A 136,494-nucleotide genomic window follows, 5' to 3' on the forward strand; every position below is an offset into this window, starting at 1 on the left:
CAAAATTATGAATGAAAATCTCCGAATTTCGAAGAGCTTTTTTGGCAATACTTTTATTAATATTTTCTACAAGAATTTGTGTAAAAAAATCTTGTCAATCTGTTTGTTTTGGCAAAATATTTTTGACATATCAAAATACAACAACCGATGTTTGTTGTAGAAATTCGCCGATGCGGCTACCTTGTATATCTACCTTGATTTGAAGCATATTCGTATATAACCAATCAAAATCGTTTGTTACGTTTGGAAGAAATGTTTGTTTGTTTTCATTCATTTTGATAATTCAAAATTTTATTATTTATAATTATTGTGGAAAACAGATAAAACAATGTTTGCAACATTCGTTTGAAGTGTTTAAAAGAAACCGTCACATTTTTTCATTCATTTAGGTGTTTGGAAAATTCCATTGACGTACATGTTGAACCAGGTAAAAACCTTTGTAATATTTTTATTATTACTTTGACCTACTCCTTTCGTAGAAACGTCATTTGACCAAACGAGTATACGTTTTCGGAGTGGGAATAGCAGAACAAGAGAGTATAAAATGATGGCAAAAACGAAATTTGTTTAATGAAATAATTGTCCGGAATATGTTCAAAAACGAATGACATTTCTTACCAACAATCTGAACATTGGTCGAGACTTAAGTTGTTCAAGTTGGTTAACAACGATTCAAATAGACACAGATCTTTGTATGAAAATTCACAAAATGGGTCATATTTTTAACAAAGAAGATGCCAGTTTATCAACAGTTGCCCAGCATGTGTTGGAGTTAATCATTACACACTGCAAGTTAAATTCATGTAAAATTACCTTTTATTATATTGTACTTGTTTGTAATTAATAAAACGGTTATTATTATTTTTAATATATTTATGTTGAGTGTTTACAAAGGAGATTATTTGAGCTTGAGGTCTTTTTTTAAATTAGTTTATTTATTCATTTATAATGTTTTATTGATTTATAATATTTTTCTGTTTTCTCCTTTGTCTTTGGCATGTTGTATTTGGTTAATACATTTTCTATTAGTACCTTTAGGGAACAAGTTTTGGGTCAGTATTTTTCATATTTTATTTTTATTATTTTCATGGAACTTATTGCCGCTGATATTTAATATTCTGTTTATAAGATTTCTTCCTGTGTTATTAATCATTTGTTTAGGGTGTTTGGAGTAGAAATTTAATATGCGACCAGAGGCGGTAGGTTTTTGGTACCAATCAAGTTCAATGTTGCCGTCTTTTCTCCTTATAAGTATGTCGAGATACGAAATAGAAATTGTTGAAAGTCGCCAAGGTTTGTATTATTGCATCTCTCCCAATTATTATAAATAAATTACAGTATTTTTCGGTTAATTGCACATCAAAATTTGCACAAATTTTTGTTCAATTAACCGAGGAACCAATTATCCGAACCCGCTTAATAGAATAGATTGTTCAATTGCAGTAATCACGTATAATTGGAACTACTAATGATTTAAAAAAAATCCAACGTCAAATACAAATTACGCTTCCTCGTAGTTTTTCCTTGGCAATAAACATATGTTTTGAATTCGTAGAGATGCCGCCTAGCCTTTTTCTCAAATTATGTCAAATATGTATGTAAAAAAATGACAGATTATTTTTCAATTATAATTATGCAATTAACCGGTGAAAAGTAAAAGGAAATTTATTTTTGATGACATGAATTTTGAACCAATTAAGCGGGAAAATCGATTAACAGGGTTTAATTATCCGAGAAAATTTACATGCATTTTCCTATGAAATATTTTTGGCCCATCATGTGGTTCAATTAAGCGTGGAAACCAATTAACCGTAGGGTTAATTAACCGAAAAATACTGTATCTACGTACTTCGTCAATACCACATGTTTTGTCTGCAGTTTTTCCATACAGCTGTCAAATAGTTTCTCCATCACTATATCAGCTACAATCGAAGAAGCAGGAGAACCCATTGGTAGTCCTTTCTTTTGTTTATATATCTTATTCTCATATTGAAAATACCGGTTGTCTTTAATGCAGAACTTTAAAATACTAAAAAATAAGCTCTTTGTCATGTATTCTTTAATTCCATCCCATTTTTCAGCTATTATTTCTAGTCCAAGGTCCACTGGTATACTTGGAAAAAGTGATATCACATCAAATGACACCATCCGCTCATTGTGCTTAATGGTCAAGTTTTGTATTTTATTTCTAAATTGCAATGAATCCCTTACATTGTATTTTGAGTCTCTTGTCATTTTTTTACATTTTTTTCTTTATATTGGCGATATAATATTGTTTTTGAATAATTCTTCTACGAGTTCATTATTTTTCTTGGACAAATTTGTTGTGAGGTCTTTGATAAGTCATCATGTCACCTAATATATCATTCATTCTTTGTTGATATTCATCTTTGTACATAGCCACTGTCACATTACCTTTATCAGCATTGAAAATTAAAATATTTTTATTTCGTCTTAAAAATTTTTTGCTGTGAGCCACTGTTGTTTTGACAAATTTGTCTCTACAGCTTTCTCTCATTTTGTTAAGATAAATTATAAAAGCGATACCGATAATGCAGCATATTGTTATGGACATTTGACATGGAAGAGATCGTGCAATACATTGGAATAATCAGTGCAATATCAACTATAAACAATTGAGGTACAACTACATTAGCTACTAAGAAAAACCTGACTATTATTATGTAGATTAAGAAATATCTTTTTTGAAAATAATGTAATAACAATTTTGTGTCAACACCAAATGCTGTGATAATAATATTGAATGTATGTTTTCTTAAATAGATCACCCCTGAAGATGAAATTTGATAATTGCGAAATATCGTGAAATCATTGAATAAATAAACTAATTTAAAAAAGGACCTCAAGCTCAAATAATCTCATTACTGGAATATTTTTTAATATATTTATATCAGTATTATTGTTTTCAGTTTTTCAACTCAATACTATAAATGTTATAATGTTAAATAAAAAATTTCAATAATATATATTGAGTTATTGAAATTAATTATACTTTAAATATAAAATGCAACAGTAACCATTAAAAATGGGAATAAAAACTATTAATATGGATATAATTTCATGATATTTTTAATAAAACAAAAAAGGTATCAAAATGAAACATATTAATTTCAAATTAAAAAGGAACGGTTGGGCATTATTGCATCGAAGCTTATAGCTTATTCGAAGAGCTAGGCTGATAGTAGATCTAAGACGGGAATAAATTAGATATTTAGGAGCTGTAGTTTAAATTCTTATCGTTCACACCATACTTACAAACATTTATAAATTGATTTTCAGCATTTTTTGTAACCCATAATTCTTTGCTTCGCTTTTTGAACTTTTAGGCGTTTGTTCAAATGCCTAATCCGGAAAAAATGCTGCATTTGGAAAACATTTCCTTCACTTTCTCAGGCAATTCTATATTTCTGGCGCTCTGGACCAGAAGCTGGCGGATTTTAGAAACGTGAGAGATTTCCATGTCATTATTAAAAAGCAGCTCCAACTGTTTCATTTTAATTGGGAATTGTGGACTTGGTTTTATTAGCGAACCATACGAAACCTGATCGACGAACGTATACGAATTTGCATCACTTAGATCATCTGCAAGATTTAGCTTACGGATCACATAGCCAGATACGTATTCTAAAGAAGATGACCAATGTCATCCAAATTAGATTCTATCAGATCATGGAATTCGGATATTTGCGTTGAAGATGCCAGGATTTCTTCATATCCGCCATCTTGCGAAGGCTCAAGCGATTCCTGGAAACTGTGTTGGAAACGTTTGAAGAAATTTTGTCCTCCAGCCCCCTTCCACATTTCCATGACCAGAAAGTATTTCGGTATTTCGTGCTAAAAATTAATGAATTATGTTAACATGATGATTGGCCCTTACTTATCCAATATATATTTTGGAATCCTGTACTTAAAATCTTGTGGTGTGGGATGATCATTAAGCCCGCCTTTGCTCCTCATTGCTCCAAAAAAATGTTCCAATACGTCTTGGTTTAACCACCATGTTGCTATATACATGAAATTGTATTTTTGCAAGTATTGGCAGAGCATTACCAAAGCACTACTGGACTGTAATAATCTTTTTTGAAAAAATCCAGGCTTTTCTTATTTGGCACGATATGCTGACACATGACTTGGTCAATTTTTCTACACAAGCACGTCTTTTCTTTTGAATTAATGATCCTCGTTTGCATTTTTGAAGACTGATTTTGCGTTACACTTATGTGCGGCGAATTTAAATTACAACAATATGTTTTGACATCACTGTCCATCAGCTGGTCTGATGCGGCTACCTATTAAATATACCTTCATTCAAACGAACGTGTTTTTTGGAAGGAAAATGCGTCATATAAAAACAGTCCTTTTTATAAGGAGGTAATTTAAATTTTAAATAATATAAATGTTGACTCCAACCAGGGCGGAATAGAAAATCAATTCCATTCTGATTCCCTACGTTCCACTATGGGCTAACATGGGTTTTTTATAGATAAAGACATGCATTTCCATAATTCTTAATTTTAAGAAAAATATAAGACCCACAGAATATGTCCGCCATTCTGTTGAACATATTGCGGCAAAATTATGGGAAGCAGAGATATGTTTTGTTATGTTAATTTAATCAATTAATATGAAATAAGCAGTTGTATGAAAATATAATAGACATATACATAGAAGTTTTTATTTTGAAGTCAGGAAAAATGTTATAAGGTCATTTTACTCTAGTTTATATTGACTCTGAGCAAAAAATATTCACCTACATAAACCCCTTGGACAAAATGTAGACCATATTAACGAATTTCTAGACAATTTTGTATCCTCTACACAATTTGATTATAACCATGTATACATATGTGGAGCACTTGATGTATAAACAAATACATACCATGGTAATTTCTTTGCTTTCCATGACTTACGATTCGACGGACCCCTGTCGCCACTACAGTAAAACCAGCTTTGTTAAGAGCTTCAATAATACGATTTAAAATGCATTCAGTCATTTTGCAATCGAAATCGTAAAATATTGGTTGCTTCCATGACTTCTTCAATCAACTTGACATAATAACTTGCACGAAGTTTTCCGGTTTCCGTACAGTGTCTTCGCGCAAGTTGTATTCGTATGTTTCGGCCATCTTCATTTCATCGAAGGAAAGAACGCAAATTTTGTCCTCCGTTGACATATTAAGTTGACGCATAAACTCTAATGAGGTAATGAGAAGACATTCGTCCACACATATTTTGTTGCACCAGCGTTGAAGTGTACTGATGTGTGGCAAGGGATATCCTTTTTTGTACATATGTCTGTATGCTCTCGGACCAGCGGCATGTACACATATAGCATTTGAAATGTCACCCCATTTCCATTCAATTCTGCTATTCATCGCCAGTTTTTGCATTTGACCTTCAGTAAATATCTTCTGCAATGAGTCTTCCACAGATGATTGATTTTGTTAATTCTAGTTTTAAAACCTCGATTTGATGTTGTAATGTCGTTATTAGTTGATTGCATTTTTCAATGTCCTCCGCAAACAATACCGGACTAAATTGCAAAAGTAGATTTTAATAAAAATAATCAATTCTTTTCTAGTTCTTTACACTTATTCTGTCTGTGTGTCAGCATCTTTCAGCAATTTCCAAGTTTGTTTTTGGGTTTGGATGCATTTGGATTAACATGTTCTACTTCCCAGTAGTCTTTTGCTGTTGATATGTTCTCATTTTGAGGAATTTCTGTCGTTGCGCTTTAACTGAATAATATAAACATTGCAAACCATTCCACATTTAAAAATTAATTACTCATCATGTAGATATTTCAAATTTTCGGAATTCCGGAACTGCGCGTGGCTACAGCCTCATTTTTGAGCTACTTCCCGCCATGTGTTTGGGATCAAAGTGGTCAGAGCATATCTTAGGAGCAAAATCCATTCCACAACTCACACTCCACTCAAATCTCTTCACTTCATCCTTTGGCACACTAAAATATGTTACTTTTCCTGCAACATATTTATTTTTTTATACAATACAGTTCCTCATTTTTTTCTACATTTTGCACAAACACGCCATTTCTTTTGAATTAATGATAATCGTTTGCATTTCTGAAGGCTGATTTTGCGTTACGCTTATGTGCAGCGAATTCAAATTCAACAATATGTTTTGACATATCACTGTCCGTCAGCTGGTCTGATGTGGCTACCTATTAAATATACCTTGATTCAAACGAAACGTGTTGTTTGGAAGGAAAATGCGTCATATAAAAACAGACCTTTTTATAAGGAGGTAATTTAAATTTTAAATAATATAAATGTTGACTCCAACCAGGACGGAATAGAAATTCAATTCCATTCTGATTCCCTACGTTCCACTATGGGCTAACACTATGGGTTTTTTATAGATAAGGACAGGCATTTCCATAATTCTTAATTTTAAGAAAAATATAAGACACACAGAATATGTTCGCCATTCTGTTGAACATATTGAGGCAAAATTATGGGAAGCAGAGATATGATTTGTTATGTGAATTTAACCAATTAATATGAAATAAACAGTTGTATGAAAATATAATAGACATATACATAGAAATTTTGATTTTGAAGTCAGGAAAAATGTTATAAGGTCATTTTACTCTAGTTTATATTGACTCTGAGCAAAAAATATTCACCTACATAAACCCCTTGGACAAAATGTAGACCATATTAACGAATTTCTAGACAATTTTGTATCCTCTACACAATTTGATTATAACCATATATACATATGTGGAGCACTTGATGTATAAACAAATACATACCATGGTAATTTCTTTGCTTTCCATGACTTACGATTCGACGAACCCATGTCGCCACTACAGTAAAACCAGCTTTGTTAAGAGCTTCAATAATACGATTTAAAATGCATTCAGTCAATTTGCAATCGAAATCGTAAAATATTGGTTGCTTCCATGACTTCTTCAATCAACTTGCCATAACAACTTGCACGAAGTTTTCCGGTTTCCGTACAGTGTCTTCGCGCAAGTTGTATTCGTATGTTTCGGCCATCTTCATTTCATCGAAGGAAAGAACGCAAATTTTGTCCTCCGTTGACATATTAAGTTGACGCATAAACTCTAATGAGGTAATGAGAAGACATTCGTCCACACATATTTTGTTGCACCAGCGTTGAAGTGTACTGATGTGTGGCAAGGGATATCCTTTTTTGTACATATGTCTGTATGCTCTCGGACCAGCGGCATGTACACATATAGCATTTGAAATGTCACCCCATTTCCATTCAATTCTGCTATTCATCGCCAGTTTTTGCATTTGACCTTCAGTAAATATCTTCTGCAATGAGTCTTCCACAGATGATTGATTTTGTTAATTCTAGTTTTAAAACCTCGATTTGATGTTGTAATGTCGTTATTAGTTGATTGCATTTTTCAATGTCCTCCGCAAACAATACCAGACTAAATTGCAAAAGTAGATTTTAATAAAAATAATCAATTCTTTTCTACTTCTTTACACTTACTCTGTCTGTGTGTCAGCATCTTTCAGCAATTTCCAAGTTTGTTTTTGGGTTTGGATGCATTTGGATTAACATGTTCTACTTCCCAGTAGTCTTTTGCTGTTGATATGTTCTCATTTTGAGGAATTTCTGTCGTTGCGCTTTAACTGAATATAAACATTGCAAACCATTCCACATTTAAAAAGTAATTACTCATCATGTAGATATTTCAAATTTTCGGAATTCCGGAACTGCGCGTGGCAACAGAGTCATTTTTGAGCTACTTCCCGCCATGTGTTTGGGATCAAAGTGGTCAAAGCATATCTTAGGAGCAAAATCCATTCCACAACTCACACTCCACTCAAATCTCTTCACTTCATCCTTTGGTACACTAAAATATGTTACTTTTCCTGCAAAATATATAAAACAGACCTTTTTATAAGGAGGTAATTTAAATTTTAAATAATATAAATGTTGACTCCAACCAGGACGGAATAGAAATTCAAATTCTTAATTTTAAGAAAAATATAAGACCCACAGTATATGGAAGCAGAGATATGTTTTGTTATGTTAATTTAATTAATTAATATGAAAAAAAAGTTGTATGAAAATATAATAGACATATACATAGAATTTTGATTTTGAAGTCAGGAAAAATGTTACAAGGTCATATTATTCTAGTTTATATTGACTCTGAGCAAAAAATATTCACCTACATAAACCCCTTGGACAAAATGTAGACCATATTAACTAATTTCTAAACAATTTTGTATCCTCTACACAATTTGATTATAACCATGTATATATGTGGAGCACTTGATGTATAAACAAATACATACCATGGTCATTTATTTGCTTTGTTGCAACAAATTAAAAAATATACTTTTAAAATTATGAATGTACAAATTTAAAGTACTTTAAATAACAATTTTAAACTATTATATTATCAGACTTTCATTTTTACTTTTTTCACGCAGATAAATTATTATTTATGAACAAAATATGCATTTTAATACATTTTTGCTATTGTAGTTGGAAGCATCCATTACAAGATGGCCGTTCGTAGCTTGAGCACATATTTTTATCTCAATCCAACCCCATTTACAACTTTTTTCTTAATTGTTCTATATACATGGGTAGGTTTGATTTGATGATCAAGCAGCAAACTTTGTACAAATTGACACCGCGATTTACACCGTCCTTTTGGTCAAAGGTAGTGGGTTTGTATTCTTGCTAAGTAAAAGATATAAATATTTTCAAAAATCAACATCTGCCAATGTTTCACCTAGTGGATTTACGTATGTGAAAAGTTCATGTTTCACGTCAAAGAGACCGTGTTCAAAAACACGTATAAATAGGAAATCATAATTATTTAGTAAATTTTTTAGTTGGGTGTCATGGTTCGTACTCCTGTGGAAAAAAAAAATATTTGCACCTTCCTGACACCGTTTATTTGACTTAAGGGTCAAAATTTATTTGGAAATTTATTTTACTATTATTTTTTCATACAGTTGTTTTTTCCAATAAATGTTTGTATTCATTGACGTGGTACTTAGTTGCCTTCTTACATTTTGATATCTTAACAAAATATAACGTTGATTTAATTTATTACGTGGCATATCTGTAAAATTATTTTTTTTTTCAGTACAAATCTTGGTTTTATTGTTTCTTCTTCGGGTATGCATCCATTTTTCTTGCTCCATTGTATTATTTTTTTTTTAATTCTGTTTTGCCCCAATGTATTCTTTCGAGCGAAGAATGTATTCAGTTCGCCTTACATTTTTCTTAAAATTAAGAATTATTTTTTATTTATTTTAAAATACAAATATTTAACGAATCTATAGAAGAATCGTTGGACGAAAAAGGGGAAAATGGTAAGATTTAATTTAGATTTATTTCTAAGTAGAAGTTTCGGTGCCAAGAAGGGTTGGTATGCAATATTACAGTTCAAATGTAATGAGTTCGAACTTTGAGTATTTTTATAGATCTACATTAGTTGTCCCATGTTTGGACGAATTAATTGTAAATATGACAAGCAGATTTCTGAAAAATTAAAAATGTAGTTAAAACGCTATAAAGAATTATAATATTTTAATGTAAAGATTTTAAAGAAATCATTCAATTTTATAAAAAATATCTTAAAGGGGATCTGTGTTTTGTTATATGGAAAGCGAAAGATCTCCGACGAAAATATATAAATATATTGTTGCAATTCTCCTTTTGATGATCTCCAATACCACAACCCTTTTCGAAGGACTCACTAAGATTTTTTACCGTTCATTGTCAGTCGTGGAATCTTTTAGATTTAGCAAATGACCTGCAAAGCCGAAAAATTCAATAAGTGGGTGTTGTAAGTGTGCCAATCTGTTTCCGGATTAAAAAAAAATCATGTCGTTGGTCAGCTAAGTACTTCGCTTTGTTACAAGAGACATTTGGGTATGAAAGGTTTTTTGCATAGAAGCAATAGCTTCTGGGGAGAATAACCAAAAAAAAAAACTAAGGAAACTGATGAGGATCAGTGGCGTGATCCGAAACTATAGTCTTCCCTGCCTTACCCCTCGGCAAACAATGCCACACATTTCCCACTAATAAATAGTTGTTTTTTTATAAAAACAACAAACTGGGATTCAGCCTGACTATTTTGCAAAAACGAAATACAAATGGTATCCCAAATAAACCGCCAACACTACTGAAGTTGTAGACGCAGGCACGGTTAAACTGTTTGGTTTGTTGCTGTACACTAGCAGCACCAACAAAGTCGTTGTGTGCATTTGTCGCGATGTGACAACACACAACAGTGGGAAAGGTGTGGTATTGTTTGTAAATGCCTTGTTAACCTCGAGTTGGTCAGCTAAACTTCCCTTTGTTACAAGAGACATTTGGGTATGAAAGGTTTTTTGTATAGAAGCAATAGCTTCTGGGGAGAATATCCCAACAAAAAACTAAGGGAACTGATGAGGATCAGTGGCGTGATCCGAAACTATAGTCTTCCCTGCCATACCCCTCGGCAAACAATGCCATACATTTCCCACTAATAAATAGTTGTTTTTTTTTATAAAAACAACAAACTGGGATTCAGCCTGACTATTTTGCAAAAACAAAATACAAATGGTATCACAAATAAACCGCACAAGAAATATACTTAATTTCAGAACGACAAAGCGATATCAAGTCCTTGATCAAGGATAAAAATATATGCAAATTCTTAAAAGCTGAACTATGGAAATGGTGCAAAGTATACCGTATGCGGAAAGGGAATATATTTTATGGAAATGGTGAATACCGTATAATTAGTTGTACTATAGTTCTGAATTCCACCTCTATTCCTACATTTAATATCAAGTTTATTACCATTAATTACTCTTCATACACATAAGCACTATTTTCCGACATCCACACTTTAGCAAAAACGTACAGGTTCCACATGTAATTCCATTTAGAACTTTTCGAACACCGTCACCTCCACTAAATTTGGTACCAAAAACCCTTTGGTCCTTCTTTCTAACTCTCTGTCAATGACCAACATTCTAAATTTTAGGTTTCCAGCTCTCTCCGTTATCCAAGTTTAGTGAATTTTCTATTCTATACTATTGGTACACATAAATTCGAGTTTCCAAAGTTGTCTCCATAGCTCAATACTACACTTCAACAGTAATCTAAGTTCCAAATCTCAAGATTCAACCAAATCCAAATTGCTTCAAATTTAGTACCATTTAGTAATTCTCATACTCATAGGTAAGAATTTCTAAAACTACATCAATCCATCAATCCTAATCTTACTTCCACCAAAGTCCAAATTGTTCCAAATTATTTTTAAGTCCAAATATTAGGATTCCCGCTCACACAAAACGAATTGTACCATATTTAGTACCAATTAGGTCTTCTCGTATCCATAAGTACGAAATTCCAATACTTCCTTAATCTTGCAATTTTAATTACAAATTTACGTTTACTATCTCTATCCGTTAACTCGAATCAAAATTGTACCAATTTTTTACCATTTAGTACACATAATGACGAATTTTAAAAAATTACCGACATATCTCAATTCTGCACTCAAACTGTAATATTAATTCAAAATTTTAGAATACAGCCCTACCGTTCACACATTTGTAAGATTTCCGGACCCATTTTGTACTTTTTGTTTCTATAATTAACAATTTCCTAAACTATGTCAATCTTACACTCCAACAGTAATTTTAATTAAAAAATTCGGGAGTCCAGCTCTATCCGTTCACACATAATCAAGTTGTACGAAATATAGTACTATTTAGTACACATAGGTACTATGCTTCCATATCTCAATTCTATATTCAAACATCAACCATTAGTCCAAATTATGGGTTTCCAGCTCTCTCCGTTCACCCAAATCCATCTAGTGCCGTTTAGTACTTTTCGTACACATAAATACGAGTTTCCAAAGATGTCTCTATAGCTCAATCTTCAACAGAAATCTTAATTCCAAATTTCAGGTTTTCAGTTCTATCCTTTCAAGCAAAATCCAAATTGTACTAAATTTAGTACCATATAGTACCTTTCGTACCAATAAGTACGAATTTCATAATCTACCTCAGTCCTACATTCCAACAGTCATTTTAATTCCCAATTTGAAGACTTCAGCTCTGTCTGTTCACCTAAATCCAACTTCCACCAAATTTAGTACCATTTAGTACTTTTCGTACAAATAAGTACGATTTTTTAAAGCTAATTCCGATTATCAAGATTCCATCTCTACACACTCAACTGAATGTAAATAGTACGAAATTTAGTACCATTTTACACTTTTTATACACATAAGTACGAATGTACTTATTTCCGTACATCAACACTACTTCCCAACCAGTATTCCATTTCATATGTCAAGATTCATGCTATATATGTTCAATATATATACAACAGGAAGTAAATTCAGTAAAGTTTAGTACCTTTAGTACACTTATAGGTCGAATTTCCAAAAACCCTTTGCACATCATTCTAACTTTCCATCAGTGACCAACATTCCAAATTTCAGAATTCTAGCTCTTCCCGTTCGCTAATAAAAAGGGTACCATATTTGGTACATTTTAGTACTTTTCGTACCCTTCTACTTCCAACAAAACTTCCTGCATACCCCGATCCTACACCCCCATAATGACTGTACACTGTAGTATGAATTTCCAAAACTTCCTACTTAACCCAAACCTACACTTCACAGAGATCCTAATTCCAAGTTTCAGAATTCCAACGCTATCGGTTCACTCACAATCCAAATTGTACCAAATTTGGCACACAGTAGTATGAATTTCCAAAACCTCCAACTTACCCTAACCCTACAACCCCACGGTGACCCTAAATCCAAGTTTCAGGATTACAACTCTATCGGTTCACTCACAATTCAAATTGTACCAAATTTAGTACACAGTAGTACGAATTTCCAAAACCTCCTACTTACCCCAATCCTACACCACCACAGTGATCCTAACACCAAGTTTCAGGATTCCAACTCTATCTGTTCGCCCACAATTAAAATTGTACCACATTTAGTACACAGTAGTACCAATTTCCAAAACATCCTACATACCCCAATCCTACACCCCCACAATGATCCTAAATCCAAGTTTTAGGATTCCAACTCTATCGGTTCACCCTCAATTCAAATTGTACCAAATTAAGTACATAGTAGTACCAATTTCCAAAACTTCCTACATACCCAAATCCTACACCCCCACAGTGATCCTAAATCCAAGTTTCAGGATTCCAACTCCATCGGTTTATCCCCAATTCAATTTGTACCAAATTTAGTACACTGTAGTACGAATTTCCAAAACTTCCTACAGACCCCAATCCTACACCCTCACAGTGATCCTAAATCCAAGTTTCAGGATTCCAACTCTATCGGTTCACCCCCAATTCAAATTGTACCAAATTTAGTACACAGTACTATGAATTTCCAAAACTTCCTACAGACCCCAATCCTACACCCCCACAGTGATCCTATATCCAAGTTTCAGGATTCCAACTCTATCGGTTCACCCTCAATTCAAATTGTACCAAATTTAGTACATAGTAGTACCAATTTCCAAAACTTCCTACATACCCCAATTCTACACCCCCACAGTGATCCTAAATCCAAGTTTCAGGATTCCAACTCTATCGGTTCATCCACAATTCAATTTGTACCAAATTTAGTACACTGTAGTCCGAATTTCCAAAACTTCCTACATACCCCAATTCTACACCCCCACAGTGATCCTAAATCAACGTTTCAAGATTCCAACTCTATCGATTCATCCACAATTCAATTTGTACCAAATTTAGTACACTGTAGTACGAATTTCCAAAACTTCCTACAGACCCCAATCCTACACCCTCACAGTGATCCTAAATAAATCCAACTCTATCGGTTCACCTACAGTTCAAATTGTACGATATTTAGTACACAGTGGTACGAATTTCGAAAACTTCTTACTTACCCTAAACAGAGATGCTAAATAGTTTCAGGAACAACTCTTTCGGTTCACTCACAATTCAAATTGTACCAAACTTAGTACACAGTAGTACGAATTTCCAAAACGTCCCACTTAACCCAAACTTTCACCCCCAGACTGATCCTAAATCCAAGATTTATGATTCCAACTCTATCGGTTCACCCACAATTCAAATTGTACCAAATTTAGTACACATTAGTAAACATTTTTAAACTTCCTACATATCTCGATCTTACACCCCAACAGTTATCCTGACTCCAAATTTCATGATTCTAGCTCTATTGGTTCGCATAAAATTCAAATTGTACCAAATTTAGTACCATTTAGTACCCATGAATATAAATTACTGAAACTGGGTAAAAAAATTCCAAAACTACGTACATTCCCAATTCTACACTCAGATGTCCAACTCCTAATGTTAATTTCAAATTTCAGGATTCCAGCTCGATTTGTATCTCCAAATTAAATTTGTACCAAATATAGTATCATATAGTACTTTTCGTACACATGAGTACACGCTTTCAAAACCATCTCCTTAAATAGACTCTACATCTCATCCCTAAGTCGCATTCCAAATTTCAAGTTTTTAGCTCTATCAATTCACATTCTACGAAATTGTACAAAATTAAGTACATTTTAGTACTTTTCGTACCCTTCTATTTCGAATTTCCAAAAACCCGTTGGTACATCTATCCTACACTCAGCGACCACCAATCCAAATTTCAGAGTTCTAGCTCTACCGGTTCGCCAAATACAAATGGTATCACATTTAGTACTTTTTAGTACTTTTCGTACCGTTCTAGTACGAATTTCCAAAAACGCTTTTGTACATCTTCCTAACTTTACATCAGTGACCCACATTCCAAATTTCAGAATTCTAGCTCTTCCCGTTCGCCTAATACAAAGGGTACCATATTTGGTACATTTTAGTACTTTTCGTACCCTTCTAGTTCGAATTTCCAAAAACCCAGCCTTATCTCACGCCTACACACCAACACCAACCCACACGCAAAATTTCAAGCTTCTAGCTTTAGCCGTTTCGTCTGGGCGATGATCTGTCAGTCAGTCACTCACTCACTCACTTAACACTAAGCTCTTTTATATATAGATAGATAACGATTTTTTGCTTTGGGTTTTAATTGTATTAATTACACCTAAAACTAAAACTCCAATCAAGTTGAAGCATCTCTAAATTTTTTGAAACAATTTAATAGTAGGATAGATTCAAACGAAACATGTTTTTGGAGGAAAATGCAGCATATAAAAACAGTCCTTTTTATAAGGACATAATTTTAATTTTTAATAATATAAATGTTGACTCCTAATAATATACTATACCTATATACCTACCCATTTCCAATAGCGCGTTGGAATCCCATTTTAATATAAATAAAAATATAATTCTTAATTTTAAGAAAAATATAAGACCCACAGATTATGTCCGACATTATGTTGAACATATTGTTGCAGTATTATGGGAAGCATATAGGGGAGACTGGGGCACCTTCGGAACTTTTTTTTAGATCTCTATATCTCATTACTTATTCAACATATATAAAAACTTTATGGCTGATTATTATCCTCTGACACTTAATTATAAAAAATAGTACCAAAAAGATATACAAAAATAGTATTAGTTTAAAAATTTTACAGTTTTGTAAAAAAGTCAAATTCGCCGAATGTGCCCCAACCCGGGGTACCTTCGGCATTTGATGGGGCACATTAGGCAACATAGTCATAGCCGGGTAATTGTTATCGCTATCAGTCTGGTTTGAATTATAGGGCTTTATGTTCTAGCGGCGGACGTTTACATCTCAAGGTCGCACACACCATCAGAAATAGGGGTTTTCTATCGCATTTTCTTCAATACAAGCACGTTTGATCTTATGTGTGCAATTTCGAACCATATTAAAGGATTAGTTTTAAAGACAAACTCAAAAGCATTTAAAGGAAATAATATTGCACAATCTGTATATGGCCGAATGTGCCCCACTTTAAAATGCCGAATGTACCCCGAATGTACATTTTATAGTTTTTTTCATTTTTTTCGATCAGTTTTGTAAAAACATTATATTTTTAAATATTTCTATAATAATACACATCGTGGTTAACCACTTTTTAATAATATTGTCTTAAAAATGTAAAAAGTTTTATACACGAAATACTTACGAAATGGAATTGAAATATTACAGAAACATCTATAAAAATACAAAAACCTATGTATCTAAATAAGCTTATTAGCTAGAAATTTCAAACTTTGTGTCAGTAATTTATTTCGATATTCGATACCTATGTATCGAAACTAGGTGAGAGCTTCATATCGAAAATGCGATTGCCCCGATGCCGAAGGTGCCCCAGTCTCCCCTATATGTTTAGAGAAAACAAAAAGATGACCCCGGAACCAGAAATCAAAATTATTAAAATGGATTATGAAAAATGGAAGCATACTCCAAACAGAAACAAAAAAATCGACAGAATGTAAAGCACGTATTTGTGACATAACAAATCTGTCACGAGATGAACTAAATATGCGATATATTTTATTTAGATTCCAAAGCAATCGGAGGGAATTAAATATAAAAATTTAAGCAATTAATAGGAAATATGCAGTTGTATGAAAATATAATAGACATACATATAGGAAATTACAAAAAATCTTTTAAATTCCTTGAAGCTGAGGTTTGCAAGGTTATAACTCGCGAAATATGAACATATTGCATATAATTTAAATTCAATTGTATAAAATGAAGTGTTCTTGTCAAAATCTTGAAATATTGGTAATAAATAATGAGTTGCGTGGAAGCTGTGATGGTGGTAATGTAAAAAAATGGGTGAAAATGTGTTGAAGCCAACGAGTTTCTTTGTGTACGTTCGCGATTTGTGGCTAAACTACACAACGCACGCACATGTGATCAGTGACTAAGTTGCAGAATACCCCATGGACAATATGGTTCTAATGAATGATTTTTCGATATAATCACTGCATCCACCCAAAATGGATGCTGACATTTTGAAGCCGGATTTTCGGTGTTTTTTTGAATTTTTCTTATAATTAGGATGCGCATCCACATAATGGAATAAACTAATTATAGGATTCTAGAACTCGTGATTCTGCTTCGTTTAGTGTATATTTCATGATTGAGCTCAAAGACGAAAATTTGGTGCGTAAATTTTTATAAAAAACATATTTTTTGAGTCTAAAATTAAGAAAGTCCATTCAAATTCCGTGGAACCCCGCGTGATTTTAGTTTTTTACGTGCCGGATCTAATGAGCCCATCCATGTTTAATTCCGTCCAATAAAACGGCGGATATAGGTACCTTGAATGTGGGAAAAACTGCAAAAACTTATTTTGACAAATTCGCGTATATAATCGCGGTTTTCTTCGAATTAATTTTACATGAATTTATGCTTGTATTGTCAAATTCGCGAATCTGTGTGGAAATAGGTCAAAAATACATCGATACGCGAATAATATGCGTATTTTATCCAAAATTGATTGGGGAGGCACATCCGCGGTTTTTAACCGATCCTTTTAAAATAGGTGTCCTTTTGCGTATTTTCATAGGAGATTACTAAAATCGGATGCGCATAAAAATCGTATGCACTTTGCGGGATTGTTAGCCAGCTAAATTAAGCATAGAAAAATTAATAATTATTGAAAGACATTTATTCGGTTTATACGAAAATCGCATGCGCATCAACTGATTTCAACTAATACGCGAATTGCATGATTTTACATTTTGATGTTATTTATATATATAAAATTCATTATATTTTCTAATTTCATAGTAATCGCAGATAAATTTCCATATTTAACAACTACTTTAAGATTATCTGGAAGATGTTTGGCAATTATAGTGGCGTATTTAATATGATTTAAACAAAATAGTATAGTATACAAATTAATTATTTTACCAAAAAAATTATAAGACATATTGAAAATACCATATCAAAAAAATTGCATTTTTTTCTCATAGTAAGCTATCAGATTTATTTCTGCAATAATGTCACAAAATATATATATTTAAAACATTCACCAAGTACGTCAAAATGGATAAAATTCGTGATAAAAAACTCATTGAAAAACGGCGAAGTATAGCTGAAAAAAGAAAAACTAAATGTGAACAACAAAAAGAGCGCGTTAAAAAACGAAGAGAAATGCATAATCTGCTCTGCGGAGAAAAATTAAGAAATTAGAAAGTGATATTGTGGAGCAAAATAAAAGTATAAAATATTTACACCAAAAATACCGAAGGGTGGTGAATGTCGCAGTAACAACACCAGAAAAGAATGTAAATCAAATTATGAAACATGCAATTAAAAAGCGGATGTTTTATTGTGAAGTTATGGAAAAACAATTGCATGAAAACAAAACTACTATCAAATCATTTAAAGAAAAATCCTATGTTTCAAAATGTTTATCGGGAAAATAATAAAAAAATATAAATGCGTTAATCATATAAAAACCTTAGTAAGCTATTATAAACAAAGATCATCAAAAAATTCAAAGTATATTTATAGCAAACGCGCTGAAAAATTTATTTTTCTTAATAATATGATCAAAGAATTTTTTGAAAGTGAAAATTCCACTTTTGCTCCTGGTAAGAAAGATATTGTAAAAAGGAATGGAAGAATACATAGAAAACGATATGTAACTCACCAAATGAAAGACTTATATGAAAAATTTAATAAAGAGGCCATTATCAAAATTAGTTGTGGAACATTCTTAAAGTACAAACCATTTTGGATATTTGCTCCAAAAATGAACGAACGAAATACATGTCTCTGCAAAATACATGAAAATTAAATAAATAAATTCATCTTAAAAAAATTGTGGGAGCTAAAAGTATTAAAATCCTGTAGCACTTTGGATTTTTTATCAAATTATGTGTGTAATATATCGCAAAAGAACTGTATGTTTCGAGAGTGTGCCAAGTGTAAACATAAAGGCCTTACCTATTCTCCAAATTCGGAAATTCCAACATTTTACCATCAATGGCGTTCAACAATAATTACAAGAAAGGGGGCCAAAGATTTGATGTATACTGTAAAAGTAACACGCAAGGAAGCCATACTATGTACCATAAAAGTATTAATTCAAGATCTGCATTCAAAATCTGACACTTTCATAAAACATGTATATTCAACAGACCACCAATTCAAATACTTGGCTATGATGAAGTCTTTATTATAGTGGATTTTTCGGAGAACTATGTTTGCAAATATAGCTCAGAAATTCAAAGCACCCATTTTGGAGCATCAAAGCGGCAAGTTTCCCTACATACGGGCGTATTTTTTTACAAAGATAAATTAAACGCCATACCTTGCGTTTCGTTTTGTACAGCATCGGATTGTTTACGCCATGATGCGGTCGCCATTTGGGCTCATATGCAGGCTGTTTTTAATTTTATTGAAAATGTTGTACCGGATTTAAAAACAATACATTTTCAAAGCGATGGACCGACAACGCAATACAAAACTAAAAACAATTTCTTTTTGTTTGCAAATCAGTGCATTAAAAAACATGTAAAAACGGCGAACTGGAACTTCACAACTTCTGGACACGGCAAAAGTTGTGCAGATGGTGTTGGTGGAACCGTTAAAAATCTATGTGATAGAGCTATACTATATGGAGATGATATTATGTCCGCCAAGGATATTGTGGAATCTATTCATAAAAGAAATTCAAGTATTTTGGTTTCCGAAATAAAAGAAGATGTTTTTAAGATTGATAAAATTCTCCCCAGAAATTTACAAACGGCCCCTCAATCGATGAAAATGCAACAAATTATCTGGACACATGAAACCCCCAACGAATTGTTTTAAAATTACTTATCATGTAGTGAATATATTTATAATCCCCCATGCAATCACTATGGATTAAAACCTAATAAGTATACCCTAACAATTGATAAAAACAAAAATCCAAAAAACGTCACTTAAAAAAATAAACTAATATCTTCTTCGTTATCCTTACTCACTGTGCTAGATTTTCCCTTTGAATTGTAATGGAAGATCCTAAATATGTTATTTTCGTATCTCTTAATCCTTATATTAAAATAAATAATAAAACACTTCTCTCTCTGATTTTTATTTATATTTCACGAATAAGAAAACGCATTTTCATGTGATTTTATGTATACAAAGAAAACAAATGCGTTTAACTATTCATGGCGAATTTCGCTAACTACAACAAATATAAATTCATTTATTTTCTTTTTTGCATGCAAAACTAAAAACTAGTATAACTTTTGCGCGCATCATCCAAATTTGTGAACGCGAAGAGATTTAAAATGACAATATTTTTCTTAATCTACGTACCAAAAATCATAGATTTGCTCGCGAAAAACAATATATATATATTTTTTTTTGAGTTTTAAAACCTATATCATATGAAGCTACCGATATTTAACAATCATCTAACAAAATTTGAAGAAGAAAGCGTCACATATTTTAGAATATTAAGGCAAAACCGTATTCCCTTAACCATACTAAAAAAATCGCCATTCAAAAACCATTTTGTTTTAATTAAAAAAATTATTTTATTTTCATATATATTTATACTTTTATATGCCTTTCGAGACAATTATACCGTATTTCAAAGTGATTTGACAAGTATGCAAAAATGTGTTTAACGATTTGTGAAGAAATTCGCGAATTACAACAAAAAGAAATTCATTTAATTCATATTTGAAATAAAGATTTAAAACCGCTATGACTTTTGTGCGCAGCATCCGAATTTGTGAACGGGAACAGATTTCGAATCAGCATATTTTTCTTAACCTATGTACCAAAAATTATGAATGTGCTCGCAAAAAAAAATTCAAATTTTTTTAATGGCATTTTAAAAGAATTTTGTAATTTCCCATATACACAGAAATTTTGATTTTGAAGTCAGGAAAAAAATGTTATTCATACAACTTAAAACAATTTTAGAAAAATTTAACTATTTATTTATTCAGTGTTTGAACCAGGGCATTTTACTCTAGTTTATATTGACTCCAAACAAAAAATATTCCCCTACATAAATCCCCTGGGAGAAAATTTAGACAATACAGTATTTTTCGGTTAATTACACATCACAATTTGCACAATTTTTTGTTCAATTAACCGAGGAACCAATTATCCAATACCCGCATAATTGAACTGCTTGTTCAATTACAGAAATCACGCATAATTGGCAGAAATTAATTTCTTTTGTTATTGTCAAATACAAATTAAAATCTTAAGCTTTCTCGCGGTTTTCCTTAGCAATAAACATATGCTTTCAATTTGGTGGCTTGATTCACTGATTCATTAGGATTCACTGTTGTTTTTATAAAAATATGGAGTTTACAGCTAACCACACCTTTAGTACTTAATTCATATAATTTGTAAAGGACATTTTTAAATTAGTGGGCTAGAACAAAACTTTTTAGTCCTAACTCTTTTTTATTTGAGTTGTGAAAAGGGTGTAAAAAATTAGCTGCGAGACTTGCGGACCTAAAAGTTATTTAGTGACCACCTTATTAAAAAATATGACATATACAAGAAATAGTCAGAAATTAAGGATCGAATATGTTTTGCATACCATTAAAAACATTATTAAGGGTCAAATGGAAAGGAGAAGGGCTGATTCAGAACATATTAATCATACAATATTTTACATAAAATTTGCAATTAATTGGAAAAATGCTATCAGAAGCGGAGATATAGTCGAATTTGAATTAGATTTGGTCAGCTTGAAGATTATACTAACTTAAGGCATTAAGGTTGCTTTTGAATTAGATTTGGTCAGCTTGAAGATTATACTAATTTAAGGCATTAGTCCTTCTTTAGGAAAATTATAGTATAAATTTAGGCAACGCACTTGCATTGCCTTTATGGAAAGTTTATACAGAAAATTTGTCAAGCATGGCATTGGAGATGTATAGTACAATACCTTTGCAGTGACATTCACAAGATGCTATCAAGTCATGCCACAAAAAAATTAGGAGCAAACCGAATATCTAGAAGAGCCGAGTAAAATAAGGATTTTACTCAGTACTTTATATAACAATCCGACCCAGCGAATCCGACAACAGCGAATCATATAATAGCGAAATAGGTTATTGTCAGAAACCACAATCTCTAGGACACAGCGAAGGATGGTCACCTAACCCAGAGTTGAGCTAAATTCGGAGTCCTAACCACATCCTAACCACATGAAAAATTGTTGAACATCTGCCAATGTTTCACCTAGTAGATTTATGTATGTGAAAAGTTATTGTTTCTCGTCAATGTACACTAATGTAAAGTGACCCAGTTCAAAAACAGGTATAAGTAAGAAATCATAATTATTTAGTAAATTTTTTAGTTGGGTGTTATAGTTCGTATTCTTGTGCAAAAAATTTTTGCACCTTCCTCCCAGCTTAAAGAGTGACACCGTTTATTTGACTTAAGGTTCGAAATTTCCAAATATGTTTATGTTTTCATAAAGTTTTTTATTTCCCAATAAATGTTTGTATATATTAACGTATATTTTGGGTGATGAAATTCTTGTTATATTTAGTTGTCTTCTTATATTTTAATATATTAACAAAATATAATATTGATTTCATTTATTACGTGGCATATCTGTAATATTACATTTTTTTCAGTACAACCGGTTTTTATTGTGTCTTTTTGGGGTATGCATCCATTTTTCTTGTTCCATTTTAATTTTTTTATTCTGCTTCCGGAGTACATACTTCTTTTATAATCTTCCACGCACATTTCAGCTTCCTTTAATTTTGCCTCAATGTATTCTTTCGAACGACGAATGTGTTAAGTTGGCCTTAAATTTTTCATAAAATTAAGAATATTTCACATTTTTATTGAAATTTTCATATTTTCTTTTTGTTTCGTTTCTATTTTCAACAAAAAAAAAACAAAAATACGTTCTGTCATTGTTGAATTTGTTCAACTTTGAAAATTCGTACGTCGACGTATTTCGGTAACATTCATATAAATACATGTGTTTTACATATGTGGTGAATAACGTCGAACGCCCTAGTTGAATTTTAGGTAGTGCTCTCATACATAAATTTCAAATAAAATGAAAAATAAATTCCATAAAATTTTAAAATTTCAAGAAATTAAAAAAATATATTTTTTTTTCTAAAGCTCCACATTGATCTCAAGATTTAACTAAGAATGTTGCAATTTATATTAATAGGTTTTATAGGCAGGGAACTTAAACATATGTATTAATAAATATAACTGATTCAACAATTTTTGCCACTGGACACAAAATTTTCGTACATTTCGAAGGAATATGTTTTCGTTTACAGTTTAAAGGCTTTTTTATTGGAGGAAAATCATCCTCACCTAGTCCACTTTCTATTAGAATAGAAGGTATAGGACCATACACCACATGTAACGAGATTTTCTTATATTTTTCGTTTAGTTCGATAGCGCCATTTTTTAATTTTTTAAGCCCGTAGTCGTGTTTAACTCTTTAAATGCGTTTTTCTTGTAAGCCGTCCGAAGACGAACTCACTGTTGCCAAAAGAAGATTTTTGAAAAAGTTGGAAATATATGACAAAGACATACAAGCCGTAAAGACTCGACAAAATGCATTTTGACAAAATAGTTTATGAAAAAATATCCAGGGGGAATCAGGCATAACAGAGGTATGTTAAGAATAAAAACGCCAATACGAAATGTGTGTATAAAATTAAAATAAAATCAGAGATCTGTACTCAATATATATATATATATATATATATATAATGGAATTATGTCAAAAGATAGACCTACATTCGGCAAACATATTTTTAAATTGCAAACCTTTAAATTCTAAACCTTAAAAGTGCGCAAGGAGAATGAAACCTTTATATGGGGTATATGTCCAAACATACACCTATGTAGAAAATTGTCCGCAAAATATGTTCTACCCTACAAGAACCCAGAAAATTAATCTAAAATCTTCAATGTAGAGAAGATAGGGCAGTACTTTAATATGAGGACTATGTGCTAACCTTCACCTTGACAATTTTCTGCATATATGCCATTCTCCAAACCCCGAAAGACTGGTATTAATTCATTTTATTGGAGAAATTTGACACCATTAAAATAAAAAGTTTTAAATTATATTCAATTTGATGGAAAAACGCGCCCGACGTCACAAAATTTCGTTCTCTAGGCCCCACCCCGAAACATAGACTCACATTGATATTTTTGGTGGGGAAATTTGTACCTAATGAGAATCCATAATATCAAATTACAGCCAATTCTATTCATTTCTCTTATACAGTTTTTAGCACTTTTTTAAACAAAGTCTAGCATTTTTTATCAACACAGTTTTGGCAACCGACCAAATGCGTTTTGAAATCGGCCAACTAATTCCTATAAGCATAGTGACTACTCAAAAATGCTTCAGTAATAGGTATATAGTGCCACTTTTCGTTTTGTTGTAAAATCGTACAACGAAAGAATATAGATATACCCGTTTAGTTTCAGGATCATATTTCTTTGGATGTTTCCTGTGGAGTCAATATACATGGCATTACGACTCATATTTAATATGAAATTGCTATTTAATTGTATGACACGAATTTGCTGTTCTGAAATTAAATATATTTCCTGGGGAAGTGAAATTTTGTGAATAAAGTCGTGCCTGTTTTTATCGCACATCAATTTACATAAATCAATATGCACATCCTTTTCCCTATCTGGGGATCTCTTACCTTCATGCTTAATGACACGGGTTACGTTCGTTGTTGGTATATTTTCATCGTATCCTTACAATCTTAACTCTTTTGAAAGAGAAATTAGAATTTTGTCTCGCCAATTACGAGGATTCTTCAATTCAAGTTTTGCAAAATCTCTTTGAATTCCTCGTATTTGGTAGCTCTTTTTAATTTGGGATTTTTTACTAACAAAGGATTCTCAAACTAGTTCGTTATCTTCCTTTCCTTTTTCGTTGCCTTCGACAGATATTTCATCAAATATTGGCATAACGTCCTTATAAAAAAGACTATTTTTATACGAAACGTTGTCAGATATATATTTTTCATTGGAATCTTTCATTTTCCTCCTCATTTTCCTTTATATCATTTGAGATAGGGTTTGACTTGAAATTTTTCAGAAAATTAATTAAGACAATTCTCAACTTGTATTGTTCTCTTTGGGTTTATTAAAACAATGAAAAAATGTTTAACTCATGTTAAAAAAAGTAGAGTAATTACTAATAGTGAGGCACTCCACACTTGTTTTTTTTTAATGGCCAACGAATCCCTTTTTCCTTGCAAAATATTTCCAACGCCAATATAAAAATGGAAACATTATTAGCATAGTGACTACTTAAAAATGCGTCAGTAATAGGTAGTATAGTGCCTTTTTTCGTTTTTGTTTAAAATCGTACAACGTAAGAATATAGATATACCCGTTTAGTTTCAGGATCATGTTTCTTTAGGATGTTTCCTGTGGAGTCAAAATACATGGTATTACGACTCATATTTAATATGAAATTTCTCTTTAATTGTATGACACGAATTTGCTGTTCTGAAATTAAATATATTTCCTGGGGAAGTGAAATTTTGTTAATAAAGTCGTGCCAGTTTTTATCGCACATCATTTTACATAAATAATTATGCCAATCCTTATCCCTATCATGCTTAATAACGTTCGTTGTTGGTATATTTTGGTCGTTTCCTAAAAATCTTAACTCTTTTGAGAGAGAAATTAAAATTTTGTTTCGCTAAGTACTAAGATTTATATGCTTGAATTCAAGTTTGGCAAACTCTCTTTGAACATCTCGTATTTGGTGGCATTTTTTAATTTGGAATGTTTTATTTCAAATGTTGTACTGAATATATCTACTGAAAATGTTGTATTTTTTAAAATTTAACAAAATTATATTTGCCACATCTATATTAGAAATATTTACATCGCGCATAAAGTGTTAATATTTTTGTTTTGTCATGAAATTTAATGGATTTATAACTAATTTGGCATGCATTATTAAATGATTGGAATTTTAATCGTACAAAATCTTGAAATATTTTAAATGGGAAGGGATGGTTGCTTATAATTTTTTTTTTTAATATTTCTTCTTCAGAAAATGTAATTGATACATTTCGCATGGAATGTAATACATTAGTTTGTGCTATTTTCACTGGTGGTACAATGCTAACAAATTTGTTGGCCGTTTTATTGTTTTAATTTGTTTTCTAATTACAAAATATTGTTCTAATAGGCTATTATTATAATTTGTAATTTCGAATGCATTTATATTGTCCATAACTTGTAAATACCTTGTTGAACACAAATTTACATTTTCATTGAATTGTGTAATTGTACTCTCTTAAAAATCGTAAGCTATTTGTTGACTATCATTTAAAAAATTACAAAGCTCTTGCTCTTCAATAATTATTATATTCTCAACTGTTGTTCTCCTTACCCCAAGACTCCGCCAGTATTTGTTAAATACCCCCTACTTGGAAGATATTCTTTCAAAAATGTTATTTGCTAAGAGGAAAGTACTCTTCAGTAGCTTTCTAATGGAAGCAATTATCAATTTTTGCCACTAAACACATGTTATGCGTACATTTTGAAGGTATTTTCATTTAAATTTCTAAAGCTGAATGAGGTCAAAATCAAATTTATGAAAAAATTGGAAACGTATGACAGCATGAGACTACCTTGTATAATTATGCCATGGAAATTGCCATATGTTTTACACGACGAGCTCGATTTGCATGTGTAAAATAAATTTAGTGTAAAAACACCTTAGGAGGCAACAGAGTTTATGTGAAGCGATTTTCTACTGGAAGTAGAAAATGAAGTAATTGTGAGTTCCGCGTTTAATACCCACAAAAATCCATTGCTCCTTAACGGTGTGACCCCTGTGTTATTTCTTCTCCATATCTTCGATTCATTTATCTCCATCGATTTTAATAGGGTCTGGAAGACACTGAATATAACAACTTCCCTGAAGAAGTTTCCCCAGTCGATCCCTGTGCGCTTAGTTATTTTGGTTGTTTATAATCGCAAGCGCCACGGCTACGCCCCAAAAGGCTTCCATAGCGAAAATTAAAATCTCTTACAGCCCTACCTAAATTTCGACTAGCACGTTCGACGTTATTCACCATAAAAGTAAAACACATGCATCATATGAATGTTACCGATATACGTCGACGTACGAATTTGGATTTGTTTTTTTCTTTGGTTGCAAATAAAAATAAAACGTTAAGAAAATATAACTTTTTAAATAATAATGTGAAATATTTTAACACATTTTATATTTTTTTTAATTTTATTTCGGGATTTTGTTTACTTCGCTAAGTCTGTTTTTCCACAGGCAAATTTTTATTTGGCAAATACTGAGTTTGTTGGCAAGAGGGGTGCGAGGAAGAAAAACAGAAATTTGCCTGTTCAGAATTTGCCGTACACGCAAATTCTGCTTTGCTCTGTTCGTTGAAAACAATTTTTTGTTGACATTTCCTTTTGAACCTATTCGCTTTACTGACACACAGCCGGCTTTTGTTTACAAACCTGTTGCTTTAATTTGTGCAAGTGAAATTTAATTTTTAATTTTTGCAATTTATATAATAAAATATATAAAAAATATCAGTAGTGTTTGTCGGGTTATTTGGGATGCCATTTGTATTTTGTTTTTGCAAAATAGTCAGGCTTAATCCCAGTTTGTTGTTTTTATAAAAAATAACTATTTATTAGTGGGGAATGTATGGCATTGTCCGCCGAGGGGTAAGGCAGGGAAGACTATAGTTTCGGATCTCGCTACTGATCCTCATCAGTTCCCTTAGTTTTTTTGTTGGGATATTCTCCCCAGAAGCTATTAATAGCTTCTTTACAAAAAACCTTTCAAACCCAAATGTCTCTTGTGACAATTCGAAGTTCTTACGTTACCAGCGATACGACCCCAATGAGAAGTTCGTTTCGATTTGCAAAAACAACATACAAATGGTATCCCAAATAACCCGCCAAACACTACTGAAGTAGTAGGCGAGGCACGGTCATACTGGTTGGTTTATTGCTTTAACTAGCAATACCAACAACAACGTTACATTTCACCGACACTGCAGTGGGAAATGTATTGTGTGTCGTCATGCCTTGTGACCACGAATGCACATAACGTTGTTGTTGGTATTGCTAGTTAAAGCAATAAACTAAGACAGTATGACCGTGCTATTAATAGCTTCTACAACTTCAAAAAACTAGTGTTTGGCGGGTTATTTGGGATACCATTTGTATAAATAGTTGTTTTTTATAAAAACAACAAACAGGATTAATCCTGACTATTTTGCAAAAACAAAATATATAAAAAATTAAAATATTAAAAAAATAAAAACAACTATTTTGATTCGCAAATTTGGCAAAGAAAAATTTGCTAATGGAAAAACAAGCGAAAATTTCAAAAGAGAAAACAAACAATTTGCCAAATAAAAATCTGCCTGTGAAAAAGCGGACTAAGAGATATGGATTCGACGTATTTGGGTAATAATGCAGTACAAAACATTTTGCCATAGTGGGGATATTGAATATTTTTGTACGCCTCGTTCGAATTTAGGTAACGTTGTTATAGAGATATTGTAATAATACCCACCTCCACATCTAGTTATCGGTCTGTAAGAATTCATTACAACCACATATTTTAAAGTTGGGTTTCGGCCGTTTCGGACATATATGTCGGAGAGCATCTTCGCTTATCTGAACTTTTTACAACCACTCTAATAACGTTTTGACGATGGCACATTAAATATATAGTCCTATGGCACATTAAATAGGTAGTCCATTTAGCGATTAAGTGTCAAAGTGCACTATTTCTACTTGAATTCGATGTGCAATGTTGCCAACCATGTGAAATATTATAAAGAAAATTTTGACAGATGGTCAAGACAAAAACAAAGGCTTTTATCTTGATACATCACCTTATTATTGCATCATGGTTTTAACCATTTATTTGTGTGCCAGTGCGTAATATTTTTGTTTCAAGGCTTTCCTAAAAGTAGGTTTACACATGGTACAATTATTCAAGGTAGGCCATAGCAAATTATAAAACTAAAAAAAACGCGAAAAATGAATGAAAGGTTATGATTTATTCCCAAAATCCAGTAGGGAATACCATCAAATGTTTGTTTCTTCCATAACAAACAAATTACTTCCAGACGAACATGTTAAAAACATAATTTTCATTTCAATTAAATTTGAATGTGTTTATTTGACATAGTATTCAAAACAATACACACATACACAAAATATATATTTTGATTTGATGGAACAAGCCACCTTGAGAAAAAATTGTAATCAGTTGGTAGCTGTGCCCTACCTTGTAATAATTGTACCATGCGTATTTTGCATTTTCCAAACAATCAAACATTTCAAGAACATTATATTTTTTTCATTTCATTACTTTTCAAACAACCTTTTCATTGCAAAACTCAGATTATTAAGCTTGCCTCGAATTTAATTACGATATCTCGATTTAATTACTAAAACGAGCTTTGTTTACCTCGATTTACTATACAATATTAAATCCAATTATTAACTCGACTTTCAAGAAATTCTATGCTAAATCGATATAATTTCATATAAAACACTGGTTTGCCTCAAAAAATGCATCACTTCTCCTGAAAGTACCAAAACAAAACATATCGCAAATTAGTTCTAATTTTTGGTATGCAAAATATTGTATTATATGCTAAAGAAAGACTGTGAGCAAATCTTTAATTATAATTTGTTATGTAGTCTTCAAATTTGGCATGTAGCCCATGTTTCTACACCGCCCCCATAAAAAAGTTCACGCTTTTTGTAAAGGTCCACACATGGCATAATTTCAGAAGGTAGTCTCATTTAAGAATTTGATGATGGCAATCCTTTTTCATTTGGAACTTATCTATTAATTTTAAATAATATGAAAAATTAGTTCCATTAAATGTTATGTATGTCGATTGGCATATTTTCAATAAAATATTGAAAACATATGACTGTATGAGACTAACATTTGTAATTATGCCATGGGTCCACATTATCAAATGTTGATATTTCGCATTTTTAATAAATGATGGGTTAAAAATAAAAACATATTGAGTTGTTTTTTTCAAAATTCAAGCATTTTAAAAAATAATACGCATAGTCCACATTACCCCAAGTTCTCCAAATTAAAAAAAAAATATCTTGCGAATACGCTTTTTGAATTTTTTAAATTTTGATCTATTTTAAATCATATCGATTTAAAACTATAATTTAAACTCTCAAACATGTTTTCCTGAATCTCAAGACTTTTATAGAGGTCGCTAACCATTAATTTAATGCGGCATAATGGCAACTCTGACAATGTTTGTGAACAGTTTGAAAACCACTGTTTGACAGGCAATGAACTGTCATTTTAATTGACAGCAGGCATATTGGTGCAAATCTTTTTCTGGGGAGAATTCTTTATTGAAGTTTTCATTAAAATAATAAATTAAATCTTCAAAAGTAATATTTTAACAGAATTAATTAAAACATGGCCAACACAATTGTCAATAAAATTATTTTGGTTGCTGGTTTTGCCAGTTTACTGCATGCCGCATATTCCGCTGCCCATTGTAAGTAGAACGATTAGTGTGTTTGCATTTTGGTTGTGTGTGCTCTCGTTCATTCATTTATACAGCTGACCCTTGGATTTGGTTGTGAAATGGATGGATGCATTTCATCCTCAGTTACTAATTTACATGTTTTCTCTTACTTTCAGATCGTACATATTTGCGTTTAACTGAACAGGAATTCACAAAACTACCATTGGATGTAAGTTGGAAGTAAATGATTAACCTCATAATAAATGCGAAAATGTGGAATGCTCCAAAAATTGGGTCATAAGTTGGGAAAGGAATACAAGCAATGAAATTAAAAAAGAATTAGAGTTGATTAAGATTTAAGAGTTATGAGACCACTAACTCCTAGTATATTTTCCGAGAGTTAAGGTAACATTCCCTTTCGCCAATTCCTTTTCGTATGCTGTGTCCAAAGTGCAGATGGGGTTAAATGATTCGGTTTGGCTTGGAAGTTAAGAAGTAGCGTATCGTGTAGACCACTACCATATGCCGGGCAGATGTTTTCCAACGTGACATCGATTCGTACCCAATATGAATTGAGCGGCTACACCATCCAGATTTCAGGGCGACATTCTGGCAGTATTTAATATTTTTCCATTGTGTTGCACTAATGTTAACGGAGTAGTGAGGTTTGCCTTCTTTCTACGTCCCAGTTGATTTATCTTCATAGATATGGTTATGGGCTTACTTGGTAGAATTTGCCCCGCTTGTCAAGAGAGGGAGAAAGAGTATTATCGTGAAATTACCGACAAGATGATAGCATTGAATATCCTGAATCATGAGTTACTGTCAGTCTTTTTTATACTCTCCACCGTAGCATGGAGTGTATATAAGTTTTGTTTTTCCGTTTGTTACGCATCGAAATAATCATTTCTGACCCTATAAAATATATTCTTGATCAGCGTAAAATTCTATGCCTGTCCGTTTGTCTGCAGGCAGGTCAAGTTGGAAGATGGGCTATATCGGTCCACGTTTAGGCATAGCTCCCATATAAGGGTACATCCCAAATTTCGGTATTTTAAGGTTCTTGAACGCGGTTTTAACCGAATTGGCTGTATTTTAGTACTTTGAGTTTGCTGTTATTGGGTAGCAAATCTCTCCCTTAAAAATTATAAATATAGGTCAATTTTTTCTATTAGTTAAGAATATGCATAGAATCACTTCCTGAGTCGATTTATGCATGTCCGTCTGTCTGTCCATGTTAAATTGTAAACAAAGTACAGGTCGCATTTATGATTCGAATTGAATGAAATTTGGAACAGCCCATTTGTTTGGCCCAAGGACGAACCCTATTGAAATTGGGAAAAATCGGTTAAGATTTAGATATAGCTCCCATATATATTTTCGTCCGATTTAGGGTAAATGGTGTACCAAAGTCCCTACATATCATTCGATTTGCACGAAATTTGGCACAGCGTACTGAATTAAGTCTAGAATTTTGTGTGTAAAGTTTCGTGAAAATCGGTTCAGATTTAGTTTCCTTCCGATTTAAGGTAAGTGGTGTACCAAAGTCCCTATATATCTTTCGATTTGCACAAAATTTGGCATAGCGTACTGGATTAAGTCTAGAATGATGTTCGCTAAGTTTCATGAAAATCGGTTCAGATTTAGATATAGCTCCCATATATAGTTTCGCCCGATTTTAGGTAAATAGTGCACCAAAGTCCGCGGGAAATCTTTTCATTTGCACGAATTTTAGCATTGCGTACTGAATTAAGTATAGAATGTTTCCCTGAAATCTGTTCAGATATAGATATATAACAAAGACGCGACGTCTGTTAGGATATATATGTAAAATATACCCAAAGTGGTGAAGGGTATCATATAGTCGGCCCAGTCCAACTTTTTTCTTTATTGGTTTTTATTTTAAAATGGTTAGCTGATGTGTTCCGTGTGTTGGGGTTGTCCCCATATAGAGGTATTCTGCCATAGTATGGGGGATAGTCGTTTCTCGGAATAGACAGTTTTTACCCAACAAAGTGTGCAATTCTTAGACGATTTAGAGATCTGTTGTATATATTCCGCCTTCTAAAGATATTGTCATAAAAAAACTCGAACCTGACGATAATGAAATATATCTGCAGGCATTTAGACATCTCCTACGGTTTATATAATTCTCGGTATAGATCCACTTGTAGGTATGTTCCTTATATTCTTTATTAGGTAAATAGTGCACCAAAGTCCGCGGGAAATCTTTTCATTTGCACGAATTTTAGCATAGCGTACTGAATTAAGTGTAGAATGTTTCCCTGAAATCGGTTCAGATATAGATATATAACAAAGACGCGACGTCTGTTAGGATATATATGTAAAATATACCCAAAGTGGTGAAGGGTATCATATAGTCGGCCCAGTCCAACTTTTTTCTTTATTGGTTTTTATTTTAAAATGGTTAGCTGATGTGTTCCGTGTGTTGGGGTTGTCCCCATATAGACGTATTCTGCCATAGTATGGGGGATAGTCGTTTCTCGGAATAGACAGTTTTTACCCAACAAAGTGTGCAATTCTTAGACGATTTAGAGATCTGTTGTAATTATTCCGCCTTCTAAAGATATAGTCATAAAAAAACTAGAACCTGACGATAATGAAATATATCTGCAGGCATTTAGACATCTCCTACGGTTTATATAATTCTCGGTATAGATCCACTTGTAGGTATGTTCCTTATATTTTCATTGCAAGTACCTTTCGTATACCTATGGTGGAGGGCATCCAAAGTTCGACACGTCCGAACTTAACGTTTTTTTTTCACTTGTTTAAATATCTTATTAAATACTCCATTGTAGTAACTTAACTATGAATCTGTCAAATCACCATCAATATCCTTGGAATCATTACTATAGAATAGTACGACTATCAGAAGTGTATATGAACAAAGCATGCCCAACGTGTGTAGACACGATCGTTTCTGTGAGCTAATTGTCATCCAAGTCACATGGATTAGAAAGAATGGTTCGGATTGCCTCACATACGACCTGGGAAACTAATATATAATTCCTGCTTTATGTTATATTTTCGAAATGAAATGTTTGTACTACATCAAATGAGTTTCGAAAGAGTTTTACTATGTATCTCAAATACCACATATTTCAGCGTAAAATTCCTCCATAAAGCAAAAGTTTATTAGTGTGCATAAACATAGTTACATATATCATCTATTATCTTAGAATACATTGCTGCTGAAAAAAAAGAATACAATGTGGCATATCAATATTTCTTCTACCGGAGAATATTAGATTCCAAATCAATATTCCCTTTATTAGAAATATGTTGAGCAATATTATTGGTTTAATATTTCTCTGAAGATTATTTTAAATATGTATTTATATTTTTTTTTTCTTCTTACAGATTGTCGTTCAAACAGTCATCAGTTTGATTGTTGTCATCTACAATGTCATACAAATTGTTGGCAATTTCAAGGAGATTCGTGCCACCGTTGATATGCAAGCCAAATCATGGGATACTTTGGGCAACTTCCCTTCATTCTATACATTTAATCATCGTGGCAAGGCACTATCATCAACCTATGTACCCGAAGAAGAATCATCCGATAGTCCTAAATCCAAATTGGATTTGAATTCGTAAGAAATTCACACACACACCCAGAACAATAAAACACTAAAGAAAGAATTATAGTTTGAATTAGTTAAATAAAAATATGACTATGTTATAAATATAAAAAAATATATATTGCTATATATCGGACTATATAAATAATTATTTAAAACAATTAAAATGATGGTAAATATAATAAATAATTTCATATTGAAGTTGGTAGTTTATTTTTGTATTTTCAGTATGTAATAGTAACATATATAACTATTATAAATTTTATCTTATGAAATTTCAAAGAATGTAATAAAACAGCTTAAAGAATAGCCAATTATGAATAATACGTATATGCGGCTGGATCGAGATTTTTGAAGCAACATACAGTCACAATACTTGCTCACATTATGTTAAGCAAATGGTTTGACCGCGTATTTAAACTGTTTAACTTCATGTTATATTATAGAAGAAAGTCTTATCTATTAGTTTTGGGGGTCCTCGCGTTACCGTAAAGGGCTTTTTCAATGTTGTTTTTGTGTATTGAAAGAACATTAAGTGAAGGTAGAGATTGATGAAAATTTTTCTCTGCACAGTCGGACAGAAAGACTTTTACACATACACCATAAACGTATTCTAAACCACCAATGGATCCACGAAAGGAATACTGACTAACTTCCAATAAAGTTTTCCACCTCCCATTCTGCTATCCTACACTTCAGCGAATGATGATGGGATTATATATTACAATTGGACCAATGCGGATTTTGTTTTCCAAGAATATTATGTGAACCACAAGACCCAAAATACTAAATACGTTTCCATGACAGCGGGATCTACATTGTGTAAAAGCAATAGGGCTGCTACAAAAACAACAACATACTAAATAAAAAATACAACAGCTACTACTACAACTAAATAGCAGTGACAGGGGGCCTCCATTTGGTGTCATGGAAGGTCATACCCGTACATCACAGTACCTGCGTGGGTGCTATCGTCGTAACCATCCATGCCATAAGCTCATGGAGGTTTTGAGTTCTGCCATGTATTGAGATGTTTTCACGATCCATGAGAGAGGTCCAACGGTGCAAGAGAGAACCCCTAGGTCAACAGGCCTATCGAGCAGAAATTCACACGGAAACAAACCAAAAATGCAAATCAATAAAATGTAAATAAATCAAAGATCTGGAATTAAAATCATATTCCATAAACAAACGCTTCATATAACTGCAATTTTTTGGAAATATTTGACTCTCTAATGTCTTATCTTTATGCGTTTATGTCGTTGCCCATACTATGGGCCAATGTCATGTATTCTTGGGGTCCACTCAACATCCACAACAACAGTAGAACGTTTTGTACAGCTGTCGCTGGGTTGACAATCCCTGGCCGAGTCGAACTCCGGTCGTTCCGGAGCGTAGATCCGATTGTCGTGGGAACGATAGCCTCCTTCATTTCTCCTCGCATTCCAATTACATCAACCAGAAGGTGAAAGCTAGGAATAAAGTTCTGAAAGCTTTGGCTGGCACCTCCTGGGGCAAGGATAAAGAAACGCTGGTAACGACTTATAAGGCTATAGGTCGTTCCATCCTGAATTATGCTGCCCCAGTCTGGACTTCTTTCCTTAGCGACACACAATGGAGATCATTGCAAACTTCCCAAAATAATGCACTCCGTATTGCAACCGGGTGTGTCCAGATGACGAGCGTCGATCACCTCCATGAGGAGACCAGGATGCTGTCAGTCAAGCAACATAATGTGTTGTTGACTAGACAGTTCCTGCTGGCAAAGCCCTCACGACACACACCATTTATTCAATTGTCCGTCCGAGCCTACGAGTCTATTGCCCATAGACTTATGGCTAAAGCCATTAGAGGTGGCACAATTTCTCCGGCTACCCTCTTCAAATCCGAATTCCTAATTAATTAATTAATAAATATATTTTCCTTTTCCTTCTTCCGTTTTCTTCTATCAACATTTTCAGGAAAGAACTTTCGTCAACAGCCAACCTGTTACAACAACAACAGTAGAACGTCAGTTGCCTAGGCAAACGATAGTGGAAATAGTCCAACTAAAATCAGGATGGTGCAGCGTTATCAGTTCGTATTGAGCTGTATGATACCAGAAACATGTCTTGCATGCGGACTAGGACCTCACGGAACACTGTAGACACTTTTCTACCTTTTTCAACAGACGGAATATAATATAAACTCCCACGACTTGTCCTATTGAGGCAAAATGTGACATAGCGTATGGAATTGAGATTAGGATAGAGTGTGTTAAGTTTCATTGGAATCGGATCTGTCATATATATTTTCGTCCGATTTAGTAAATGGTGCACCAACTTCCGAAGGTTTATCGTCTCAAACGGTCAAACCAGCCCGATTGAGACGAAATTTTGGATAGTGTATTGAATTGAGTCTAGAATAACATGTGTTATGTTTCATTGAAATCGAATCTGATATAGATATAGCTCCTATATATATTTTTGTCTGATTTTATGTAAATGACACACCAAATTCCCAAGGTTTGTCCGATTAAGACAAAAATTGGAATAGCAAACCGTATTGAGCCTAGAATGCCATGTGTTAAGTTACGTTTAAATCAGTTCAGATTTAGATGTAACTCCCATATATAATTTCGGAAAATTTAAAGTAAATTGTGCACCAAAGAACCTATGTATTTCCCGTTTACACGAAATTTTGTACAGCATACTGAGTTGGTACAAACATCCAAAACTATCCTAAAACAATATGTACCACATTTGGTTAAAGTCGGTTCTCATTTATATATAGTCCCAATATCTTCTCAATTATTTTTTTTAATTTGATCTCACATTACTCACATTTCATTTGAAATACTTTTTCCATATTGGCGTAAAGCGTTATATAGTCGGCCCCGCCCGACTTTTTTTACTGGTTTTATACTCTCAAAATACCTAAAACCCATCAAGACGTGGACTGATATATTCCCATTCTAGGAGTAGTAGCAATGCAAGTGCAAACAATAAAAGTTCAATCTTAACCCATTAAAAGCCAACAACTTTTTAAATTAAAAATCATTCAAGATATATGTTTTTATGATTTTTGAGCCTAATTTAATCGTTTAACTCGTAATTTGATCATATGAGTTAAAAACAGAGTCCAAACAAAACAAAATCACAACAACCGCTGAAAAATGATTTGACATGAGTGTTTATCTGTTCCTGTGCGAATACAGTGGGGTTTAAATGGGTTTAACCCTTTCAGTGTCAAAAAAAATTGTTTGTTGGAATAAAAATCTAAAATTTTGTACTTAAAGGGCCCCATACACTATACATCATGCCGTACAGCATTTATCATAGTATGTGTTATTTTTTGAAAGTTTATTTATGTATGTGTGACACACACAATCCATGAAGAAAATCAAAATAGTTTTGATTTTGAAAATGAAACCCTTTCAATCTAGTGAATTTTATTCATAATGTAATTTTTTTTAAAATTGTGACAAAAATTTACGATTCAAAATGTGATTTTTTTGGACAAAAATCGACTTTTTGGAGTTTGCATTACACTAGTCAATCTCACATATACAAAAAGGGGTTCATCGCCATGACGGCATGATGTATAGTGTATGGGGCCCTTAAAATCATATAAAGCCTTAGAGTTTAGAAAAAAGAAACATTTTCATTTTAACCCTCGGACAGTTTCGTCTGTTTTTCAGCAAAAACAAAAACATCAATGTTAACGGAACACAGGATAACCGAAAAATCGCAAAGAAAGAGAGAATTTTTAAATGTCGAATATATTCGACAAAAACACTGAAAGGGTTAAATATTTCGTTATTTCAACGGACCGAAATTTTGCATTTTTGTCGGATTGGTTGCTGTCGCATACCTACTGCTTTTACACAAGGGACTTAAGTGACAGACATTGAGGAGTAAGAGCCGGGTTGTTTGGGATCGTAGACCGTTCTATCGTGGAAATATATATATATATATATATATACATATGGTAGGGACATTTCCAGTCCAATGGGAACTTAAAATAGCAAATTGAATATTTCATTGAGATATAAACGGAATGGTAAAATGTATGTACTCTCCACAATACCCTCTGCGATAATTAACCCAGCAAAACATAAGAGAGCTATAGATAATTGTAATTCGCCGCATAGCTGATAATTTGTTCTAAAATAACATTACGTTTTGTTACATCTCATCAGTGTCATCTTTAGTTGGACTAATAAACTATTGAAATATGAAGAATTTAATTGTTGGTCACAAGCTCCATCTGTGTATTGGCGCTAACAACAAAGGGTTTATGTACATAATAATTGAAAAATATAGTTGGCAACACAATTATTATCGATTATTGTAAAATCGAGCCAATTGCGGAATAAACCACACCCACGGTGATGAAATGTCGATTGATTTGAATCAACTGCATCGCATAATTTATACTCTGTTCCAGAACCTTCACCAATATTCTCTCAATGGAAATTGTTTCCGATTTTCCCCTTATAAATTGGAAAAGATATATCAAATATTTATCGATTGATGTTTGTAGTTTTTAGTACATAAGTATTTGACGCTATCAGTTTGTGTCTTTGATATCTAGTTGCGCCATCTAGAGACATAAATACTAATAGAAATTGTAATCGATATGTTTATCGATTTTGTGACATTTACATTTCGATTGGGACAAGTAACGACCATTTTTAGTACAACATTGTACGAAGCTGGCTGTTTGTGTCTTTGATATGATCGATCTGTGCCATCTGTTAATGTGATTTGATATTTCAAAAATAGTCAAGACACAATAACTTCTAACTGGAAACATTTTATGACAGATGGCTAAATTGAGAGATACATGAATCTTAAATCTGAACTTAAGCGAATTATGCCAGCACATCCCTTTGATACTGTGAGGATGTATGGAAAATCTTTGGATAGACAAAAATATATATCACAAATAGACAAGTAGACCATAGATAATGGGATAAGAAAATATTTTCTATCTCATTATTTAGTTTCATCCATGGTATAATTATTACAACTGATTACAAATTTTTCTTAAGGTGGCTGGTTCCATCAAATCAAAATACATATTTTGTGTATGTGTGTATTGTTTTGAATACTATGTCAAATAAATTCAAAATAAATTGAAATATATTCAAATATAATTGAAATGAAAATTATGTTTTAACATGTTCGTCTGGAAGTAATTACTTTGTTACAGCCTTAATTTGCATTAAAAATTTCTTAATTTGAATTAATATTTACCCCTATTGTTTGTCTGTGTGTATGATGAAAATTGTTTACATTTGTTTCGATATTTTTCGGGATTACATCTTTGGGAAATAAATACATGACATAAAGGAGGAATAGCAAATATGATCTTAGCAAAACAGCTCCCAATTTAAAAAATGTTTGAAATTTGCCTTCATTTCTTATTTTTATTTTCATAAATATATGTACATAAATTTGACAAGAAACAATTAATTTTCGACAGCATTAAATTCAGTATAAATTCAGTTTGATTTTGTGCATTAACAACACATAAAAATGAGGATAATGTACAAGTTAATTTGAATTAAGGCTGTTAATGCAAATTAAGGCTGTCGTCTGTCTAGGCTATTACCTAAAATTCAACTATCTCGTTCGACGTTTTTCACCTCAAAAGTAGAACACATGTATTTATATGAATGTTACCGAAATACGTCGAACGTACAAAATTTCAAGTTGAACAATTTCAACTTTGACAGAACGTATTTTTCATTTTTTTCTTTTGTTGAAAACAATAACAAAACATTCTGGAAATTTGAAATTTCGAATGGAAACTAAAAATATGTGGATTAATTTAATAAATTTTCAATTTTGTTTTGCGGTTTGTATTATTTGATTGAAGATATGGAATCGACGTATTTGGGTAATACGGCCGTACACAACATTTTGCCATAGTGGGGAAGTTGAATATTTTTATACTCTCCGTCGGATTTTAAGTAACGTTGTCATGGATGAAACAAACATTTTATGGCATTCCCTACTGGATTTTGGGAAGAAATCATAACCTTTCATTCATTTTTCGCGTTTTTAGTTTTGTGTTGAAAAAATGTCAAATAAACACAAATACTTGTTGCGCATATTTATTTTGTTTTTGGCAGAAGAAGCCACACCTGCATAGTTGCTTTTTTGTTATCCACCTCAAGCTGCCCTACCTTGTATTATTGTACCATGGTTTCATCGTGATATACAAAAGTGGTCCCACACATTAAAAAAATTGTAATCCGAGTTATCCCAAAGAAATAGCTGTAATTTGATATTCATGACTCCATGATACTTCCATTAAATTCGGTAGGTTTGGCAGTTTATTTGGGATACCCTGGTCCTGATCAGTTATATAAGTTTTTTGTACTCTCAAGAAATTTCTTTAACTTTACAAAAAAACTGGTTATGTCCAAATGCCGCTTGTAGCAAATCGATCGCATAATTGCACAAGGTAGTCTCATGCAGATATATCGCTAATTTGCTGCAAGAGATGCATAACTCAAAAAACGTGATTTTCGAGTTAATGATGCACGATTGTTCGCTATAATAGACATCATGTTGTGTAAAAAATTCATATGAATATCTCTTACACACTAAAATTCAGAAGTAGCAGAATTTCTTCTGCGCCATATAAAGTGTGAGAAAATGTAAAACTTAAAATGCATTTTCTGCAAAATCGATTTTTTTTGAGTTATGCCTGTCTTGCAGCAAATGACAACATTCAGCTTTCAAAATTGAAATGAAAATATATGCATATATTCTTCAACATATATGCACAACACGTTATCAATGGCAATAATAAAAAACTCTTTAATATTTTGAAGTCCCCAGCCTCTATAATGTATAAATAAATCTTGCAGCATCTATAGTTATATTTTAGGAACAATGATGATCGAAAAATGATGATATTTATTGCATTGAATTTTATTGACCTCAAGACCAAATTAAAAATATGCAATAAGCATAGCGTGTATATTTATATGCAATTATGAAAAGAATTGTCCATCTTAAAATACTTAAAATTTCATGTTAAATTCTTATGTTAAATCTTATAATAGGAATGTAGTCTAGTAGTCTTTGGTGTTTATAAAGTCCATCTTCGAGCCTGACAGCAAACATAGACCCATGAGGGACAACCGATCATGGCTAAATCGTAGTTGTGGATTATGCTAATATTAAATAAATTGTGGACACCAAAGCGGATTGACATGATTTACATATCCGGAATCATCAATCGCTGGGTTAACGTGAAAAGGCAATAAGTCCACTTTTTCTAGACATTGAGATTTTGATTCAGACATTCACAATAAGTAAACGTCAGTCGTTTTTAATTGGGAATTCTCAGTTACGCTCGCGCACACTTGCTCCCAAATTAGATTTGCCCAACACTGTTTTGTGGTGATGAGTAAAGGCGCTAAGTCAAATTTGTCACATGTTTCTCCTGTAAAATTGTAAAATATGGACTTATTGCTTTGACATGTTAAGTCAGCGATATGGGTTCATACTTAAAATTATTATCTTTTTTTACCTTCTGGGGACATTATCCCCAACAAAAAACTAAGAGAACTGATGAGCAAGATCCGAAACTATAGTCTTCCCTGCCTTACCCTTGGTGGACAATGCCATACTTTCCCCACTAATAACTACTTTTTTTTATAAAAAGACGAAACTGGGATTACGCAATTCCAATATAAAAATGGTATCCCAAATAATCCGCCAACACTACTGAAGTTAATAAAAAGTTCAAAAAGGAAATAGGAAAGTTAGCAAATATAAAGAAACAGACTATTTAGAATTATTTTTTATATAAAAATTGAAATAAAATGATTAAACTCCTTGTACAATAGGACTTTTTACCGGGTTAACCTACTTTATGAGGATTTATTTGATGTATATACAAAGGAATTGGCAATTGAAACCCACTGGGTTAACGAAATCCGGTTAAATGTAAACGTAATATTATAAAATATAATTTATTTCAATATTTTCAAATATGCCAATCGTCGTACGTAAATGGTTACGGTCTCAAATATAAACGTTATTTGAAAATTACAAAATCAAGTGCAGAGTTGTTGGGGTTGCCATCATCGATTTAGCAAATGAGACTACCTTTAATAATTATGCCATGTTAAAATCTTTAGAAAGTATACATTTTTGATTTTTTTTTAAATATGTCAATCGACATTTATAGAAATATAGGAATTTATTTTAAAAACAATTTGAAATTGATACCTTCTGTAATTATGTCATGTATTTACTTAAAAAAATACATATACTTGATAAACTGTATTTCTTTCCTTCTCAGTGCTCTTCAAACTTTAAATTACTAAAACCACGTTACGTGTTAACTAACTACAGAAAAATATTCGCATTTGATTGCGCCCAACACTCTTGTCACAAATCGTACCACATTGCTAGTTTTTACCAACACTGGTGTGTGTGTGCGAGAGTAAGTTACTTCTCTTCGCTCTCGGCTTAGCAGCAATTTATTCGTAATTTTGACATTGTGTGAGGCGGTTGTGTATCGCGGCTGATTGAATATCAAACAAAACAGAAAAATAACGGAAAATACGAAATATTAAATAATAATAAATTAAAATAAAAACAAAACCCAAAAAACAACAATTGATTGCATTTATTCAGAAAAAATACACAATAAAAATTGATAATAACATTTTGGAATATTTTTCAATATTAACAATTGAATACAAAACAAAAATATATCCTTTTTCGCAAATTAAGGGTGTGTTTTCATAGTAGTTATCCATCCCACGGTTAGTTACTATCATCGTTCGTTCGGTCGGTCGCCACCATCATCAAACTGACAAACCTAACCCAGCCCAACAAAAAAATAGCCCACGACAACAGAGTCAGAAGCAGCATCTATATACAATAAAAATAAAAAAGAAAAGCTTAATATTTACTTGCAAAAAATAGTGCAGAAAAATTGCAACAACAAAAAGTAATAAACAAATTTATAAATTGTAAATTAAATTTCCAAAAAAAAAAAAATCAAAATGTCGGTTTCCTCCAATGCTTCATCTGCCTCATCCGTATCGGGCGTTACCACCTCAAACGGTCGTCGTTCATCCCTGGGCCGTAACAGTGAATCGGGCACCGGTTCCGGCACTGACTCCTCGGAACTTTCACACATTTTGAATCGTCGCCAGGTGATTATCGATTCACAGGAGGCGGGCATTGAGGTGCCAGCCACCTTCAAGGTGGTCAATGTCTATACCGAATTTCATGAATTTTCACGCAAACAAATCAAGGAATACCAAAAAACCTTTAACACGTAAGTATCTTCCGACTGCATATATTTGAATTGGATATTGTTTTATAAATACACCGATTTTAGAGGTTGAGTGCGGGTAAATATTCTTCTAAGCCTATGTCAAGATCCTCGTCAAGGTCATTTTGTTGAATGCCGAATATTTTGTGTACTTGCATTTTGTTGGGATAAAATAAAATACCATGACTCTGGCAATACCTCCCCCCTGTCTGTGACAACATTCCCCTGCATAACGAATAAATTTCACAACACAACACCGAATCCAAAGGAATTAAAGGAGAAGATGACGAAGAAGAGGAGTAAGAAGAAGAGAAAAAAGCCCACATACCAAACCAAAGATTTACTGCTGGCTTGCCTCACCGCCCATCCTGTGTGCTATAGACACCTTAAATGTCATCTCTACCCAAAAACGAAAATGTTATGTCGTTAGGTCTCTATGTCATTGTTGGATGGTCGGATTGGTTGGTGCGATGCGTGTGTGTTTGCCCTTGTCATCCATAAATTATATATTATTTTTTTCACTCACGTGACTTGGCGGAGGCTGCTCTTGTGCGTACTTCTTGGCTCGTTTATTTAGTTAGGCCCATTGACATAACACTCGGCAGCAACAGCAGCACCATCATCACCTCTTGAACCTCCTCCGTTCCTATGTATGTATGTCTGCACATCCTGTGGTGCTGCTTGTTGGCAGGCTTTTTTCTGTGTGGCAAATTTCTGCTCTCCCCGCTGCTCGATTGAAGGTTTTGGCTTAGGGTTTCTTTTTGCAGTTCTTTGTTGTTGTCGTCATGCCAAAGAGTGATGGCGTAGAACTCCTTTCAATTCCTTTATAAATAATTTATATGCGTAGATGAATGTGCTTTTGGTTTTGCCAAGGATAAGTGGCATAAAAGAGAATCGACATAAAAGAAGTCGCCTTTAAAAATAGCTTACAATTTTTTTATTTTGTTTTTTTTTTTTAAGAATTTAACTACTTAAGTGTGGTACTACAAACGAAAATCTTTGTGGAAGCTTGCAGGCTTTTGAAATTGGAATTTTTAGGGTTATAAGAAAATTACTCTATGATTTGAAAATGAAGCTTTAGGTCAGTTGGTATTTTGTGGGCTAATATCAACAGTACTTTTCTACAGATTTTTTCGAGAGATCGTCCACATATTTTTTACCCTAAAACCATTTTAATGTCCTCTTAACTATATGGTTGTTTATTCCGCACTAAAATGTTTCAGTTTTAAGGTTGAAGGGGCGACTATTATGCAAGAGTTTCGGGTTTTTGAACTCTCTGTTGAAGAGAAATATTACTGTTTTCAGTGCATGACTACAAGATAAGAGTTTGTATTCGACTTACATTACTCGGACTTGTTTTTAAACATGTCGAAGTTTTCTCAGGACTTTTCTATTTCAACCTCTGAAACCTCTGAAATTTGCTATAGGCCACATTGGAAAAATTGTATTGTTAGTGACGAAAGTAAATTCAAAATTTACAGATCTGAAGGAAGACTACAAGTACGGCACCAAAAAATAACGAAGTATCACCAAAGATGATTTGAAGTAATCCGCAAAAACCCTAGCTCTAAATACTAACTGTTGTTTCCAAAAGGATAATCATCTTAGTCTTTTATTACATTAAGTAGTCAATATGACTTTTTTTGTCGAAAACTTTAATAACTTCCCAAACAAATAACGAAGTTTTGGCAGGCTTAAAGTCTTTACGTACTTATAACTTTCCTGATGGATCGGATGGTGTTCCCACACTCATTCTTAAATGATTCTGTATGTCAGGGTTAGTTTCCTATATTCTGGGGATTTAGTTATATTATTCCTCTACATAAATCTGGAAATAGGTGGTAGATAAATACAGATATATTGCAAAACTAAGCGCTGTACCTAAACTGTTTAAGCTTTGGATATGTTGTAGATTAAAGCATTTCCCAAATTCTATAATATCTACAACTACAAACCTTTTGGTAATCATTATCGGAGTTCACAAGGGTTTTAGTAAACAAATTTAGACCGATTTTACCAAGGCATTTGATACGGTACGACATAAACTTTTGCTTTATAAACTTAATCATGCATATTGTTTAGCTCAGAGGGGCTCCGCCGTTGGGAGTCGGTATGCCGAATGCGTGGAGCAGTGGACCGTAAGGGAGGGGTGTAACTTTTAGTTTTCAATGTAATTAATTCAATGTTTATTTGGTTGGTTGAGTAGTGGTAAACAATATTACCTTTCTACGCACAACGATATGTGCTTGCAAACGAGATTGCAGTGGCTGTCTGTCCGACTGACAGATTGATACTCCTCGATGCTTAAAGGAGGCGGCAAAAACAAGTGACAATTAATTACTCGTTAAAATGTCAAAGACGCTAAAGAAACAATTAGCGCATACATTTTAACGAATAATTAAGGACCAAAACAGGGGTCAATAAAAAGGAGTAACTCAGTACATTTCTAACTTAAACACATATTGACTCTTCAAGTCATTCCAATCTTTTACTGTTGAACTTGGATTATTTGGCTAACTGGTGTAGCGCCAATGGAAAGTCTTTAAATTTTAAAAACAAAGATAGAAGCTACCTTTATTTAGAATTTAACAAATCTGCATTGATCTGGTTTTTATCAGTTGTAAAATATTTGGTCTTTCATTGATCTAGGAATATTATTAGAACCTAAACTGTGGTTTAATCTCCATATATTCATTAACCGCTGGCCCAAAGAATTTGATGATCCTTACGTGACATAACGCCTGTTTATTACTTTAGTTCGACCAGTACTAGAATATTGTTGTATTTTATGCGGTCCCTCCTACAAGTATTATTCTGATAAAATAGAATCGGTTCAATCTCTATTTATTTAGATTGCTTTGCTAGGTCTACAATGGGGCCCACCTTTAAGGCTCCCCCATATGAAAGTCGCTTAATAATAATAGATTTGCCTACACTAGAATGTAGATCCTAAGGGCGATTTTTTTTTATAAAATGTATATGTGGCTTAATCAATTCCTCTTATTTATTAAGTGAAATACAATTCAATATTCCATCCCGTACAACCCGTAACTTCATCCCAATAAATTTACCGCTCATAAGACCTGATTATGAAGCTAGTAGTCCAATACGAACATTGTTTGAAATATTTACCAATATATACAGTAGCTTATTGCTATCTGAACCATTAAAAAAATTACTTTTGAGTATATAGAAGAGTACCAGATGTGGAGTTTATGAATTTTTTAGGTCCTCCTGTAATATATTTTAATTATATATATATATATATATATATATATAAAAGTCTTTGCAGGTTGATAAAATATGTAGACAATCATCCATAGAAAAAATAAGGAACCCATGCTCCCTGCAATGGATTAGTATTAGATTGATTAGTCGCCTAATCTGAATTTTATTGAACATTTATGTGAAGAATTAGAATTAGATTAGAAAAATTACTTTTGAGTATATAGAAGAGTACCAGATGTGAAGTTTATGAATTTTTTAGGTCCTCCTGTAATATATTTTAATTATATATATAAGTCTTTGCAGGCTGATAAAATATGTAGGCAATCATCCATAGAAAAAATAAGGAACCCATGCTCCCTGCAATGGATTAGTATTAGATTGATTAGTCGCCTAATCTGAATTTTATTGAACATTTATGTGAAGAATTAGATAATTTTAAGGGTAGGTCGGACCATATAAGAGCCCTGTCTATTTAGATATTCTGAAGGCTATTTCATTATTTATGCAATCAAGAATTTGGTTCATATCGAAAGGTCAACAAATTCTTCGTATCCCAAATTTTTGTTTGTTTCCTCGCTCTTCATTTCTATATTATATGTCTATATTCATAGTAAGAGGAAATCTTAAAAAGCATACATTTAATTTTATTCCACCACATTAAATTCTATCCCTAAAATTAATTAAATCTCAATTTACCATCAAGGATAATTAAATAAATTTAATAGCAATTCTAGGTTCTAAAGAAGGATATATTTTGCAGTTTTTAGGATTACCTGACTACTACTACTTTCTCTTCGTCTGCCAAAAATATTCAGTTGATAATTTGTCAAGAGAGAATTAGGAGAAAGGTTATTTGGAACCCAGTTAACATTTTGTTCTTGTGCCATCAATCAGAAAATATTGTTCTGGTCATTGACTTTTGACTCAATCCAATATCCAATGATAATGCAATTTTTTCTTATCACATTTTAAATATTTTCAAAGTTAATACCTTTCCAAATATAGTATTTATATATACAAGCTATAGCGATAATTTATAACTTAAATGTCCATTTTGAGACATTTCTCATACACCTAGGTCACATTTAAAACAAATAACTTAACTCCACAATGGAAAATTTACAGCGTCTGAACGAGCCTACAACAACTTCTCATTTCGCTCACACAATTTATTTACGACTACTTAATGTCTGCATTTAATTTCTTTCCGTTCCTACCTTTTCCTTTCTTGCACTTGTTGTTGTTGTTAATTTTTGTTTGATCCCATTTCAATATTATGATTGCAAACAAAACACGCAGCCACACAATGCCATACAAACAACAAATATTCCTACCCACAGCTAAACTGTCTGGCTGATATTTAATGGCCTCAGTTTAGTTCATCATAACGACCTTTCACATAGAAAATTCTTTCATTATCACGGCAAAGTTTGCATTTCGTTGACAGAGAGATGATTATCTCGCCAGTGGAACAACAAGTGCACGCACGAAAGAACGAATATACCGAAATAAGGTAATGCCCATTTGGTGATTTTTCCAAAAAATTCAGCTCTGGCTTCTCTATTTTGTTAGATAGCACTTATGCTGTTTAATATTTCAAATTAATGGAGGTCTTTGGCTGGTAGTTGGATCCGAAACAAAATGACAGAATTTTTCCTTCATTGGAAGTCTCCGTTTGGGAAATAAGAATCGAGTCCATTAACTGTTCACCGAAGTGTTCTTTCGATAAATTCATTGATTGATGCTATATGTGGGAAGAGGCGCAGTTTTGTTAAAACCACATTTCTACGATGCTCGTAATATCAATTTCAGATATATTATTTCTAAATGCAATTTTCTAATAAAATTCCAATTCCTCCCCTTTATTTCTTACGACATATTTTTTAGACTAAGTTTTTTTTCTTAAATTGACATCACTCCCCACATAGACCAGGTATATCCAAAGTCGTCTCACACACTACTTTGTCATATTTATTTTATTTTTCAAATGTCTCTATTATGGTAAACAAAACTGTCTCGTCGCTGTGTGCACCCATTTCTCATGCCCTTGTTATTCACCCAAACGAATAAAAAGGTGATAATCTTCACATTATGTTAAATAACATCCATTCATTCATTTTTAATTGACATGGAAATATTGAGGTGTTAACGGTAGTAGACGTAGGAGAAAAAGCGTCATAGCCAAAAGGTGTCTGTGGCGGAAGCTTTATTAAAATAAGGCGACAACCGGAAGGTATATTTTAAATTCCTTCCTAAGGAAATTGCATTTAGAGCTTTTGGGGATATATTTTCTCAACAAAAAGTTTGAAATATGCAAAATACTGAATATAGAGCTTTCCTATCGATATCAAAAAATGTCGTGATACAATCCTTATAAAAGGGATTATAAAAAATATATATTGCATTTAGGTGAGTATTTCAAAGGGTTTGATATGGGAAACAAACTTAAGAAGTATTAATGAAAAGTTTATAAATCTTAATATTTAGATCTCAATTCGCTCTAAGAAACTTAGAAAACTTGTACATCAACGTACCGCACATTGTAAATGGTGAATGCACCGCCATTAAATGTTGACATAGGCTACGTCGTTTTGGTGAGATATCGACCTTAAATTTCAAATATTATAGTCGGTTACGAACACTACTGTGTATATTTCTGGGCATCTGATAATTTTATGGGAAACCACAATGGACGTACCACAATGTGTTGTGCTGTTTGCAGTGACTTCAAAAATCCATTTGCCAAATAAATGGAAACTCTGGAACAGTTTTACACTTAAGATAGGGTTGACACGAAGATATATGTATGGCAATGAATCACGGGGAAAACTTCTTCAATAAATTCAATCGTAGCCCACGCTCACTCAAAAACGAAGGTTTCATGAAGGCCGTTCTAAAACGGTGGTTTGATGTCATTTTGAAATGATAACGCATGATCGTCATGTGATATCCAGTTTACAATCGATATTACAGGAATATCAGGTCGTAAAAAGTGTTTGTATAGTTGGATCCCGCACTATTGGACAAAAGGCTTCTTTCTACAGTTGTGTCATTCCGGAACGAACTAGTTCATTGGAACTATTCCCATAAAGGAACAATAGGAACTAGGCCAGTTCAATAGTTTTTATGGTTAGATTGATGTGATCTCGTTCCATTTTGTTACCTCGATTATTTTAGTAACATTATTGCTTTTACTGATTTCAATCATTTATTTCCATATTCCTCATTCATTGTCCCTTCATCTCGCCTATAAAGACTCCCTTCAGCTCGGTTGTAAAGGCACTGCTTAGTTCGTTCTATTCGTAGACTTAACTTTATCTTCAAGTTTTAATCTGTTTCTACTGTGTGCTTCAAAGTTGCCTCGACTGTTTTAGGACAGAAGTAGCTCCTTTCATGTCAGCGAATTTTCATGCTAGCATGATTGCCAGTGTGTCGTATTGCTTCAACAGAGGCGTTGCAGAGGTGCTGCTTGGTGCCGGGCCGCTTGATCTAAAGGTGAGATACCGGGCTATCAAATATAAGCTTAAGCGTGCCTTACAATTGGATGAAGATGATGGGCTCAGGCCTTCTGATCTGGTGGATGGGGATAGTAGTACTATCTTTCGGAATACTATCTTTCGATAGTGTGTTGTTGATAGGTGGAGGACTAGGTGGTCGAACAGTGACAAAGTGAGGGTTACGCTACGTTTGTACACGACCGTTCAGACTTTCGCTTCTTTCTGAATTTTTGTGGTACAATTTTGGGATGACTGGAAACATATACTGACGGAATGCTGTTACTATGAAGATATTAGAGATTTAGCAAATATGGGTATAACGAATGGAGGGGCGGAGTGGGATTTCAGTAGGAGTCTTGAAGACGATCGGAACCTTAATTGTGAGAGTCTGTAATTTTGTTTATTTTGTAGAACCTTATTTTGACATAGCCCTCATATACGGATCTCGACCGATTGAACGATTGTTGAATGCGATATTTTGAATGGAGGATATACAAATGTGGACCGGCCGAACTTATCGATATTTGTTCTTATTTCTTATTTATTTATATTCGTTCGGATGTTTCTATATTTTCTTAGTAATTTGTTTTAAACTAAAACAACAATTTATCTCAACTGACCGGCATTTCACTACCACATAATTAATTCAGTTACAGTTGTGTTTATTTTTAGAGTTTCGGTAACACTTCTCCAATTTCTAAATTCCTTAAAATGTTTACTTAGAAAACATTCAAGAAGTCTGTGAAAAACAAACTTCTTCTTTTTTAATAAACAGAAAGTAAAATTTTGAAAATTTCCGCCACACACACACTGATTATTTACGGAAGATAAACAAAATTTCTGAGATTTTGGTATGTAGGTAAAGGAAATGACAACAACAGGCAGGCAGTTGCTGCAACATGCAACAAATTAGGACTGTAATGCAATGCCACAATCGGATGTGCATTGAGTATTAGAGTATGTAGATAAAAAACAACAACAAAACACCGAAAAGAGAAAATCCATTTACATGGCCTTCTTAAGTATTTTTATTCTGGATTAAATTAGAGGTACGAAAGACCTTAACATAGGAATAACTATTGTGAAGTGAAGTGGCTCATGTTCCCTATAAACTCCAGCAACAGCAAGAAATCCCAAATAAACATTATTTGTCATAAGCTGGAGTTTGTTGTTTTTTTTTTGTTTGTCTCATGTGTCTTTATGTATATTTGTTGCATGAGTTTTATGATTCTAGTTGTCTTGTGTGTTTCCATCCAGCGCCTTATCTGTCATCTCAAAAATTGCGCTGCAGTTTCAAGTGTGTCGAGGAGCATTTATGACTGTCACACAATTAACCACTACATTACATTATCTTGCACATATGAACAACAACAACAAAAAGACGCTAACTGCTGCATATTTATATGTGGATGGATGGATGTACATAGCTATCAGGTTCGGCTTCGTTGTCTGTCCACTCATTTAGGCTTGTATAGCTTATGAGTCATATAATTTTCCATTTTTCATTTTTTTGTTCATTATAAAAAACATTTAATTGTTGCCTGACAAATTATCACTTTGCTCTCGACATTTAATTGAATCTGAAATTGTAGCGGGAAATTAATCTCCAAACGTTTATAGTCGTTTACAATAAATTAGGGAGATAATCAAAGGGGGTTTTATGGTAATAATTAAAATACGTTTGCAGTGGAAAGACAATATCTGTGTTGTAGTTTGTGGAGCTCGGAAATGTAGGGTTCGGAAATTTCCGTCCATTTTGCGGGGAAAGTACCGATGGAATGGGGTAAAATATTAATTCATAAAATATTTTGAACGTATTTACGCAACCCAGCTGTTTCGAAGATTTAGGTTATGTGGAAATCATGTGATCAATTTTTCACGAAGGTAGCGATGACCTTACTTGTTTTTAGATTAATAAAGAGGTCTCAAATATCCGAGTTCATAATACATGTACTAGAAAGAAAGATATACAAATTCCCAGAGGTCCGACTTGACACAAATACCCAAGTAACTGTTAACGATATAAGGAATAATATAGTTTATAAGGAATAATAAACTATAAACGAGTCCTTTTCGGTTTCAGTGATAATTCAAACGTCTATAGATACAAAGGCTACTGCATATATTTGTGACCTAATAATGAAAATTTGAATATTTATAAAAGTGTTTTTTATTGTTTTTCTAAGTATTCTCCAATACGATTTATACACTTTTCGATGGGCTAAACCAGATTGTCGTTTGAACGCTTCAACGGCATCATCTGGGAGCAAAAATCTTTCACAACACATTTTTACTTGATGTGCGGGAATAAAAAAATCATTGGAATGATCGGCGCCATAAGTAATTTTGCCGAAGAAACATTTACAAATTTCCTTTTTCATTGCGTTTTCTTCGAGGACCACAAGTTCGTTTTCTGTTTTGTTTCGGCCTAATACACATAATCATAATTAGTATCCTGTTACGATCTTATAAAGGTCTTTAGGAGGAACTCAATCTATTTTTTTTAATTTCCTTGTACAAGGGCTCCTATAAGAGCAAATGTGAGGATCCGACGAAAACATTTTTTTACGATCAGGCCTCCATGCAATATGGAATATATGAATGAAATGTTCAAGGATGCCTTGATATGACGATCTTGCTGCCTTATCAGTTAACGAACATCATAAATATTCTATGGCACAAAGGTCTCTTATTGACGATCTTCGTCCTTGACAGGCCGTGAGCCACGATAGATCGCAGGAAAATGTTCGAGTATTATTTTCATTTTTTGGCAAATGGAATTTTCAAAGCCACTGTAATCAACACAACACATTATTGTACGTCACCTACTCTTACTGCTTGCTCTTCCGCGGAGAATGCAATGATCTTTACATTATCTTTACACATAAGGATCCAGAATTAAGATTAAATGAGAGGAGATGACCGAGATTATAATGTATTTATTAGCTCTAGAATTGCCACAGAGTAACTGTAAACAACACAACACATGGTTGTACGTCTTCTACTCTTATTATTTCACGGAAAATGCGATGATATTAATATTTTTTTAACATGAGGATCCATATTTACGATTAAAAAATATGAGAGGCCCGAGAGGTTATTAGCTCTAGAATTGACACAGAATAACTGTTAATGATATAATGTTATAGTAAGTCCTTTACGATTTTATTGTTGTTTCATGGGTCCTTAGACATGCACATGTTTGTCTAATATTCCCAACACTCAAGGAGCTTAAAATCACACACTAAGCGCGTTCAGCTTTACCTTCTTTATTCTGTTAGCCACCTCAGTTTTGGCATCATTTGGGAATATTTATGCTCTTGGTAAATAACTTTGCTTTAAAATCGCAAAATATATTTATTTCACAGATAAAACCACCCATCCAAATATACATTCAATTTCTGCGTTACTCAGATAAAATACCATCTATAATTATGAACGTGACTTGTGTCGAATATATATAAAATAATTTCGAACAAATAAAACCAACTACAAATAAGAACATATTGTCACATTGTGCTGACCACAATAAGTTCTACGTTCTGATTCAAAGTGTTGAAAATGTTTATAGGAATTAATAAAAAATAAATAGAATATAAATTTCGCTTCAGAGAATCAGTCATCATAAGTGAATGAATCATTTTGTTTTGTAAATGTTGTTTTATTATTTTAGAAATAATTGTAAGTTGTTTACATGTGGAGGATAGGTTAATTTGAAGGTGACTAATCAGTGATTAAAATATGTTTTTGTTATTGGTATTTGATAGGAAATCGGGTTGAAGAAGATTTTATGAAATCTACGACTATATCAGTTAAAAGTTTTAATTTCTTTTGTTCAGAATTTCAAATTATTATTTTTTTATTTGAAATTTACCTAATCCAAAATATTATTGATATCTTCACTTTTTTCATCATTTGAGTGGTTTTAATACATGTACTTTTTCTTATTTATTTTTCATTACAGGTATGTATCAATCATCAATTTAAGAACATTGTTCGTAAGTAGTATGTACATTAAGAATGGTACAGATGCAATTTTATTGAAATAATTTATTTGTTTTAATATAAAATATTTATGCTATAAAATACGAATATTTGAACAATTACATTTATCTCAGTGTATCTTTTTATTACTCCATATGTCATGACGAGTATTTCCTTCTCGAAAAATTTTAATAGAAACCGCAAATTGTTTACCCAACGTTAGGAAATGACGTGAAATCACTGATAAATATTTTCTAATTATTTTATCTAATCTTCTTACGATTATTTGACACTAACACCAAACCCCAGCGGCTACTGCAAAGATTGCTTCCTCTCAATGACATTAAAAGAATCTCTAGAAAAAATATCTAGAACAAGTTATTTCGAAAGCAAACATAATAAAAAGAAGCTCTCGAATTGAATTCGTAAATTGAAGCACGCAAGAAATAAATTAAATTATAAAAATAAATTCAATTAGAATTTGCATTAAGTAATGCAATAGCGCTCAAGTAGACATCGATTACATCTTGTAAAGTAATTACGCAATGGACATGCATATGTAATTATATAACAAGTTTATGATGGCAAGATGAAGGAGGAGGAGGTGTAGAAAAAAAACTAAACTTTACTATGAACCCCTGGCCAATATTGCAATGATGTTGACGTGGATGTCTCTGCAAGAAACAAATTAGTGGATTGATGTCCGCCCGTGTGTTTGTCTTTTCTGGTTTTTATTGAGTGGATGACATTTCAAATGTTGCACAAACATCTCTAATGTGTGGCTACCACCAAGAGCAAATAAAAATACACACGAATACGTTTATGTGCCTCTTTTGCGTGTCGACATTCAATCCAATTACGTTAGTGGTGTTGTGTAGAGGTCTGCTCCATCAGTCTAACTAGCCAGTCAGACAGTCAGCCACCAACATCAACAACACTTGTCGTCACAAATGTTTTTACAAGATAAACAAATTGAACTGTGTGTATTCCGCTTGTTTTTCTTTTTCGTTGTCGAGCATCATTGCGTGGGTCTTGTAAAGTTCAATGCGCAGCACATCTTCTCTGATCCGATTGATGCGTATTTTTTCCAGCTACTGCTGTTAACATTGTTTACCCCATCGACACAACCACACATTAACAACAACAAAAAATCTAAGGCTAAGGTCTTAGATTAATGAACTTTTATGTAATTTAAAAAAGGCAATAACAATTGAAGCGAGTGTAGGAAAAAAAACACACACACACACACTATTGCTCTCAGATGTGTGGAAATAAAAATTTTTACTAAATTATATTTCAACATTTATATTTATATTTCAACATTTTCTCTAAATGCAAAATTTACCTGCCTGCTGGAAAAAAATTAAATAATCCATATGTACCATATTTCCAATGGCGTGCTGCCATATGATGCATACAATGACCAACTATCCGACAGGAGTTGGTTATCTCCACACTCTCAAAAACACATAGTCCATAGAATCACAAACACATGGGAGCACAATGTGATATTATCTGCTGTGTAATTGTTTCCATTCCATAAAGATAGTTCAGTGAAAATATTCTTTTATATCCATGATTACTTTACTTTTAAATAATAATATAAATAAACACATTGACCAATATTGCATTACCTTCTCTTGGTTATTCTAAATGGCGCCCAACTGTATTTTGTTATTGCTCCTGTGCTGAATATTGAATTCGATCCAAGTTTAAAGATTTGAATACTTCAGTAGGCGGCAACCTATGGCACTTGTGGGATTTCAGTGTAAGCTGGAGATCCTATCGTTGGAAAATACAACTTCAAAACCATAGAATATAGAATCACAAATATATGAGAGCACAAATGTGAAATTCTCTGGTATATACTAGTTTTCATTCCACGAGGATAGTTCAGTGAAAATATTCTATTCTCTTCATGATTACAAAATTATTACCTTTAAATGAACACATTGGCCAACGTTGCATTACCTTCTCTCGATCGATCGATGATTCTAAATGGCGCCCAACTGTTTTTGTTATTGTTCCTATGTTGCAGGTGGAAACTGATAGTTCTATCATTGGAATATACAGTATGAATACTATTCAGACCTTTTTATTTTGTATGGAGACCTTGTACTTTTCGATCACACCAGTTAGCAAAACTTTGGGAAAATCGTTCGGTCATGCGACAAATTTGTACGATGAAATTCAACAGAGATGAATTCTTGATGAACCCAGTAGCATTTTCCACGCTACAGAGTTCTATAGAAATATTAAGGACTTTGGCGAGCATTGTCCGAGAGATTTCATAACAATCCTATGCTTTGAATAATACAACATTTGGGATTGCACTTGCAATATTATCCAAATTCGGGCAGCGATTACTTGCCATCGTAATGGTCTGACGTTTTGTAAATCGTGTAAAATTTAAATAGATCGAAATCTGCCAGATAAAAGTGCATCATTGTAATGCATAGTAAACCCTATCGTTCCCAATCAAAGATAACAGAAGACGGAATAATATACTCTTTAGCTTAGCCGAAAAAATAAAATATGTCTGATATGTGCTTCTAGTTCCCGAAAATCTAATCTTAAAAACCATTTACGAAACAACAAAAATCGGTCAAATACATTTTTACCTACCCCAACATAAGATTGGAGTTTTTCATTGGAGACCCAATAGAATCGATTTATATCAAATAACTGCAATACTCAATTTTTGAACGTTTTATCAAATGTTCCGACCATACCGTGTTGTTAGGGACAAACAATTTTTCGCGGGCTATTGTCAATATGGGTCTAAGTTTTGACAGGTGAATTGACCAATTACTTACTTCGGGTTTTCAGAGAATTAAATAACTATTTGCTGAATAAATTTTTGGCAATGCTACCATGGGTATTTTGAAGAACTCGCTCGTGTTGAAGGGTGTAACGATATTTTTACTTTTGTAATACAGTCGAGATCGCTTATAAGGGCGGTAAGCGGTCGCTATAAAGGACAAAACTCTTTCGGAACTTTTGGATAACATCGTTATCCACCGATAACCGACATATCGTTAAATAATATGTTGTTTTAACGATTTCGATTATATTGCAGATATACCAATTGTATTGTATTTCTAAAACTATTCACATGAATATATGAAATGGCGCCCAATGTTTAGAGACTGAAATCTCTATAATTTTTATACATTAATGAATACACCTATTCATGTGAGCGTTGGAGATGGCGCCCAACGTTTGTCACTTAAGAATTTTATTTCTGTGAGTACATATTTATTTTTATTCTCTGGGATATTTTTAATTACTACAGTTCAGTGAAAAAACTTTATCTTTTTATGTCACTTAATAATATATTTTGAAAATTATTTTCTGTGACTAAACTGATTTTTCTCTTTTAACTTCTCTTTTTGCGATTGTGTTGGCGCCCAACTGTATGAAATGATTATTTTTTGTTTTAGCCATTCTGTTTGTTAGCCAACCGTATAAATTATTATTGTACTTTTCATTTTTGTTTTTGTATTCTTATTTGACCATATAAGACATGAATTACAGGCCTACTTACAATTGACAATTGTTTACACGGCCCACTGACCAAGAGTTTAATGATGTTACACAACAAAAAGCATTATAATATGAGTGGTGGATATATATTAACTAGAACTGGAGTTTAGCTCGATTCAATTGCAATGGGACATGTTATTATTTGAGGTGTATTTTCATTTAGAGCTAAAGTTAACCTAAACTTTGAGCGCGGTTAAAGATAAGTTTAATTGTAGGATAGATATTTCAGTGACATGATACATTGTAACCGATGACATTACTCCTATAAACCTTGTTCCGGTCTTTAAATTGTACTCTATCGCTTGTAAATTTTTCTCAGAGTGGTAGATTGTAATGAAGCGGAACGGAAATACTTTTAAATATAATAAGAAATGGTCCCAAATGATATTAACTTAAATCACAGTTTTATTATCTTGCGATAGCACCAAAAAGAAAGTTGGCTAAAATTTCATTTTGTAATTTTTATCCGCTCCATGTTTTTAAAGAAACTTTTATATGGTTTAAAAAATAAATATTTGTTAACATAGCCTCCTGTAGAATATTAAGACCATAAATGAATATTTAATGTTCATACACGTAATGAGTCACCGACACCATTCTTGGACAGAATGAAGAAAGTTCATTTGTTCAGTCTCACAAATTGGGCAGTAGCAAGAAATGCACAGTGCCGCATGGCAAGCTGTACAATTGGACAACAATGTAGGGTGTTAAGGTTTAAAGGTGAACAAGACACAAAATACATATTTCTTATAAACAAAATATTTTAAACATATCGGGTAAGAGGAAACGTTTTCCATATTTTTACCATCCCTAGTTTCTCAAATTAAAACAAATTTTCATATGAATAATCTTCACAAATTCACAAAAGTTTAATAGCTGTTAAATTGAAAATTTTGTAATGACATACTTTTCCCACCCCTTCCCTTTCGTCACACTGTGCAACAACCGGCAATTCACAAAAAAATCAGATCTTTTGTTTATCCATCCAATAAAGAAAATATAAACGAATTTGTATTTGCATGGCAAACAACCAAAAACAAAACTTTCTGATTCACTGAGTCATGAACGAGTTAAGCAGGCGGCACTCAACCAGTCAGTCACACGCTCGCTCAGTCAAATGATCCAGGAGGAAAGAGGAAATCGGGAAGTGAGATTTCCATAGGCACACTATACAAAACGAACGAACAAAAACAAAAAAACATTCTTCAGGTTAAATAAACAAAATTAACTAAATTTGCAATGCTAATATTTGCCATGTGTGGTGGTGGTGCTGCTGTTGATTGCCTCCACCCACAATGGGCGAGGGAAGGGGTAGGTGGGAAGTTGTTAAGGTGTTACTAAGTAATCAGAATTTATGAAATGATGACGGGTGGTAAAATGAATTGAAATTACAATAATGAAGAGCAGCTGGGAAAATACATGTGGATAACTGGACATAAGGAAATATTGAACAAATATTATTGAGAAGCAACTAAGAATCAATTGGAACCTGTTTACACGAATAACAACAATAACAATTCACAATGACGATGATGTGTTATGTATTATTGTCAATATAAACAAGTGTAACTTTCTAAAACGCAACGAACAGAAATAAACGATACAGAAGACCCTCAAGGAAAAAAATGAGGTCTTTTAAAAATGACAGCGGTAAAAATATCTATTATAAAAACACCATATTAAGAAAACTTTAAGTAGACTTCTGTGAGATCCGAGATCTTCAATTACATCTTATAATTTATACTAGACATTTAATACATCTTTCAAACAATATCCTAGGGGACATACACATCAGCCAGACATACACATCAATGACCGTAGGGCGTTCGAGACTTCTTTTTAAATAGAGAAAAGCTTATTCTAATATTATGTTGACATTTCCTGCTCTTCCTAAAAATTTGGCCTTTCAGAATTTTTACATATATCGATCCACGCTCCATTTCTGTAATTTTGCAGCTCATTTTCTAACTGATTCCATGTTTAAAATTTTATATATATTCCATGGGTATTAGGTATTTTGAATATTCACTTCACTGTCTAACTAAAAGCGACAGCATTTCACCAATAATATTATTTTTTTGTGTCTGATGTAAGATTTAATTTGGATAATTTTGTATTACCGTGTAAATATGTGATATGGCGCCCAACGTACGTCACATAAAAATAATGTAATAATTACAGGAAAATTTTCTTGGAATTTAAAGAATTCCAACTGTAGCGAACGATCAATGTATTTCAACATATTGGTATAGCAATTTTGGGATCAATATGAATTGACTTTACTTTATGGTTCAGTTAAATACGTATAACGTGGCGTTGGTGATTGGGTTTAATGGGCTGCATCAAATACCAGATGCATTAGAACCACTATCAATTTGTCGGAAGCTTAAAGGTTTACAGGGTGTAAGGAAGAGCACCTTCACATTTCATATATACTTCCAGAGTTACGATCACAATTTACGATTGGTTAATCTACAAATATCCTACATTACCTAAATCGTTGGGTTCATTCGAAATCTTAATTACACTGTGCACCACAAAATTAAATATATATATATATATATATATATATGATAGAGAAGCTAACAAGAGGCAAATAAAATTGGCAATAAGGCAATAAAATTGTCAATATTTCCCTTTTTCAGGACTATTGAAAATATTCGGATTAAGATTTCTCGAAATCCTTGCATTTTAGGTATACCATTTGACAATATTACTGATATAAATTAACCCTCAGTCGACTATCTGAAGAGGTCTGTTCGGCCCCTTTTCCAGAAATGACTGAAAACTCATTCAAAACGTGTTTATAGCTGGTTAGAATATTCTACAGAAATGTTCGCCATAAAGTTCAACTATAAGTCTCAGCTGCTATGTTCCCTTATATATACAAAATTTTAGAAAAATTCAAGTAATTTTTAATTATTAATATTCAATTTTTTGGATTACAAATAATTTATTTTCTACTTACAGTTAACGTTAGATAATATTATATTGTTAGACATTAAATAATGACAAACAATGCCTTATGGCTTTTGGATTTCTTATTAAAATAATTTATGTGGTAATTTGTATTAATTTTAAATCTTCCCCCTCCCACATCACAAAATATTGACTCTATCATATCATGTGCTTAAATTCAATATTGAAATCAAAACATTTCGTTTAGATTTCAAAAACCACAACAACAAACCTAAATGACAAAATCTTAGTTAGAATTATTTTGTAATTCTGGTTTTCAGTTACAGCACGAGAATGGAAAATGACGACAAACAAAAACAATTCAAAACTAACGAACGAACGAAGAACGAAAAACGCCGTGATTTTTTTGGTGTGAATTTGACCGACAATGGATAAGTGGACATCTGAATTGAAATAGTGAATTAATTCTGGCCGTAATTTTATAGCAATGACATACATAATTGCAAATGTATGTTTCAAGTTTTGTTCTTGTTGTTTTTTGTTATTTTACTTTTGAGCTTTCATTTTGTCAATTCGAGTTTGTTATTTTTTATTTTTGCTTTTGTAATTTAGACTTTAAACTTGAAAAACAAAAACAAAGTGTTTAAGTAATTAGTGTGATTGTTGTTATTGTTTTCATTAAATGTTTTTTTTTTATTTTTGTTTTGAACTGTTTACTTTTTTTCTCAATTCTACTTATTCTACTTTACTACGTCATTAGCGTTTTTTTTTTTTTTGTTCATTTCGTTTTGTTATGTTAATTTTTTTTTGTTACCGGTTAACGTCTTTATTTTGTTGTGCTATGCGCTATTTTCTGTCAAATTAGAAGTCATTTATTTTGGCAACCGGTTAGGGTGCTAATTTCTGAGAATTGGTGTTTCACAGTGGATTGAAAGTACTTGAAATGAACTTTAAAATATTGAACAGACTGTCATCATTTGGGGTCGGGTTTGAGGCTAATATTAAACATAGCTACCAATTTTTATCTGATTTAAATGTCTGAATGTTCCCATACTTTACGTTTTGCATTCAACATTTTTTCTCAGAAGTTAAATTTTTTAGAAAAGTAGCTCTGAAATTTGATCGAATAATATTTTTTCAAACCGTGTATTATGTCTTTTTTCCATTTAAACAATGAGTTGAACGAACTTACGTTAATTAGTGGCGCCACTAGCAAACATTCAAACTGATAACATACAAATAATTCTTTGTTCCATTTGCTAAACATAAACAAAGCCAAATAAAACAATAATAGTTATGTAAATATTGAATTGTGTTACTTTTTTAAAAATTAAACATTAGTGTTAGATAATATTTCGGAAAACCATGCAACTTGCGTTCGCCTTTAATTTTGAAAATAGGCAGTTTGTTGTTTCATGACGTGCTCACTCACAACAGACCCCACTGACTAATGGGGTCACTCACCTATGGGGAAGGGATTGGATCAACTCATGAGGGGTTAACAAAAGGGTGGACTACTATTTACGTATTTCTGGCCCAGGCAACACTATGAATTGCAAGGCGCCATCAGACATAGATATTCCGACATTTTGTAGCACATCGTACTTAATAAAATATTACCGTGTATTGCGTTGCATTGCAGAATGTCTTCGAATGTCGATATTGCCGTAAAAAGGGTAATTCTCGTTAGATCCCGCACAACCACTCAGAAAAGGCTCGTATCATTTGTTGTCACAATATTTTTTAAAAATACAATCGCGATGTTTTATAGTCTTTAATAATATCGTAATCGGCGACGAATCAGAGATATAGGCGTATGAGCCTGAAACAAAGCGAACAAGATACGACGAAACGGTGTGCAACACGATAGCTCTCATACATCGCCTCAAACCAGTGATTTTTCACCGGTCAAAATGTGTGTTCGATGGGTGTTCCACAGTTCTGTCCTTACAGATAATAAATCGCCATATTACGTCGAATTTAAGAATATTATGTTTTTCTTACGGAACGATTTCAAGAATTCGTTCGGAAGATTCCCCTTTTTTCCTTATGGAACCCACTTTGTCCCTCTACACCTTTTTGGTGTGTTATTCAAAACATTTCAGTTGTAGATTTCATTTGTAATTCGAGAATTAGATTTAATTCAATACTTTTCAGTTAAAATTCAAGGATTTAATCGTAAACCAATTGTTTGGTATTAATAACATTTCATTTTTAATTCAAATTATTTCAACTGTAAATTATATCATTTATAGCATTTATTTAATAAAATCCGTTTAAAATGCAAAACAATTCTTTTAGAAATTCCGTATCGAGATTGAACTTGTAATGAGCTTCTCCGTCTCCATTTGTATTTTTCAAAGGCTGTATGCGTTTAGCACTATAAACATCAAGATATGTCAATATTTGCATAAAATTGCTGCTCACGATCTTGAAGACAGATACACGGTATTGTATTTAATTACATACGGTAACGTCTTTGTAGTCAGTATCGTTACGCTGAAAAATACTATATACCAGAGTTGAACAAAACTAAATTGAGAGCATAACTGAGAGATAATCAACAAAAATTACGAAAAGAGACTGAAAAATGCATTAGTGCTATATACCTATTATATGTAGTCATACAATTCTGTTCGAATAAGATCGTTCAAAAAATCCTCTAAGATATCAGAATGTGAACCCATTCACCTTTCTCCTGTACGTCAACTGGGAACTGGATAACTCTGAACCATAACATTGTATTATTTGATGCTCTATTTTATAGAGTTGGACAATCTAATTCACGTAGCGGAGCGATCCTTCTCCTTCATTTTTTTAAAAATGAACTAGTTCCTTACAATATTTTCTTTGATCGCTTATAATATAGGTAGTTCTTTTTAATCTCTATCTCTCTCTCTCTCTCTTGCATCGTTATTTTTTTCGCTCACATAGTTCCGTGTTGATAAACAAATTGTTCAAAACATAACGAAAATGATTTAGAATAATTTCTATTTAGTAGTATATTCCGAAGCAGGACGATAAGCACAAAATATATTTTTTATTTATCTACTTTATTTTCATAAATAATTTTACTTTTTACACAATTATAAATGTATGAGCATATGTTTATACGTTGTTAACAATGTGACAGCATCTGTAAAACGAACCAGAACAAATAAAGAATATGAGAATAAAGGAAAAAAAAAGATAAATAAAAATAGATCAGAAAAAGAGCTGGAACGTGTTCTGATCGATCCTTTCTCGGAATAGTTCCAATGAACTACTCCTTTTTCACATGTTATTCAAAACATATAAAATGAAATTCGATAATTCCATTTGTAATTCACAACATACAATTTGCAATTAGAGAATTCCATTTGCAATTCACAACATATCATTTGTAAATCGAGAAATTCATTTGTAATTCACAGAATTCCATTTGAAACTCATAAATTTCCATTTGAAAATCCAAAGATTGCATTTAAAGTTCATTTCACTTGTAATACGAGTATGTAATTGGTAATTCACAAATTTTCATTTGTAATTTCAATCTTTTCATATGAAATTCAAAAAAAATCCATTTGAAATTAATAAAATTTCATTTAAAATTTAAATAATTCCATTTGAAATTCTTAACATTTTATTTGAAATACATAACATTTCATTTGTTATTCATAACATTTAATTTTAAATACGAAAAATATTATTGGTAACACACTTAAGAATATAAATTTGAAATGAATTGTTACGAATTACAACTGAAATATTATGAATTACAAGTGAAGTGTTATAAATTTCAATTTGATTTCTTTGAATTTTAAATGGATTTTTTTGAATTTCTATTGAAGTTCTACAAATTTCAAATGGAATTTTTTGAATTTCATATGAAAAAATTGAAATTGCAAATGAAAATTTGTGAATTACCAATTACATACTCGAATTACAAGTGAAATTGTATGAATTGCAAACTGAGTTTTCGAATTACAAATGAAATTCTCGAATTGAAATTGAAATGTTTTGAATAACATTTGAAAAAGGTGTAGTTCGTTTCAGAACTACCCAACTCTACTATTTTACTTTAGGAAATCATACTCGTAGTCAGCCTACGAGTACGGTGTAAGGGAAATACTTTATTTCGGATGGTATGTGGTAAAACTCCGTTGCAATAATGTTCAAAAATGTTTATGTGGAGGAAATATTGTTTTAGACGGTTAGTTAGGTTGAATTTTCGATATAAAATCGAAGTGAGATTTTAACATTTTTAAAAAGGAAATATTAATGCTTTTACAATTGTGGTTCCTTTTTGTAGAAACCCTTACGAAAATTCAATAGAAACATTTATTTTTTAGACTATATTATCAATCACCAACTTTCTCTGGCTACCTTTTTTACAAATTTAATGATTTCTTTAGAAAACAGCAAGAGTTTATTTTTCTTCATTCTCATTCTTAAATCTCAAACCAAAAAAAAAGTGTCTCCCAAAAGAAAAATAAAGAACAAAGCAACCGCAATATTTATTTTTATTACTGAAAATGAAATAATGTGGCTGGGTGGCAATAACTTTTTTTCATAATATCTATGTAACAACGACAACAATGCCTTCCGATACGATGCAATACGAAATTTGTAATGCAACCTTATTTCCAAATTGTTGTCCATTCTCATTAGAAATGCAATTCACATTTTATTGTCTGATGGCTTGATGAAAACCAAAAACAGAAAATATGCAATTAATATTCAAAATACAATATCGACAGTGTGGCAAGGTGGTGCTGGACAGGCGGGCGTATCACCACTACCACATTAGAGTCCGCCCAAAACAAAACAAAAATAAAAAAACATTTACCCATGAAATTAATGCCCATGTCTTTATACATAAATCGCTTATGAACATGTCGCCAACATAATAATAATGATAATATTTTTTTAAATAAAATTTTGAGTGCTTCATTTTGTGAATTACAATACCCCTAACCTTTTCTCTTCTCTCCCCCAACCCCCCATAATATATTTGTACATTCAATTTGTAACTTGTTTTCTGGTTTTAATTAATTATGCACTTTGAAGACTGCAGACAAGTGTGTATGTACGTCTGTGTGCGTGCGTAAGGAAATAATATTAAACGAAACCCTAAAAATTTCAAAATGATAATTTTTTCAAATTCATTCATTGCATTCGTTATATGCATGCATGGCTGAGTGTGTGTGTAATATTTATTATTTTACAACTTCCATTGGTCAGTGTCGTCGTCGTTATCAATTAAGCGAAAAAATACAACTGCCGTTAAATTTTATTTTAATAAAGCAAGCTGATAGTTATTATTATTTTTGTTTTTTTTTATATAAAATGCTCTAGAAAAAAATACAAATAAAGACTTCCTTCTTTACCATCCGCCTAGGCTTTTATCGAAAATAAATGCGTTGTTGCATTTACTCTCGGTCGAGTCACCCCACCACCATTGTCCGCAACATAATTGGTGTGATTAATGAAATTTATTATTAGAACTAGAAAATGAAACATTCGACGCGAGCATGCAAATCGTGATGCATAATAAAGTTTCATATAATTTTTTGAAATTATTGTTATACCGTTAATCACAAGGTGGAGTGCATATTAAAATTTGTCATTCTGTTTGCAACAACCTCGAAATATTGATCTATGTTATAAATAATAAAAATAAATAAATAAAGTAAACAAAATTCTATGTTAATTTAACCAGGTCCGTCCATCGCAGTATTTAAAATAGTTAAATATATTTATAAATCTAAAATATTACGATTTCGGCGATTTCTAATCAAATATTATCAAATAAATCAGCATTAAACAGAGTTTTGAAATTTTACTCATATATTGGAACTACTCCTGGGATTGTTGATATTTAAAGTGGGTTATATCGATCACTTTCCATATATCTATTCTTAATTTAAAGCTTTTCTGTAAAAATTCGAGGATTTAATTCGTAATTCGTAAACCATTTCTTTCAAATTATTAACATTTCATTTGTAATTCAAATTATTTCCATGGTAAATCATAACATTTAATTTGAAATTTATAAGATTTCAATTGAAATTTAAAAGATTTCATTGAAATTAAAAAATTCAATTTTAAATTCAAAACATTTATTTACGAAATTCTTTTACTACGTTTTGAAATACAAATGGAATCGTTTGAATTTCAAATGAATTGTGATGGATTACAATTAAAATATTTGAAAAAGGGTTATACAAATGTATTCTTGCTTGATATTAGGCATTCTCATTGACTAGCAAAATGATCGATTATCCCCGAGGAATTAAACACAGGTTATATTATTCGCTTTATATAAGGTATATATTTTCCTCAAATAGGTTTCGGATTTAAATCGGTTATTCAATTCGCTTAAAATTAAATTTACAAGTTTATAAAGTATTGACCTTTGTGGTGGAGGCACCAGAAGGAGAGGGCTGACTTGTATCACATTCGTACCTGAACTAGGCTAGGTAAAGAAAAAAAATGCGCAGTCTCGTTCAAATCGTACATTCCTTCCGCCTGAAAATGTTGAAAAATTTTGGGGAGGTACCATAAGAAGTGTCCCATGCGTCCCATCTTCGGACTTGATCTAGGATTGGTAAAGATAATGGGTTGTACAAAGTTTGGTTTAAATAGAACAGTCCATTCGCATAATATTATGAAATGAATTGTTTGCACAATTGTTGTTGACAATTTTGTGGGGGAGATACCAGAAGGAGTGGACCGAACTTTAACTAAGTTTTGAAGAAATATTGCAATGTGCAAAGTTTGCATGAAATCGGTCACTCCCTTCGAGAGTTATCGCGTGCACCAGCCGGCCAGATAGAAGGAAGGACATTTGTAAATCGACTCCAAATTGTCTGCAACGGATTTGGTTCAAAGAAACATGGGGAATAAAACCAATATTTCGATGAGGCGCAATTTTGCCGTATCACCTCACCCTCATTAGCCATAAGGCTGATGGTATAAAAATTTCAGTCCGAATTAGAATTTTCTGACAGTGTAAGATATTTATTTAACAAATTCTATATTGGAATAGCTAATAAAATACATGTTATAATTTTTAAATTATGAATAGGCTTACAAGAATTTCAAGTCAAAGACATACAAATCTACTTATAAGAAATTACTGCCCTTAGGTCATAAAATTATCCAATAAAACATCAACAGCCGTTGACCGATAAATTACTATTTGAGGTACTTACATTTTCTCTATACATACATACTTGTGAAAATGGGTTTTACTTATTGATTTTATTACAATGATGATAAATATCAACTAATAGCTTTGACAATTTATAACTGTCGCATCAGGATGGCATAAGAGGCTAACACTAGGGTGACACTTATGTTCTTATCTTTTGCTTGCAACTGTGTAAATACTTATTTTGTGGGGTCTTAATAAACGCATTAATAATGCTTAAATGATGGTGAAATCGTATGACGTTGCCCTGGGATACGAGGGTTAAGAAAGACATTCGAGAAATGAAATATAATATATCTTGTTTTTTTCCAGAACAAAAATTTGATATTGAATGTGTTTTCTATAGAAATTTCCAATGACGTCGGAATTAACCTATGCTATTTGAACTTTCCAGTTATGATTATTTTAATTATAGGTAACATATATTTCATTAAAAGTATGAAGATTAAATATCCTGTACCTATAATAAGAATTTTTCTTCTAATACCTATGCCCTTACCATCTTTCTGAGGTTAGGATTTCCTATTGATAAAAGTTTTCCATTTCTATTTAATATCCCTCCACCTCTTCTGCTAAATGTTTATGACAAGTTTTATATCCAAAGTTCTTGTAACCACCACCAAAGTTATTGTTATTGTATTCTTTCCTATGAGCTTTTGTTTTTATGACACACACTTGAAGGATAATAAAAAGAAGCACAACCTCCCCTCAACCAGATGGACTGGATTTTAATTATTACATTTTTCCTTCTCTCTTCTATGCAAATATCGTAAACAACAGACGACAATGACCATTCAGTCACTTGGGCAACAAAGATATATAACTGTTACTACATATATCATAAAAGTGTATTATCAAAACCACCACCGCCTTTACATCAACTGTCAATTGCAACCACCACCCTCCTGTAGATTTTCTATTTAATGTAAAATATCTAGAATTGTTATTTTGCCACCACAAGAATATTACAAGTTGCAAACCGCCGCACGGCACGTCGCACTTCCGTTTTTTTCCTTTCCTGTTAATTGACTTGACAATAAAAAGCTTAAGAGCGTATGTGTGTGTGTGGACGCGCGTGCTTGTATTAGTATGTTTCCGTACGGATTTTAATTTTCCCTATCAACGCTTTTACCACACAAAGAGTTCAAGGGAATTTGTTTCAAATGTTGCCATTTTTTTATTATTAATTTACTAAACTACACTGGAAGAAATTTTTTGGTTTGATTATAAAAAAATTGTTTTTCCAAATGGCTTTTTCTTGGAGTGTTCTGTTATTATTACAATATTTATTTCCAGTGTTTTTAGTACATAATTTGCCAACCAACATAATACAAGAGGAGAGGTACCAGAGTCCTGTATTGCCAATAGTTGGAAATAATCTGTGGTTAGTATAAATATTATGGTCTGCAAAGTTTAGACCTCTCAGGTTTTACTATTCGCTATATATTTATCTGTATTTATTTATTTTGAGCATATAATGTTGATAATTTGTGGTGGAGGATGTGGACCAATGGAAACCATCTTCGAACTTTATATAGGTTTGGAAACAATATATGTTTATAATCGGTATCTGCATAAGCTTCATATTGGGTTTACAAATTTTAAAAATTTTGCAATTTTGTGGGGGAGGTACCAGAAGAAATGGACCAATGGGTCACATCTCCATACTTGTTTTACTTTTGGTAAAAACACTCCATTCACCTGATATAAGCTTTCCATCTACCCCATTCTTTTATATATGTATACATTTCTTGTTCCCAGTATAATAACGTACTTATTTTTATATAAAATACTAAAAGGTATTCTTCTTTAGAAAAAAAAAACGGACCGCAAAGTGGTTTTCTTCTTTAGCAAGCCTTAAATATATAAACTTCTTCCATTGGCATCTGCAGACGAGAAGTGCTTCTTCCATGGGTCAAAAACGAGCCTTATTCGAAATATGGGTTTTAGACCCCATGTTTCTTAGGACCAATTTCGTTTCAGACAATTTTGAGTCGATTTACAAATGTACGTCTGTCTTTTCGGCCGGCTGTGGCACACGATAACTCTTGATGGGTGTAACCGATTTCATCCAAACTTTGCACATCGTTAAATTTCTTCTAACCTTAGTAAAAGTTCGTAGATGGGGACTTCTGTTCACTTTTTCTGGTACCTCCCCAATAAAATGGGCAATATTATGCTAAAAATTTATTATCTTTACCAAGGCTATATTAAGTCCGAATATGTGACTAATTGGTCCGCTCCTTCTGGTATGTCCCCCACAAAACCTCAACATTTTCAATATTTATAAATCCAATATCAGGCGAATGGTATGTCCGATTTGAACCAAACTTTGCCCAACCTATGTTCCTTCTGACCAAGCTTAGATCAAGTCTGAAGGCCAGACTTGTCGATCATCTCTTTCAGGTACGTCCCCCACAAAGGGTCTATATTTTATAAAATTGTAAATTTAATTTGAAGCGAAATAAATAACCGATATGATTGACATAAGATCCGAAGCCTCATTGATAAAAACATATACCTAATATAAAGCGAATAAAAAAACCTGTGTGTAATTTGGAAGATCTTCGTAAAGCATAAGTTGAAGGTATTCATCTGTCAGCCAAACCGATAGCCACTTTTTTACACGATATATAAAATACTATTAAGACCAGAAAGAATATTTATATACAAATCCAGAAGGGGGAAATTCTTATACTTCAAAACCCAAGAATTTATATTTTTCTCTATAAGCCAGAAGACGATCTTCTTTTTTAGAAGGCCAAAAAATGATTGAGCAATTGTGAAACGACTAAAAGTATATTTTTGTCTCTATTATGTTCATTAGAAATTTTTTGATTATTTATTAACCTATATCATTTTGAACTTTTAAGAACAAGGAATGGATAATTATTCCAATTTCGGTGGAAAATGCGACTAAAAACCTCAAAATACCGTAATTGGGGAGGGTCCTTTATGTTGAACAGATGTCGGAAGCTGGAATGTTTAATTACAGTCTCCAAAAATAAAATGTTAAATTACAACCCCGAATCTCCCCGTGATATCGGTTAGAAAACAGGCCTAAAGATCCTGTACATTTTGTCTTTATCACTTTTCTCTCAGTGTATTAAGCAAAACATACGTTAATACATTTTGTAACAATTAAATAAAAAGGGGGTAGCTTGTCGTTTATTGTCTACCTACCTCCCAGACGGTTTGTCTGATAGAATATCACCTGCTACTTGCAATGCCGAGTGAGTGATATGTCTGTCATTTATTTCTGTTTTTGCACTGCAAAGGGTTTTGACTGTGGTGGCCATGGTTTTTAATTTATTTAAATGACTTCAGTCATTGAATAACCAAAAGGGTGGTCTACCTTATCTATCACACACACATAGATATTTATCGCCCACATGGGGGTATTTTTCTGTAATTGTAATGTTACTTATTAAGAATGTTCGGGAATATTACGAACTTTACGCAATGTGGTTGAATTTTTCAAATGGGAAGGGTGGTGGTGGTTTGCGATATAAAAAATAAGAAATGTTTTCAAAGGGATCAATATCGCATAATCCCTTCAAATGATTTTCATTTATAGATTTCAACATAAAGAATTCTGTTGTCAATAAACCAGCGTTGATATCTTTAAGCTATCAATCAAGCTTCCTCACTTGGAAGTGAATACAAATTGGGGTCGGGTAAAACTTATCAAAATGTATAAAAACTGAAGCCATAATTTCAAAGCAGCGTTTACTATATCCTGGTCAAATATAAACTCAATTAGACTCCGTGTTAGACTATCACTATTGCTAATCCGTCGCATATTCTATGACCATCTTATTACAACACTTTTAATCTATTTAAAAAATTAACAATTCCCTCTGATAATTTGGAGTATGCAAGATGAGTTTAATGTCGGTACCGATGTCCCCACAAATACTTTGAATATACAAAAACCTATGACTAAAAACCAGTGAGCGGAGCAGTATAGTCGGACGGGGCCGACCATATGATACCCTACACAACTACCACGAAAAGCAAACTTTCGGCGGTTCTATATTCTGAGCCTGGGCAATATTTCGTGATATTTGCACTCTTTTTACCGATTATAGATCAACAACTCCACTTTCTAACCCTGGCATATTTTCCAAATTTATTTTTTCTTAAAGTGAATTTTTACGCCTTAAAATAAAAAATTTGCCACTTTAGGTTTTGGTTGATTTAACCCTCGGAATATTGACCGATCATCATCTAAACAGCCGCTCTAAGTATTTGGTCAGATCCCCATCACCTTGTAAAATATGTGATGTGCTGCATATAATAATTGTTTCTAGAGCGACTAGAAAATCTGACAAAATTAAAGTTTATGGTTCATTGCACCCCCTGAATGAAATCTCAGCTTCACCGAAAACTATAGGCCTCGTCCTTGACTATACAATTTCGAAGCGATCAACGCGACATTTCCGTCCTCTAATTGAGTAATAGTAATACTATGCACATAGTCACCTTTACCTAATTACGTATAACTCCCACATCAGAATACATACAGCCATATAATTGGTATCAATTTGAAGTTCAACAGCTCCTCTTGGATATACTAGCAACTTCTCGGGCATATGTCCTTCAGGAGCAAGTATATACACCCCAGAATAAAAATTTTGTAATTTTTCACACAAAAGTTAGGGTCCATTTGAACCGCTAAATATTGACCAATCTTTATCAAAACAGGCATGCTTATTATTTTGCCCGATCCCCTTCTCCATGTAAAATTTTTCGATGTTTGGACCATAACAGCGGCCTCTCGAGCGACCAGAAAAACCGACAAAAATTATGTATTTCGTTCATTCCATCCCCTAAATATTAACCGATCTTTACCAAAAACAATAGGGGTCTTCATTGACCAGAACCAATCCTACAAACAAAATTTCGTGAAGATTGGTCCATAACTGTGGCCTGTATCGTGTTTACAACTTATAATGGACAGACGGACGGACGGACACACATGTCTAGATCGACTCAGCTAGTCGATATATGACGATCGGTATACTTAAAGGTGAGTCTAGGACCAATATTTCGCGGCGTTACAAACTCTTGGGGCTACACAAAGCTAGAATACCACAACAACATTGTTGTATACCCTACACAAAACAAATTTAAATAGTAATAGTTCAAAAATATATAGCCAATAGAATTTATCTTGTAATAATAACTGCCTTGATCATTAATTAATTAATTGTTTTTTTTTCTTGTTTTTTCAGGTATGTATCTTTTTGTTTTAAATTGAGAATATGTAAGTATGTAATGTTATATGAACGCATATTGTGTAGATCTCTGAAAATAATGGAATTTAAGTTTTGGAAAAAAAATACAGTAACAAATCGACAAGACGCTTTACTCTCGGAACAAAAGTTACATCACGGAAGTAGATCGACTGCTGAGATCTAATTAAATATCAACAAAAACATTTAAATCCAAGTTGAATGATTTTTTTCTTAATTATAATCTACATTAAAGTTCATGAAATTAAATTCCAAATGTATGTATGCATTTATTTGTATAATGATTGACATATTGGACTCAACATTAAAGTGTCAAAAAACCCCGCCATTCATAAATATCTCGCTTTAATGTTTATATAGAGCGAGTAGGTTTTTATTATCTATCAAAAGTTCATTGACATCTCAGTATCGCATCGGCATCGCAGACAAAAAAATCGTTTTATTTGATATTTTTGCCACAATGAATCTCTTGTGTATAATGTGCGCTTTAACGCCAACATTTGTTTTAATTTTTATTGCATTATGTTCAATCTGTCATCAAAAAATAAAATAAAAAGCAACTACAAAAACAACTACAAATGACTGAAACGAATTTTATATTCACTTCCCAATGGAGTATTAAGTCGATGGTAGTTAGTTTAGAGCACACATATATGAATGTACGTATAGTTAATGTTCATATTACTCAGGATATTTTTATACCCTCAGCCTTATGGCTATGAGGTTATATACCTACACTTTGATACGGTGAAAATGTGCCTCATCGAAACTTTGTACAATCATTACTAAGCCTACATCAGGTCCAAAGATGGGACCAATTGGTCCACTCCTTTTTTCAATATAGTCACAATATTTCAATATTTATAAAAGCAATAGCAGGCGAATGGGATGTCTGATTTGAACCAAACGTTGTAATAAGCCCAGATCAAGTTCGATAATGGGATCCACAATTACAGGACCAATCGCCACTAAATTTTGATCGGTTAATATTTAGGGGATGAAATGGGTCAAAAACTTTAATTTTGTCTATTTTTCTGGTCACTGAAACATCACGAAACTTTACACAGAGAAAGGGGTGTAGCCATGGAAAAAGCATGACTGCTTTGATGAAGATCGGTCAATATAGAGCGGGTCAAATGGACCCAAATTTTTGTGTGAAAAATTATAAAATATTTATTCTATGGGCTATATGACCTATTTACTCCTGAAGGGCCTATGACCTTTAAATTGATACCAATTATATTGTTCTATGTATTCGGAAGTGGCGTCTACATATTTTGATATTGTTTAGTATTACCTCATCACACTAGAGGGCGTAAATGTTGCTCTGATGGCAAAGAAAATTTACCTGAGGTTCCAGTCATGGTCAAGCACAACGCTTATAATGATATATCGATGATGAAATGGCCAAAAAACGCCACAATTATAAGCCGAAAATCACAAAGATTCAATTGGAGAGGTCTGACCAACTAATTCGAATGACTGTCATGATAATAAACGGTCAATATTTAGCTTTTCAAATAAACCAAAACTTTTCTGAGTAAAGTAACCAAATTTAAATCTTATGAGTAATTTTTTATCCCAAAAAACTTTATTCGGAAAATATGCCACATAGGAGCTGTTGACCTCTTATCGGTCAAGAGTGTTCAAAATCGCGGAAAATTACCCAGGCTTGTAATGTATGCGCAGAAGCTTAGAGCTCAGTGGTAGTTGTGTAGGATATCATATGGTCGGCCCCGTCCGACTATACTGCTCCGCGTTCTATTTTTTTATATTTTAGTCGCATACTCCAGTCAATGTGACTGCAATTTAGCATTTCGGATTCGTAAAGTGTTAAAAAATATAAAATTTCCGCCTTATTTTCGATTTTTGAAATGTTTTTGAGGCATGTTCTTAATGAAGTGGCTGTTTGAAAGGTGAAAAAGAACCGAGATCTTTGTCATTCAGTGTTTTGGGTTATGAGTAAAATAGTGATACTACAAAGGTGGATTGCCTTCAAACGAAGAAAAGAGGGTGGTATTCTTTTATAGTCCACTTTGTATTTTAATTTTGATTTATAGAAGGTCCATATTAAATTCCTTTGATTGAAGATCAGGAAAGTTCATCTTTCAATGATATAGACAGAGGGTGATGAACCTATGACCTCCATAGAATAGCGAAATCAACATCAAAAGTAGCCCGAACATAGCTACCAAAATAAACAAGGTTGATTTCTACCGCTACATACTTTCTTCCCCCATCCAGTAGGGGAGTCTATTCGCATATTGGTTAAATCTGTGTAGTTGGCGCCAAAACTGAAACAACAGCCGACTGGTTATTGTTGACAGTCTGTTTCTGTTTCCTTCCTTTTTTTTTGTGCTTTTTATGTACAAAGTACATATTTACATACATATGTATGTATGGACATATTACACATGTCTGGTTGTTAATGTGATTCTACATGACATTATTATGTATCCGTTGCTGTTGTTGTTTTTGGGTTCTGAATTTTGGCAACAACAACAATCAAGCTTGGGGCTATTTTTGTTTGGTTGCTTCTGTTGCATTCTCTGTTTGTTGCAGTACAACAAGCTGCTGACCTGGTTTTATATGTTGTCTTTTGTTTGTGTTGGAAATACATATTGATGTTGTTTATTCTTCTTGGTAGAATGTAAAATATTAAATATATACGATGTGTCACAACGTGTAGTATATGTAATATTATGTAATTTGGTTCATATTTTAGTACTGCATATTAAAATTTGTTGCAACACCAAAATTCAAACATTTCCCCGTCTATAGGTCTATATAATACCAACATTAGATTCAAAGATTTCCCCGTCTATAGGTCTATATAATACCAACATTAGGTGTTGTAAATAAAATCATTCCAAAATTGGCAGAATATCTAATATATCATTTAATCGCTTATGTTGTTGTTATATATCTGCCAAATAACTGTATCTTGAAGCGGATATGTTAAAATACCGAAAGAGATTTAATCTTTAAGTTTTGGCATTTTTTTATTTCTACAACTTCCGAACTGTTACTAATAACAGTGGGATTTCATTATTAATTTATTTGCCAAATTGTGGCTGCCAAGTTGTGCTTCCCTTTGTTTTCTTTCTTTTTTTTTTGTAGTCGGTGAAAGGCGGATTTGTTTGATTAAACAAACTAAAAGCATAAATTATAATAACATTGAAATGGATTACTAACTTCATTGACACAATGCTCTAACTTGTATAACAAAAATATATAAATATAAATAGTATGTATTCACAAAAAACCTACACAAATGACAATGGCCAAAAACTTAGTGGCAAAATTCAAAACCATTATCATTGTTTGCTTTACGGCTTCTGGAGTTTTTTTTTAATTGCTTCTTTCAATATCATTTTTAATGGAAACGCTAAATGCAATTAAATGTATAGAACATTTATCTTCTGACTGTCTTATTATTGCATTGCCTTGCTTTAGTATACTACGAGGGTAGTATGGGAAGTGTAGAGGAAAATTAAACGCGATTTTTATCAATGAGCTTCAAAGGAACTAAAGATATATTGTTCGCGAACGAACTAGTTCAGATGAACGGTTCATTGGAAAGAGCAAATGAACTAGTTCAGCCAAAGTCTGTCTTTCTAGTTCATTTGTTATTTATCCACTGTCCGAACTATTACATCGTTCGTTTGTTTAACCGCAAAATTTTATCTTAACCTGAATTTAATGGAACTTAATATTGCTTAAGTGCTATCATTATGGTTATACTTAGGTACATGATGATAAATTTTAATTTTGCGAAAAACCATTATAGAAGCAAATCATTATAGAAGCAAAAAAACTTGAAAGTACAATTCGTATTTCCCTAAACAAATTAATTCCAATACCGCCTCATTTTTTGTATTTTGATGATTTAGGCATTTTTCCACTGGAACGGCTAAAATGGGATTCTAATGAATTAGAAAGTACAACTCTACAAGGAACCTCCCGAAATTCAATGAGGCGGTATCGAACGATATGGTATAATGGTTTCATTCGTTTTGTCCTACCGAAGGGGCTCTAATTAGAACTCCTAGTTGGAAAACATATTTGGAAAGAAATTTTCTACATAGATCTACTATTTGACGTAGACCCCATATGAAGGCTCCATCCCATCTAAATTACTGTAATTTGGCATTCCGGGATCATAAAGGTAAGTAGTAAAGTTTTCGGTGCATTTCATCCCCTTAATATCATTCGTCGTCCATGATTATAACTGGAACCTCCAGGAAAATTTCCTAGCCATCAGCGCTACATTTTCGCCCTCTATTGTTGTAATAGTAATACTAAACAATATGTAAGCCCCTGTAAATATTAACGGGTTAAAGGTCAACCACAGATTGGTCCATAACTGTGGCCTGTAACGTGTTTACAAATTATAATGGACAGACGGACGGAAGGACACGTATTATATTTCTAGATCGACTCCGCTTGGGCCTAGGATCAATATTTCGCAGCGTTACAAACTCTTAGGGCCACAAAAAACTATAGACATATTTCTGTAGGGTATAAAAACATTTCTTTTATTCCCAAAAAGAATTTCCTGCTCCCAAAATCTTGTTGCCTAGTCATATTTAAACATTGTTAATAATTTTCGGGAAAGCCTAGATATGCCACCTTAGTTATTTCCTAAACACGTTTCTGTAGAATGCAGAATTTATATGTTCACATATGTCCAACATTGCCATCCTCTTTTCTCCCCATTTATAAATAAAATATTATTACTCTTCACACACACACTCATACATATACATACAATTATAATGAACAATGCAAAAGAAAAAAAAAACAGATATGCCATTGGGAGACGACTGAATGTCTGTTCTGTTTTGTTGTGTAGCGACTAGCAGTCGGTCATTCCATTCAAATGATAATTAAACTAAATGCTTGTTGGTCTGTGGGGCTGGCAACAATCGTGACACAGACCTCCACTAATATTGTTGTCAACATGCCACCTCCACACTGCAGCTGAGGTGGCGATGGTGGCAAGTGCGTTCACTTTGTTGGCACTATTTATTAATATTCCTAACCGCATTTGTTGTTGGACGAAGAGTACATAGTTAATTCCGAACATTTATGGTTGACTATTTTGTATGCCCAGTACTGGCCATCACTATAGGCTAGACCACAATGGAGAGGACTGGGTGCCTTTACTATGAATGCGTCTGTTTTTGACAGAAGGGGAAATATTTCTCTTCTGCTTCTTCTTTGTTATCATTAAATTGAGGAAATATCAAATTATGGACAAATTACAGGAACCTCGGTGAAAGAGGAAGGTTTTTTTTTGCTGGTCAGTAAACTGTTGGTCTTTTGTTTCCATGTTTACTTGTTGATCACCGGCTGTCTGTCATGTGTACAAAATATAAAGAAACTACAACATACATGTTGGTGACCACCACCACCACCACCCTCAACAATACTTATGATTTGGTTGCTACTGATGGGGGATTTTTGGGGGGACCTGCAATTATTGCAATCCGATGAACTTTTGCTTTGTCTGTTTATAATGGAGTTCCATGCCGTAAAATATTTAAAATGCAAACATGACAGATTTTATTCAGGCTTTTATGATTCATGTTTTGTTTTTAATGTAACCGCCACAATTATTATTATTATTATTAGCCGCCAGACGTCCTCTCATGCTTCAGGCCATGGGTAAAATATGTTTATTGTGAGTATTTATGTTTGGCTCATCATCCATCCATCACTAACATTGAGTGCATTTGCAAAAAATTATTTTATGACATTGCACAGTGGTTCGAATAATGGAAATATATAAGGAGGATTTCCATCAAATATTCAAATGGAAACCTCAAATATGAAATTTAAAGAAATGTGTTTTTTACGAAAAATGATACATTAGTGTTTACAAACTGCCCTAAAACCAAGATATATTTCGAATAATGTGGGTAATGCCAAGACCAAAACAAGATCCAAAATGTATATATTTGCGGTGAATCACAATTCCACATTTATAAACTAAAAGTTTTATGGGAAAATAAATTACTATCCACTTTAAATTCTCATTTCATAAATCACGTTCCAATGTATTATTCAGCTCACAACGCAGTGCTGCGCTGCCCTGCACTTGTACGCAAATGTCAATTGTTCCATTACGCGATTCGAAAATGATGACAAATACTACATTGTTTCGTTTTATTTTATGGTTAGAAGTTGAATCATAAAAATCTTTGTTTATCCATGGCCATATAATGGTGGGGTTTTATCTATGTTGTTGATCCTATGCGGTGACAAACGTCCGCACAGCGTTAGCAATTTGTATGTCTGGTTTGTGTGTGCGTACTTTTTTTGTATTATTTTTAATTCTGTGGTGTAATTAAATCTGTGGTTTGTGTTTCAAATCTGTGCTTTGTGTGTAATATGAAACAAAGATTAAGCTAACCATATATGTATATAAATACATACATCCGTCAATCAATACGAAGGCTACTACATACAAACATATTTTTTTCTGAAAAATCGTATAACCAATTACCAAATATTATTGAACCTTAAACGACACAAGATGACATTTTTTAGCCTCCACATATTCTACAAAAATGTCGCTCATAAGATTTTAGATATAATCCCCAAAGACAAAAAAACGAGATTTGTATATTCGATATAGATCCTTATTTTGACCTAGACCCATATTAAGGTTCCGTCTCATTTTTGGTATAATGTTTGGACATTTTTCCATACTCGCCCATATATATTATGCATTCCGGGTTATTGGACTTTGTAAACATATTTGCAAAAATTCTCGACACATGCTATTTTTAAGTCAATTTCCCACCGAAGTGGTTCCGGGTTCTCGGAAGGTCAACAACATTTTTTTCATAAAAACGATATTGGTGGAAATTGTGATGTAGCCTGAATAAATTTTCGATTTTAGTCACATGTTCTCACCCAAGAGGCTGTAATTTGGCATTCTGAATTCCGAAATGACTGTAATTTGGCGTTCTACGTTTTGTCGATATGGGCCATGAATTATTAAGATTTTAGACAAATGTTTGTTACCGAAGTGGCAGTAATTAGGTATTTCAGGTTCTTGAAGGGAGTATTCATATTTGCAAAAAAAATATCGATATTTGAACATTTTTTCACATGCTCTTTTAAAATAATGATCCCTCCGAAGTGGTTCCGGATTGTTGGATGGAAAACTACTTTGATATTGGTGAATATTGTGACGTAGCAAAAAATCCCCCCCTACTTTCTCAGCAAAACTTTTAAATGCTTCTAATTTTGAACATTTTTACATTTTGAGATTTTGGACTGAGAATAAAAAACATCAAATTACAACCCATCCAGTTAACGTGCCAAAATTCCCAAAGTATCGAATGTTGAAGGGTATCGTTATATGGATACTATACCAAGGCATGGACCGATATATCTATCCCATTTCAATGCTAAACATCATAGGAGTACAGTAGAATCTCGATATATCAGACTTCGCTGATCTACCTTAAATAAAACATGGATTTATTAGTGGGAAAATTATGGCGTTGTTCAGGCAGGGTTTTCTTACCAAAAATTATCAACACTATTTTGGGTAGTTTCCATATACGGTACCTCCCAATTTCAGATGTTTGCATAGGCCTTTCTACCAAATTGGGATAATTCTGGAGTATCATTAGGTTTCAAATATTCCGAACATACACTCCATATGCAAGTCACGATCGAGTTTGGGTATATTTAATCCACTTCAGTGTGGACATTCGGCCAATCGAACTTAACACCGTGTTTACTTTTTATATCCTGTTTTTTTAACGTCCAATGTCCAGTTTTGTATGAATCGGAATCGGGCAACCCTAATTACAACCTTATTTGACAATACATCAGAGACATGAGGATTCAGTTTGGCATTTTAGACATAGTACCGATATTGAGGCGAAAACGCCTCAGGTGTCTCCTACTGAAGACTTGAGAATTGATCATAGCTGGGGAACTTTTATAGGCCATTGACTGTGAACCCTAGAACTTTGAGGTCCAAGTTGTAAAGAGCGTGGTATATGACTTGTGATATTTCCATATTACTTTTTGACATATGGGAACGACTTATACATGTCCATCGAACTGTTCATTGGGATAACTGAATCTCGACTGTCCATGTGTGACATCGTTGCACCTTTGATAGCGCATTCAAAGAATATAAAGTCGAAATGTCTGTTAATAAATGTATTTTGTGGAGGTATTACAGATTTCAAGTTGCAGCGAGTTAACCTGGCGGCAAATGGTATGTTTAAAGATCCAATTTCACTTTAAATCATGTAATTGTCACGAAAGGATTTCGGATTTGAATATTAGTAGGAAACCCCTTCAAATGATAATGAAGCGTGTGGACATATGGTTGATGTTACATTCACTTTGAAAACTCTCACGGTTGGATGTTAAAGTTGTATGAAGTTTATCTTTTTCAAATTGCTACACAATTTTAGTGAATTTTATTTTGACACATTCTTTTGTTTTCGATCATAAAACCGTTTTTAATTTCTTAGTAATCATAGCAAGAATTTTAGTTTAATACTCCTTTTCAGTAAAAAAAAAAACATGAAACTCCTTTGAAATGGTTTTCAATGGGAAATTTGTCAATATTGGTTGCAACCAACATGCAAATAAAAGTCTTCCTACAAATGAAGCTACAAATATATACTTCATTCCACAAATGAATTTATTCTATTATTGGCCACATTCCAACAACTGCCATCATTAAGAATATATAGAACACATGTTAACAAATTCCATGTATTTTTCTCCCCTATTATTTTCTTCAACTGGAACAAGAACTTAAAATTACCTTAAATCATGCAAATAATTTTCATAGTAAACGCCAGCTCCTCCTTTGAATTGCCAAGATAACCAACCAACCACTTGACATCTGTAACAAATGCCATCATTCCGTCATTTGTACATATGTTGCAGGAATGTAGCACAAGTGGTAAAACTGTCGTCGTTTTTTGTTCTGGCTGTTGCATAATTAGCAAAAAGGATCAACACACTCGTCGTCGTGCTTGTGCCATAACCAAAGTGGTGTAACATATGTTATGATGTGGAAGTGTGTGTGTGTGTGTGGCAGGCAACAGCACGTGACAATCTTCCTTCTTTTGTTTTTTTTCCAAGAACACAAAAGCAAAGCGTCTCTAATATCCTTTGACTTTTCACAGGAACAGCAGACAACCGGTAGACATTTTTATCTACTCTTCGTTGTTGTCTATTTAAAAAACAAGGAAACTCTGAGTAAATAATTGGATTTTTTTTCCTTTTTCTATTCATTTTTATTGCAAAAGAAATTTTGAACCAAATCTGGGTCAATATGTTTTTTCTTTGCTATGTTTTTTTGTTGCATTCGTCCGAGTAGCACCAACTCAAGTTACTTAACACAATATTGGTTAAGAGAGCGAGAGATAAAAAGAAAAAACAAAACGCAATCAATGCCTAACCCCTTAACCCCTCCTTCTTTTGTTGTTGCAAGAAAATTGCTTGAATTGCATTAGGTTGGTGTTTGGAATGGAATCATGTTATTGTTGAGGCGGCAGCCAACCATCAAGCAGTCAGTCAGCCAGCCATCTAGTCAAGTTTCTCTTTCAAACTCTTGGCCAAATGCCAAAATAATAGCTCAAGAAAAGAAACTGCAACAAGACTATAACAACGACGAGAGCCAACGGTAGTAAAAATCAGTGACAACAATTTCACGTTAGACAGAAATGCGGAATGTGCCGATGGTATGTACAGCAGATGGCTATTGAATTGGGATATATACATATTTCCAATACAATGCACTATAGGTAATTTGGACAGTTTTTAGGCAAAAAGTCATTTTTTCAATTTTGGAAAATAATATATTTTTTGGTGGCAATAAAAAGAAAACATCTCAAAATTTATGATTCTGTAAGATTTTTTGCGTAAAATTGTCTTTAAAGCTGTGGAAATCGTTGCCAAACTCTACACTTTGAAAATAAAATTAAAGAAATAAAAAATTTTTAAAAATTAAGGCTTAGTTTAAAACGTTTAAAACCGCTTAATACAAATCATAAACATAAAAATTAAATATGGAGAGTATTGGCGAAGGTGTGTGCTGTTTATTTAATATATAATATTTGTTAATACGTTTGTGTAGCAATTCAAAGTTTACATAGTTGACTATAATATAATAGATGCGTTTATTTTTTGCACATAAGTCATTTTAGATAGACTTTTACTAAAATGTTTAAATTTGTCTGATCTTTTGACAACTGTAATACATAAATGAAAGCCTCCTAAATCGATTCCAATAGGTCTCAAATTGCGATTTTTTGCGTTTTTCAAGATATATCCGTTTTTTGTAGAGAACTTCAGAATAAAAAGCAATAAAATTTTCGAAATAAAAGCAACGAAACATATTGTTATTTACAACGTCCACGCACGTAAAGTTGGCAATAACAGCAATATGGACAAACAATGCGTCAACTTAAAAAAGGAAATTAGGTAATTGTGCATGCATTTGTCAAAATGGACCAAATGTCATAGGGAGATAGAACTTTTCCGCGAAAAGGAACGAATACACTCGAATTTTGATTACAAAATAAATAACAAGACTCGTAAACCGCAAATACGTTGTTGAATAAAAGATTATGAGAAAAAATCTAAAAATTGGAGAAGAGGAAATGGCGGGCTTGGGTTTCCCTTAGAATATAAACCACCAACATTTATTTTTTTCAGCATTAATTAAAAATAAAAAATGACATATGAAAAACTGTTGTTCAGTATATCCAGGGTTTACTATAATCGTGTTCGACTGTAGTACGCATGGTTTTATCTCACTTTTACATATTAATAACATCAAAGAGTAAAAATGGGTACTGAATTAATTGTTATTAATGCATTCTGCAAAAACATACAACATTGTAATAATTATTCCTTTAAAAATCTGATCGCGGGGTCGAAATATTTTTAACATACTACCCTAATAGTTTTCAACCGTTTGTTGTGTTTAAGAAAACTAATGAAAATATCTGAAAAAGAATTTGCTTTGTTCGTTATGTGTGTAGTTGCTTATAGCCGTTGTTCGTTATATCCGCTTTCTACTGTGGAAATCTGCGTTTTCTCTTTCTTGTGCAAATAAATCATTTAAAAGGTCACAAAATCGTTTAACACCGCTGTTATTAATTTTTTCCTCAAAACAGGGCAAATTACCTATAGTGCAATGTATGCAAAATTTTGGGAACGATTTTGAAATAACTAAAATTGGAAAATTTTTTAAAAATGTTTAAAAGTGTTTTTTAAATGGTTTGAAAAATTCAGCAACAAAATTCCATCAACTCGAAACCCCAACTTGTCTGTGAATATCAATCGTGAGGCTGATAGATATATACCGCGGACCTATATTGCCACCTTTTGAAAAGAAGTTTCTAAAATTAAAGTCTTTTAAATCTTAAAATCATCATTATGGTAGGGTTGTATACAATTTTATTTTATTATTATTAGTCCCTCTCTCATAATTTTTGGAATTTCCCGACAATTATTAAAAAAAATTAAAAATTTTTGCACTTCAAGCGTTGGTGTTATCGTTTCCTTGGGGTTATTGTATTATATTTTCGATAATACATAACGCGACGGATGGCTCAACGGATCCATTCTGCTTACCCCTGTGCAACAAATTTCAATTTTTTGATAATTATCGGGAATTTCAAAAAAAAAAATGTATATATATATATGGGGATGGTTCAAAATAGAAGACACATGTATCTGCATTTTGATTTCGTCGAGAAGTAACCCAAAAAGATTAAGATTTTTCATGATCCTTGCATTTAGGTATATAATGTTTTAGGCAATATTACTGATATAAATGTGAGTAATAGTTTTGTCTAATACGTTACAGAATTATTGAAAACTTTACAGAAATTATTGACAACTCATTTAAAACGGGGTTTTATCAGGTCAGAATTTTCTACAATAATGTTCGCCATAAAGATTCACCATAAGTGTCAGAATAGACCAAAACTCAAAAATCAGCCTAAACTTCAAAAATCTTAAAAATAAGAAAACTCATTATAGGGTTAAACTGATCTTAATCAGAGTTTGTATCAACTAGATGTTGTTTTAGAAGGACGGTTTAAAGGATAAAAATATCCTCCATCAAATATTAGTATAAGTCACTGTCACAATATTCTACGTCAAATTTCAGTATGAGTTTCAAAACAAACTATATATTTAAATTCAATCGCTTTTTGTAAAATTTACATTACAAAATTAACAATTTTGGTAACAAAATTGCAGAAATGTGGCAAAATCTTCAATAAGACTGCATCTTAGGAGTATTTCGTGAAAGACAAAATTATTCTACATCGAATTTCACTATTAGTTACAATGAAACAAATTTTTTAAACACGATATTCATTTGTAAAGAATTATCTCTAATTTGGGTATATATAGCAATTTTTTTTATTTTCATAAAATTTCGCACTTTTTCCAAATAAATTGGGAAATACCCCACATATATTCTCTGGAATATAATGGTTTCAATTAATTAATTGTTATGAGGATTTTTAGATTTGAATACAAATACAATGGGAAATGTAACTCATCAAAATATATGCATTCGAATGTGTTTGGACCAAATTCATTTTAAATAGTTTATCTTCCTTCTTATTGACACTTGATAATTTTTAAAAAATGTATATTTTGCAAACATAGAATTACTTTTCACAAAGAACTTGTATAGAAATCGAAAAAAATAAATATTTGTTGTTATTTTGTACCCCATCTCTATTCAGCAGCCATAGACTGTTCAACTTTAAATAGAATTGCTACTGCAAAATAAAAATGCAAGTGAAAAACGAAAAAAACCCAACAATAAAATGAAAGAGGCAAGGCAAACTGCCTACCACTGCTGTTAGTTGTTTGTTGCTGCTGCTAAGTTGCAATGGCAACTAATTTCATTTTGGCAAGAAATGAGGTCTTGTGAAAATAAACAACAACAGCAGCAGTGCCATCGGCAGCAGCAGCACCACCACCACGAAGCCAGTTTCAATTGAAAGCAAAAACAATGGCCCACAACAAGCCATTGATGCAACTTTGAAAATTTTCCTCAACTTGATCTCACGTTGAGGACTTCATAAATATCGGGGTACAATTGCAGCATCATCATCTTTAGCTTCTGCTGCTTCTTCTTCTTGTTTTTCTTGCAAAATTTGTAATTGTGGTGTGGTCGTGATGTTGCTGATGGCAACGATGACAACATCATAATCGACGATGATGATGTTGTTGCAGTTGATTATGTTATTTTGTTGCCACACACCACACCGTCATTAGATAATTCATATTGCAGACAATCATCATCAACTATATTGAATATTGCAGTCAGTCAGTCAGGTTGCATCGTTGAGGTAATCGGCGAACAATTCAGATTCACATGAAAAGTAACAAATATTGGGGTAGAAATATTATGTTTGTTTTTTTATGCAAATGGAAAATTGAAAATGTTGAAATAATGATTATTTGAAGAATATATAGTTGATGTCATTTGAAAAGAGAAATCTGGTATATCCAAGGCCAAACATTTATAAATTTTAAATTGTTGTCGCTTGTTTTTCGAATTAGACAACCCCTTAAAAATTAATAGAAAAATAAGATTTCATAACTTCGCAAATCAGTTTTCTAGTTTAATAATATATCGGTCCGCCTAACCTATAACGGCACCGCCTCCCTTTTCGATATTGTCAAAGGCAGTAGTGTGTAATTTCGGATCCTTGGAATGAATGATTCAACGCAGAACAATTTGTGTGATGTCCTGATGACATGGTTCCTAAGTACTTAATTTCTAACATAAAATTGTTACCCCAACCTATTATTTTGACATACCTTTATTTAAATAAAATATATCTCCTCCCTCACCCTTTCTCCATCTGCTTTGTTTACAAAACATACTAAAGTTCATACTAATTTCAAAGTCATATATCCTCTTAACTATGTGAGTGAGTAATAATGATGATGATTAATATCATAATTATGCTAACGATGACGACGATATCCCATCATTGTCACTATCACCACCAACAGCACTACCTCGCAACCACAAAACTTGTATGTGTGGAAATCATTCATTACTCATTTTTCCTTTTTCATAGGAAAACCTGACTGTTGTTTGGCATGAATGGAGGACAAAAAAAAATATCAACATGGTACTATTTATTCAAGCAACGGTATATGTGGAGGTTCATTGGCGTAGTTAGGACTTTCAGAAGGTCGTCTCCAATACTCGTTTTTATACTCGTTTGTGAAGTGATACCATAATTCCGATACCGACATTTTAATCGTTTATGTTGTTAGTGCGATTTATCACCCTTTACTGCAATCGAGAGTATTATGTTTAAATTGTACGAGCCATGTAAATCATATTTTAAAATATAGTCTTATTTATGACGTATGTAAACCAGAGCTCCGAAATGCTCGCTCGAATTCGAGTAAAGAGTGAAACTCGCTCGAATTCGAGCGGGAGTACTCCTGCGAGTAGAAAAAGTAAATAGAGTATACTCTATTTTTCTCTGCCACTCAAATGAAAGCGCAAGTGCTTTGCTCGTTTTCGAGTGGGAGTGAAATACGCTCGAAATCGAGCAGATTTCACTCTTGCAGAGTACTCTTTTATATTTATTTTTTTTTTGTTTGTGATACCGTTGTTTTACTTGATGTTGTATGTGTGCATTGTTTGTTTTGTGATGTTTGGTTTGCAGTACTGCTGGGAAAGCATGCATCAACAAGCTCGTTTTCTGCGTTCTCTTTATGTAAGTCATTTCATATAAGATTTTTATTTGTACCTCACATGTGTAAACATTTTCAATAAACAAACAAAAATTAAATGTAACAAAATAATCAATGTCCTATTATGTTTTTTGAGCATGATCTATCTCCCCACAGCACACAAAAGATCAACATCAAAAAAAATTTTGCTACTACACACAAACAAATAACCAAACAACCAAATTTATTTGTCCACTCGATTTCACTCTTAGAGTGAAATCTTACTCTTTTTCGAACATTTTGACTCACACTCTTTTTCTTCAACAAGCAGTACTCGCGAGCACTCCCAAACAAAATAAAAGAGTGGAGAGTATACTCCCTAAAAAACTCGTACTCTTTACTTACTCCCACTCGGGAGTATTTTTCACTCGCGAGTAAAATCGAGCAAATCGGAGCTCTGATGTAACCTTCCACTGTAGTCAAGTCCGGTCTTTGGACCACCTTTGAGATACCCCAGGTTGTTTATCTTTTAGATAAATACGTTACCTAACATTATAATTTGTCTCAAGCAATTTTTAATGATTGAGTATCTAAACTCGCGTATAATTTTTGGAACATACTCCTCCAAACGAAATGATTTAGCTACGCCAATGCATTGCTTATTTCAAATGTATTTCTTTGTCATGACCCAGGTGGTGCTGGTGCTTGGCATTGTCTGGGTAGGACAGTCGACAGCCTGTATGATAATGTATTTTGTTTTCCTGATTATATTTTTTGTTTCGTTTACAATAAAAAATAATTTTTCCTTATCACGGACAACATAAGTTCAAGTTCAGGTGTTAAACTTCAAAGTGACAAATGGCATTGAGGACAACGGATGTGAATGCTGGTGATTTGAAAATAATTATTTATTTCCCTTAAAATAAAATAAAAATGCAACTCAAAATGATGAATGCGCCCTTCTCAATTGGACTGCTTGGCATTTTAGCATAATACAGACAACCAGGTCGAAATTTGGGCCAGGAACATCAACGTACAAATAAATTTTAGCAAGGGCTTTGTACGGAAATGATGTATGTATATTGAAAACTTTTTGGAACGAATGCCAAATTACAGCCGATTCAGAGTAGTGGAAACAGGGATTATTATTTCCCGGCGTACTTGCATTTTAGGCAATAATACTGATATACATTTGAGGAATATTTTTTTGTCTAATACGTTAATCCTCAGTCGACACTCTGAAAGGGTCTTTTCGGTACCCTTTTCCAGAAATGATTGAAAACTCATTTAAAACGGGGGTATAGCAGGCCGGAATATTCTACAAGAATGCTCACCATAAAGTTTTACTTTATGGTGAGAATATACAAAAATTGAACATCAGTCTTAACGTCAAAAATCTTAAAAATATGAAAACTCATTTTACGGTTAAAATCGCCCCTATTCCGAGTTTGTACCAATTCTCCCCATTAGATGTCGTTCTAGAAGGATGGTATAAAGGACAAAAATATTCGCCAACAAATTTTAGTATAAGTCACCGAACAAGAAAAAGCAGTATATATAATATATAAACCGGTTATATAGACGTCAATTTATATAGATACATAAATTATAGATTATATATACGTTTTTCCCAGTACTTTTTTGAATAAATTGTATGAATGTAACATGAAACCTAATTTTCCGTGTAGTGTCAAAGAATGAAATATTATACGTCAAATTTCACTATGAATCTCAAGACAAATTTAATATTCAAATTAAATTTTTTTTTAGAAATTTATAGTATACAATTAACAATATTGGCAACAAATTTTTCTTCAGTAAATGTTAATTAAACACCTTACAGAAATGTGTATAAATCTTCGATAAGACTGCATCTTAGGAGTATTTTGTCAAAGACATAATTATTCTACATCGAATTTGAGTATTAGTTACAAAAGAAAAGATTTTTGAAAACACGATATTTATTTGTAAAAAAAATATATATCTCTAATTTGGGTATTTACAATAGATTTTCTATTTTGATCAAAATTTGGGTACAGGTCTTCAGAGCTCCTCAATGTGATGGTGGTTAAAACAAATCACCGAAAATAAGTCCTTTTTCGTAAGCACATAATAAATTATGTGTTTTTTTAATTACATTATTCGGACATTATTAACATTATCTGATGATGTTCAACACTGGGACTGTACATTTTATGACCCATTATTAAATTCCCATAACAAAGAAACTGTGTAACACTAAAGCGCCGTCCCATGTCCTAGTTTTTCACATTCCCTTCTACTATTAATATTGAGTTCACAAAAAACATGATGTAATAAACCAAACAAATTTCACACCTCTGCTGTTAAATTCTCCCCATGAGGTGTGATGCGATGCGACATGAACCTGTGACAATCTAAATATAGATGTGAATATATATGTTTTCATTAACATTTGAATAATTTGATGGTGAGAAAAAAATCATCGAAAACTGGCACTATGGGAAACAGTAACAAATACACACACAAACATTCAATCATCAACTATAGCATTTCTCCAGACTGTGGAAGAGAAAAAATACGAAATGTGTATCGAAATCATTCTTAATTGAGTGATGACCCCATGCTAAGATGCCATAATTGAATCGTCAAAACATAAATGTCGTCCAGGCGGTACTTGCCCAGCTGTAAATCAATAAATGGCCAATGTTTAAATAAAATTTATTGGAAATTGATATTAAACAATAAATTGAAAGAATTTTTATTATAAAGTTGTTCAAGTTTTTTGTACTGAATATGTTGCTTTTTGGGTAAGGCAGTGGTTTCTCAAGACCTTAATGTTTGTTAAATATCATAAAAATTTACACTATCCATGAATCTTGTAAAGGGGGCCGGGGAAATATTTTCTCACATTTCAAAGCGTGTAGTCCGATTCTATAATATGTATTATATTCAGACACCTAGAAATCATAAACAGGTCACTTTTTGCGCCTAAACCCCAACGAATAATATTGTTTGTGGTTTTGGTCATTAATATCATGTTTAACATGAATATTAATTCTATTTAGCGACATCTACTTTGATGTTGTGCAGATTTTGCGAGATGCGTTTTTGAAATCTGATGTGTTCAATATGTTGTACAAACTTAAATGACACTTCACAAATGACGTTACAATATTTTACATAGACCACATTGTAATCTATATAATTTTTTTAAGACATATAATTATTTTATTAAGAAATGTTCTCATTTGTTATGTGCGTATGAATATTATTGTACGATGTGTGTGTAAATATGTATCAATATCTAAAACGTAGCTACAAATCAATCGATCGATCAATCATTCAAGCAGCCAACCAACCAATCAATCGCCCACTTAATATTATTTATCTATTTCATTGTAAAATCCGATATGATAGACATTATATTGAATTACCAGCAATTGCGGCACACGCTTATGAATATTTAGCTGTGGGTGTTACAAAAAAAAAACAAGAAGCTTTTTTAGCATAGCTATTAAATTAATATATAGCTCATAAATACATATATTTATAAAACTTTTTTTGAATTAAAATGCTATAAAATTTTTAATAATGCAGAAATTTGGATAAACTTTTGAGGAATCATTCTTGAGGTATTTTCACCCATAATTGCAGAAAAATGTTCGGTTACCTACGTATATAAATAACCGTGGTACATTTGTAACCATCCAAAGGTTTTTTGTTTAAAAATAGAAAATTTTACCCAAATTAGACATTTTTTACAAAAAACATTGAGTTTACAAAAATCTGAAATTCGATGTAGAATTATTTTGTCTTTCACGAAATATTTCTAAGATGCAGTCGTACTGACTGAAGTCAACTGAACACTTACTGAAGTGAACAAATAATTTGTTCCCATAATTTTTATTTTTTACTGTGAATTTCTAAAAAACTATTGAATTTAAATATATAGTTTGTTTTGAGACTCATTGTGAAATTTGGCGTAGAATACTTCATTCATTGACACTATGGCCGAAAAATTAATGGGTCGATTATGGATAGCAACCAAACTCCAATTGCGATTTCAACTGGCAACGCCACTGAAATAAAACTTAACATTGTAGGTCTGTTCCCGTACTGCAAGAATCGGTAATAACTGAAAACAATTTTTTTTCACAACATAGTAGATTTGTTGGGTTAATATATTCCAGGTCAAAAACTCTAAGCTGCAAATAAAAATAACTTGGCGGGTAATGTGGACCAGTATGTGTGTGTAATGAGTATCAGCAAGTTAAAGGTAGGTTGTGGTTTGGTTGTGATAAATTTCAATTTATTACACTTTTGGGTAACAATGAATGCCAAAATATATGGGTTCATGTATTGGAATAGCCCCCATTTAAGGGTACCGCCCCCTTTGCGTAATTTTAAAGGTCCTTGCTTCATTATCCAACCGAAGCACCTGTAATTTCGCATATCGAGTTTTCAGAGGATAGAATACCTCCTCGCATATTAAATGCACCCACGTTTCGAACTCGTCCTCATGAAAAAGTCCCACTTTTTTATAGTGGTCCATATTACACGACATTTAATATTTTTATTTAGAAATAATTATCGCCTTCAAAATGAATAAAAATTAAAAATCGCCGGTTGTAATTACAGCTAAACGTATATTTTTGTTAAAGAAAACAAGAAAACCACATATCTTCCTTATATTCGAGAAAAACATAGTGTTCGACTATTTTGCAAAAACCTTCGACTATTGTGCTAAAAATTTTCAAATCACAATTTTGAAATCAACATTGCAATTATTTATTAAAAACCAATTTTGATGTTTGTTTTCACTAAAAAGGAAAATATTTATCAATGCGGCATTGAAATATTTCAAGCATTTTCTTAGATATGGAGGGTGGTCCACATTTGACGCATGGTCCACATTACCGGAAGTTAACCTACTAGGAAATTTCTTTGCAAAAATTGCTAATATTTTTTTAATTTTTGTCCTAAATTGACGTCTATATATTCGGTGTATGTTACATAAAACGATTTCTCTTATTCAGTGACTTATACTAAAATTTGATGGAGAATATTTTTGTTCTTTATCCCATCCTTCTAAAACGACATCTAATGGGAAAAATTCGTACAAGATGGAAGTAAGATCGTTTTTAACCCTAAATTAGTTTTCAAATTTTTAAGATTTTTAACGTTTAGGCTGATTTTCGATTTTTGGTCTATTCTGAGACTTTTTGAAAACTTTATGTCGAACATTTTTATAGAATATTCTGACCTGCTATAAACCCGTTTTAAATCATTCATTTCTGGAAAAGGGGACCGAAAAGACCCCTTCAGAGAGTCGACTGAGGGTTAACCTATGAGACAAAAATATTCCTCAAATTTATATCAGTAATAGTGCTAAAAACCACATATACCTAGAATGTAGGGATTTGGAGAAATCTTAATCTGAATATTGTTTCCATGCCATATTGTTCAAAATGCCCACGCCATAATTTTTTTTACCCCCGTTCAACATGCAAACTGTTAAATAATAGCCACATTTCAAAAAGAAAAAGCAAATCGAAAAATTACTTTAAAATCATTTTGGCCAAATGTTGCCCACAAGCAACAAAATGTTTTAAAGCTTATATTCATTATACAGCTAGTAGATATGCATTCTTTGGATTTCCTATGTCAAGACCTGATGGTGGACGAAACACATCAGAAGAAAAATCTAAAATTTCAAGTTTTTGGTAAAGTTATGAGCTTTTTAACATAGAAAAGGGGGGCAAAATGTGTACAGTACCAATTTGTGTATTTACAGTCCAAATTATTTAAATCGCTTCGTATTCGAAATGTACCAATTCTGTCATCAAAATTATTTTTGATTCTTGTAAAACAGAATATAAAGAATAATTTAAAATGAATTGTTCGTCGATTTTGCATTTGGTTTTCTTGATATTGGGCTTTTATTTTTTCAGAAAGAATGTACTGTATCTCCCGAATGATGTAGCGATGTCAAATTTTGTCCATATCCTATCTAGAATAGTTACATAAAACAAACACAAAAAAATTGTTCTAAAACTTGTTCCAATATTGCGGGGAAAAATTATTGGCTCAAAGGGTTAAATAATTAACATTGGATCCTAAATGCTTTAAACGTCGGCGTACATTGACACTTTTTCTTCGATTTCCATTATCCAAAATGATCATATTCAACCTAACCTTCATACGCATTTTGATAATGTAATAATAGTACACACATTACATAAGCATCAACAGCATCCGAATTACTCCGAGTAAATATCATGTCTTTAATGACATTTTGTTGTTGTTTTTTTTTTCAATACAGAATTGTCTCATGATTTGTTGTTGACAATTTCTTATAATTTCATAATAATAAATTACTTTCACTCGATTGAGATGTGAAAATGTCATCATCACAAACCAAACAAAATAACAACAATCATGTAAGTTATGTTACACGACCTAGGTCGAGGCTATTCGCCACAATTGTTATCTCACAATTGGTTAATACAAATGACCACCATAAATAACATTACATTAGATGTTGTACAGTTTTCTTTTATTTTTTGGAATCACCACCTACCGAATTAATGAAAAGAAACACAGACCGACCCGCACACCAAATCACAATGTGTGACAAATTTGCCACGCTACAATACAATCTCTGCAATTAAACAATTAGAAGTGAAAAAGAAAACACAAACAATTAAGAAAATAAAAAAAAGAAAACAAAAAATGTAAACATATGTGGTGGCCACCACCATAATTTGACTTTGTCATCCCTCCCACAATTACTCCACATATTGTGTGTGTGCTGCGTACCTACCTACCTCAAGCTGTTGGCTAAAAATAAACGACATTTCATGATAGCTTCACATTAACCGAACATTGAAGAAATCGAAAGTGAAACGACAACAAACTCGATTTTTATTTTCTTCTGTTATCTTGGGATACTGTTTGTGCGTGTGTGCGTTCGTTCGGCTGGCTTCTAATGTTTTTCCAATGAAAATGAAATTCAAGAAAAATAAGTAGTAGCCCACCGCTGTGGCCATAATAGCCGCGAAAACACTGAGTTGTTTACGCAATGTTTTTATAAACCTGTCCAGCGTCTGGTTGCATGCCTCGTAATGTTGCATATGGCACATGTGCTGCTGACTGCCCGGCGTCAATGTCACATTTATTATTTTAACAAAGTGCTATACTCCATTTGTTTATGGTTATAGTGGTTGGGAGAGTAAAAAGCAGGGAGATTTGTCAATGGGCACTTGAAATTTTATTCACCAATATGGTGGAATTACACAGTTTACAATGGGATTGATGTTAACATTGCCAGCTGATATGTGTATAGCCACAAACATATGATAGATTCTGTTGTAGTCTCAGCACAATGACACCAACCGATTAAATACTATAGAATCATAACAGCGGCAGAGGTTTGTTTTCAATAGTATTATTTTTATATGTTTTATGTTTTAAAGCGCGACTTCATTTTTAAATAGACTAGATAGACAAAAACATTCGTTTTTGTCCCGACCATCTGTAAATTTCGAATTTAAGTAGAAAGTACGCACTTTGGCAGTAAATCGAATAGTCAGCTGCGCTAAATGGACTACTTATATATTGTGCCATGGACTATACCATGATGACCATGGACTAGATAATAAGGAGATGTATGAAAACAAATACATCGGTTTTTTATTCGACCAACTGTCAAATTGTATCTAGTAATATTTCTCATGGTTGGCAACACTGCACGTCGAATTCAAGTAGAAACTATCAGTTCAATCATAAATATCCGAAATGAGTTAGATACTCAAGAAAAATATTTTTTCTCGCGGATTGGATACTCCGATCATGAATAATTCGAGAGAAATAAACGAGAACATATTACTTTATTAATCTTACTTTGTGTTCCCTTATTATAAATTTACTAACGAAAGTTAAAATGATTGGAAATTATCATCTAGAACTGCCTCAATCATTATAAATATTTAACTTATAGAATAGAAAAATGCAACAATATTTATACATTTATTCTACTAAATATTTTTGAAATACTACAGGGTAAGTAGACTGGCATTCCATTTCTCCACAAACAGTTTGTTATCCGGCTATAATAAAGTTGAGTGCCGCATTGTGTTTTTTCCCTTAAAGTGGATACCTAAATAGGGATAAGTAAATCGATTAATCGACTTTTTGTATTGAAAAGTCTAAAACATGGCCTATAAATAAGGTTCTCAAGTTTGCTGTCAAAATGCATTATTGTGAATTGACTTCCATTATGAAAACGTAAACAAAGTCGAAATTTTTGACATTAGACTTGAAAAAAAAGCTGTTTTCCGATTTCGATTGCTATCTTGGTGACCTTATTAATAGATCTTGGTCTAAAAGTCGAAGTCGACTTTTGATCCTTGATGAAATCGCAAAGTCGATTTTTCAAGATCGACTTTTTTGTCAAAGGCAAAAATTGAAATGTGGTGAGAAGCAAAAATCCAGGGTGCGAAGAATGTTTAAAATACACTCTTTTTCACGAATGATCATGGCGAGAATTCGAATGTTTTCAATATATTTGCAATCTCTCGCGAATGTTCGCATTGTACGAAAAATTCACGAACGATAAAATTTCGCTTCAAGCGTCATCGATTCATTCTTTCGCGAGCATTTGTTTGCTGAAGAACATTCTTTTGAAAAACTCAAAAAACAAATGTTCGCAAATGTTTGGGTGCACTGTTAAAAACAACAACAAACAAAAATATCATAAAAAAAGTAAACACACACAAACAACGAAAGAATGTGTGTGTGGCAGAAAGTGTGTGGAATAACAAAACACATGTCCAAAAGTCCAACAAAACGAAAAGAATGTATTTTGAGTCATTCGCGAGTGAATTTTTGCGCACTCTGCAAAAATCGAAAAGTTTAATTTTGCGCTCGACTACGTATCCCTATACCAAACTAGAGCTGGAAAAGATTCCGAGAAATTGCACAAAATTCATGGGGTTGTAGGTTACATCGATGGCATTCATGTGCCTTCTAACACCACATAGATGGATCCCAAGAAATTAATTCAACGAATGGAGAACATATTTATTGAGCCATGGACTAGACTATCCTTGGCAGTGAGCTGTTATTTGTTTAGGTATACATTCACAATTCACTGGTATAATAAGTTTTGTAGCAATTTTTATTGTCCAATATCCTCAATTCTAATGGGAATTGATCTGTGTTCAATTGTACATTTAATTGATATATGTTCAACTGTACATCAGACCATGATGCAATAATAAGGTCATGTATCAAAACAAAAACCTTTGTTTTTGTCTCGACCATCTGTCAATTTTTTTATAATATTTCACATGGTTGGCAACTTTGCACATCGAATTCAAGTAAAATTGGCCACTTTGACAGTTAATCGAGACATCAGCTGCGCTAAATGGACTACCTATTTATTGTGCCATACATCATCTGATTGACATTTAGATCGCGATTAAAGATGTGTTTCTGGATTTCGTTAATCGAGTCGATTTAAAATCGTATATGTAAATGTACTTTAAGTAGAATTTATATTGAAATTAAATCGATTTATATTTAAGTAAATTGAGATATCATCATAACATCACTATAAAAGTTTAAACGCGCGTTGAGGTCTTTAGGTTTCATGTTTGTCAAGGGCTGCTATACCATTTTTGTTAAATAATAAAATAATATCATTTCACCCAAGGAAACAGTGTCCCCTGACCAATTTGTCTATAGATTTGCGTGATCATTAGAGTAAGCCAATAAGTGCGCTGTATAACGTACAGTGACCATGGCCTTAAATGTTTATTTCTTCCTTAAAAACGAAACGGCAGCGGCATTGCAGTTTGTTGTATTTGTGTAATTGAGAGTTGCTGCCGTCGTCTGGTGCAACTTCTGCCATTATAGTGGCTGGCAGTTGTTGCTGGTGGTTGCAGACTGCAACTTCAAGAACAAGTTTTTCCTGTCGGTTAGTCATTCGCAAAGATAGTTAGTTGGCGTGTTGATGTTTTTTTTTTTCTTAACCCGGTCTTCGGCCTACGGCTAGCCTCGAGTGTTGGCCGTTTTGTTGAAGGTGAAGGTAAATTGCCTTTGCCTCCGCAAACACACAAAAATAAAACAGAACTTGTTTTGCAGGAGTTTTGTAAATTGTAAATGTTATGCAGCCGTCGCGTGTAAAGACACGCGTGCGCCATTGAAACATCCTTGGCTAGTCAATGTGTGCTTTTTGTGTGGACTTCTTAAAATATTGCAAGACTGAAGTGATGAATTTTATTTTGGCATGGCAAAAAAACTTACCAATTTATTTTGGTTTTCTGTTTCCTTTGGTTGCATTTTCTTGTTTCAAATTAACTGCCAATTTTTCGTTTTTTGTTTTGCGGGGCTGTGGTTGTGGCAAACTTGTTTTCCAAACTTATCGCTGAATATTTTTTTAAGTGGAAACCCATCTTTGTTATTCTGTTAGGCTTCATTGCGGCATTGGCTATTTGCCGGTAAAACAACTGCAATATTTTACTTCTTGGCTCACCTTTCTTCTTTTGGAGTTGACTGTGGCCAAAAAATGGCTCAGCATTTTTGTTTGGTGCAACTGTTGATGTTTGCACACCAAAATTCACAACTCAATCACGCAACTTCTGCATTACAGTTAACCAACAAAAAATCAAAACCCAACAACAAAACAAAAAACATCAACCATTTGAAAATTATTTTCCATGCCATTAACAATATTTGGTGTGAATTTCAATTCGTGTGTGGCTGCTGTCGTCGTCGTCGTGCAAGTGAGCGTGTGTGCTTTGCGCTTTGTCTGATTGCAAATTAATTTCATCGCTTGGCGGATGGTGCGGATGGATGGATGGCTGATTGTTGATTACGGCGTTGCCTTGTTTTGCTCATCTTCATTTGATTGTGGTTTATCCATAGATTCATCCGTTTATTTTGTTTTTTGGTTTTCGTTCAGCGGAAGTAAAGTAATTTCTCCTAATTTTACATAATTGTTGTTGTTGCTATCTTCCCGCGAATTTCCTTAATCTTCTCGCCTGAGACGCATGGAGATGGAGAGAAAAAACTTGTATTTTTTTGGGATAAACAATTATTGCCGGAAATAATTTTGAGGTTTTGACATCAATTGAACTTAATGTGACTTGCGGAACATGTGTAAATAATTTTGTTTAATAATTTATCAAATATATTGGTAACAGCTTTTATCGCGATAATATGCATTATCAAGCTGAATTTACCTCGGTTTAAAGTACGAAATCCAGAAATACACCCTAATTGTTTAAACTTACCTTTAATCGTAATCTTAATGTCGATCAGCTGATGTTGCTTATTTTTGGCGTAAATTTAATAATTGATTGTACACACTTAATGTAATAGTTGTAAACAGCTGTCCTCTTATGATAATCATATGTTATGCACATAAGATAATATTCTCCTTCATTTTTACTAAACTTCCCTTTTCCTTTTTTCCTCTTTTTACAGATACGACACCGGCCGCGATGGCTATTTGGATTTAACCGAGTTGAAATATATGATGGAAAAATTGGGTGCTCCACAAACACATTTAGGTCTCAAGGAAATGATCAAAGAAGTCGATGAAGATAACGATGGAAAAATTTCATTCCGTGAATTCCTTCTCATCTATCGCAAGGCACAGGCCGGAGAATTGGACAATGATTCGGGTCTAAATCAGTTGGCACGTTTAACGGAAATTTCAGTTGAAGAAGTTGGTGTCAGTGGTGCTAAGAATTTCTTTGAGGCAAAAATTGAACAACAACTGCGTTCGAATAAATTCCACGATGAAATACGACAGGAACAGGAAGAGCGTCGGCGTCAGGAGGAGGAAAAAGCAAATCGGCGTTTATTGTTCCAGCAAAGAGCTGCAATTTTCCAATAAACAAAATAAAAAAACGGGAAAATTGTGTGGGAATTGCAATAGAAAGTGAAACACTTGGCTGGCTCTGCTTGGATGGAAGAATAATAATTTAAAGCCCCACAAACATGCACACACAGTTATATTTATATACAGATTTTTTAAGCTTTAAAATTGTGGTAATATTTTTATAGGTTATAGTTTTATTTTATATAACTTTGTTTTTATTTTCTAATTTCTTTTTCTTTATGTGTACTTTTATTTCTTCTGTTTTATATATATTTTTATACTTTATTGAGTGTTACACACACACGTATATGTGTTATAATATATTTAGAAATTTAGCATAAATAAGAAAGAAACAAAAAAAAATTAAAACTAAAGTTTGATAGATTGATATTCACATCACATGTTTAGGGAATTTAATTCGTCTCACTCCCATTTCAAAGAAAACGAAGGAAAAAATATATAAATTTTGTTTTTATCTCTCTTTTTTCAATGCATCACATAAAAACAAACTTTTTTATAATTTTAAAATTTTTATTAATAATAACAAAATATCATAATCATACATATTTACTATATATATAATGTGCTACATAATCATACATAAAAAATGAAAAAAAAAACATTCATACAATTTATATACAGCAATAACGCATTGCACTGCATTTGCATTAATATACAAAAGAAATAAATAGAAACAAAAAACCTTATATAATTATATACATACAAACTATTTCCTATATATAAACATTTTTTTCTAAAAAATATAAAATAATTAATAACAATAAAAATTAATAATTTATACTTTTACAAAATAATTACAATATGCTACAGCCTAAAAATATGCAATGAAAAAGTGATACAGTTTGTGATTTCTACTTGGAGTACATTGAAAGTACAGTGGTTTGCAAATAGTCATAGCGATATTTAATAAAGGATAACATTTTTAGGCCTTTTGGATACCGTCGTCATAAATGATTTTGAATGTATTTAGCAAATGTTAAGAATTTTCGGAAACTAAAATATATAAGATTCCTCTTGTTTCGATTTATGAGGTTACAAATTATGGGGATTGTAATACAAAGATAGTTCATATGTCATTGTGACAGATCCTCAATACAACCTAATTCTTTTCATCCACTGACGATTTGAGATTAACAACATAGGGTGGTGACGATATAAATTTCGCTTTGGTAGTGACTCACTTAAATTTCTTCATTTCGAATTTTACAAAGCGCAGCATCAAAGTACCAGTAGAGATCTCATTTTAAATTGTATCACTGTAATGATATAAAATTCTGTGTCGTGGCATTGTGTTATTTTGCTCTTAAAACAAGAAATATTTTTCTATACCAAAATATGTTATTAAAGAAATTATTATTTTTTTTTTATTGTGAAAATGATAGTTAAATGTGTTATATTTAGTTTTCTCATTTTATTATTATTCTGATTTAAATATTGCAATTCTATGTTATATAAAGAAATTCGATCGATGTTCAAATCGTATATGCGAAAATCAAAACTATGTCTCTACTCTCCAAATAAATATACATATATATATATTTTTGTACTCCCGATTGATCTCGATCGAATTTCTTTAAATTGTTGTACTGTAATTAGCATGGAATAATCGACTTCAAAATTGAATGTAAAAACTCATATAGTATATAAAAGAACAATATCTCAGAAAAAAACCTTCGCAATTTCCTAATTATTAAGAGGAACCATTTTACTTTTAAAATATTCTCAGTTTATTTTTGACTATCGGTTGAAATTCTCTCCTTATGTGAACAACATTTCATAGATTTTAATATTTCAAATGTCAATCGCTTCAATCCCATGTTGAAACAGACAACACTCTTAAGCTCATTTTGGTTGCAAGTTTCAATGTTCAATTATTTTCTGTTTTTTTTTTTATTATTTAAGTGCCATTTGTTTCAATTGAAAGCTAAAATACAAAATTTGTTATCAATTTGTTTTTTGTTTCAAAAATAATATAATTTCCTATATAACAAAAGAATAATTTCTAAATGTTTATACAAAAATATTCAAACAATAGACATATACTATTTTATATACATAAATATCCAAAACGTATAAAATGACAAATAGAATATATATGTAAACCCTATACAGTAGCTTCTTCATTATTTTATGCAAGGAATATGATAAATTTTATAAAGAGTCGAAATATCTGCAAAGATCACCTCTTGGCCACACAATGTTAAAAATACAATTCTATGTAATTTTCTATTGCATAAAATAATCTATGGGCCACTGTATACACTTGCAAATTATTGTCAATTTATTTTCTATCACAAAAAATGCCTATGTAAATATCAGTTCATTTTTATTTTATCCAAATTAACCTTTATAAATATTTTATTTTTGTTTATTATTTCATTGCAGTATTTTTGATTAATATTTTTAAATTTAGCAAACAACAATAACTAATTTAAGTTAAAATATATATATTTTTGCATTGATGTCAAATAATCCTTTTTTGTATAAGTGTAAATAAAAAAATCAAAATAAAAAACTAATAAAAATTTTAATTATAGTGGTTTTATTTTAAATTCAAGGGTTTTATACATATGATTGAAACAAAAAAAAAATAAATAAAATACCTCTTATTTTTTAATTACTTCAGTGTTTTTGTCGAATATATTCGACATTTAAAAATTCTCTCTTTCTTTGCGATTTTTCTGGCTGTTGGTGGGTTTCAGACGGTAGTGGCAAAAGTGTTGATCGCACAACAATGTGTAGAATGTTGTGGAGAGTAATGAAAGTCCTGGAAGACAAAGTGTGTGCAACCTGTGCACAGCTGCAGACCAGGATCCAGCCATGATGCTTTTATTTGGCATATGAGTGCAGCTAAACAGCATTAACAAAAGAGGAAATGGTATGCAAAATAGTTGGCTTCTAGGAGACAGTGGTTACGCTTTAGAAAAAAATTTTTGGCGCCCTATAAACAAGTAGAGCATGGATCTTGTCAACATCGATATAATAAAGTGCACACATCTGCAAGAAACATTATTAAAAGGACTATTTGAAATCTTAAAAGTAGATTTTTTATAGATTCTATTTTTTTTGATCATATGGTGGTAGAGTTGCCAGATTGATCTCAAAAATTTTACGCGCTGTTTTTGATAAAAGGAGCCCTTTTTTATTTTCTTTAATTTTACTATAAAAACTAATGTAAATACTGTATTTTTAAGTAAATATTCTAAAAACACGTTAAATATTGCTTTAGCGTACTTTTTCAAGTTGTACGTGCTCAGAAAAACACGTACGATCTCATTTCGTTTTCAATCCACAAGGCTATATGTGCTCGAATGCAGCACATGGGCGAACATTTGTGTTTTTGTTTTTGCTGAAAAACAGACGAAACTGTCCGAGGGTTAAAATGAAAATTGCTTTTTCTTCTAAAATCTATGCCTTTATATGATTTAAGTATAAAATTTTAGATTTTTATTCCGACAAAAAAAATTTTTGACACTGAAAGGGTTAAGTGATACATACTCACTCGCTCATTGACACTGGGTGACGTACCAAAAGGATAGTACCGATGACCCCAATCTTCGGGCTTGATCTAGATTTTTTAAAAATATCATGTACAATGATTGAATTTACAAAAATTACAAATTTTACAAAAATCCCTACTTCCAAAAGTATGCATGTTTGATTCAAATATTAGGTGCAAAGTTTGGTTTAAATCGGGCGCTTTGTTTGCATGATAGTATTAAACTAATTTCCAGCACAATTTTTACCATTATATGAAGGTGGTACCACAGGGAGTGGAGCGATATTCACCATCTTCGAACTTGATTTAAATTTAAAAGAAATATTTTGATGTGCACACAGTAGCTTGATATTGACATTTTCAGAATGTTAACACTTTGTGGGGGAGGTACCAGAAGGAGTGGACCTATGGATCTCATCTACTGACTTAATCTAGGGTTGGAAAAGATTTATGATTTGAAAAGATTGATCAAAACGGACATTCCATTCGCTTTGCATTGGATAGAGTAACTTCGGGTAATGTGGACCACCATTTTATTTTTTTGATATTGTGGGCGTAACAACGGTAAAAAATAAAAAAAAAAATAAGTTGTGTTCACAACATAGCAGATTTGTTGGCTAAATATATTATGTTATTTCATTATATTTCAAAAAACTGTAAACTGCGAATAAAAATAACTTGGCGGGTAATGTACAGTATGTTTAATTTCCTTTTGTTATTGTAAAAACAACAGAACAAACAAATGAAATTGTTGTAAAAAAAAACAATGTCGAAAGTTGTTATTAAATGCGTCCTTGTTTCGAACTCGTCCTCATGAAAATATCCCACTTTTTTTTTGAATATTTTTATTTAAAAATAATTATCGGCTTCAAAAATGAATAAAAATCACCGATTGTAATTACAGCTAAACGTATATTTTTGTTAAAGAAAACAAGAAAACCATATAACCTCTTTATATTCGAGAATAGAAGTAATGTTAATGCCTAAAAGTATGCAATACATATCAATCAATATTTATAATCGTTACAATTTATGATATATGATTGCTTGATAAAAGCAGGTATGCACATTCAGATATTTATTTTCTTAAGAATAAATTTGACACCATTAAAAATGTCATATTTACGGTTTAAAGACGGAGTTTTGAAAAACAAGACATAATATTGAAATTTTTGGAGAATTTGTTTAGATTTAATATTTTGATTTCGCATTCATTCCTGCATCAAAAAATTTGAAAGGCCAGTTATAGGAATGGACTATAATAATTCCATGAGGGGCTTCAAACAAAACATGATTTATATACCTCTTTCGTGGGCCTTTCATTTAATATGCATAAAAATCGGCACGTCTACGCCAACCGTTATAAGGGTGATAGCGTTGCCTAGGCCAGAAATATATATAGTAGCCTTCGTAAATGTTGTTCGTTGTAACCGAAGCTATTTAACCGCTTCGATTCTTAAAGGGCATTTAACTGTATTGGGGTTAATTTTTGTTTCATTTTAATTCACATTTATAATGGAAAGACTTCTTCATTGAGTAGCCTCAGTATTGTGGAGGAGAGACTGGACTGTGTATTTTAGCAAAATTAAATTGAGAATTTCTGTTTTCTAGAGATAATCAGCCTTATTCTGGATGTCAATTCCACGTGAATTTACTCGCTCTTCCCCTTCGTCTTATTCTGAACAACATTTTTGTGTGAATTTTTTCGCATTCTCGCTTTCGCCTTTTCTGAATGAAGTTCGAAAGCGAAAAAATCCGCTTTGGGGAAAAATTAGGTATTCTGGATTACAGGGAGTAGGAGAATGAGATGAAATTTTGTGCGAAATTTTTCGCTAATTAATTCAAAGTGAGTTGACTACAAAAACATAAGTTATAAATATTTTAATGAAAAATATTAACACAATACATATTCTATGACGATTTAGAATATTATAAATGAAGAAATAAAGGAGTAGGTCACTTTAAGAATTTGGAGATATAAAATATCGAAATTAAATTAAAAGGCACACAATTATGTGCCTGTGTTTTTGCCATCATAAAAAATGTTCTTTTATTTGTAATCTATTGTAGTTGTTGTACCAAATTGCATCAAAACAATGAACAGCTGTTTCACATGTCATATTGTAGGTTGCCATATTTTCAAACTTTAATTAATTTTCTTTTAATTACAAAGCATTTATAAAGCGGATTCTTGATATTTCACATTTGTATAGTTATAAAGTTTAAACAACAATAAGTAACAATTTTTAATAAAATAATCAATAAATAAAATATTGAAAAATATTACACAATTAAAATACAATATGGCAACACACATTACAACTTAAATTATAATATGGCAACACGAATCTTTTTTCAACCACCATTTTCGAAAACTCGAATCCGCATCTCGCATTTTTTGCGTCTCCCTATTCATTCAGAATAAGGCGAGAATGTGAAACCGAAAATTTTTGTGCATGCGAGATATCTCCCAGCGAATATCCAGAATAAGGCTGAATAAAATCCACAAAAAAATATGTTTTATGATAAATTATTAATTTTTATTTAAATTTCACAATACTTATTTTGTATATTGTAATCGAGATCGGTCGTTCGATATAAATGTAGTAGTACCTGAAGATCAATATGAAAATAAAAATGCTTTAATGAAGTAATTTAAATATATATATTCCACCATTTGCTATTCCCAAAATAACTCCCTATATAGAAACACACATTTATACATTTTTTCAATATTTTATTTAAAAAAAGATTTTACAAATTTCAAAGAAAACTAAATAAAAAAGTCTATAAAAACGTATATATAAGCTATGAGAAAATCAATCAACTTAAAGCTTGTTCAGAAATTGGAATACACAGATGCAACGAATGTAGTAATAGGTTCATCATTATCATCATCACTTTATAACATAAATTACATATGAATAGAGATAGAAGAGATAGAGAACACAGAAATGTAGACACGAAATATTTTGAGAAGAAAAGAATGTCAATGAAGATATGTATGTAACAACAAATGTTTTTCTACAATTATTTTTTGTTTTACAAATTGCTAAAAAGAAAAATAATTGTAATATGGAATTAGATAGAAGGTAAGATAAAATCATAAACTAAGGCAGTTACAATTTATAGCAAGCTGCTTTAGTAAACATAAATTAAAAAAAGTCTATAAAAAATTGCTTCAGTTTAACAATTCTCTTAATCCTCCAGTTATTTTTTCCCGTATATGTAATAAATATATGACAGTACAAACACTTGCACTTAAAAAAATTAACACCAACTCTGTCGTCCTTCATCATCATCATCATCGTCGATATAAAAAGTTTTGAGATGGTGGTGTAGTAGTAGTTGGTTGTGGTGGTGTTTCATCATCATTTATGGAACATCAAACAAAATAACAAAGTCTTCGGTATTTGAATGTGTCTTACTTTGCGCTTATTATTTATTTTTGTTTTTGTTTTTGTGTTTGCTTGTTTTGTTTTTCACGAAAATCATCATTAATAAATCTACATTACAATTAAAATTCATTAACAATTTTTCATATGTGTTGTTGTGGGGTTTCTTTATCTAATCGGAATATTACATTTTCTTTCAACTTTTATTAATTTATAAAATTATTCATCTGCTTGCACAAATTGCAGTCTGCAAGTGGTGCAGCAACAGGATGCTGCAATCCTGGGTTACATTACATTAGTTTAGGTTTCATTTCTAGGTAAATTTAAAATTAATAAACTAGAATTACAAATACAGCACACATACAATTCTCTCTGTCCGAGCACAAAGTAATGAGAGGAGACAGAGAGAAAGTTATTCCTTCTCTTCTTAAAAAATATGGCTGTTGGGTGACTGACTGACTGAATGTGACTGCTTTTGTGGTTATTAAAATTATTACCCTTCCATGTTACAATTTCTGCTTCAGTTTGATTCGCTTGGTATTCTTTATACAAAAAAAATGTGACTGCTGATGCGAAGGATGTTAGTTTGCGCCGTCGTTTCTTTCTAGATGTGAATGTTTATTATTTGTGTGTTTAGAGTGATATACGTCGAGATGATGTTTGAGGAAATCATTTCAGTTTGGCATAAGCATCAACCTTTTTATGGAATTGATTGTAGTATTCCAAGGCCAAGTTTTGTGTTTGGTTTAGAGCTTTGCTCAAGTTTTCAGGTGAGAAACGGCCACTGTAAAAGAGAAATCGGAACAATGTCTTAGATTGATATTACAACAAGTTAGGCATTTTTTATACAAATACTTACACCAACACTTGTGTCTTGAAGAAAGCAACAAGTTTACCATAAACATCAACAGAAGCGGTCTTAACAGTGACGGCACTATCTTCAATTTTCTTGGGCAAACCGGGCACGTATTGCTCCAACTGTAAATAGCAAAACAAAAAATGCATTTATTAAATAAAGAATGTTTATTTCTTTTATTGATAATTTAAAACATGTTTTTTTTGGGACTGAAGCTTGAAAATAATAAATAATATTTGGAAGGCGTTGTTTGTGGTCTACAAGTTTATTCTGCGTTGCATTCAAGTAGGCAATTAACTACGTCGTATTATGTTGTAGATAATTCTATTGAGGGATAATATTTATTTATAAATTGTTAAAACATATTCAAAATGCATGAAATGTTAGATTGGATAATTCAAATATTCCCCCTAAATCACCTCTACTTGGGAAATATTTAGAAATTCGGAATGTAAAATCTAGCAAAAACCCATATTACAGGGGTTGACAATGTACATCATAAAAATAGCACACTGATGTACCACTCGAGCCGGTATTGATACCATACATCTAACTATTCTACGCCCTCTAAACGGCATATATATGAGAACGGTTGTGCTATCATGAGCCTAACGATGATAAATTTTTATCAGTGTTGTAAAGTATTTGCACGCGTAACATATGAAAATATCTACAAAGAAATCTATGGGCATATTGTTTACATGTATTATAGAAATCATAATCTCAGTGAATGCGCAGGACATCACATTCGAAAACACAACTCAATGTAACCGGACAATTTAGATCGTTATAGACGTAGTACGAAAATTTGTCAAGCCCATATATGCATTTTGTTAAATGAAATGAAAAGTGAAAATACTACGTATAGGTGACAAAAATTAGTTCGTTATAAAAATTTGTCCTTATAACCGTCTTCGCTATAAACGTTGTGAAAAAAGAAAACAGTTCGTGGTTATAAAAGTGTTCGACTGTATTTATATTTTAAGATCTATTTTTGCAAAAAGTCGCAGTCCTAAAAGGGGTTGTGTGATATCTACTATTATTATATCAAAAATGTAATATATGAGAGTTTATAAATTGGCTAAACCTTGAACACCAAATAAATTGAATATCAGTGTATATTTTTTTAATTCTTCTTAAATTTCTTCACCTTGTCTTGACCGATTAAGACAAAGAAAACAAAGCTTTGTTCTAATAATAAACTTGTTATTCTTCTTCTATAAGTATTTCGTTAATATTTTGTTTTCTAGAAAAATAACAAAGAGGCAATTAGTAAGAAAAAAAATACCTAACAATTTAAAAAAAAACTGACCGATCTTTAAACTAGCTTTGGAAGACAAGCATAAATCAAACGAATAATAAACAAATACACTCTGACTCAGGTCAAGAAACTTCAAAAAACAACAATTAAAATAAACATACAAAATGAAATAAAATATATTTGAGAATAGGAAAGAAAAAAAGAAACTAATAAAGGTAATTAATTGTGAAGAAAATCATGATGTCATAACATTTGTATATGTGTATCGGTCATCAACTATACAAATATAACGACTTAATTACTTAGACATGTACGATTTCATAATTGAGTGTGATGAACAACTATACTTACAAATTGAGCTGCAACAGGCAATTTAGCATTGATCACTTCTTTGGTGACGGTGAATGCATTGCAAGCAGCATTACGGAATAATTTCGTTAAATCACAAACCAATTTGAAGGCGGGTTGAGTATAGGGTGGCAATGTCTTCTCGGCCCATTTGTAGCCGCGTGCCGCTGTACTCATTGTTGTGTACCAGGCCTTTTCGACATGGGGCAACAGACCGGCATTCTGTAGAACTTTACCGGTTGCCGATTTAGCAAATACACCCTTGCCATTGACTTCGGTATCATAGAACAAAGCTCCGGCGATCAACGCAATGAGCAATATAGATCCCAAAGTCCATTTACAGCAGCCGCATTTCTTTTTCTTTTCGGCAGTTTGTTTCTTTTTCTGTTGACCTGCCTTTGTGTTTACGGCCTGCAATAAGAAAAAAGAATGAAATCAGGTTTAAACAAAATATTAAAATTGATATCAGTACAAAAATTATATGCGCATTTAGAAATTTGTATATACGTTGTTGTTTTTGTATTATTACCTTTGTTGTTTGCTGTTGTTGTTGCTTATTTTTGTTCTTATTGCTTTTGGTGTTTTGTGCCATTTTTTATATTTATAAAATTTATTTAGATGAGTATAAAATATGATTTTGTATTGTTTAGTTTAAACTACAGAAAGTAAAAAAAGAATAAGAGAAAATCCATCAGTGTGTTTTGTTAAACATTGTTGTTAACATCAACATTTTGAGTTTTGAAAAAACAAATGTGGAAACAATTTTCATTTTTTTTAATTATGTTAGTTGTAATTGGTTGGTGGGGAAACAGTCGCCTGGCGATTACATTTAGTTTTTAACCCAATTCCTCTAAGAATTAAAATTATTTAAAAATATCGATTACATAAATAACAGATGTTCATCGAAAATATACATTTACGGGGCATCTGCCCAAAAATATGTCTAGGCTGAGGTTACAGGCGTTAGCCGAGTATGACTCTGGTCGTTTCAGATCGTAGTCCACTCTAAAGCAAAATATATCTGATAACGTTCGATTGCAAAAAAATGTCGGTTGGCCCTTTATGCAAGTGAACGGAATAGCTATTTCATAAAAAAAGGATGATGACCGGGGTTTTTATTTTTAATACCGATGAAATGTATCGAAAATATAGGAATTATAATAACGGTTGTATTGAATAACCAAGTATGAAATTGAGATGCATCATTTTTATTACACCACGAAAAGGCGAGAAACTCCTTTTTAACTTATTTATGAGAGCTATCTGTATTTAGTATTATACTGTGACACTATCGTGTGATTCGAAAGAATTAAAGATTTAATTACCAACACAATTAATTTTCGTAACATAACATCTCAGGCATATAACTACCTAATATCTTATTAAACGTGACATCAGACGGCAAATAAGTTTGAAAATCAACGTACCTATTTATTTTAGAAATTTGTATTATAATTATATTTCCCCTTTATTAGCCTCCCATTATATCTCCCCCCTAACTGCTTAACTAAAAAGCCGGTACGAAAATTTGCAAATATTTTTTTTCTATTGCAAATTATCATCAAAATTATCAACGTCGCACACCATCGGTCACACATACCGCCATATTTAAAACAAAGCAAGATTCAATCTAAATATTTTGAAATATCAAAGAAACAAGAAATATAAAAAATGTTTGTTTTTGTCAACACCTGAAACGCTGATGTGTCCCAATTCTGATTGGTGGATGTGTATTTTTGGACGTGGGGTTATTGATATTTGTTTTTCGTTTTTCTTTTTTTGCTATAAATCTATAGCTTAATCTTTATGAGAGGTTAATGATTTCAAGTGTTTTTTGGGTTGCTTGTAAGAAGTGCAACCTACAAGTATGCCCCACCAAAGTTGTTATAGATGAATCTATGATTATAAAAATATATCTTTCAAATATACAAGTGGAGAAATTTCATAGTTACAAAGACGCCAACACATTCGACTTGGATGATGCCCCTTCGTTTAGAGAATCTTGTATGAAAAGAAAAACAACTACACATAGCTGCCAATACTGTTATCTCTAAAACAAAAGTAAAAGGCAAAGTAACAAAAACCTTTTTGGAAAGTTTGTCTAGAGTCTGTGTTATATACATGTTGTTATAGATGAAAATAATTTCTCTACGCTTTGTTTTGTTTTTATTGTGACGTTCCACAATAACAACAACCACCACCACCAACAGCAACATTGTTCCAGCGCCAAATAGCATTTCAACACGTGGCACTGTGACTGTCAAAAATCTCTTCGATTGCGTTTATTTCTTCTCTTCTGTTTTATTTTGAGATATGCTGGTACAAATTCTATCATTTCAGAATTGTTTCTATAGTTGACCATTATTATCGCTAGTAGTTGGTTCCCTGCTATTTTACCTTTTTGTATTTTGAACATGTCGTCGCAATTGAACGTCAATCGAAATATAGTTGGCAAAACAAAAACAACTATAATTTGCAAATTCTCTTTTGGAAAATGTATGTATGGGTGTATGTAGTAATTTGTTGCTAGTTTTTGGTCTATTACCTCATATTGTGTCGTGTATGCCCGTAATGGTATATAATGGCACAAATCGTGAGATACATACATATTAATGGCATTCAAATTATACACATATGTGCGTTTTTATTATTAGAAGTAGCAAAGGGAAAAACTTGTGGTTTTGAAAAGTCTATAAAATAAAATAAGATTCCAGTCAGATGGTGTTTGGGGTGTTATAGAAAAAAATGTCAACAATAAGATTTTAATTCTATGATATATTGCCCAATAAAATTCGCTTTGTATATAGCTAGCGGAATTAGTCTGACAGAGTGTCTATAAGACCAAGATCGTTGGGTTCGAAATTGGCGCTCCAAAATAACCAATATATAAGGTCTTCTGTCATTTCCCACCTAATTTGATGACCCCAACGTGTTAACAAAGAACAGTGATCTTGACGAAGATGAAAAACGAACAACGATTCCATTTGCAATGATTTATTTCAGTTTCATTGAAAAACTAATGCGCATATTGAATTATATAACACCGGAATAATGAAAACTAAACAGAGCCCCAGTTAATGATTTAGTTTCTTATATAAACTTTATATTAAAACAGAGGGTAGACAAATTATATTTGGTGGGAAAGTATTGTACTGCACGGAACTTTCAAATAACCTAAAATCGTTTGTCAATATTTTATTAGAAGTACTACGGTTGTAGAGATCGTCCGATGTGAAAAGTACCTCATAATCGGTTGGGACCGATATATTCGTTCAAATCCAACGAGTTATAAAACCCAAATGGAGTTTTGGTGTTATTGCGCTGATATGAACATTTCCATAAATTATGGCCTATCGTAAATTTGTGTTACACACAACTGCTTGCAGTGTCAACAGTGATAAAGAAGAATACAACAACAACAAAATAAAGTAAGAAAATTCTTGAATGCCAACGAATTGAACTGAAAAAATCTCCAAAAGATAAAAATGTAATAAATAAAAATATTGCTACACAAGTACACATAAATGTTTACCCAAAACTATACTCTCTTTCTCAAACCTTTACTGATCTTTAGCTATTGTTCTCTTTTAATGCCATGAACTCATTTCAAACAACCAAACAACAAAAAATGCCACATATAGACAAGTCACCATCCGGCAGCCAGGCCGGCAAGCATTAGTGTCGGTGGTTAACAAAACTAAATTGTTATTGTAAACCAATAAAAAAAGAAATACCGGCCGGCATTTTTTGTTTAGTTTGTGTAGGTTTTGTTTTTTAGAAAAGAGAAAACATTTGTGGATATGGTTACAGGTAAAAATACGCCAAAAACACATTTATATATACATATTTATGTATCGCATAAATGTTATTTTCTGTAACAAAAAAAAAAAAAGAAGAAACGCATAAAATAGTTGCCCAAGATACCAGTTAGACTATATTTGGTCAAACCCATGCTAGCTGATATGCAATAGAGATGTTATATTGTTGCCTAGCCAATGAAATTAGTTTATAAATTTTTGAACGTATTTTTGTTCTTGGGGTTATACTAATCCAAAGGCTACGATATGCCTCAAAATGTGATTAGTGAAATAGATTAGATAAAGTAATATATTTCGGCAAGATGAAAAGAACCTTGAACTCTTATTTGTGTGAAGAAAAATAACACCTGTGACAAAGTGTAAATAAAAAATGGTATATCTAATAACACAATAATTTTATAATATATCAATAAACATGACATAAATCAATACATTCGACAAAAACCAGCTTGAGGGCAATTTAGATTTTTATCTGATCTGTAAAACAATATCCTCTTGGATATGATTATATGTATTAAGGAAGATTTCTTGAAAACAAAACAAGAAAAATAACTATCTGTGCCAGTACCAAAATCTGTTAGGTATATGGCAAGAGAGAATACAAGTCACTCAGTGAACCGGCGAACTTATGACCTTTATAAAACGTAGAGCAAAATGTACACACAGCTTCCAACACAGGCTTATATGCGGCTTATCATACACAACAGAACATCTAGTTCGAGTTTTTTCAACATTATCACACGGGAATATTGAAAGATAGACTCTATACCACATAACCTAATTATGGCGGATGATCGATAAAACAAAACACGCTAAGCTTTGGACCCATAATTCGAATCTATTCGTTGGTTATTGAACATCAAACATAGAACTAACGGATAGTAGATTATTTAAGAGGGAAAAATGACGTCAACAAAACACAAAAAAATCAGATGAAAATCTAGTTTTAAAACATTTCAAAGTCCCACCGTTGAATGCCACATAAGCCACAAATGATTTATTCAAATGTGTGGCAACATTCCAATATCACAAAGGTAAGAGATCAACATGGTGGTCACACCACAATGCAACACCACCAACAACAATACCAAAAAAGTAAGGTAAGGCAACAAATTGCTCTCTCAGAATACCACACCCCCTTCATTCAACAAAAACTTAATACGTGTCCATCCGGGCTTACGTAGAACGAACACCGATGCGGCGCAACACTAACAAAAAGAAAAAAAAAACGAAACATCAAATTGCCGGCCGATTACACAAGAAACATTCAGATATGAATTTTAAGCCAGCGCTAGCAGAAAGTTCCAAGTTCAATTTGGGATTTAAAAAAATGAAAATGAATTTTCCACGTAATCCAAAATCGAAAGCTTGCTTAATCGTTAATTTTCGTTGCAACCACCATCCATCCATCAGACTAACTAGCTCTAACCAGCAGCCAGTTAGACACCAACCAGCATTTTTTGTACATATTCATCAATTTTTTTCTTCTTTTTACATTTTCATTTGCGTTCGTCTCGGTCGTATACCAACCACCACCACACAAAATCAACCAAACCAACAACGAAAGATGGGAAAAGTTCATTTTCATTTCTTCCACGAAAACACGTTGCACATTTGTTATTTTTTCTGTCAATTCTTGCTTTTCTTGCAAAGAATTGATTTTTTTACTTCGTTTCAACTCAAAATGATGATTTAAATTCCTTTATTTTATTTCGGAATAGTACCAGCACTTCTTCACTTGTTTCTCACTCTTCTGCACAAATCGACGGCGTTCTTCTAACAAATTTGTAATCAAAACTGAAGTTTTATTTGTTCCGTCGCCTCTTCCTTTCGAATATAAACTCGTTTCTGTTTCACACGAACGATGAACGAGTACACAAAATGATGATAAGAAAATTCATTTGCAGGGTTGCCAGTGTCGTTTCGAACAAGGCAGTGATGTGGCAAACAAGTAACCATATGTCATGTATGTATCGAGTACCGAGTAGTCGAAATGTTGGCAGTGTTGTAGTTATGTGGCTCGGCGATATGTCAAATATGAGAAACAGTGACGACCGGCAGAAATACATTTACATGGACCAAAGTATTGGAGATATGTCAAATATGACATGTGCATGACATATGCAAGGAACAAAGCCTAATACGTTTAAATCAATATTTTATATTAATAGGTTTATTTGACAATAATTCAATCCAGTCCAATAATTTGTAACAATTGTACAAATAGTTACTGAATTTTTTTGATAACTTAAAATTTCAGTAAATGAGTGGTTAAGTGGCCGTTGTGAAGCGGCTCATCAGGCATATTGGGCTATGTGACTTTACAAAGGTCGTATGTTGATAACTTGTATTTATTTCGCCCTGATGCGAACTTGCATATGCGAATTAAATTCAAATTTGTCAAGGTGCGACATTTGTCTTTATTCTAAAAACAGTCGTTTTTCAAATCAGTTTTTTGTTGTAGCGATGGATAATTAATCATTCAAATGATCACTGCCCTCACACGCAAAATTCAAATAACAAAGATTTTTCAATAATTTCACATGAGCTAGCAAGTTCTTTCAACATAAGTTACTGAGTAATTTTTACTGGAAAAATTATCGTACAATCCTAATATAATACTGAAATTTTAAAAACTACAACCTTTTTTCCACACAAAATATCGTGTTATTTCCTAAGTAGAAGAAATGTGGTATTAAATGTTGAATAATCTATTAATTGAATTATTAGCGTTATCTTAAATATACTAATTCGATTATATTCACTGCATGGATGCTAGCTATCATGTAGATAGTCGTTCTTGCCAAAGAGCTTGGGATAAATGTTTGGAATCTGCGACCATATATGTGGATATCAATGCGGCTCTAAAGCCAATAAAGTCACGGACAATAAATTCGAAATTAGATCTCGAACGTACATTGGCTTTTTACGATATAATGATAGACATTTAAAAACGTTTCTCCGAAATATATCCCACCATTATTATTCATAGACAAGCTAACTTTCTAACGGTATCTCGCGAACCGATACGACAGGCAGTTTAAACCTCTACCGAGGAGGATAAAAACTATTACCCTTACATTCACAGTTTCTGACCTTGACGCACTTTTAAGTGGTCGGGCCAAGTTGACCGCTTCCTGATATACGATCAACTTCGTGCCCTTACGATACAATATTTAAAAATCTTTATTTCTGTTAGACGCTGCTCTGTCGTATTTAGAATTAAATCGTTCTGCCCCATTGCTTGTTCATTTTAGTTTTAGAGTTTTCCATCAGTATTCAGTTATTTGTAAGCAGGAAAATATGTACAGAGCCTCTACTCCGAACTTCGCTAAATATGATTAAGAAATTCCCTTGCTTTAGATAATATCAGAACATAATAGGTTTGAGAATAATAATAATAATACCATATACAATACATAGTTCATAAATATTCCCTCCTGCACCAAACGGCAACAACAACAGCAATTTAATAAGGCAACAAATTCACAATAATTAAAACATATACTTTAATAAAAACTTACCGCAACTAGAGCTATTAAGGTATCCAGATTTGGGTCGCGCTTTTTAGCCGAATCCAACTCAGCATTCAATTGTACAGCATCTTTTAGAAAATCATGGAATGCAGAAGACATTGCCAATGATGAAGCACTTTCAGCTAATTCATATTCTAAAAATAAATAAAATGTAATCCAATATCTTCTCTTAACAGACAGTATGTGAACATACCAATTTTTTGTAACAAATAAATGGTGGGTAACAACTGTTTTTTGTAATTCATTTTCCACACCTTAAAACAGTCCTCATCACTATGTAAGAGACACGAAAGGCAACCATTCGTTTCAATACTGCTCTTAGTAGGATTCTCAATACTGCGTAGGAGTGTAAGGAAGAGATTTGCATGTTTATTGCAATTCCTAATGAATTTTTGCTATATTTGAAGAATAAATATTAATAACAAATATTTCTGTTAAAAGAATTAAAACACATACCAAAAACATTTCCGAACTTCTAACTAAAGATTGTTGGCAATCTCGGGGTAAACTAGGATAGTGAGCCTTCAAAGCATTATATATTTCAAAGAATTCATTTTGATTCAATTGTATTCTAAGGAGATAAAATAAATGAAAAGAAATTATTGTTAACATTTGGTATATTTATATGAAAATAAAATACTTACCTTTGATCCGTGGCCACATTCAAAATCTTTTCAATGTACTCGGTTACAAAGCGAGAGTAACTTTTCATCTCTAAATTTGGAAGCATTAAATTTTGCCACACTAACAAAAAATATAGAAATTTACAAATTAGTCAGTCTCCTTTTTGCATAATGAAATTGCAGCTTACCTCTTATGCCCACCATCAGATTTTCATAGCCTCCTTGACCTATCGCCCACAATATACTTAAGCAGATATTGCTACGATTTTGATAGGAATGTTTTAGCATTGCGGTACTGGCCATATTTGAGGAACAAATTTGTGGCCAATTTCTAGCTATTAATTGTAACATAAACTGGAAAGATAAAATAAATAGCGGTAAGTATAAAAATATATTGAATTAAATATTATTGAAGAAATGAACCTGAATTGGCTGGTATTAGTCGAAACGAAATTTCATATTTGTTTTAAATCGATAAAAAGTTTTTTTTTATAACACTATATTTACATTAGAACTTTTAGCCGGGTGAAACTTCCTCTATGAGGATTTATTTGACATATAGGTAATGGAATTGACAATAAGATCTACTGGATTTAATAAATCCGGTACAATGTAAACCTACTATAACTTTATTTCAAATTTTACAAAATTCCTTTTAAATCTGGTAGTCATTTGACTACCATATTTAACATATATAAATGAATATAAATTTGAATATCATTGACTTACTTTGTACCCTACAACAGGTAAATTGTTATTTAAATCAGTACACATACTCTCCAATAGAGTATAATGGAAAAAGTAATTTAGATTTTCTTCACCCTCCGATGACAAGAAGTCAATTAATGTTTGTTTAAATTCGGATGAAGCTAAATTTCCAGGATATGATGTAGAGCGACCAGAAAAAACAGGATCACATTCAAATTGTAAATTCGAATTTATATAACCGGTTATCTGAAATCAAAACAATACAAATAACGTTAAACTATTAAAGGTAAACGATTATTCAATTTATGAACTTACCGCTTTTAACCAAGTTAATTTCGCACCGGGATATAACAATTGGAAATGTTCTAATTGAATGGTAAAATCTTTTGGAGTTAATGCTTTAAAAGCTTGGTCCAAACTTTTCGGCTTTGGTGGCTGTTTGGGCTGGTCGGATTTCGCTTTCTTTGTATCAGTTTGATCTTTACTCTTGGTGACTGTTCTTTTGGGCGTTGATGTTTTCGATTTCGTACTTGTATTTGATTTTGAAGGGGAAACATCTTTGCTACCAGCCTTGCCGCGTTCATTGAGCAATTTTCGAATTTGATGGGAAGGCACTGAAAATAAAAATAATATATATTAAAACTCATAATACACAATATGTAATAACCTGTTGCCCAGAAATATAATTTGCCCCCTATTTTTAAAAAGTACATATATCGTTCATATAAAATTCGACATTACATTTTTATGCCATTAACAAGAAATTGTTTTACTAATAGCACAAACCCCCTATTTGTTTAGGGAAAAAATCATAAATGAAACGGAGGTTACACAATTTAGTATAAAATATTCAAACTTTGCTTATATTTGATTGTGTATCAGAAAAAACAACTCTAGTTTTATTACAGCAATTGCTGATGTGGCATCATTTACAACAATTGGTGCATCATTACACAGATATTGCGAATATTAGTTGTATGAATACGAAATTATTATGAACATGAAATCTTCCTCCCCTATTAATGTTTCAAAATTATTTCGGAAAATAACGATATTATTTAATTTTGGAATTAATTAAAAACTGCCGGCTGATTACAATAAACAGGTTTCTGGACGCCGTTAAAATCCGTCGAATAAGCGACATTGAATGGACACACAATAATAGTTTGCCCTTTATGCACTTTCAGTAATGGAATGTAGAGAAATATTAATTGAATTTCCAACTAAAAGGAAAAATAATAACTCTTTGTTTTGTTTACAACTTATCAGAATATGGACACACACAAACACCCATTTATATACGTACATATTTCATCTAATTTCGGTTTCAGTGCTTCTTCACGCTTCTTTTCTTTGTGGGCCACAACCTTTTTCTCGAGATTTTTAAATTTCTTCGATTTTGTTACAGTTTCCCATTGACCATTATTGTTGTTGGACATCTTTGAAGTAGATTGGAATTTATAATTATGGAATGCAATAGAAATGTATCGGAAAAAAAACTTAAGAAATGCACTTGACTAATTGACAGCCAGCGAATAAATTATGACCGGTGTTTGAGAATAGAGTCTAAACGCAACCAGAGAGTCACGAGTCAGCGTCATACTTTTTCGTCGGCGTGAAAACCAAACGAAAGAGTTGGCGTTAGCGGCACAAAATGTCAATTATTTGTTTTCATTTTCTGACAGAAAATTTTACGTTGTGCAAACCAAAATCAATTTATTACTTAATTAACAATAATGTCAAGGAACTTGGGGAAAATTATTGAAAAATATATTTTTCTTCCATTTTATTATTAATTCGTTAAAAAAAGTCCACAATCTTTGAAAATATTTGTTTTTTTTTAACAGCACTGCCATATGTTTTGATATAAATTCTCATTGAAATTTGGTAGCACTGTTGATTTTTACCTAAAATATGGCAACTCAATTGAGAGCAAGAGAGAAATATTGAGTATGACGCTGAGCAAAAATGAATAAAATCTATTCTAGCGTCATGCCGCTAGACGCGAACGTCAGCCCTCGCGATTTCCCGTTGCCTATAAGAAACACACGGCAAACGACTGTCGCTGACTCTAGACTCTATGGTTGCGTTTAGACTCATAGGGATAAGTAAATCGATTTTCGACTAATCGATTAATCGACTTTTGTATTGAAAAGTCGAAGTCGACTTTTGATCTTTGATAAGGTGGCCATACGTCCCCTTTTTTAGATGACAATAAGGTAGCCATACGTCCTCTATTTTAGATGACAATCATCAATTTTAACTGGCTGTCATCTATAAAATTTATGTTCTTTTTCTGTCATCTATTTCTTTTTAAAATAAAAAAAAATAATAATAATTTTTATGAAATTTCAGTGAAATGTTTAGAAAAGGGTAGTAGTTGAGTAGTTCTGATCCCTAAATTGTTAATATTTCCAATTAACTATAAATATGTTAAAGGGCTAAGCAGAATGTTCGCGTTGAGCCATCCGTCGCGTTATATCCAATCGAAAATACAACAACCACAAGGAAACGATAACACAAACGCATATCGTATTCTTGTGGTTGTTGTATTTTCGATAACATATAACGCGACGGATGGCTCAACGCGAGCATTCTGCTTAGCCCTTAAGAGAGGTAAGTAGTTCCGACACCTCACATTAAATTTGTATTGCCCAATTTAATGTTAATATTTAAGAAGTTTGAGTAGTTTAAATCCCTCCCTTTTAAATAATATTTTTTAATTTTATATATTTATATTTAATATTGTTTTATAATTTTACTTGTTTTATTGTACATAGTAATTGCTACTTTGAGTAGTTTATCAAAATTTAAACAAACCTCCCTTAAAACTTATTTTATTATAATTGTTATTAAACTGTGTTACTTAACATTTTAATTTAGTTTACCGCCTTAAGGTCGAAAGACTAAGCATCATGAATTTGAAAATAAATAAATAAAAAAATAAATAAATGGTATTTTCAGAATTTTCAGACACATTTTCCAAACGAAGCATCTGTTATTTTATATTTTGAGTACTAATTGGTTAACAGATTTCCATCAAAAAGAATCTTTAGGGTTTCTGGACACGTTTTGCAACCGAATTGGCTGTAATTTGATTTTTTGGTTTCTATGTTTCTAGGTGACCCCAATATAAAGAAACCACCCTCATTTTTTTTAATTTTATAAAAATTTGCCTTCAAAGGTGAATGTATTTTACTTTTCCTTGTGGCCTATGTATTGCAAAATATCCTTGGAAAACATAATCGACTTTTTTGCTATGCTCCTTATATAGATCGCAAGAACCAAAATATTTGGCACGGTCGTAATTAACGACGTTTTATCTCATTTTATATATTTATAAGTAAATCAATATGTGCGATTTATACACATACTATTATTTTTATTAAAAATATACTTTTTCTATTTTCATTTTGAAAGTCGAATTTGACTTTTCAAGATCGACTTTCGATTTTCTTCATAAAATCTTGGCTTATGATAATATGCCAACAATTATATATGTTGCCAACAATTTATATCAAAAATTAAAATTTGAGTCGTTTTTTACATTTTTCGGTAAAAGTCAAAATCGATATTGAACAGGTTGACAAAATCGAAAAAACTTTTTAGTCAAAGGCAAAAATTGAAAAGTCTAGAATCGAGTTTTTGATCTGGGACAAAAATTGAAAAGTGTAAAAGTCGAATTTGCGCTCGACTACGTATCCCTATTTCAGAATAAAGAATATTGAGATGATGAAATACATTCATCGGCGTTTAATTTAAGTCTCATAAAAATGCAACAACGTCAACATTTATCTTCTTCTTGTTTTGTCAGCAGTATTGATAGCAGACTGAACCATTGATAGTTTTTTTTAAAGTGCTTCATATCTAATCGAAAATCACTAAAATTAACCCATTACAATTAAATTTTGCATCCATAATTGAGTAATTTATTTAAGACATACAAAATAATTGCGTCTAATAGTGCGTTTACATTTAACCGTATTTCGTTAACCCAATGGGTTTCAATTGTCAATTCCTTTGCATATACGTCAAATAAATCCTCATAAAATAGGTTAACCCGGTAAAAAGTTCTAATGTACAAGGAGTTTAATCAGTTAAAAATCACAAAAATAAGATGAAACAATCAATAAATATCAATTTTAAATGGATACTAAGGTTTGTGTTGCATTTTTCCGAACGAATCTCTCGCTTGACACAAACAGCTGATTTATTATTATTTTTATTTATTTTCAAAGACTTGTTACCAGGCTATCTAGCCCATTTTGTATTGGTACAAGCAATCTACACAACATTGATTCTTATGACAAATAATATAATAATTAAATCTTAATAATTAAAATTAGACCTAAAAATTAAAATTAATATTAATATCCCAATTACGCAAATAAAAACATATATATGCTTCACGAAAAGTAAACCTGATTCGTACTACTATAATAGCGTCCTCTCTTAAGAACACTAATTATCAGTTAATTGAAACCGATAAAAGTATATATATTTAAGAAAGGACAACATACAAAAAATATTATTGTCTTATACAATACTTACAGTTATGTAAATATTAAAAAGTATAATATGTATTAAAGAGTTAAATAATGATCCAGAAGTTTTTTTTATAACTTTTAGTACATAACGAAAAAGACTTTAATGAAGATAGTAAACAATTATAAAGACGCGCAACTCTGACATGAAATGCTTGACTTAAGTAGGAGGATAGGCGTGTAATTTTGATCTGTGGGTTTCTAACAGATCTTCCAAAACTGAATAATTTGCACACAAATTCAGGTTTCATACATTTTTGTGTTCTACAAAAATGTAACAGCAATCTAATATTAATATAAGTGAAAAAAGAACACCCTAAAAACTGGATAATATACCCGGACAAGTGTTGTCGACCTTTAACAGAATATATGAACCGTACAACACTATTCAACACCCCACGTAACTTTCTCATGACAATACCTACTGTCCCAGAGTATACTTCTATGCAATACAAAATCACTGGCATAATAATAGCATAGACAACTTTAGTTTTAATATGTAATGGAAGTGATAAATTTAGATTGTAAAGCTTTCGCAGACTAAGATAAACCTTTGAAATAATTGAATTTATGTGAGCGGAAAAAGACAGTTTGTCATCCAGAACTACACCAAGGCAATTCAAGTTGTTCACAACCTCAACCGGCATATTATACAATGAGATTGTAATAAAATCATTTTTAAAATTTCCAAATAGCATGGATTTAGTTTTACTGGTATTTATGGTGAGATTGTTACAAGACACCCATGTAGTAATTTTATCACAAGAAGAATTAACACCGCTTTGTAGAACATTAAGTACATCTAACTCGCCTGTGAACAGAATTTGGACATCATCAGCAAACGCAAACGGACAACAGTTAGTACTCTCAATAGCATAAAACAGGTCATTAAGAAACATAACAAACAGAAGAGGGCCCAGGACGGATCCCTGTGGTACCCCACTTCTGACATGAAGAATATTTGACGTATTTCCCTTACAAGACACATATTGACTCCTACCAGTCAAGTATGAGTATATTAAATTACACGCAGACGAAGAAAATCTAAACATATACAACAATTTTTCAACCAAAATTGTATGGTCTATTCGCTCAAACGCTTTTTCGAGATCTAAAGAAAGTAGGACACAACATTTATTACCGACACTACATTTTCTGATTTCATCAGTTAAACCAATAAGTGCAGAAGTTGTGTTACGATTAGGTCGAAATCTCGACTGACTATCATGTAAAAGGGATTTTTCCTCTACATATTCTTGCATTTTCAAAATATGTTCATAAACTTTTGATAATATTGTCATGATGGATATTGGTCTATAGCTGTTAGGACAGCCTACATCTTTCTTCAATATTGGAATAACTTTCGCAATCTTCCATGTCATCGGAAACATAATTAATGTGTTTATAATATGTAATAAATGGGGATATTTTTGAAGGGTATGAAGGGTTTCCATTATAATTAAAATCTAAATTTATTAAAAACCAAAATACACTCCTTACGGAAAAAATAATTACATTTCCTCCCAAAAATATTAGTTGTATGAATACGGAATTATTATGAAAATGAAATCTTCCTCCCCTATTAATGTTTCAAAATTATTTCGGAAAATAACGATATTATTTCATTTTGGAATTAATTAAAAACTGCCGGCTGATTACAATAAACAGGTTTCTGGAGGGCGTTAAAATCCGTCGAATAAGCGACATTGAATGGAAACACAATAAAGGGCTAAGCAGAATGTTCGCGTTAAGCGTTCTTTGTTATCGCGTTAACGCACGCAAAAAGTTAAAATATATGGTCTGTTCCCGTACTGCAAGAATTTTCTTCGATATCATAAAGGAAAAAAGTGTTATCGGAGTAAAAATAGTAGATTCTTGCAGTACGGGAACATACCAATATTTAACTCCGAAGCGCAGCGCACATCAACTTCGAGCGCTTGTGTTATCGTTTCCTTGTGGTTGTTGTATTTTCGATAACATATAACGCGACGGATGGCTCAACGCGAGCATTCTGCTTAGCCCTTAATAGTTTGCCCTTTATGCACTTTCAATAACGGAATGTAGAGAAATATTAGGTGTGTCTGGTTACTTTTCCAGTAACATTTATTCAGTAAGTTCTAGTCCAGAGAGTAAGCCTTTCTTACTCTCTTTTGCGATAATACTGAAAAAAGTAAACAGAAAACATTTAGTAAGATTTAGCAAATAAACAGCTGATTCAAGAAAACATTTGATTTGCGCCAAAATAAACAACAAAGGACGAACAGAATTATTTGTATTGCATTTAATATTAAAAATAAAATGAATAATAAAATAAAAATGGATCTGGTATGTTCCCCAGGAACATTTAAGCTCCCTGTTTCAATAAATTGCCCTCTATCTGGATCTTGCCTAAAAATATATAAGGAATTAGTTTCTAATTTAATGAAACTTTGAATTACTTACGAATTTTCTTCCATTTTCTGTAATTAACTTCAAATTGAACTTTGCAAATTAAAAAAAAAAAAATGTTTTAAATAATTTTTGTGTTTGGTCAGAAAACAGCTGATCAGAAAATGGCTGAGTTGCAAAATCATACTGAATAAAATTCTTTCAGTAAACTCCAGCAACTTTGTTGTTGTTCCACTGTCAAACTCGCTCTCTCACTTGACTCTCTTTTTTACTGGATTTTTGTGTAAACAGATAACATTTAGTAACATTTGGTAACAATTGTTACCAAATATCGAGTTAACAGACAGAGCAATTAATTCAATTTCCAACTAAAGGAAAAATAATAACTCTTTGTTTTGTTTACAGCTTATCAGAATATGGACACACACAAACACCCATTTATATACGTACATATTTCATATAATTTTGGTTTCAGTGCTTCTTTTCTTTGTGGGCCACAACCCTTTTCTCGAGATTTTTAAATTTCTTCGATTTTGTTACAATTTCCCATTGACTATTATTGTTGTTGGACATCTTATTTATATATTTTGGATACTTATTTATCCTACAAATAATTATGTATTTCTTCTCATTCAAAACATTACATATATATATATATATATATATGGCTTCGACATAATAAGCCCCAATAAGAAATAAATTAATGATATAACACCAGTAAAAGAGAGCGTAATGAAATAGTTGTTGTACTGAGAACTTGCTGGATGTTAATATGTACGGGTGTGTTCTTTACACTTCACCTCAGAAGTTCCCTCCTGTTTTGCTTCTCACGTGAATTGAAATTTTCAAATTGCGACAAAAATAATCATCAACAGGGTACTTTGTATAATTAGTATTGCCATACAAAATAAACTGTATCCGTTTGAAACATTGTTTCTGTATTTTTTTTTTAATTTCGTTAATTCTAACGGTAAATTTATTATTTTTTAATATTTTATTATTCGCCACACAAAATATATGTATAAATGTCTCTGTAATACCATTAATTTGTTGATTGATTTAAGGGGAACATTTGGTAAGCGTGAAATTTCCCCCTTGTAATATTTAAAAAAGGCTTAAGCCGTTGTAGCGGAATATGTATTATTTTCGAAACCGACCATAGCTGTAGCAGCTATAACAGGATTAAAATGAAAATTGTAAAAGAGATAACTAGAATTATAATTAAAATGTCCGCAATCCTCCAAATAAATACCACAGCCAATTAAAATTTCGCATGATATTCAAAAAATATTTCGAATTTCAAATGAAATATGAGTAAAAATAAAAAAATAATACAGATTTTCTGATTTAAGTTACACAAAACAACATAATTCATTCTGTGGTTTAAATATAAAATGATCATTATACGTATTTATTTACCTCTTTATTTTATAGAAAAAAGTAATACTATTTTAATTACATTTATTTTATTGCAATAGGATCTTATAACAAAATAAAAATATATATACACTATTAATATTTTTTTATTTACTTATAACATTGGTATATCTTCCACGGTAAATCCATCACGTTTCAAACAAATGCAGAGTAAAATGTAACCATAATAACCACCAGGGATGAACATCAATATACCCAAAATTAATAGAGGCCATGCACGATCTGCATATTTTTCACTTATGTATCCACTTGAAACTAAAATACTGCATGTTAAACATACCTAAAATAAAAATGGGGAAAGTGTTTTAGAATCAATCATTTAAAATAAAATATTTTAAATATTACGACGGGACAATAACCCTTATAATGAAGCTTTGTTTAAACCAGATGGCCTTATCATACAAAGAATTATTATAAATACATTTACGATATCCATTGAGACAACAAGGAAAACATTTTCTATATCAGAAAAACAAAAATTTAGCTACGTATTTAATTATTTTGGTTCAAGAGCATTCAATGGGGATTTCTCCCATATCGAGTGATATTATTTTGGACAAAAGGGTGTAACGACTAGAAAATATCCCTTAACACGGTTTATTATGAAAATGTTTTTTTATAAGTTTAATTAAAGCGCAATTATCAGTGATACTGAAAATGTATGTTTGACTATCTGTAGTAAATATTATTTAGTTTTACAATTTCATTCAATGTGAAAAGTAGTAATACTAAAAATAGAACGAACATTTATAAAAAAATGGAATGCAATATCAAAAAACTGGGATGCCGTAAAAGCACCGCTTATTGGAACCGGCTCATCCAAATGTATACACACATCAACTAAAACTTGTAGCAGGCATATTTCAATTTTTTTAGTTACTCATATTAGCTTATATGGCAGCAAGAAGGCAAACAACAACACAATTCTTTCAACGATACTTACAGCTCCTGCTATAAAAAAGAATATAATAAACAATACTGTTTTCCATGGAAATTTTCTTTCAGGTTTAACGAATTGTTCATTAACAAATCCATCCGGTACATCGAACTCCCTGTCCTGGATATCTTCCGATTCGAGAGGGGTATATGATGATGAATTAACCGTACGGCGTCGAGACATGTTTTATATTATTGCACTCAAATATATATTGGATATTACTGCACTCTCGTTCTCGTATTCATTAATTGTATCAGCCGGTCGTCTGATCTTTGTCTTATTACTTTAGTAATGTGTTTTGATTTTGTTGATTTTGTATTTTTGCCATCTAAAAATAAAATAAACAAAACCACAAATAAAATAAATATAAAATGATCACTATACGTATTTATTTACCTCTTTATTTTATAGAAAAAAGTAATACTATTTTAATTACATTTATTTTATTGCAATAGGATCTTATAACAAAATAAAAATATATATACACTATTAATATTTTTTTATTTACTTATAACATTGGTATATCTTCCACGGTAAATCCATCACGTTTCAAACAAATGCAGAGTAAAATGTAACCATAATAACCACCAGGGATGAACATCAATATACCCAAAATTAATAGAGGCCATGCACGATCTGCATATTTTTCACTTATGTATCCACTTGAAACTAAAATACTGCATGTTAAACATACCTAAAATAAAAATGGGGAAAATAAAATATTTTAAATATTACGACGGGACAATAACCCTTATAATGAAGCTTTGTTTAAACCAGATGGTCTTATCATACAAAGAATTATTATAAATACATTTACGATATCCATTGAGACAACAAGGAAAACATTTTCTATATCACAAAAACAAAAATTTAGCTACGTATTTAATTATTTTGGTTCAAGAGCATTCAATGGGGATTTCTCCCATATCGAGTGATATTATTTTGGACAAAAGGGTGTAACGACTAGAAAATATCCCTTAACACGGTTTATTATGAAAATGTGTTTTTATAAGTTTAATTAAAGCGCAATTATCAGTGATACTGAAAATGTATGTAATATATGACTATCTGTAGTAAATATTATTTAGTTTTACAATTTCATTCAATGTGAAAAGTAGTAATACTAAAAATAGAACGAACATTTATAAAAAAAAATGGAATGCAATATCAAAAAACTGGGATGCCGTAAAAGCACCGCTTATTGGATACCCCGTATTTTATTTTTCATTGTTCTTATAGAACCGGCTCATCCAAATGTATACACACACCAACTAAAACTTGTAGCAGGCATATTTCAATTTTTTTAGTTACTCATATTAGCTTATATGGCAGCTAGAAGGCAAACAACAACGCAATTCTTTCAACGATACTTACAGCTCCTGCTATAAAAAAGAATATTATAAACAATACTGTTTTCCATGGAAATTTTCTTTCAGGTTTAACGAATTGTTCATCCACAAATCCATCCGGTACATCGAACTCCTTTTCCTGGATATCTTCCGATTCGAGAGGGGTATATGATGATGAATTAACCGTACGGCGTCGAGACATGTTAAATATTATTGCACTCAAAATATATTGGATATTACTGCACTCTCGTTCTCGTATTCATTTATTGTATCAGCCGGTCGTCTGATCTTTGTCTTATTACTTTAGTAATGTGTTTTGATTCTGTATTTTTGTCATCTAAAAATAAAATAAAATTGAAAAACGTTCCACCTGCTAACGAATGGGAGGAGAAGACAAAATGGACGATAAAGATGAACTCAAAATGGTATAACCGAAAGTTTACGAATAAGGTTTAGAGACAAAACCACAAATAGAGTAGAGATGGGGACAGAACGATGTCACATCCGATATTCAGTATCGATTAAATTTCAATTATCGATTATTGAGTATGTTTCTTTTTTTGTGAAAATGGCAATGCCATGTCTATTCGATGACCATTAAAGTACGTTTGAACTATGAAATCCGTTCTTGTTGGGTCTGAAACATGGTACAATTATAAAAGGTAACAGCAAATCCCAGCTGATTTGATTCCCACGTAATACTAGTGTCAATATGAATTTGACAAATTATGTTTTTAAAAATCACCCAACAGGAAAATTGGAAACGCATACAATTTCAAATTGTTGTTTATTAAATGTGCTCCCGTATTCAATTTATTCAATCTGCCTGTTGGGAAAGTTTGAGTAAGCAAATCTTTCTTCGTGGAATAACTCGCAATTCCCAGCCTTTTCATATGTGTTACACATATAAGTCGCAATGGCTCAATTATGGGGAAGATGTGGGAGCGATAGAAATATAAATTTGATAGATTTTCATTCATGTTTTTCAAATTTTATTTTGAGGATTCGCAAATATTTCATTTTCTAAATCAAGGCCTATATAAGGTCGGCCAGTAAGCGAATTCGTAGAGAAAACTTAAGTTTAATGTCAATTTTTTTGCCGAGGCGGAAACTAATTGTTTCGCCTTTAAATGAAAAACACAGCCAAAACACAACACAATCTATAATTTGTAGGATAATTTACTTGAAAATCTTCTTTAAACTTTTGAAATAGTCCAGATGTGCTTCACAAAGACAATAGAATTTAGAATTGAATTGAATATTGAAAAATATTAATATTTTCGTTTTGACGTCTAATATAATTTTGTATGTATGTATAGGTTTCAAAATATGATTTGACAACAAACTTTATACTCACCTATGCTTACTGGCCGACCTTATATAGGCCTTGTTCTAAATGTTGACACTAGTAAAACTTACAACAACAAATTTCCATATGGTTGTTGTATCGTTTGTTGTACAACAACACTTGCTGTTACCTTCTTTTATTATACCATGGGTCTGAAACAAACAATATATGAATTCAAAAATATAAGGTATGTTCCATGGCATAATTACAGAAGGTAGTCATGCAGACATGAGAATCCAATTTTTTCATAATTTTACTTTTGACAACATTCAGCTATTAAAATTTAAATGAAAATATCCTCCTTCGAAATGTACGCACAACACGTGTCCAGTGGCAATAATTACAAAATGTTTAATATTCTTATGTTCCCTGCCTCTATAATCTATAAATATAAGTTGTAACATCCATAGTTATATCTTAAGAACAATATTATTCATGATAATAATATTAATGGAAACATTTATTTACAGAAAGTATACATTTTTAATTTTTTAAAAAATATGCCATTCGATATGCATAAGGTTTTATGGAATTTATTTTCAAACAATTTGAAATTGATAGACGATTTCCAAACTAAAAATGTTTGCCATCATTTATTTCCCAAATGAGACTTCCTTCAGCATATTTTTTATTGGATATTTTTTCGTAAAATCTAAATCGTAAAATCTAAACTCTTGGTCGACAATGTCATACATTCCCCTTCCTATAAATGGTTGCTTTTAAAAAAGAACAAGCTGGGATTACGCTTTACTTTTTTGTATTGCCAAAATACAAATCATATCCCTAATAAATCCGCCAACGCGACAGAAGTTGTAGACGCACGGTCAAGCAGTGTTACCGCTGCGAATTTTCGTTCACTTGAAAAAATGTCGTACAGGAAAGCAAATTTTTCAATAAAACTGGTCCGAGAATATGCCAGATACCCTAGGAACTCAAAAACGATGTATTAGTTTGAATTCACACATAAAAAGAAAAATACAACATAACAAAAACGGGAGAAAAAAGTCGCACAAAGCTTAAAAATTGCAAGCAGAGTTACGGGACATCAACAAAGTTGCAAATTGGGTCTTTAGTCACACAACGGTAACCCAGACTGTAACTGGCAATACCAACAACATCATTTTGTACATTTGTTGTAGGACTAAATGTTTCGATTTCTCACAAGTGGCATATGGGTATAAAAGGTGTAAAGAAGCTATTAGCATCAGTGGCTAGATCCGAAATTATAGTATTTCATTGTCCACCAAGGGGCTGTCACCAATACCATACATTCCCCACTAATAAATAGTTGTTTTTATATAAATATAACATCATAACATAACATATTTATATAACTATAACTATATAACATCGAACTGGGGTAACACCTGCCTATTTTGCATTAACAAAATACAACTGATATCCCAACAATGCAGAAATCAATATAATTTAGTATCATCAATGGGCCAATATTTATTACATCTGTAGTCCAATTCTGTAACTTTTTTAATGTTACCAACAAAATTCTAAACTCTTTGAAGAAAAAAAAAATTTGGAATTTGATATGGATTTGAGTAAAGCATACGTAATTTCCTAATTTATTAATGAAAATAGCTATTTTTTCAAAAATCTAATGGGTTTCCGACGTTTCTACATACGTCGGAAATTTATGTCATTTAGGTTACTGACGGACCATATCTGGGAATTCTGTCGTTAAGCAGTCAAAGAATAGCACTACTGATGGGAATATTTGAAATGACGCAAAAACTTAAAATACCGCAAACATTAATTTTTGAAAAATAATTTTTGTACATTTAATATTTTGAAATATAGTAGAATTACAATAAATGTACAGACCGACTTACATGGTTACATCGCCCTAGAATTTATTGCAAAATACTTTGTTGGGCAGAAAATGACACGAACCTCATAATATTAAATATTTATATGGGGATGATACCCCTGAAAGTGGAAAAGGGAGATTTGTTGTCAAATCTAAAATATCAAATTACAGCCAAGTCGGTTATAAAACGTGTCTAAAACAGGGTATACAGTTATGTACGAGCTGCACCTAAATGTGAATAGATCTTGATAATTTTCGGTTGAGAAATATGATCAAAATTCCGCATCTGTTTTTATACCCTTCACCACACTGTGGTACAGGGTATTATTTCTTTGTGCATATGTTTGTAAGAGGCAAAAATAATCGAGATAGACCCATGGTTCCTTTTGAGAAAATGCATAGAATCACTTTCTAAGTCGTTTTATGCATGTCCGTTCGTCTGTCCATGTTAAATTGTAAACAAAGTACAGGTCGCATTTATGATCCGAATTGGATGAAATTTGGCACAGCTCATTTGTTTGGCCCAAGGACGAACCCTATTGAAATTGGGAAATATCGGTTCAGATTTAGATATAGCTCCATGTACATATATTTTCGTCCGATTTAAGGTAAATGGTGTACCAAAGTCAATAGGGGAGAGGGGGGCACCATTGAACAGCGCTCTTAAAATCTCGGTTTAAAATTTTTCCGAACCGCAACTAATTTTTCTATTTGTCAATCTTGTTCTTTATCTGTGTAAATCATTTTGGCTAGCTTTTTCAGTTGTCGACAAAATTTACATGAGTGACCCTGTTTTCGCAGTGCATTTGTAAACTTTTAATTTTGCTTGTAAGGGCGCAGGAAGAATTTAGTGATAGTTTTCTTTTTTTGCATTGCAACAATCATTTCAAACATAACTAATTTATTTTCTTTCATATATATTTCTACAAAAAAAATTACTATACATTTCCGTAAAATGTCACAGGTGGGGCAGCTTTGAACATGTCCAGTAGACTTCAGTAAAAAAGTCAGTTTTTAACTTTTGGATTCGATTTCTCAAAATTTCAAATGGGGTAATAAAAATACGAAATTAAATGTATTTTTCACCATATTAATTTTTGTTTTTATGTCATTTTATTTTTAATACATTTTGATCTTAATTTTTTAATTTTCGAACATTTTTGTATATATTTGTTAATAAATAAATGCATTTCTGATATGTATGAATAAAATACATATATATATTTGAACATAAACACTGTAAAAAATCATACCGGTAAAAAATACCAAAACACTTGGACTTCGTCCATTAAAACAGTAATAAAATATATTTATCAAGCTTAAAGTATGTCATATGTATATTAATTGTAAAAACCAAAAATTTTATGAAGTTTGAAAGAAAAAAGTGTTCAAAGGTGCCCCCCTCTCCCCTATATATATTTCGATTTGCACGAAATTTGGCAGAGCCTAATGAATATGTAACATATGTACCTATTAGTTAAAATTTTTAAAAAACCAAAAATTTTATGAAGCTTGAAAGAAAAAAGTGTTCAAAGGTGCCCCCCTCTCCCCCATATATATTTCGATTTGCACGAAATTTGGCAGAGCCTAATGAATAAGGTCTAGAATGATGTGTGCTAAGTTTCGTGAAAATCGGTTCAGATTTAGATATAGCTCCCATATATAGTTTCGCCCGATTTTATGTAATTGGTATAGGTAGTCTAGAACGATGTTGCTAAGTTTCGTGAAAAGATCCATAGCTAGGCCGATTGACACAACGTACTGAAGTAATAAAAATTAGTCTCTGGCAAGTTTCCCTGAAATCGGTTCAGATATAGATATATAACAAAAACGTCGACGCCTGTTAGGATACATATGTAGAATATACCCCAAGTGGTGAAGGGTATCATATAGTCGGACCAGTCCGATTCCAATTCCTACGAAAATTATCATGATTACAGCAAACGGAATTGAATTTTACCTTGATCACGAATACTACCCTAAACAAAATAGGTTCGTGCCCCATGTTAAAATATTAAAATTTCGATTTAAAACTCTCTAACTCCCACAAACATAGTCCAAATTGAACCAAAAGACTTTTATTTGAAAGAACCAAATTGTGTTTTGTTTAAAAACCGGTTGACCATAGAATGTTTCTACGACATTAATAACCCTCATTTAGCATTCAATGACATATCATTTTTTGATCAATTATTGTATTTATTCCATTATTCAATGAATTTATTAATGATTTACAGTTGGAATGATAAAATTCAACATTGCACTAATTTTTCTCCAGTTATTTGGGGTTTCTTTCATAACCGTCTTTTTATTATATCCTATGCATTTTCAAATGGTTCACTTGGTCCCTATTGAGACCACGATTCTATATAAAGACCAAGAGGTCTATTGAGAGTTTACATACACACCTGTGGCGTCTCTCTGTAGAATTATGGTCTCTAAATTCTTTCAATAGACATATGTTCATCTATATAGAATCGTGGTCTCAATACAGAGGAAGTGCGCATCTCATTCAATATGAAAGACCATGTTCCGAGATGTTGTCGTCTACTTGATCTTTCCATCGGATTCATGGCCGTCGACGCAGATCTGCCCATAGATCTTCCGGAGAATTTTTCTTTCAAACACTCCAAGAGCTGCCTCATCTCCTTGCGGAAGTACCCATGCTTCAGATCCATACAACAGCACGGGTAGTAGAAGCGTCTTGTGGATTGTGAGTATGATCTGGCGAGAGGTGGCCTTGCTTATATAGTTGCGTATATAGTATAGTATAGTATAATATAGTAGCATCTGTTGGCCAACAATATTCTCCTCCGGATTTCAACGCTGATGCTTTTAGTTTTGTTTATGGCTGTACCGAGGTATATAAAATCGTTCACTACCTCGAAGTTGTAGTTTTCAAGTCCCACAGTCGGTCCGAGTCTACTGGACGTCTTGCGTGTTGAAACCATCAGCTTAGTCTTCTCGCCATTTATTGCTAGTCCCACTTTGGCAGACTCCTTCTCAATTCGTTCAAAGGTGGCTGTTAACGCTCGAAATTTTCGACCCATCAGCGTAGGCGAGTAACATATGATGTTTGGTGTACAAAGTGTGACATTTGCATCTTGTATGACCTTTTCCAGGAGGATGTTAAACAGGTCACCTTGTCTGAATCCTCGTTCGGTATTAAAGGGGTCTGATAGGTTCTTTCTGACATTAACTGCTGACCTTGTGCCAGTTAAAGTTATGCTGCATTGCCGTATTAATTTTGTAGGAATGCCGAACGCAGACATGGCTTGAAACACCTCTTAACTGATAGGTCTGCCAAATGGGGCCTTGTAGTCGACGAATATTTGGAATGTGTCGATGTGTTTTTCGTGGGTTTTTTCCAGGCGCAGAGTGAAAATCTGATCAATGGTGTATTTGCCAGGCCTGAAGCCGCTTTGGTCCAATATTGTTATGGCCATTGGCTTTAGTCGTTCACACAACACTTTGGATAGCATTTTTATATGCGATGGGAAGGAGACTTATTCCTCTATAGTTGACACATATCGTCTTGTTTCCTTTTTTGGGCACATGGTTACATGTTCTGAGACTTTTAGAGAATTCTCAAACAGAGCGTTCTCTAAAAGTACTTAGGCTTGACGTGGGACAATATCCCAAGCAAAAAACTAAGAGAACTGATGAGGATTTGTGGCGAAATCAGAAACTATAGTCTTCTCTGCCTTTCCCGAAAGTAATCAATGTGACCATAACCCACTTTAAAATTAAAAATTTTGTGGTTTTCATTTTTAAAACAACAAGAAAGGGATCAAGCTGGCTTACCTAAAAAAGCATGCATTCTGGTAATTCATCGGCACCTGCTGCTTTATTGTTCTTCAGCCGATTAATTGCTATAATCTATACCGTAATCTCTTATTGGTTCTGGGGTATCTTCTGCACCGCCACTATTTAATACCAGAAGTTTTTCTAAATGCTGCTTCCATATCCTAAACACGCTATTAGTATCTGCCACCAGGTTTCCATATTCAAATCTACAGGAGGATGTGCCTGTACCGAAGCCTTCTGTCTGGTATTTTACTCGTTGGTAAAATTCTTACTCCTGTACATCTCGAATATTTGAAACTAAAATTTTAATATTTTAACATGGGGTACGAACTTTTAGTAGTTAGGGTAGTATACCTTATAGGATCGGAAATTAGTATTTCGATGAGTCGTAAACAAAATGACAAAACGAATACTACTATACTATGATAAAGGGTATAATAAGGAAGTTCGATACCGATAGGATTTATAATAGTTCATACCAAAAATGTGTTCTTTTTTAGAACCGATTAGATTAATAATTTTTATGTAGTTGTGTCAGCCAAACCCTGTTTTGAGAAAGACGCTCTTGCCGACACAGCACTTCAAATTTTTACCATTTCGGGAATTTGGTGGGTAAAAAATCTCTTTGCTGAAATTTTCAATATGAGTATTTTTTCCTACATTTTCACGCAGTATATGTAGTTTGGTATATCGTTTTCTCCTGTCAGCATATCCCTATATAATTAGAATAACTCATAGTGGACGATAGGATGAAGTTCAACTTTGCCTAACTCAACTTTTTTTACTTTTTTGGCGTATTGGATATTTTGTTGTCTGGTAAAACTTCTTTACATAGTTCTATTCATATGTTTTGAGTAACACATTTATTTGGCATAGATTTAGAATAGAATCCCGATTCCTTTAAATTTCGGTTAGTAAGACATAGGATATGTGACAGTAAAAAAATGTCACAAAGTATTTAAGTTAAGCAATCGCAGTATGTCGCAACTTGTTGTATTCATCTGTAATTGGCCAAATACTGTCGCAATTCATTCCGCCACTGTCGATATTGACGCTATTATTCGTCCTTTCTATAAATTGGTGTTGTATCAACGTCCAACCGACGAACGACCAGTCATCTCGTCAATTCGGTTACCAAATAAATACAAACATACATATGTGGTAAGTTCTATGTGTGTGTATG

At 32.3% G+C, this 136,494-nt stretch overlaps 3 protein-coding genes across 3 annotated transcripts; 2 read left to right on the forward strand and 1 right to left on the reverse strand.

The window, feature by feature from the left end:
• The first annotated feature begins 30,387 nt into the window (after positions 1-30,387).
• Positions 30,388-34,108, forward strand: LOC133322395 (ER membrane protein complex subunit 5). Its single transcript, XM_061531395.1, has 3 exons — positions 30,388-30,513; positions 30,660-30,712; positions 33,868-34,108. Exons 1-3 carry the CDS (start codon positions 30,432-30,434, stop codon positions 34,102-34,104), a joined length of 372 nt encoding a protein of 123 aa, XP_061387379.1. The 5' UTR covers positions 30,388-30,431; the 3' UTR covers positions 34,105-34,108.
• An 8,997-nt stretch (positions 34,109-43,105) lies between these two features.
• On the forward strand, positions 43,106-99,629 carry LOC133322394 (EF-hand domain-containing protein D2 homolog). The gene is made up of 2 exons (XM_061531393.1): positions 43,106-43,388; positions 99,215-99,629. Exons 1-2 carry the CDS (start codon positions 43,111-43,113, stop codon positions 99,627-99,629), a joined length of 693 nt encoding a protein of 230 aa, XP_061387377.1. The 5' UTR covers positions 43,106-43,110.
• Positions 99,630-107,125: 7,496 nt separating this feature from the next.
• On the reverse strand, positions 107,126-119,192 carry LOC133322393 (transmembrane protein 214). The gene is made up of 11 exons (XM_061531392.1): positions 118,986-119,192; positions 117,995-118,293; positions 117,701-117,925; positions 117,160-117,325; positions 116,993-117,092; positions 116,805-116,919; positions 116,542-116,743; positions 116,337-116,482; positions 108,998-109,405; positions 107,389-107,507; positions 107,126-107,313 (listed from the first exon to the last, which is right to left on the reverse strand). The coding sequence occupies exons 1-11, from the start codon at positions 119,116-119,118 to the stop codon at positions 107,199-107,201; spliced, it is 2,028 nt and encodes a 675-aa protein (XP_061387376.1). The 5' UTR covers positions 119,119-119,192; the 3' UTR covers positions 107,126-107,198.
• Positions 119,193-136,494: the final 17,302 nt, after the last annotated feature.

The sequence above is a fragment of the Musca vetustissima genome, unplaced genomic scaffold (assembly GCF_032173495.1).
Source record: "Musca vetustissima isolate MV318-11 ecotype Yass unplaced genomic scaffold, APGP_CSIRO_Mvet_v1 utg2150, whole genome shotgun sequence".
In the NCBI taxonomy this organism is placed as follows: domain Eukaryota; kingdom Metazoa; phylum Arthropoda; class Insecta; order Diptera; family Muscidae; genus Musca; species Musca vetustissima.

Coding starts and splice junctions, on each gene's coding strand:
- LOC133322395 (XM_061531395.1), top strand. CDS start 30,432: ATGGCCAACACAATTGTCAATAAAATTATTTTGGTTGCTGGTTTTGCC. Junction 30,514..30,659: donor CGCATATTCCGCTGCCCATT/GTAAGTAGAACG, acceptor TCTTACTTTCAG/ATCGTACATATTTGCGTTTA. Junction 30,713..33,867: donor TCACAAAACTACCATTGGAT/GTAAGTTGGAAG, acceptor TTCTTCTTACAG/ATTGTCGTTCAAACAGTCAT.
- LOC133322394 (XM_061531393.1), top strand. CDS start 43,111: ATGTCGGTTTCCTCCAATGCTTCATCTGCCTCATCCGTATCGGGCGTT. Junction 43,389..99,214: donor TACCAAAAAACCTTTAACAC/GTAAGTATCTTC, acceptor CTCTTTTTACAG/ATACGACACCGGCCGCGATG.
- LOC133322393 (XM_061531392.1), bottom strand. CDS start 119,118: ATGTCCAACAACAATAATGGTCAATGGGAAACTGTAACAAAATCGAAG. Junction 117,326..117,700: donor TACCTGTTGTAGGGTACAAA/GTAAGTCAATGA, acceptor TTATCTTTCCAG/TTTATGTTACAATTAATAGC. Junction 107,314..107,388: donor TTCAAGACACAAGTGTTGGT/GTAAGTATTTGT, acceptor TCTCTTTTACAG/TGGCCGTTTCTCACCTGAAA.